This window comes from Cavia porcellus, unplaced genomic scaffold (genome assembly GCF_034190915.1).
Source record: "Cavia porcellus strain 051 isolate PalLab524CR breed Dunkin Hartley unplaced genomic scaffold, mCavPor4.1 scaffold_36, whole genome shotgun sequence".
In the NCBI taxonomy this organism is placed as follows: domain Eukaryota; kingdom Metazoa; phylum Chordata; class Mammalia; order Rodentia; family Caviidae; genus Cavia; species Cavia porcellus.
In genome coordinates this window covers 10,575,143-10,719,321 of record NW_026947519.1, presented here as the reverse complement: position 1 = coordinate 10,719,321, position 144,179 = coordinate 10,575,143, and positions in this window count along the sequence as shown.

The window sequence follows — 144,179 nt, the reverse complement described above, 5'->3', positions numbered from 1 at the left end:
TTTGTGGATGGAAATGCTTGCCAATCTACATATGGATTTACTTTCGATGGGAAATGAAATATGCCAGGGCCTGGCAGATGATCTCTGCCATGTCCTATCCTTGAGCATACGGTATTCCCTTGTCATGTCAGTCATTTGGCTGAGTCCTGTTCCCTAAGCTATTCAGTCAAGACTTGCTGGCATCATTCACCTGCACTATAAGAGCTTTCTTTGAAATTTCTCAGCAGAAATCCTCTGCAAGCATATAGCTTTGGATATGAGAGACAGAGGTGGAAGGTGAATTTCAAGGGCAGATATTTGAAAACAATGAAACAAGCCCTGAATAAGATCTTTACATGTTTCCCAGATGAATATGTTTGTAAATATGGGGGAAGATGGAGATCAAGACTGAGAAGAGTGCACACCCATTTCAAGGTACAAAAACCAGGGAAACACATGGGAAACCAAGAGAGCTGGTTAATCTGATGTGAAAATCTTTGATGATGAAAGGAAAATTATATTCTCATGATGATTTAATCAGGCTGTAGAAGTGAAGTTCTCATGTTGGTTGTCCTATGTGGGGCCTTCTGCATTGGACAGTGGATGCAGGACAGGAGATCTTCAAATAAATCTGGTGGAACACAAAATAGTGAAAAAAATATCAAGCTAAATCCTGTGTATTCCTTCCCTTTGAGAATATATATGTGTAATGTACGAAGTTTCAAAAGAGAAAATGTGTATTGGTTCATATTTTCACCAATGAAATGGTCACATCAGTTGACATTTAGAATTTTGCTTTCACAATTGTTCATGTACCGGGCCTGAGTATAACAGAATGCAGAGTAAGCCTCTTCAATAGTTGTGCATTCCATAAGTGGTTTTAAAACCAGTGAAACCCTTTGGACTTAGTGTTTGTATTTTATTGGTTGATTGGTTTTTCAAATTGTTTGTTTTACTATTTTTAACTTTGTGAGTCAGGGAAGCCCTCACTCATAGTGATTTAGACCTCTCCAAAAGCTCTGAAGGTATTCATGTAACAGCTGTTACATGTTATAAGTTTCTCCTATTAAATCTTCAAAGACTAACAGACTCCGCTATTGTTATCTAAATTCAGAGTAGGGCTAAATTCAGTGTTGGACTTTTTACAAGTCCTTTGAAAGGTGTCCTCTCCAAGTCACTGGTCGTGCTGGAATTTAATTTCTTGTGAAGACAGGATTTGAGCAAATTGACACATGTACAGTTTGCCACTACTCTGGACACCTGGTTAAATATCGAGTTCCCTAAATGGTGTGTGTTTTATTTTGATCTCTGCTCACTCTTTGCTCATCCAGTTAGAACCACAGGGCTCCAGGCCCTAGCGTTCCAGTGGTAAACAAGAAAGTTTGCATTCCGTTTTGGGAGTTCATTCGTCTCTCATAATTACTTTTTCCACAAATGTGTGCTTCAGGAGAGGCCCTGTCTAAGTGGGAGAGGCCCATTTTCATTCACTCACTTTCAGACTTTCTAAGACTTTCAGTTACTAGAGGTTTGCCCAGACTTGCCATTATCAAGGCACAGTGCACTTCACTTGAAGTTGTGCAGTATTACTTCATATGTCTCCGTGGAAATTCCACCAATGGCAAACTCTCTCTGTAGTCATCTCCAAGTGTTTCTGCGTAAGAAAATATAACTAACAAAGGATGTGGTTTCAAGCAGAATGAGGAAAGGAGGGATTATCTTTATTTCAGTGCAGGTTGACCTTTCAAAGAAACAGTAATTCCTATGGAATAGGAGGTAAAATCTTTTGTAAAGAGACATGGACATGACACACTCAAATTTATGTCACTTTTTTTAAAACGTCAAGGGCATTTGAGAAATTCTTGGCTGCTGAATTGTCCCTTTTTTCAAATTTCTGTTAGGTAAGACACTCCAGCTTCTTCAAACCATGGTGCTGTTCCTTCCATGTAAAAAACCAAATGAAAAAACAATAAAGGAAAACAAAACTCATTAAATAACATTTGAGAGCACAGAATTGCTCAGCAGGCCCATGTAAACACTATTCAAGAAGCTAGAGGTACAGAAGCCTCAGCCTTCAGCCCATGGCCTGAAGTTTTGTCTCTATCTTGGCCCCTCCATTCCCTGGCATGTCCACATTAACTCATGAATCTTTACTCATTTCCTTTTCAAATGCACAGGATCCAATATATTTGAACCCTGTTCACCTGGGCAGTAATCATCCAAGGACACACCAGAGGAAGGGCAGCCACCCCCTTGCCTGGGGCCTTGGAGCTTATCACAATAGAAATGGACACCTGAACAAGGGGAGCCAAAACAAAGAGAGGCAGATTCCTAAAGCCTGAAGCACACAAGCTACCTATAGACCAGTAGTGGGATTTAACAAATTATGTAAGAATCTCTGTGTACATGCTTGGCATGGTCGCTCATGCCTATAATCCCAGCAATCTGGGGGCTGAGGTGGATGGATCCTTCGGAGTTCCAGTCCATCTTGTGCTACGAATTTATCTCAAGGCCTCTTTCAAAAACTACATAAGGTGCTGTTTCAAAAAGAGGACAACAGAAAACTAGACACACTTGGTCCAGGTCCCTGGGTTATCTACATGAGTTGTGGTGTCTAAATATTCCATGCCATGAGAAAATACCTGGGATTTTTAGGGAAAGGGGCATTTGCATCCCATTTCTAAGGGTTTCTCTTTCACCATGTTACATTTGAATTCTGGGAAATCCTGCTGGTGATAAGCTATCTAGCATTATGTTGGTTTAGGTATTGAGCTAGTACCTCATGTTTAGTGTTCAGGGTTATGCTGGAATGGCTGCAGACCTCATTGAAATAGCGATTGCAGCCATGTGAACCCCAAGGAAGCTGGGTAGTTGAACCAGGCACTCCAAATATTCATGCATTGCAAGGATTCTGTTTCATTTTGGGACTCAACTTCTGGTTGCTGGCTTATCATGCTAACTAACACTACCATGGTGGCTGCAATCCAGCAGAGATTGCATGTATGGTTTGCAGGTTTGCTTCCCAAGCCACCAGAAACTCGGCAGAACCCAAATCATTGTGGCATTTTCTTTCCTCCCCCGAAAAATTTGGATTTCTACGTTTGAAAATTGAATAGACTGGCGTAGTCAAGTTTGGAGCCCATTTACCACAAACAGAGCTAAAGACAGAGACAATTACTTCCCTCCACTTGTCAAAATATGTCAAATTTGCTGGTTCACCTCAACTTCCAAGAAAATTTGGAGCCAAATAAGAGAGGTGAATCAAATACTGCATGATTGGAATGTCTGTGGTTGTATGAGGTGAAGAGCTGCAGAGTTGGGCTGAAACTGTTCACAGAAATCCACAGGCTTGTGGTTGCCAGGCAACCACACTGGGCTGAGATTGGCTGAACATCACTGTGAGGTGGATTTTAGGCTCTAGGTTTGAAAATTTAAAAGACTGGTGTAATCAAGTTTGGAACCCATAGAACTCAGACATACCAAAAATGTTTTCCAATTATTTCCCTCCACTTCTCAAAATATGTCAAATTTTCTTGATCACTACAACTGTAAAAAAAATTCTGAGGCAACATAGAGAGGCTAATCAAATACTGCATGATTGGAATGGGTGTGGTTGTATGAGGTGGAAAGCTGCAGAGTTGGTCTGAAACAGTTCACAGAAATCCACAAGCTTGTGGTTGCCAGGCAACCACACTGGGCTGTGATTTTCTGAGCACCATTGTGAGCTGGACTTTAGGCTCTAGGACACAATTTTGCAGTAGGAGACCTGAGTCACAATGCTGGGCGTTGCCATGGAGACCTCAGTGGCACAGAGGACCTTGTAGGGCAAGATTTAAATAGGATGAATATTCTTGGGCTGGTATGCCACAATATTCTCTCTGAAGGCTTCACTGCTCAGAATTTGTGGATAGAAATGCTTGCAAATCTACACATGGATGTACTTTCAATGGGATATGAAATATGCCAGGGCCTGGCAGATGATATCTGCCATGTCCTATCCTTGAGCATACGGTTTTCCCTTGTCATGTCAGTCATTTGGCTGAGTCCTGTTCCCTAACCTATTCAGTCAAGACTTGCTGGCATCATTCACCTGCAGTATAAGAGCTTTCTGTGAAATTTCTCAGCAGAAATCCTCTGCAAGCATATATCTTTGGATATGAGAGACAGAGGTGGAAGATGAGTTTCAAGAGCAGACATTTGAAAACAATGAAACAAGCCCTGAATAAGACCTTTACATGTTTCCCAGATGACTATGTTTGGAAATATGGGGGAAGATGGAGATCAAGACTGAGAAGAGTGCACACCCCTTTCAAGGTACAAAAACCAGGGAAAAACATGGGAAACCAAGAGAGCTGGTTAACCTGATGTAAAAATCTTTGATGATGAAAGGAAAATTATATTCTCATGATCATTTAATCAGGCTGTACAAGTGAAGTTTTTATATTGGTTGTCATATGTGTGGCCTTCTACATTGGGCAGTGGATGCAGGACAGGAGATCTTCAAATAAATCTGGTGGAACACAAAATACTAAAAAAAAATCAGCCTAAATCCTGTGTATTCCTTCCCTTTGAGAACATATATGGATAATGTATGAAGTTTAAAAAGAGAAAATGTCTATTGGGTGACGGTTTCACCAATGAAATGGTCAGTTCACATAACATTTTGAATTTTGCTTTCACAGTTGCTCATGTACCAGGCCTGAGTAAAGCAGAATGAAGAGTAAGCCTCTTCAATAGTTGTGCATTCCATAAGTGGTTTGAAAATCAGTGAAACCCTTTGGACTTAGTGTTTGTATTTTATTGGTTGATTGGTTTTTCAAATTGTTTGTTTTACTATTTTTAACTTTGTGAGTCAGGGAAGCCCTCACTCATAGTGATACAGACCTCTCCAAAAGCTCTGAAGGTATTCATGTAACAGCTAATATATGTTAGAAGTTTCTCCTATTAAAACTTGAAAGACTAACAGACTCTGCTACTTTTTATCTAAATTCAGTGTTGGGCTAAATTCAGTGTTGGAATTTTTACAAGTCCTTTGAAATGTGTCCTCCTCTAGTCACTGGTCGTGCTGGAATTTAATTTCTTGTGAAGACAGGATTTTAGCAAATTGACACATGTACAGTTTGCCACTACTCTGGACACCTGGTTAAATATCGAGTTCCCTAAATGGTGTGTGTTTTATTTTGATCTCTGCTCACACTTTGCTCATCCAGTTAGAACCACATGGCTCCAGGCCCTAGCGTTCCTGGCCTAAACAAGAAAATTTTCAATTCACTTTTGGGAGTTCATTTGTCTCTCATAATGACTTTTTCCACAAATGTGTGCTTCAGAAGAGGCCCTGTCCAAATGTGGAGAGGCCCATTTTCATTCACTCACTTTCAGACTTTCTAAGATTTTCAGTTACTAGAGGTTTGCCCAGACTTGCCATTGTCAAGGGACAGTGCACTTCACTTGAAGTTGTGCAGTATTACTTCATGTGTCTCCGTGGAAATTCCACCAATGGCAAACTCTGTCTGTAGTCATCTCCAAGTGTTTCTGTGTAAGAAAATATAACTAACAAAGGATGTGGTTTCAAGCAGAATGAGGAAAGGAGGGATTATCTTTATTTCAGTGCAGGTTGACCTTTCAAAGAAACAGTGATTGCTGTGGAATAGGAGGTAAAATCTTTTGTAAAGAGACATGGACATGACACACTCAAATTTATGTCACTTTTTTTAAAACGCCAAGGGCATTTGAGAAATTCTTGGCTGCTGAATTGTCCCTTTTTTCAAATTTCTCTTAGGTAAGACACTCCAGCTTCTTCAAACCATGGTACTGTTCCTTCCATGTAAAAAACCAAAGGAAAAAACAAAATAAATTACAACAAAACTCATTAAATAACATTTGAGAGCACAGAATTGATCAGCAGGCCCATGTAAACACTATTCAAGAAGCTAGAGGTACAGAAGCCTCAGCCTTCAGCCCATGGCCTGAAGTTTTGTCTCTATCTTGGCCCCTCAATTCCCTGGCATGTCCACATTAACTCATGAATCTTTACTCATTTCCTTTTCAAATGCACAGGATCCAATATATTTGAACCCTGTTCATCTGGGCAGTAATCATCCAAGGACACACCAGAGGAAGGGCAGCCACCCCCTTGCCTGGGGCCTTGGAGCTTATCACAATAGAAATGGACAACTGAACAAGGGGAGCCAAAACAAAGAGAGGCATATTCCTAAAGCCTGAAGCACACAAGCTACCTATAGACAAGTAGTGGGATTTCACAAATTATGTAAGAATCTCTGTGTACATGCTTGGCATGGTCGCTCATGCCTATAATCCCAGCAATCTGAGGGCTGAGGTGGATGGATCCTTCGGAGTTCCAGTCCATCTTGGGCTACGAATTTATCTCAAGGCCTCTTTCAACAACTACATAAGATGCTGTTTCCAAAAAGAGAACAACAGAAAACTAGACAGACTTGGTCCAGGTCCCTGGGTTATCTACATGAGTTGTGGAGTCTAAATATTCCATGCCATGAGAAAATACCTGGGATTTTTAGGGAAGGGGCATTTGCATCCCGTTTCTAAGGGTTTCCCTTTCACCATGTTACATTTGAATTCTGGGAAACCCTGCTGGTGATAAGCTATCTAGCATTATGTTGGTTTAGGTATTGAGCTAGTACCTCATTTTTAGTGTTCAGGGTTATGCTGGAATGGCTGCAGACCTCCTTGGAATAGCGATTGCAGACATGTGAAACCCGAGGAAGCTGGGTAGTTGAAGCAAGCACTCCAAATATTCATGCACTGCAAGGATTCACTTTCCTTTTGGGACTCATCTTTTGGTTGCTGGCTTTTCGTGCTAACTAATACTACCATGGGGACAGTAATCCAGCAGAGATTGCATGTATGGTTTGCAGGTTTGCTTCCCAAGCCACCAGGAACTCGGCAGAACCCAAATCATTGTGGCATTTTCTTTCCTCCCCCAAAACATTTGGCTTTCTAAGTTTGAAAATTGAATACTCTTGGGAAGTCAAGTTTGGACCCCATATACCACGAACAAAGCTAAAGACAGAGCCAATTACTTCCCTGCACTTGTCAAAATATGTCAAATTTGCTTGATCTCCACAACTTCCAAGAAAATTCGGAGCCAAATTAGAGTGGTGAATCAAATACTGCATGATTGGAATGGCTGTGGTTGTATGAGGTGGAGAGCTGCGGAGTTGGGCTGAAACTGTTCACAGAAATCCACAGGCTTGTGGTTGCCAGGCAACCACACTGTCATGAGATTGGCTGAACATCACGGTGAGGTGGATTTTAGGCTCTAGGTTTGAAAATTTAAAAGACTGGTGTTGTCATGTTTGGAACCCATAGACCTCAGACATACCAAAAATGTTTTCCAATTACTTCCCTCCACCTCTCAAAATATGTCAAATTTTCTTGATCACTACAACTGTAAAAAAAAATTCTGAGGCAACATAGAGAGGCTAGTCAAATACTGCATGATTGGAATGGCTGTGGTTGTATGAGTTAGAAAGCTGCAGAGTTGGGCTGAAACAGTTCACAGAAATCCACAAGCTTGTGGTTGCCAGGCAACCACACTGGGCTGTGATTGGCTGAGCACCATTGTGAGCTGGCCTTTAGGCTCTAGGATACAAGTGTGCAGTAGGAGACCTGAGTCACAATGCTGGGCATTGCCATGGAGACCTCAGTGCCACAGAGGACCTTGTAGGGCAAGATTTAAATAGGATGAATATTCTTGGGCTGGTATGCCACAATATTCTCTCTGAAGGCTTCACTGCGCAGAATTTGTGGATGGAAATGCTTGCCAATCTACATATGGATGTACTTTCAATGGGAAATGAAATATGCCAGGGCCTGGCAGATGATCTCTGCCATGTCCTATCCTTAAGCATACGGTTTTCCCTTGTCATGTCAGTCATTTGGCTGAGTCCTGTTCCCTAAGCTATTCAGTCAAGACTTGCTGGCATCATTCACCTGCAGTATAAGAGCTTTCTTTGAAATTTCTCAGAAGAAATCCTCTGCAAGCATATAGCTTTGGATATGAGAGACAGAGGTGGAAGGTGAATTTCAAGGGCAGATATTTGAAAACAATGAAACAAGCCCTGAATAAGATCTTTACATGTTTCCCAGATGAATATATTTGTAAATATGGGGGAAGATGGAGATCAAGACTGAGAAGAGTGCACACCCATTTCAAGGTACAAAAACCAGGGAAATACATGGGAAACCAAGAGAGCTGGTTAATCTGATGTAAAAATCTTTGATGATGAAAGGAAAATTATATTCTCATGATGATTTAATCAGGCTGTAGAAGTGAAGTTCTCATGTTGGTTGTCATATGTGGGGCCTTCTGCATTGGGCAGTGGATGCAGGACAGGAGATCTTCAAATATATCTGGTGGAACACAAAATACTAAAAAAAAAATCAGCCTAAATTCTGTGTATTCCTTCGCTTTGAGAACATATATGGGTAATGTACTAAGTTTCAAAAGAGAAAATGTCACTTGGGTCATGGTTTCACCAATGAAATGGTCACTTCACATAACATTTTGAATTTTGCTTTCACAGTTGCTCATGTACCAGTCCTGAGTAAAGCAGAATGCAGAGTAAGCCTCTTCAATAGTTGTGCATTCCATAAGTGGTTTTAAAACCAGTGAAACCCTTTGGACCTAGTGTTTGTATTTAATTGGTTGATTGGTTTTTCAAATTGTTTGTTTTATTATTTTTAACTTTGTGAGTCAGGGAAGCCCTCACTTATAGTGATTTAGACCTCTCCAAAAGCTCTGAAGTTATTCATGTAACAGCTGTTACATGTTATAAGTTTCTCCTATTAAATCTTGAAAGACTAACAGACTCCGCTATTTTTATCTAAATTCAGAGTTGGGCTAAATTCAGTGTTGGACTTTTTACAAGTCCTTTGAAAGGTGTCCTCTCCAAGTCACTGGTTGTGCTGGAATTTACTTTCTTGTGAAGACAGGATTTGAGCAAATTGACACATGTACAGTTTGCCACTACTCTGGACACCTGGTTAAATATCGAGTTCCCTAAATGGTGTGTGTTTTATTTTGATCTCTGCTCACACTTTGCTCATCCAGTTAGAACCACAGGGCTGCAGGCCCTAGCGTTCCAGTGTTAAACAAGAAAGTTTGCATTCCGTTTTGGGAGTTCATTCGTCTCTCATAATTACTTTTTCCACAAATGTGTGCTTCAGGAGAGGCCCTGTCTAAGTGGGAGAGGCCCATTTTCATTCACTCACTTTCAGACTTTCTAAGACTTTCAGTTACTAGAGGTTTGCCCAGACTTGCCATTATCAAGGCACAGTGCACTTCACTTGAAGTTGTGCAGTATTACTTCATGTGTCTCCGTGGAAATTCCACCAATGGCAAACTCTCTCTGTAGTCATCTCCAAGTGTTTCTGCGTAAGAAAATATAACTAACAAAGGATGTGGTTTCAAGCACAATGAGGAAAGGAGGGATTATCTTTATTTCAGTGCAGGTTGACCTTTCAAAGAAACAGTAATTCCTATGGAATAGGAGGTAAAATCTTTTGTAAAGAGACATTGACATGACACACTCAAATTTATGTCACTTTTTTTAAAACGCCAAGGGCATTTGAGAAATTCTTGGCTGCTGAATTGTCCCTTTTTTCAAATTTCTCTTAGGTAAGACACTCCAGCTTCTTCAAACCATGATACTGTTCCTTCCATGTAAAAAACCAAATGAAAAAACAATAAAGGAAAACAAAACTCATTAAATAACATTTGAGAGCACAGAATTGCTCAGCAGGCCCATGTAAACACTATTCAAGAAGCTAGAGGTACAGAAGCCTCAGCCTTCAGCCCATGGCCTGAAGTTTTGTCTCTATCTTGGCCCCTCCATTCCCTGGCATGTCCACATTAACTCATAAATCTTTACTCATTACCTTTTCAAATGCACAGGATCCAATATATTTGAACCCTGTTCACCTGGGCAGTAATCATCCAAGGACACACCAGAGGAAGGGCAGCCACCCCCTTGCCTGGGGCCTTGGAGCTTATTACAATAGAAATGGACACCTGAACAAGGGGAGCCAAAACAAAGCGAGGCAGATTCCTAAAGCCTGAAGCACACAAGCTACCTATAGACCAGTAGTGGGATTTCACAAATTATGTAAGAATCTCTGTGTACATGCTTAGCATGGTCGCTCATGCCTATAATCCCAGCAATCTGAGGGCTGAGGTGGATGGATCCTTCGGAGTTCCAGTCCATCTTGGGCTACGAATTTATCTCAAGGCCTCTTTGAACAACTACATAAGATGCTGTTTCCAAAAAGAGAACAACAGAAAACTAGACAGACTTGGTCCAGGTCCCTGGGTTATCTACATGAGTTGTGGAGTCTAAATATTCCATGCCATGAGAAAATACCTGGGATTTTTAGGGAAGAGGCATTTGCATCCCGTTTCTAAGGGTTTCCCTTTCACCATGTTACATTTGAATTCTGGGAAACCCTGCTGGTGATAAGCTATCTAGCATTATGTTGGTTTAGGTATTGAGCTAGTACCTCATTTTTAGTGTTCAGGGTTATGCTGGAATGGCTGCAGACCTCCTTGGAATAGCGATTGCAGACATGTGAACCCCGAGGAAGCTGGGTAGTTGAAGCAAGCACTCCAAATATTCATGCACTGCAAGGATTCTGTTTCATTTTGGGTCTCATCTTTTGGTTGCTGGCTTTTCGTGCTAACTAATACTACCATGGTGGCAGTAATCCAGCAGAGATTGAATGTATGGTTTGCAGGTTTGCTTCCCAAGCCACCAGAAACTCGGCAGAACCCAAATCATTGTGGCATTTTCTCCCCCCTCCCCAAACTTTTGGCTTTCTAAGTTTGAAAATTGAATAGACTGTGGTAGTCAAGTTTGGACCCCATATACCACAAACAGAGCTAAACACAGAGCCAATTACTTCCCTCCACTTGTCAAAATATGTCAAATTTGCTTGATCTGCACAACTTCCAAGAAAATTTGGAGCCAAATTAGAGAGGTGAATCAAATACTGCATGATTGGAATGGCTGTGGTTGTATGAGGTGGAGAGCTGCAGAGTTGGGCTGAAACTGTTCAATGAAATCCACAGGCTTGTGGTTGCCAGGCAACCACACTGGGCTGAGATTGGCTGAACATCACTGTGAGGTGGATTTTAGGCTCTAGGTTTGAAAATTTAAAAGACTGGTGTAGTCAAGTTTGGAACCCATAGACCTCAGACATACCAAAAATGTTTTCCAATTACTTCCCTCCACTTCTCAAAATATGTCAAATTTTCTTGATCACTACAACTGTAAAAAAAAAATTCTGAGGCAACATAGAGAGGCTAGTCAAATACTGCATGATTGGAATGGCTGTGGTTGTATGAGTTAGAAAGCTTCAGAGTTGGGCTGAAACAGTTCACAGAAATCCACAAGCCTGTGGTTGCCAGGCAACCACACTGGGCTGTGATTGGCTGAGCACCATTGTGAGCTGGACTTTAGGCTCTAGGACACAAGTGTGCAGTAGGAGACCTGAGTCACAATGCTGGGCGTTGCCATGGAGACCTCAGTGGCACAGAGGACCTTGTAGGGCAAGATTTAAATAGGATGAATATTCTTGGGCTGGTATGCCACAATATTCTCTCTGAAGGCTTCAATGCTCAGAATTTGTGGATGGAAATGCTTGCCAATCTACATATGGATTTACTTTCAATGGGAAATGAAATGTGCCAGGGCCTGGCAGATGATCTCTGCCATGTCCTATCCTTGAGCATACGGTTTTCCCTTGTCATGTCAGTCATTTGGCTGAGTCCTGTTCCCTAAGCTATTCAGTCAAGACTTGCTGGCATCATTCACCTGCAGTATAAGAGCTTTCTTTGAAATTTCTCAGCAGAAATCCTCTGCAAGCATATAGCTTTGGATATGAGAGACAGAGGTGGAAGGTGAATTTCAAGGGCAGATATTTGAAAACAATGAAACAAGACCTGAATAAGATCTTTACATGTTTCCCAGATGAATATGTTTGTAAATATGGGGGAAGATGGAGATCAAGACTGAGAAGAGTGCACACCCATTTCAAGGTACAAAAACCAGGGAAATACATGGGAAACCAAGAGAGCTGGTTAATCTGATGTAAAAATCTTTGATGATGAAAGGAAAATTATATTCTCATGATGATTTAATCAGGCTGTAGAAGTGAAGTTCTCATGTTGGTTGTCATATGTGGGGCCTTCTGCATTGGGCAGTGGATGCAGGACAGGAGATCTTCAAATATATCTGGTGGAACACAAAATACTAAAAAAAAAAAAATCAGCCTAAATTCTGTGTATTCCTTCCCTTTGAGAACATATATGTGTAATGTACGAAGTTTCAAAAGAGAAAATGTGTATTGGTTCATATTTTCACCAATGAAATGGTCACATCAGTTAACATTTAGAATTTTGCTTTCACAATTGTTCATGTACCGGGCCTGAGTATAACAGAATGCAGAGTAAGCCTCTTCAATAGTTGTGCATTCCATAAGTGGTTTTAAAACCAGTGAAACCCTTTGGACTTAGTGTTTGTATTTTATTGGTTGATTGGTTTTTCAAATTGTTTGTTTTACTATTTTTAACGTGTGAGTCAGGGAAGCCCTCACTCATAGTGATTTAGACCTCTCCAAAAGCTCTGAAGTTATTCATGTAACAGCTGTTACATGTTATAAGTTTCTCCTATTAAATCTTGAAAGACTAACAGACTCCGCTATTTTTATCTAAATTCAGAGTTGGGCTAAATTCAGTGTTGGACTTTTTACAAGTCCTTTGAAAGGTGTCCTCTCCAAGTCACTGGTCGTGCTGGAATTTACTTCCTTGTGAAGACAGGATTTGAGCAAATTGACACATGTACAGTTTGCCACTACTCTGGACACCTGGTTAAATATCGAGTTCCCTAAATGGTGTGTGTTTTATTTGATCTCTGCTCACACTTTGCTCATCCAGTTAGAACCACAGGGCTCCAGGCCCTAGCGTTCCAGTGGTAGACAAGAAAGTTTGCATTCCGTTTTGGGAGTTCATTCGTCTCTCATAATTACTTTTTCCACAAATGTGTGCTTCAGGAGAGGCCCTGTCTAAGTGGGAGAGGCCCATTTTCATTCACTCACTTTCAGACTTTCTAAGACTTTCAGTTACTAGAGGTTTGCCCAGACTTGCCATTATCAAGGGACAGTGCACTTCACTTGAAGTTGTGCAGTATTACTTCATGCGTCTCCGTGGAAATTCCACCAATGGCAAACTCTGTCTGTAGTCATCTCCAAGTGTTTCTGCGTAAGAAAATATAACTAACAAAGGATGTGGTTTCAAGCACAATGAGGAAAGGAGGGATTATCTTTATTTCAGTGCAGGTTGACTTTTCAAAGAAACAGTAATTCCTATGGAATAGGAGGTAAAATCTTTTGTAAAGAGACATGGACATGACACACTCAAATTTATGTCACTTTTTTTAAAACGCCAAGGGCATTTGAGAAATTCTTGGCTGCTGAATTGTCCCTTTTTTCAAATTTCTCTTAGGTAAGACACTCCAGCTTCTTCAAACCATGGTACTGTTCCTTCCATGTAAAAAACCAAAGGAAAAAACAAAATAAATTAAAACAAAACTCATTAAATAACATTTGAGAGCACAGAATTGCTCAGCAGGCCCATGTAAACACTATTCAAGAAGGTAGAGGTATAGAAGCCTCAGTCTTCAGCCCATGGCCTGAAGTTTTGTCTCTATCATGGCTCCTCAGTCCCCTTGCATGTCCTCATAAACTCATGAATCTTTACTCATTTCCTCTTCAAATGAACAGGATCCAATATATTAGAACCTTGTTCACCTGTTCTGTAATCATCCAAGGACACACCAGAGAAAGTTCAGCCACACCCTTGCCTGTGGCCTTGGAGCTCTTCACAATAGAAATGGACACCTGAACAAGGGGAGCCAAAACAAAGAGAGGCATATTCCTAAAGCCTGAAGCACAGAAGCTACCTCTAGACCAGTAGTGGGATTTCACAAACTATGTAAGAATCTCTGTGCTCATGCTTGGCTTGGTGGCCCATGCCTATAATCCAAGCAATCTGGGGGCTGAGGTGGATGGATCCTTGGGAGTTCCCGTCCATCTTGGGCTACGAATTTATCTCAAGGCCTCTTTCAGCAACTTCATAAGATGCTGTTTAAAAATACAGAACCACAGAAAACTAGACACACTTGGGCTAGGTCCCTGGGTTCTCTTCATGATTTGTGGACACTAAATATTCCATGCCATGAGAAAATTCCTGGGATTTTGAGGAAAAGGGGCATTTGGATCCCGTTTCTAAGTGTGTCACTTTCACCATGTTACATTTGAATTCTGGTAATACCTGCTGGTTATAAGCTATCTAGCATTATGTTGGTTTAGGTATTGTGCTAGTACCTCATGTTTAGTGTTCAGGGATATGCTGGAAGGTCTGCAGGCCTCCTTGAAATAGCTATCAGAGACATGTGAACACCGAGGAAGCTCAAAAGTTGAACAGGCACTCCAAATATACATGCACTACAAGGATTCACTTTCACTTTGGGACTCATCTTCTGGTTGCTGGCTTTCAGTGCTAACTGATACTACCATGGTGGCAGTAATCCAGCAGAGATTGCATGTATGGTTTGCAGGTTTGTTTCCCAAGCCACCAGAAACTCCACAGAACCCAAATCATTGTGGTGTTTTCTTTCCTCCCCTGAAACATTTGGCATTCTATGTTTGAAAATTTAATAGACAGGGGTAGTCAAGTTTCGACACCATAGACCACAGACCGAGCTAAAGACAGAGCTCATTACTTCCCTTCACTTCTCAAAATATGTCAAAATGCTGGATCACTACAAATGTAAAGAAAATTGTGACACAACATAGAGAGTCTAATCAAATACTGCATGATTGGAATGGCTGTGGTTGTATGAGGTGGAAAGCTGCAGAGATGGGCTGAAACTCTTCACAGAAATCCACAAGCTTGTGGTTGCCAGGCAACCACACTGGGCTTTGATTGGCTGAGCAGCATTGTGAGCTGGAATTTAGGCTCTAGGATACAAGTTTGCAGTAGGAGACCTCAGTCACAATGCTGGGCTTTGCCATGTAGACCACAGTGGCACAGAGGACCTTGTAGGGCAAAATTAAATAGGATAAATATTCATAGGCCTGTTGTATGAGGTGAAAAGCTGCAGAGTTGTGTTTAAAGAGTTCACAGAAATCCCCAAGCTTGTGGTAGCCAGGCAAACACACTGGGCTCTGATTGGCTGAGCAGCATTTTGAGCTGTACTTTAGGCTCTAGGATACAAGTTTGCAGTAGGAGACCTGAGTCAAAATGCTGGGCATGGCCATGGAGACCGTAGTGGCACAGAGGACCTTGTAGGGCAAATTTAAGTAGCATGAATATTCGTAGTCATTGTATGCCACAGTATTCTCTCTGAAGGCTTCACTGCTCAGAATTTGTGGATTGAAATGTGTGCAAATCTACACATGGATGTACTATCAATGGGATATGAAACATGTCAGGGCCTGGTAGATGATCTCTGATATTTCCTTTCTTTGAGCGTATGCTTTTTCCTTGTCATGTCTGTAATTTTGCTGAGTCCTGTTCCCTAAGATATTCAGTGAAAACTTGCTGTCATCATTCACCTGTAAAATAAGAGCTTTCTGTGAAATTTCTCAACAGAATTCCTCTGGAAGCACTTGGCTTTGGATACGGGAGACAGTGGTGGAAGTTAAATTTCAAGAGCAGCTATTTGAAAATAATGAAACCAGCCCCAAATAAGATCTTTACATGTTTCCCATATGAATATGTTTGGAAATATGGGGAAGATGGAGATCAAGACTGAGAAAAGACCTCACCCATTTCAACATACAAAAACCAGGGAAAAACATGGGAAAGCAAGAGAGCTGGTTAATCTGATGTAAAAATCTTTGATGATGAATGGAAAATTATATTCTCATGATGATTTAATCAGGCTGTAGAAGTGAAGTTCTCATGTTGGTTGTCATATGTATGGTCTCCTGCATTGGGCAGTGAATGCAGGACTGGCGATCTTTAAATAAATCTGGTGGAACACAAAATACGGAAAAAAAATCACCTAAATCCTGTGTATTCCTTTCTTTTCAGAGCACATATGGTTAATGTACAAAGTTTTAAAAGAGAAAATGTCTATTGGGTCATGGTTTCACCAACTGAATTGGCACTTTACATTACATTTTGAATTTGCTTTCACAGTTGCTCATGTACAGGGTCTGAGTAAAGCAGAATGCAGGGTAAGCCTGTTCAATAAATGTGCATTCCATAAGTGGTTTCAAAACCAGTGAAATCCTTTGGACTTAATGTTTGTATTGTATTGGTTGAATGGTTTTTGAAACTGTTTGTTTTACTATTTTTAACTTTGTGAGTCAGGGAAGCCCTCACTAGTAGTGATTTAGACCTCTCCAAAATCTCTGCAGTTGTTCATGTAACAGCTATTACAGGTTTTAAGTTTCTCCTACTAAAACTTGAAAGACTGACAGACTCTTCTACATTTCACCTAATTCAGTGTTGTGCTAAATGACTTTTTACAAGTCCTTGAAATGTGTCCTCCTCTAGTCACTGGTCGTACTGGAATTTACTTTCTTGTGAAGACAGGATCTCAGCAAATTGACACAATACTGTTTGCCACTATTCTGGACACCTGGTTAAATATCGAGTTCCCTAAATTGTGTGTGTTTTATTTTGATCTCTGCTCACACTTTGGTCATCCCATTGGAACCACAGGGTGCCAGGCAATAGCGTTCTAGGCCTGAACAAGAAAATTTCCATTCCAGTTTGGGAGTTCATTCGTTTCTCATAATTAATTTTTCCACAAATGTGTGCTCCAGGAGAGGCCCTATCCAACTCAGTATAGGCCCATTTTCTTTCACTAACCTTCAGACTTTCTGAGATTTTTCAGTTACTAGAGGTTTTCCCAGACTTGCCATTGTTAAGGGACAGTGCACTTCCCTTGAAGTTGTATGGTATTACTTCCTGTGTCTCCGTGGAAATTCCACCAATGGCAAACTCTGTCTGTAGTCATCTCCAAGTGTTTCTGCGGAACAAAATATAACTAACAAAGGAAGTGGTTTCAAGCAGAATGCGGAAAGGAAGAATTATCTTTGTTTCAGGGCAGGTTGAACTTTCAAAGAAACAGTAATTCCATAAAAATAGGAGGTAAAATCTTTGTTAAGGAGACATGGACATGACACGCTCAACTTTATTTCACATTTTTTGAAACGCCAAGGGCAATTGAGAATTTCTTGGCTGCTGAATGATCCCTTTTTTCAAATATCTCTTAGGTAAGACACTCCAGCTCCTTCACACCATGGTAATGTTCCTTCCATGTAAAAAACGAAAGCAAAAACAAAATAAATTCAAACAAAACACATTAAATTACATTTGAGAGCACACATTGGCTCAGCAGGCTCATGTAAACACTATTCAAGAAGGTAGAAGTACAGAAGCCTCGGTCTTCAGCCCATGGCCTGAAGTTTTGTCTCTATCATGGTTCCTCAGTCCCCTTGCATGTCCTCATAAACTCATGAATCTTTACTCATTTCCTCTTCAAAGGAACAAGATCCAATATATTTGAACCCTGTTCACCTGGGCTGTAATCATCCAAGGACACACCAGAGAAAGCGTAGCCACACCCTTGCCTGGGACCTTGGAGCTCTTCACAATAGAAATGGACACCTGAACAAGGGGAGCCAAAACAAAGAGAGGCATATTCCTAAAGCCTGAAGCACACAAGCTACCTATAGACCAGTAGTGGGATTTCACAAACTATGTAAGAATCTCTGTGCTCATGCTTGGCTTGGTCGCTCATGCCTATAATCCCAGGAATCTGGGGGCTGAGGTTGATGGATCCTTGGGAGTTCCCGTCCATCTTGGGCTAAGAAGTTATCTCAAAGCCTCTTTCAGCAACTTCATAAGATGCTGTTTCCAAAAAGAGAACCACTGAAAACTAGACACACTTGGCCTAGATCCCTGGGTTCACTTCATGAGTTGTGGAGACTAAATATTCCATGCCATGAGAAAATTCCTGGGATTTTGAGGGAAAGGGGCATTTGGATCCCGTTTCTAAGTGTGTCACTTTCACCATGTTACATTTGAATTCTGGTAATACCTGCTGGTTATAAGCTATCTAGCACTATGTTGGTTTAGGTATTGTGCTAGTACCTCATGTTTAGTGTTCAGGGTTATGCTGGAAGGGCTGCAGGCCTTCTTGAAATAGCTATCAGAGACATGTGAACTCCGAGGTAGCAGAATAGTTGAAAAAGGCACTCCAAATATTCATGCACTACAAGGATTCACTTTCACTTTGGGACTCATCTTCTGGTTGCTGGCTTTAAGTGCTAACTGATACTACCATGGTGGCAGTAATCCAGCAGAGATTGCATGTATGGTTTGCAGGTTGTTTCCCAAGCCACCAGAAACTCGGCAGAACCGAAATCATTGTGGTGTTTTCTTTCCTCCCCTGAAACATTTGGCATTCTATGTTTGAAAATTTAATAGACTGGGGTAGTCAAGTTTGGACCCCATAGACCACAGACCGAGCTAAAGACAGAGCTCATTACTTCCCTTCACTTCTCAAAATATGTCAAATTTGCTTGATCACTACAAATGTAAAGAAAATTCTGACACAACATAGAGAGTCTAATCAAATACTGCATGATTGGAATGGCTGTGGTTGTATGAGGTGGAAAGCTGCAGAGATGGGCTGAAACACTTCACAGAAATCCACAAGCTTGTGGTTGCCAGGCAACCACACTGGGCTTTGATTGGCTGAGCAGCATTGTGAGCTGGAATTTAGGCTCTAGCATACAAGTTTGCAGTAGGAGACCTCAGTCACAATGCTGGCCATTCCCATGTAGACAAGAGTGGCACAGAGGACCTTGTAGGGCAAAATTAAATAGGATAAATATTCATAGGCCTGGTTGTATGAGGTGAAAAGCTGCAGAGTTGGGTTTAAACAGTTCACAGAAATCCCCAAGCTTGTGGTTTCCAGGCAAACACACTGGGCTGTGATTGGCTGAGCAGCATTTTGAGCTGGACTTTAGGCTCTAGGCTACAAGTTTGCAGTAGGAGACCTGAGTAACAATGTTGGGCATGGCCATGGAGACCATAGTGGCACAGAGGACCTTGTAGGGCAAATTTAAGTAGCATGAATATTCGTAGGACTTGTGTGCCACTGTATTCTCTCTGAAGGCTTCAGTGCTCAGAATTTGTGGATTGAAATGCGTGCAAATCTACACATGGATGTACTATCAATGGGATATGAAACATGCCAGGGCCTGGTAGATGATCTCTGATATTTCCTTTCCTTGAGCATATGCTTTTCCCGTCTCATGTCTGTAATTTGGCTGAGTCCTGTTCCGTAAGATATTCAGTGAAGACTTGCTGTCATCATTCACCTGTAAAATAAGAGCTTTCTGTGAAATTTCTCAACAGGAATCCTGTGCAAGCACTTGGCTTTGGATACGTGAGACAGGGGTGGAAGTTGAATTTCAAGAGCAGCTAGTTGAAAATAATGAAACAAGCCCCAAATAAGATCTTTGCATGTTTCCCAGATGAATATGTTTTGGAAAAATGGGGAAGATGGAGAGCAAGACTGAGAACAGACATCACCCTTTTGAACATACAAAAACCAGGGAAAAACATGGGAAAGCAAGAGAGCTGGTTAATCTGATGTAAAAATCTTTGATGATGAATGGAAAATTATATTCTCATGATGATTTAATCAGGCTGTAGAAGTGAAGTTCTCATGTTGGTTGTCATATGTATGTTCTCCTGCATTGGGCAGTGGATGCAGGACAGGAGATCTTTAAATAAATCTGGTGGAACACAAAATACTGAAAAAAAAATCACCTAAATCCTGTGTATTCCTTTCTTTTGAGAGCACATATGGTTAATGTACAAAGTTTTAAAAGAGAAAATGCCTATTGGGTCACGATTTCACCAACTGAATGGGCACTTTACATTACATTTTGAATTTTGCTTTCACAGTTGCTCATGTACAGGGTCTGAGTAAAGCAGAATGCAGGGTAAGCCTGTTCAATAAATGTGCATTCCATAAGTGGTTTCAAAACCAGTGAAACCCTTTGGACTTAATGTTTGTATTTCATTGGTTGAATGGTTTTTGAAACTGTTTGTTTTACTATTTTTAACTTTGTAAGTCAGGGAAGCCCTCACTCATAGTGATTTAGACCTCTCCAAAATCTCTGAAGTTATTCATGTAACAGCTATTACATGTTTTAAGTTTCTCCTACTAAAACTTGAAAGACTGACAGACTTTTCTACTTTTCACCTAATTCAGTGTTGTGCTAAATGACTTTTTACAAGTCCTTGAAATGTGTCCTCCTCTAGTCACTGGTCGTGCTGGAATTTACTTTCTTGTGAAGACAGGATCTCAGCAAATTGACACAATACTGTTTGCCACTATTCTGGACACCTGGTTAAATATAGAGTTCACTAAATGGTGTGTGTGTTATTTTGATCACTGCTCACACTTTGGTCGTCCCATTGGAACCGCAGGGCTCCAGGCAATAGCGTTCTAGGCCTGAACAAGAAAATGTCCATTCCACTTTGGGAGTTCATTCGTCTCTCATAATTAATTTTTCCACAAATGTGTGCTCCAGGAGAGGCCCTATCCAACTGAGTATAGGCCCATTTTCTTTCACTAACCTTCAGACTTTCTAAGATTTTTCAGTTACTAGAGGTTTTCCCAGACTTGCCATTGTTAAGGGACAGTGCACTTCACTTGAAGTTGTAAGGTATTTCTTCCTGTGTCTCCGTGGAATTTCCACCAATGGGAAACTCTTGCTGTAGTCATCTCCAAGTGTTTCTGTGGAACAAAATATAACTAACCAAGGAAGTGGTTTCAAGCAGAATGCGGAAAGGAGGAATTATCTTTGTTTCAGGGCAGGTTGAACTTTGAAAGAAACAGTAATTCCTTTCAAATAGGAGGTAAAATCTTTATAAGGAGACATGGACATGACATGCTAAACTTTATTTCACTTTTTTGAAATGCCAAGGGCAATTGAGAATTTCTTGGCTGCTGAATGATCCCTTTTTTCAAATATCTCTTAGGTAAGAACTCCAGCTTCTTCACACCATGGTAATGTTCCGTCCATGTAAAAAACAAAAGCAAAAAACAAAACAAATTCAAACAAAACACATTAAATTACATTCGAGAGCACACATTGGCTCAGCAGGCTCATGTAAACACTATTCAAGAAGGTAGAGGTACAGAAGCCTCAGTCTTCAGCCCATGGCCTGAAGTTTTGTCTCTATCATAGCCACTAAGTCCCCTTGCATGTCCACATAAACTCATGAATCTTTACTCATTTACTCTTTACTAATCTTCAAATAAACAGGATCCAATATGTTTGAACCCTATCACCTAGGCTGCAATCATCTAAGGACACACCAGACAAAGGGCAGCCACACCCTTGCCTGGGACCTTGGAGCTCTTCACAATAGAAATGGACACCTTAACAAGGGGAGCCAAAACAAAGAGAGGCATATTCCTAAAGCCTGAAGCACAGAAGCTACCTCTAGACCAGTAGTGGGATTTCACAAACTATGTAAGAATCTCTGTGCTCATGCTTGGCTTGGTCGCTCATGCCTATAATCGCAGCAATCTGGGGGCTGAGGTTGATGGATCCTTGGGAGTTCCCGTCCATCTTGAGCTTTGAAGTTATCTCAAAGCCTCTTTCAACAACTTCATAAGACGCTGTTTCCAAAAAGAGAACCACAGAAAACTAGACACACTTGGCCTAGGTCCCTGGGTTCACTTCATGAGTTGTGGAGACTAAATATTCCATGCCATGAGAAAATTCCTGTGATTTTGAGGGAAAAGGGTATTTGCATCCCGTTTCTAAGTGTGTCACTTTCACCATGTTACATTTGAATTCTTGTAATACCTGCTGGTTATAAGCTATCTAGCATTATATTGGTTTAGGTATCGTGCTAATACCTCATGTTTAGTGTTCAGGGTTATGCTGGAAGGGCTGCAGGCCTCCTTGAAATAGCTATCAGAGACATGTGAACCCCAAGGAAGCTGAATAGTTGAACAGGCACTCCAAATATTCATGCACTGCAAGGATTCACTTTCACTTTGGGACTCAACTTCTGGTTGCTGGATTTCAGTGCTAACTGATACTACCATGGTGGCAGTAATCCAGCAGAGATGCATGTATGCTTTGCAGGTTTCTTTCCCAAGCCAGCAGAAACTCGGCAAAACCCAAATCATTGTGGTGTTTTCTTTCCTCCCCTGAAAGACTTGGCTTTCTATGTTTGAAAATTTAATAGATTGGGGTAGTCAAGTTTGGACCCCATAAACAACAGACAGAACTAAAGACAGAGCTCATTACTTCTCTTCACTTCTCAAAATATGTCAAATTTGCTTGATCACGACAAATGTAAAGAAAATTCTGACACAACATAGAGAGTCTAATCAAATACTGCATGATTGGAATGGCTGTGGTTGTATGAGGTGGAAAGCTGCAGAGATGGGCTGAAACCCTCACAGAAATCCACAAACTTGTGGTTGCCAGGCAACCACACTGGGCTTTGATGGGCTGAGCAGCATTGTGAGCTGGAATTTAGGCTCTAGGATACAAGTTTGCAGTAGGAGACCTCAGTGACAATGCTGGGCATTAACATGTAGACCACAGTGGCACAGAGGACCTTGTAGGGCAAAATTAAATAGGATAAATATTCATAGGCCTGGTTGTATGAGGTGAAATGCTGCAGAGTTGGGCTTAAACAGTTCACAGAAATCCCCAAGCTTGTGGTTTCCAGGCAAACACACTGGGCTTTGATTGGCTGAGCAGCATTGTGAGCTGGAATTTAGGCTCTAGGATACAAGTTTGCAGTAGGAGACCTGAGTCACAAGCTGGGCGTGGCCTTGGAAACCATAGTGGCACAGAGGACCATGTTGGGCAAATTTAAGTAGCATGAATAGTCGTTGGCCTGGTATAGCACAGTATTCTCTCGGAAGGCTTCACTGCTCAGAATTTGTGAATTGAAATGCGTGCAAATCTAAACATGTATATACTATCAATGGGATATGAAGCATGCCAGGGCCTGGTAGATGATCTCTGATATTTCCTTTCCTTGAGCATATGCTTTTCCCTTGTCATGTCTGTAATTTGGCTGAGTCCTGTTCCCTAAGATATTCAGTGAAGACTTGCTGTCATCATTCACCTGTAGGATTAGAGCTTTCTGTGAACTTTCTCAACAGAAATCCTGTGCAAGTACTTGGCTTTGGATATGACAGACTGTTGTGGAAGTTGAATTTCAAGAGGAGCTACTTGAAAATAGTGAAACAAGCCCCAAATAAGATCTTTACATGTTTCCCAGATGAATACATTTGGAAATATGGGGAAGATGGAGATCAAGACTGAGAACAGAGCTCACCCATTTCAAGATACAAAAACCAGGGTAAAACATGGGAAAGCAAGAGAGCTGGTTAATCTGATGTAAAAATCTTTGATGATGAATGGAAAATTATATTCTCATGATGATTTAATCAGGCTGTAGAAGTGAAGTTCTCATGTTGGTTGTCATATGTGGGGCCTTCTGCATTGGGCAGTGGATGCAGGACAGGAGATCTTTAAATAAATCTGGTGGAACACACAATACTGAAAAAAAAATCGCCCAAATCCTGTGTATTCCTTTCTTTTGAGAGCACATATGGTTAATGTACAAAGTTTCAAAAGAGAAAATGTCTATTGGGTCATGGTTTCACCAATTGAATGGGCACTTTACATTACATTTTGAATTTTGCTTTCACAGTTGCTCATGTATAGGGTCTGAGTAAAGCAGAACGCAGGGTAAGCCTGTTCAATAAATGTGCATTCCATAAGTGGTTTCAAAACCAGTGAAACCCTTTAGACTTAATGTTTGTATTTTATTGGTTGAATGGTTTTTGAAACTGTTTCTTTTGCTATTTTTAACTTTGTGATTCAGGGAAGCCCTCACTCGTAGTGATTTAGACCTCTCCAAAAACTATGAAGTTATTCATGTAACAGCTATTACATGTTTTAAGTTTCTCCTACTAAAACTTGAAAGACTGACAGACTTTTCTACTTTTCACCTAATTTAGTGTTGTGCTAAATGACTTTTTACAAGTCCTTGAAATGTGTCCTCCTCTAGTCACTGGTCGTGCTGGAATTTACTTTCTTGTGAAGACAGGATCTCAGCAAATTGACACAATACTGTTTGCCACTATTCTGGACACCTGGTTAAATATTGAGTTCCCTAAATGGTGTGTGTGTTATTTTGATCACTGCTCACACTTTGGTCATCCCATTGGAACCACAGGGCTCCAGGCAATAGCGTTCTAGGCCTGAACAAGAAAATTTCCATTCCAGTTTGGGAGTTCATTTGTTTCTCATAATTAATTTTTCCACAAATGTGTGCTCCAGGAGAGGCCCTATCCAACTGAGTATAGGCCCATTTTCTTTCACTAACCTTCAGACTTTCCAAGAATTTCAGTTACTAGAGGTTTTCCCAGACTTGCCATTGTTAAGGGACAGTGCACTTCACTTGAAGTTGTATGGTATTACTTCCTGTGTCTCCGTGGAAATTCCACCAATGGCAAACTCTGTCTGTAGTCATTTCCAAGTGTTTCTGCGGAACAAAATATAACTAACAAAGGAAGTGGTTTCAAGCAGAATGCGGAAAGGAAGAATTATCTTTGTTTCAGGGCAGGTTGAACTTTCAAAGAAACAGTAATTCCTTTCAAATAGGAGGTAAAATCTTTGGTAAGGAGACATGGACATGACACACTAAACTTTATTTCACTTTTTTTAAAATGCCAAGGGCAAATGAGAATTTCTTGGCTGCTGAATGATCCCTTTTTTCAAATATCTCTTAGGTAAGACACTCCAGCTCCTTCACACCATGGTAATGTTCCTTCCATGTAAAAAACGAAAGCAAAAACAAAATAAATTCAAACCAAACACATTAAATTACATTTGAGAGCACACATTGGCTCAGCAGGCTCATGTAAACACTATTCAAGAAGGTAGAAGTACAGAAGCCTCGGTCTTCAGCCCATGGCCTGAAGTTTTGTCTCTATCATGGTTCCTCAGTCCCCTTGCATGTCCTCATAAACTCATGAATCTTTACTCATTTCCTCTTCAAAAGAACAAGATGCAATATATTTGAACCCTGTTCACCTGGGCTGTAATCATCCAAGGACACACCAGAGAAAGCGTAGCCACACCCTTGCCTGGGACCTTGGAGCTCTTCACAATAGAAATGGACACCTGAACAAGGGGAGCCAAAACAAAGAGAGGCATATTCCTAAAGCCTGAAGCACACAAGCTACCTATAGACCAGTAGTGGGATTTCACAAACTATGTAAGAATCTCTGTGCTCATGCTTGGCTTGGTCGCTCATGCCTATAATCCCAGCAATCTCGGGGCTGAGGTTGATGGATCCTTGGAAGTTCCCGTCCATCTTGGGCTAAGAAGTTATCTCAAAGCCTCTTTCAGCAACTTCATAAGATGCTGTTTCCAAAAAGGGAACCACAGAAAACTAGACACACTTGGCCTAGATCCCTGGGTTCACTTCATGAGTTGTGCAGACTAAATATTCCATGCCATGAGAAAATTCCTGGGATTTTGAGGGAAAGGGGCATTTGGATCCCGTTTCTAAGTGTGTCACTTTCACCATGTTACATTTGAATTCTGGTAATACCTGCTGGTTATAAGCTATCTAGCATTATGTTGGTTTAGGTATTGTGCTAGTACCTCATGTTTAGTGTTCAGGGTTATGCTGGAAGGGCTGCAGGCCTTCTTGAAATAGCTATCAGAGACATGTGAACCCCGAGGAAGCAGAATAGTTGAAAAAGGTACTCCAAATATTCATGCACTACAAGGATTCAATTTCACTTTGATACTCATCTTCTGGTTGCTGGCTTTAAGTGCTAACTGATACTACCATGGTGGCAGTAATCCAGCAGAGATTGCATGTATGGTTTGCAGGTTTGTTTCCCAAGCCACCAGAAACTCGGCAGAACCCAAATCATTGTGGTGTTTTCTTTCCTCCCCTGAAACATTTGGCATTCTATGTTTGAAAATTTAATAGACTGGGGTAGTCAAGTTTGCACCCCATAGACCACAGACCGAGCTAAAGACAGAGCTCATTACTTCCCTTCACTTCTCAAAATATGTCAAATTTGCTTGATCACTACAAATGTAAAGAAAATTGTGACACAACATAGAGAGTTTAATCAAATACTGCATGATTGGAATGGCTGTGGTTGTATAAGGTGGAAAGCTACAGAGATGGGCTGAAACACTTCACAGAAATCCACAAGCTTGTGGTTGCCAGGCAACCACACTGGGCTTTGATTGGCTGAGCAGCATTGTGAGCTGGAATTTAGGCTCTAGGATACAAGTTTGCAGTAGGAGACCTCAGTCACAATGCTGGGCTTTGCCATGTAGACCACAGTGGCACAGAGGACCTTGTAGGGCAAAATTAAATAGGATAAATATTCATAGGCCTGGTTGTATGAGGTGAAAAGCTGCACAGTTGGGTTTAAACAGTTCACAGAAATCCCCAAGCTTCTGGTTGCCAGGCAAACACTCTGGGCTGTGATTGGCTGAGTAGCATTTTGAGCTGGACTTTAGGCTCTAGGCTACAAGTTTGCAGTAGGAGACCTGAGTAACAATGCTGGGCATGGCCATGGAGACCATAGTGGCACAGAGGACCTTGTAGGGCAAATTTAAGTAGCATGAATATTCGTAGGCCTTGTATGCCACTGTATCCTCTCTGAAGGCTTCAGTGCTCAGAATTTGTCGATTGAAATGCGTGCAAATCTACACATGGATGTACTATCAATGGGATATGAAACATGCCAGGGCCTTTTAGATGATCTCTGATATTTCCTTTCCTTGATCATATGCTTTTCCCTTGTCATGTCTGTAATTTGGCTGAGTCCTGTTCCCTAAGATATTCAGTGAAGACTTGCTGTCATCATTCACCTGTAAAATAAGAGCTTTCTGTGAAATTTCTCAACAGAATTCCTCTGCAAGCACTTGGCTTTGAATACGTGAGACAGTGGTGGAAGTTGAATTTCAAGAGCAGCTATTTGAAAATAATGAAACAAGCCCCAAATAAGATCTTTACATGTTTCCCAGATGAATATGTTTGGAAATATGGGGAAGATGGAGATCAAGACTGAGAACAGAGCTCACCCATTTCAAGATACAAAAACCAAGGAAAAACATGGGAAAGCAAGAGAGCTGGTTAATCTGATGTAAAAATCTTTGATGATAAATGGAAAATTATATTCTTATGATGATTTAATCAGGCTGTAGAAGTGAAGTTCTCATGTTGGTTGTCATATGTATGGTCTCCTGCATTGGGCAGTGGATGCAGGACAGGAGATCTTTAAATAAATCTGGTGGAACACACAATACTGAAAAAAAAATCACCCAAAAACTGTGTATTCCTTTCTTTTGAGAGCACATATGGTTAATGTACAAAGTTTCAAAAGAGAAAATGTCTATTGGGTCATGGTTTCACCAATTGAATGGTCACTTTACATTACATTTTGAATTTTGCTTTCACAGTTGCTCATGTACAGGGTCTGAATAAAGCAGAATGCAGGGTAAGCCTGTTCAATAAATGTGCATTCCATAAGTGGTTTCAAAACCAGTGAAACCCTTTAGACTTAATGTTTGTATTTTATTGGTTGAATGGTTTTTGAAACTGTTTCTTTTACTATTTTTAACTTTGTGATTCAGGGAAGCCCTCACTCGTAGTGATTTAGACCTCTCCAAAAACTATGAAGTTATTCATGTAACAGCTATTACATGTTTTAAGTTTCTCCTACTAAAACTTGAAAGACTGACAGACTTTTCTACTTTTCACCTAATTTAGTGTTGTGCTAAATGACTTTTTACAAATCCTTGAAATGTGTCCTCCTCTAGTCACTGGTCGTGCTGGAATTTACTTTCTTGTGAAGACAGGATCTCATCAAATTGACACAATACTGTTTGCCACTATTCTGGACACCTGTTTAAATATCGAGTTCCCTAAATGGTGTGTGTGTTATTTTGATCACTGCTCACACTTTGGTCATCCCATTGGAACCGCAGGGCTCCAGGCAATAGCGTTCTAGGCCTGAACAAGAAAATGTCCATTCCAGTTTGGGAGTTCATTCGTCTCTCATAATTAATTTTTCCACAAATGTGTGCTCCAGGAGAGGCCCTATCCAACTGAGTATAGGCCCATTTTCTTTCACTAACCTTCAGACTTTCTAAGATTTTTCAGTTACTAGAGGTTTTCCCAGAATTGCCATTGTTAAGGGACAGTGCACTTCACTTGAAGTTGTACAGTATTTCTTCCTGTGTCTCCGTGGAATTTCCACCAATGGGAAACTCTTGCTGTAGTCATCTCCAAGTGTTTCTTTGGAACAAAATATAACTAACAAAGGAAGTGGTTTCAAGCAGAATGCGGAAAGGAGGAATTATCTTTGTTTCAGGGCAGGTTGAACTTTCAAAGAAACAGTAATTCCTTTCAAATAGGAGGTAAAATCTTTATAAGGAGACATGGACATGACATGCTAAACTTTATTTCACTTTTTTGAAATGCCAAGGGCAATTGAGAATTTCTTGGCTGCTGAATGATCCCTTTTTTCAAATATCTCTTAGGTAAGAACTCCAGCTTCTTCACACCATGGTAATGTTCCGTCCATGTAAAAAACAAAAGCAAAAAACAAAACAAATTCAAACAAAACACATTAAATTACATTCGAGAGCACACATTGTCTCAGCAGGCTCATGTAAACACTATTCAAGAAGGTAGAGGTACAGAAGCCTCAGTCTTCAGCCCATGGCCTGAAGTTTTGTCTCTATCATAGCCACTAAGTCCCCTTGCATGTCCACATAAACTCATGAATCTTTACTCATTTACTCTTTACTAATCTTCAAATAAACAGGATCCAATATGTTTGAACCCTATCACCTGGGCTGCAATCATCTAAGGACACACCAGACAAAGGGCAGCCACACCCTGCCTGGGGCCTTGGAGCTCTTCACAATAGAAATGGACACCTTAACAAGGGGAGCCAAAACAAAGAGAGGCATATTCCTAAAGCCTGAAGCACAGAAGCTACCTCTAGACCAGTAGTGGGATTTCACAAACTATGTAAGAATCTCTGTGCTCATGCTTGGCTTGGTCGCTCATGCCTATAATCGCAGCAATCTGGGGGCTGAGGTGGATGGATTTTTCTGAGTTCCCGTCCATCTTGAGCTTTGAAGTTATCTCAAAGCCTCTTTCAACAACTTCATAAGACGCTGTTTCCAAAAAGAGAACCACAGAAAACTAGACACACTTGGCCTAGGTCCCTGGGTTCACTTCATGAGTTTTGGAGACTAAATATTCCATGCCATGAGAAAATTCCTGTGATTTTGAGGGAAAAGGGCATTTGGATCCCGTTTCTAAGTGTGTCACTTTCACCATGTTACATTTGAATTCTTGTAATACCTGCTGGTTATAAGCTATCTAGCATTATATTGGTTTAGGTATCGTGCTAATACCTCATGTTTAGTGTTCAGGGTTATGCTGGAAGGGCTGCAGGCCTCCTTGAAATAGCTATCAGAGACATGTGAACCCCAAGGAAGCTGAATAGTTGAACAGGCACTCCAAATATTCATGCACTGCAAGGATTCACTTTCACTTTGGGACTCAACTTCTGGTTGCTGGCTTTCAATGCTAACTGATACTACCATGGTGGCAGTAATCCAGCAGAGATGCATGTATGCTTTGCAGGTTTCTTTCCCAAGCCAGCAGAAACTCGGCAAAACCCAAATCATTGTGGTGTTTTCTTTCCTCCCCTGAAAGACTTGGCTTTCTATGTTTGAAAATTTAATAGATTGGGGTAGTCAAGTTTAGACCCCATAAACAACAGACAGAACTAAAGACAGAGCTCATTACTTCTCTTCACTTCTCAAAATATGTCAAATTTGCTTGATCACGACAAATGTAAAGAAAATTCTGACACAACATAGAGAGTCTAATCTAATACTGCATGATTGGAATGGCTGTGGTTGTATGAGGTGTAAAGCTGCAGAGATGGGCTGAAACACTCACAGAAATCCACAAACTTGTGGTTGCCAGGCAACCACACTGGGCTTTGATGGGCTGAGCAGCATTGTGAGCTGGAATTTAGGCTCTAGGATACAAGTTTGCAGTAGGAGACCTCAGTGACAATGCTGGGCATTAACATGTAGACCACAGTGGCACAGAGGACCTTGTAGGGCAAAATTAAATAGGATAAATATTCATAGGCCTGGTTGTATGAGGTGAAATGCTGCAGAGTTGGGCTTAAACAGTTCACAGAAATCCCCAAGCTTGTGGTTTCCAGGCAAACACACTGGGCTTTGATTGGCTGAGCAGCATTGTGAGCTGGAATTTAGGCTCTAGGATACAAGTTTGCAGTAGGAGACCTGAGTCACAAGCTGGGCGTGGCCTTGGAAACCATAGTGGCACAGAGGACCATGTTGGGCAAATTTAAGTAGCATGAATAGTCGTAGGCCTGGTATAGCACAGTATTCTCTCGGAAGGCTTCACTGCTCAGAATTTGTGAATTGAAATGCGTACAAATCTAAACATGTATATACTATCAATGGGATATGAAGCATGCCAGGGCCTGGTAGATGATCTCTGATATTTCCTTTCCTTGAGCATATGCTTTTCCCTTGTCATGTCTGTAATTTGGCTGAGTCCTGTTCCCTAAGATATTCAGTGAAGACTTGCTGTCATCATTCACCTGTAGGATTAGAGCTTTCTGTGAACTTTCTCAACAGAAATCCTGTGCAAGTACTTGGCTTTGGATATGACAGACTGTTGTGGAAGTTGAATTTCAAGAGGAGCTACTTGAAAATACTGAAACAAGCCCCAAATAAGATCTTTACATGTTTCCCAGATGAATATGTTTGGAAATATGGGGAAGATGGAGATCAAGACTGAGAACAGAGCTCACCCATTTCAAGATACAAAAACCAGGGTAAAACATGGGAAAGCAAGAGAGCTGGTTAATCTGATGTAAAAATCTTTGATGATGAATGGAAAATTATATTCTCATGATGATTTAATCAGGCTGTAGAAGTGAAGTTCTCATGTTGGTTGTCATATGTGGGGCCTTCTGCATTGGGCAGTGGATGCAGGACAGGAGATCTTTAAATAAATCTGGTGGAACACACAATACTGAAAAAAAAAATCGCCCAAATCCTGTGTATTCCTTTCTTTTGAGAGCACATATGGTTAATGTACAAAGTTTCAAAAGACAAAATGTCTATTGGGCCATGGTTTCACCAATTGAATGGGCACTTTACATTACATTTTGAATTTTGCTTTCACAGTTGCTCATGTACAGGGTCTGAGTAAAGCAGAATGCAGGGTAAGCCTGTTCAATAAATGTGCATTCCATAAGTGGTTTCAAAACCAGTGAAACCCTTTAGACTTAATGTTTGTATTTTATTGGTTGAATGGTTTTTGAAACTGTTTCTTTTACTATTTTTAACTTTGTGATTCAGGGAAGCCCTCACTCGTAGTGATTTAGACCTCTCCAAAAACTATGAAGTTATTCATGTAACAGCTATTACATGTTTTAAGTTTCTCCTACTAAAACTTGAAAGACTGACAGACTTTTCTACTTTTCACCTAATTTAGTGTTGTGCTAAATGACTTTTTACAAATCCTTGAAATGTGTCCTCCTCTAGTCACTGGTCGTGCTGGAATTTACTTTCTTGTGAAGACAGGATCTCAGCAAATTGACACAATACTGTTTGCCACTATTCTGGACACCTGGTTAAATATTGAGCTCCCTAAATGGTGTGTGTGTTATTTTGATCACTGCTCACACTTTGGTCATCCCATTGGAACCACAGGGCTCCAGGCAATAGCGTTCTAGGCCTGAACAAGAAAATTTCCATTCCAGTTTGGGAGTTCATTCGTTTCTCATAATTAAATTTTCCACAAATGGGTGCTCCAGGAGAGGCCCTATCCAACTGAGTATAGGCCCATTTTCTTTCACTAACCTTCAGACTTTCTAAGAATTTCAGTTACTAGAGGTTTTCCCAGACTTGCCATTGTTAAGGGACAGTGCACTTCACTTGAAGTTGTATGGTATTACTTCCTGTGTCTCCGTGGAAATTCCACCAATGGCAAACTCTTGCTGTAGTCATCTCCAAGTGTTTCTTTGGAACAAAATATAACTAACAAAGGAAGTGGTTTCAAGCAGAATGCGGAAAGGAAGAATTATCTTTGTTTCAGGGCAGGTTGAACTTTCAAAGAAACAGTAATTCCTTTCAAATAGGAGGTAAAATCTTTGGTAAGGAGACATGGACATGACACACTAAACTTTATTTCACTTTTTTTTAAAATGCCAAGGGCAATTGAGAATTTCTTGGCTGCTGAATGATCCCTTTTTTCAAATATCTCTTAGATAAGACACTCCAGCTCCTTCACATCATGGTAATGTTCCTTCCATGTAAAAAACGAAAGCAAAAACAAAATAAATTCAAACCAAACACATTAAATTACATTTGAGAGCACACATTGGCTCAGCAGGCTCATGTAAACACTATTCAAGAAGGTAGAAGTACAGAAGCCTCGGTCTTCAGCCCATGGCCTGAAGTTTTGTCTCTATCATGGCTCCTCAGTCCCCTTGCATGTCCTCATAAACTCATGAATCTTTACTCATTTCCTCTTCAAAAGAACAAGATCCAATATATTTGAACCCTGTTCAGCTGGGCTGTAATCATCCAAGGACACACCAGAGAAAGCGTAGCCACACCCTTGCCTGGGACCTTGGAGCTCTTCACAATAGAAATGGACACCTGAACAAGGGGAGCCAAAACAAAGAGAGGCATATTCCTAAAGCCTGAAGCACACAAGCTACCTATAGACCAGTAGTGGGATTTCACAAACTATGTAAGAATCTCTGTGCTCATGCTTGGCTTGGTCGCTCATGCCTATAATCCCAGCAATCTCGGGGCTGAGGTTGATGGATCCTTGGGAGTTCCCGTCCATCTTGGGCTAAGAAGTTATCTCAAAGCCTCTTTCAGCAACTTCATAAGATGCTGTTTCCAAAAAGAGAACCACAGAAAACTAGACACACTTGGCCTAGATGCCTGGGTTCACTTCATCAGTTGTGGAGACTAAATATTCCATGCCATGAGAAAATTCCTGGGATTTTGAGGGAAAGGGGCATTTGGATCCCGTTTCTAAGTGTGTCACTTTCACCATGTTACATTTGAATTCTGGTAATACCTGCTGGTTATAAGCTATCTAGCATTATGTTGGTTTAGGTATTGTGCTAGTACCTCATGTTTAGTGTTCAGGGTTATGCTGGAAGGGCTGCAGGCCTTCTTGAAATAGCTATCAGAGACATGTGAACCCCGAGGAAGCAGAATAGTTGAAAAAGGTACTCCAAATATTCATGCACTACAAGGATTCAATTTCACTTTGATACTCATCTTCTGGTTGCTGGCTTTAAGTGCTAACTGATACTACCATGGTGGCAGTAATCCAGCAGAGATTGCATGTATGGTTTGCAGGTTTGTTTCCCAAGCCACCAGAAACTCGGCAGAACCCAAATCATTGTGGTGTTTTCTTTCCTCCCCTGAAACATTTGGCATTCTATGTTTGAAAATTTAATAGACTGGGGTAGTCAAGTTTGGACCCCATAGACCACAGACCGAGCTAAAGACAGAGCTCATTACTTCCCTTCACTTCTCAAAATATGTCAAATTTGCTTGATCACTACAAATGTAAAGAAAATTGTGCCACAACATAGAGAGTCTAATCAAATACTGCATGATTGGAATGGCTGTGGTTGTATAAGGTGGAAAGCTACAGAGATGGGCTGAAACACTTCACAGAAATCCACAAGCTTGTGGTTGCCAGGCAACCACACTGGGCTTTGATTGGCTGAGCAGCATTGTGAGCTGGAATTTAGGCTCTAGGATACAAGTTTGCAGTAGGAGACCTCTGTCACAATGCTGGGCTTTGCCATGTAGACCACAGTGGCACAGAGGACCTTGTAGGGCAAAATTAAATAGGATAAATATTCATAGGCCTGGTTTTATGAGGTGAAAAGCTGCACAGTTGGGTTTAAACAGTTCACAGAAATCCCCAAGCTTCTGGTTGCCAGGCAAACACTCTGGGCTGTGATTGGCTGAGTAGCATTTTGAGCTGGACTTTAGGCTCTAGGCTACAAGTTTGCAGTAGGAGACCTGAGTAACAATGCTGGGCATGGCCATGGAGACCATAGTGGCACAGAGGACCATGTTGGGCAAATTTAAGTAGCATGAATATTCGTAGGCCTTGTATGCCACTGTATCCTCTCTGAAGGCTTCAGTGCTCAGAATTTGTGGATTGAAATGCATGCAAATCTACACATGGATGTACTATCAATGGGATATGAAACATGCCAGGGCCTGTTAGATGATCTCTGATATTTCCTTTCCTTGATCATATGCTTTTCCCTTGTCATGTCTGTAATTTGGCTGAGTCCTGTTCCCTAAGATATTCAGTGAAGACTTGCTGTCATCATTCACCTGTAAAATAAGAGCTTTCTGTGAAATTTCTCAACAGAATTCCTCTGCAAGCACTTGGCTTTGAATATGTGAGACAGTGGTGGAAGTTGAACTACAAGAGCAGCTATTTGAAAATAATGAAACAAGCCCCAAGTAAGATCTTTACATGTTTCCCAGATGAATATGTTTGGAAATATGGGGAAGATGGAGATCAAGACTGAGAACAGAGCTCACCAATTTCAAGAGCCAAAAACCAGAGTAAAACATGGGAAAGCAAGAGAGCTGGTTAATCTGATGTAAAAATCTTTGATGATGAATGGAAAATTATATTCTCATGATGATTTAATCAGGCTGTAGAAATGAAGTTCTCATGTTGGTTGTCATAAGTATGGTCTCCTGCATTGGGCAGTGGATGCAGGACAGGAGATCTTTAAATAAATCTGGTGGAACACAAAATACTGAAAAAAAAATCACCCAAATCCTGTGTATTCCTTTCTTTTGAGAGCACATATGGTTAATGTACAAAGTTTCAAAAGAGAAAATGTCTATTGGGTCATGGTTTCACCAATTGAATGGGCACTTTACATTACATTTTGAATTTTGCTTTCAAAGTTGCTCATGTACAGGGTCTGAATAAAGCAGAATGCAGCGTAAGCCTGTTCAATAAATGTGCATTCCATAAGTGGTTTCAAAACCAGTGAAACCCTTTAGACTTAATGTTTGTATTTTATTGGTTGAATGGTTTTTGAAACTGTTTGTTTTACTATTTTTAACTTTGTGATTCAGGGAAGCCCTCACTCGTAGTGATTTAGACCTCTCCAAAAACTATGAAGTTATTCATGTAACAGCTATTACATGTTTTAAGTTTCTCCTACTAAAACTTGAAAGACTGACAGACTTTTCTACTTTTCACCTAATTTAGTGTTGTGCTAAATGACTTTTTACAAGTCCTTGAAATGTGTCCTCCTCTAGTCACTGGTCGTGCTGGAATTTACTTTCTTGTGAAGACAGGATCTCATCAAATTGACACAATACTGTTTGCCACTATTCTGGACACCTGTTTAAATATCGAGTTCCCTAAATGGTGTGTGTGTTATTTTGATCACTGCTCACACTTTGGTCATCCCATTGGAACCGCAGGGCTCCAGGCAATAGCGTTCTAGGCCTGAACAAGAAAATGTCCATTCCAGTTTGGGAGTTCATTCGTCTCTCATAATTAATTTTTCCACAAATGTGTGCTCCAGGAGAGGCCCTATCCAACTGAGTATAGGCCCATTTTCTTTCACTAACCTTCAGACTTTCTAAGATTTTTCAGTTACTAGAGGTTTTCCCAGAATTGCCATTGTTAAGGGACAGTGCACTTCACTTGAAGTTGTACGGTATTTCTTCCTGTGTCTCCGTGGAATTTCCACCAATGGGAAACTCTTGCTGTAGTCATCTCCAAGTGTTTCTTTGGAACAAAATATAACTAACAAAGGAAGTGGTTTCAAGCAGAATGCGGAAAGGAGGAATTATCTTTGTTTCAGGGCAGGTTGAACTTTCAAAGAAACAGTAATTCCTTTCAAATAGGAGGTAAAATCTTTATAAGGAGACATGGACATGACATGCTAAACTTTATTTCACTTTTTTGAAATGCCAAGGGCAATTGAGAATTTCTTGGCTGCTGAATGATCCCTTTTTTCAAATATCTCTTAGGTAAGAACTCCAGCTTCTTCACACCATGGTAATGTTCCGTCCATGTAAAAAACAAAAGCAAAAAACAAAACAAATTCAAACAAAACACATTAAATTACATTCGAGAGCACACATTGGCTCAGCAGGCTCATGTAAACATTATTCAAGAAGGTAGAGGTACAGAAGCCTCAGTCTTCAGCCCATGGCCTGAAGTTTTGTCTCTATCATAGCCACTAAGTCCCCTTGCATGTCCACATAAACTCATGAATCTTTACTCATTTACTCTTTACTAATCTTCAAATAAACAGGATCCAATATGTTTGAACCCTATCACCTAGGCTGCAATCATCTAAGGACACACCAGACAAAGGGCAGCCACACCCTTGCCTGGGGCCTTGGAGCTCTTCACAATAGAAATGGACACCTTAACAAGGGGAGCCAAAACAAAGAGAGGCATATTCCTAAAGCCTGAAGCACAGAAGCTACCTCTAGACCAGTAGTGGGATTTCACAAACTATGTAAGAATCTCTGTGCTCATGCTTGGCTTGGTCGCTCATGCCTATAATCGCAGCAATCTGGGGGCTGAGGTGGATGGATCCTTGGGAGTTCCCGTCCATCTTGAGCTTTGAAGTTATCTCAAAGCCTCTTTCAACAACTTCATAAGACGCTGTTTCCAAAAAGAGAACCACAGAAAACTAGACACACTTGGCCTAGGTCCCTGGGTTCACTTCATGAGTTGTGGAGACTAAATATTCCATGCCATGAGAAAATTCCTGTGATTTTGAGGGAAAAGGGTATTTGGATCCGTTTCTAAGTGTGTCACTTTCACCATGTTACATTTGAATTCTTGTAATACCTGCTGGTTATAAGCTATCTAGCATTATATTGGATTAGGTATCGTGCTAATACCTCATGTTTAGTGTTCAGGGTTATGCTGGAAGGGCTGCAGGCCTCCTTGAAATAGCTATCAGAGACATGTGAACCCCAAAGAAGCTGAATAGTTGAGCAGGCACTCCAAATATTCATGCACTGCAAGGATTCACTTTCACTTTGGGACTCAACTTCTGGTTGCTGGCTTTCAGTGCTAACTGATACTACCATGGTGGCAGTAATCCAGCAGAGATGCATGTATGCTTTGCAGGTTTCTTTCCCAAGCCAGCAGAAACTCGGCAAAACCCAAATCATTGTGGTGTTTTCTTTCCTCCCCTGAAAGACTTGGCTTTCTATGTTTGAAAATTTAATAGATTGGGGTAGTCAAGTTTGGACCCTTAAACAACAGACAGAACTAAAGACAGAGATCATTACTTCTCTTCACTTCTCAAAATATGTCAAATTTGCTTGATCATGACAAATGTAAAGAAAATTCTGACACAGCATAGAGAGTCTAATCAAATACTGCATGATTGGAATGGCTGTGGTTGTATGAGGTGTAAAGCTGCAGAGATGGGCTGAAACACTCACAGAAATCCACAAACTTGTGGTTGCCAGGCAACCACACTGGGCTTTCATGGGCTGAGCAGCATTGTGAGCTGGAATTTAGGCTCTAGGATACAAGTTTGCAGTAGGAGACCTCAGTGACAATGCTGGGCATTAACATGTAGACCACAGTGGCACAGAGGACCTTGTAGGGCAAAATTAAATAGGATAAATATTCATAGGCCTGGTTGTATGAGGTGAAATGCTGCAGAGTTGGGCTTAAACAGTTCACAGAAATCCCTAAGCTTGTGGTTTCCAGGCAAACACACTGGGCTTTGATTGTCTGAGCAGCATTGTGAGCTGGAATTTAGGCTCTAGGATACAAGTTTGCAGTAGGAGACCTGAGTCACAAGCTGGGCGTGGCCTTGGAAACCATAGTGGCACAGAGGACCATGTTGGGCAAATTTAAGTAGCATGAATATTCGTAGGCCTGGTATGCCACAGTATTCTCTCGGAAGGCTTCACTGCTCAGAATTTGTGAATTTAAATGCGTGCAAATCTAAACATGTATATACTATCAATGGGATATGAAGCATGCCAGGGCCTGGTAGATGATCTCTGATATTTCCTTTCCTTGAGCATATGCTTTTCCCTTGTCATGTCTGTAATTTGGCTGAGTCCTGTTCCCTAAGATATTCAGTGAAGACTTGCTGTCATCATTCACCTGTAGGATTAGAGCTTTCTGTGAACTTTCTCAACAGAAATCCTGTGCAACTACTTGGCTTTGGATATGACAGACTGTTGTGGAAGTTGAATTTCAAGAGGAGCTATTTGAAAATAGTGAAACAAGCCCCAAATAAGATCTTTACATGTTTCCCAGATGAATATGTTTGGAAATATAGGGAAGATGGAGATCAAGACTGAGAATAGAGCTCACCCATTTCAAGATACAAAAACCAGGGTAAAACATGGGAAAGCAAGAGAGCTGGTTAATCTGATGTAAAAATCTTTGATGATGAATGGAAAATTATATTCTCATGATGATTTAATCAGGCTGTAGAAGTGAAGTTCTCATGTTGGTTGTCATATGTGGGGCCTTCTGCATTGGGCAGTGGATGCAGGACAGGAGATCTTTAAATAAATCTGGTGGAACACACAATACTGAAAAAAAAAATCGCCCAAATCCTGTGTATTCCTTTCTTTTGAGAGCACATATGGTTAATGTACAAAGTTTCAAAAGACAAAATGTCTATTGGGCCATGGTTTCACCAATTGAATGGGCACTTTACATTACATTTTGAATTTTGCTTTCACAGTTGCTCATGTACAGGGTCTGAGTAAAGCAGAATGCAGCGTAAGCCTGTTCAATAAATGTGCATTCCATAAGTGGTTTCAAAACCAGTGAAACCCTTTAGACTTAATGTTTGTATTTTATTGGTTGAATGGTTTTTGAAACTGTTTCTTTTACTATTTTTAACTTTGTGATTCAGGGAAGCCCTCACTCGTAGTGATTTAGACCTCTCCAAAAACTATGAAGTTATTCATGTAACAGCTATTACATGTTTTAAGTTTCTCCTACTAAAACTTGAAAGACTGAGAGACTTTTCTACTTTTCACCTAATTTAGTGTTGTGCTAAATGACTTTTTACAAATCCTTGAAATGTGTCCTCCTCTAGTCACTGGTCGTGCTGGAATTTACTTTCTTGTGAAGACAGGATCTCAGCAAATTGACACAATACTCTTTGCCACTATTCTGGACACCTGGTTAAATATTGAGTTCCCTAAATGGTGTGTGTGTTATTTTGATCACTGCTCACACTTTGGTCATCCCATTGGAACCACAGGGCTCCAGGCAATAGCGTTCTAGGCCTGAACAAGAAAATTTCCATTCCAGTTTGGGAGTTCATTCGTTTCTCATAATTAAATTTTCCACAAATGTGTGCTCCAGGAGAGGCCCTATCCAACTGAGTATAGGCCCATTTTCTTTCACTAACCTTCAGACTTTCTAAGAATTTCAGTTACTAGAGGTTTTCCCAGACTTGCCATTGTTAAGGGACAGTGCACTTCACTTGAAGTTGTATGGTATTACTTCCTGTGTCTCCGTGGAAATTCCACCAATGGCAAACTCTGTCTGTAGTCATCTCCAAGTGTTTCTGCGGAACAAAATATAACTAACAAAGGAAGTGGTTTCAAGCAGAATGCGGAAAGGAAGAATTATCTTTGTTTCAGGGCAGGTTGAACTTTCAAAGAAACAGTAATTCCTTTCAAATAGGAGGTAAAATCTTTGGTAAGGAGACATGGACATGACACACTAAACTTTATTTCACTTTTTTTTAAAATGCCAAGGGCAATTGAGAATTTCTTGGCTGCTGAATGATCCCTTTTTTCAAATATCTCTTAGGTAAGACACTCCAGCTCCTTCACACCATGGTAATGTTCCTTCCATGTAAAAAACGAAAGCAAAAACAAAATAAATTCAAACCAAACACATTAAATTACATTTGAGAGCACACATTGGCTCAGCAGGCTCATGTAAACACTATTCAAGAAGGTAGAAGTACAGAAGCCTCGGTCTTCAGCCCATGGCCTGAAGTTTTGTCTCTATCATGGCTCCTCAGTCCCCTTGCATGTCCTCATAAACTCATGAATCTTTACTCATTTCCTCTTCAAAAGAACAAGATCCAATATATTTGAACCCTGTTCAGCTGGGCTGTAATCATCCAAGGACACACCAGAGAAAGCGTAGCCACACCCTTGCCTGGGACCTTGGAGCTCTTCACAATAGAAATGGACACCTGAACAAGGGGAGCCAAAACAAAGAGAGGCATATTCCTAAAGCCTGAAGCACACAAGCTACCTATAGACCAGTAGTGGGATTTCACAAACTATGTAAGAATCTCTGTGCTCATGCTTGGCTTGGTCGCTCATGCCTATAATCCCAGCAATCTCGGGGCTGAGGTTGATGGATCCTTGGGAGTTCCCGTCCATCTTGGGCTAAGAAGTTATCTCAAAGCCTCTTTCAGCAACTTCATAAGATGCTGTTTCCAAAAAGAGAACCACAGAAAACTAGACACACTTGGCCTAGATGCCTGGGTTCACTTCATCAGTTGTGGAGACTAAATATTCCATGCCATGAGAAAATTCCTGGGATTTTGAGGGAAAGAGGCATTTGGATCCCGTTTCTAAGTGTGTCACTTTCACCATGTTACATTTGAATTCTGGTAATACCTGCTGGTTATAAGCTATCTAGCATTATGTTGGTTTAGGTATTGTGCTAGTACCTCATGTTTAGTGTTCAGGGTTATGCTGGAAGGGCTGCAGGCCTTCTTGAAATAGCTATCAGAGACATGTGAACCCCGAGGAAGCAGAATAGTTGAAAAAGGTACTCCAAATATTCATGCACTACAAGGATTCAATTTCACTTTGATACTCATCTTCTGGTTGCTGGCTTTAAGTGCTAACTGATACTACCATGGTGGCAGTAATCCAGCAGAGATTGCATGTATGGTTTGCAGGTTTGTTTCCCAAGCCACCAGAAACTCGGCAGAACCCAAATCATTGTGGTGTTTTCTTTCCTCCCCTGAAACATTTGGCATTCTATGTTTGAAAATTTAATAGACTGGGGTAGTCAAGTTTGGACCCCATAGACCACAGACCGAGCTAAAGACAGAGCTCATTACTTCCCTTCACTTCTCAAAATATGTCAAATTTGCTTGATCACTACAAATGTAAAGAAAATTGTGCCACAACATAGAGAGTCTAATCAAATACTGCATGATTGGAATGGCTGTGGTTGTATAAGGTGGAAAGCTACAGAGATGGGCTGAAACACTTCACAGAAATCCACAAGCTTGTGGTTGCCAGGCAACCACACTGGGCTTTGATTGGCTGAGCAGCATTGTGAGCTGGAATTTAGGCTCTAGGATACAAGTTTGCAGTAGGAGACCTCAGTCACAATGCTGGGCTTTGCCATGTAGACCACAGTGGCACAGAGGACCTTGTAGGGCAAAATTAAATAGGATAAATATTCATAGGCCTGGTTGTATGAGGTGAAAAGCTGCACAGTTGGGTTTAAACAGTTCACAGAAATCCCCAAGCTTCTGGTTGCCAGGCAAACACTCTGGGCTGTGATTGGCTGAGTAGCATTTTGAGCTGGACTTTAGGCTCTAGGCTACAAGTTTGCAGTAGGAGACCTGAGTAACAATGCTGGGCATGGCCATGGAGACCATAGTGGCACAGAGGACCATGTTGGGCAAATTTAAGTAGCATGAATATTCGTAGGCCTTGTATGCCACTGTATCCTCTCTGAAGGCTTCAGTGCTCAGAATTTGTCGATTGAAATGCGTGCAAATCTACACATGGATGTACTATCAATGGGATATGAAACATGCCAGGGCCTGTTAGATGATCTCTGATATTTCCTTTCCTTGATCATATGCTTTTCCCTTGTCATGTCTGTAATTTGGCTGAGTCCTGTTCCCTAAGATATTCAGTGAAGACTTGCTGTCATCATTCACCTGTAAAATAAGAGCTTTCTGTGAAATTTCTCAACAGAATTCCTCTGCAAGCACTTGGCTTTGAATACGTGAGACAGTGGTGGAAGTTGAATTACAAGAGCAGCTATTTGAAAATAATGAAACAAGCCCCAAGTAAGATCTTTACATGTTTCCCAGATGAATATGTTTGGAAATATGGGGAAGATGGAGATCAAGACTGAGAACAGAGCTCACCAATTTCAAGAGCCAAAAACCAGAGTAAAACATGGGAAAGCAAGAGAGCTGGTTAATCTGATGTAAAAATCTTTGATGATGAATGGAAAATTATATTCTCATGATGATTTAATCAGGCTGTAGAAATGAAGTTCTCATGTTGGTTGTCATAAGTATGGTCTCCTGCATTGGGCAGTGGATGCAGGACAGGAGATCTTTAAATAAATCTGGTGGAACACAAAATACTGAAAAAAAAATCACCCAAATCCTGTGTATTCCTTTCTTTTGAGAGCACATATGGTTAATGTACAAAGTTTCAAAAGAGAAAATGTCTATTGGGTCATGGTTTCACCAATTGAATGGGCACTTTACATTACATTTTGAATTTTGCTTTCAAAGTTGCTCATGTACAGGGTCTGAGTAAAGCAGAATGCAGGGTAAGCCTGTTCAATAAATGTGCATTCCATAAGTGGTTTCAAAACCAGTGAAACCCTTTAGACTTAATGTTTGTATTTTATTGGTTGAATGGTTTTTGAAACTGTTTCTTTTACTATTTTTAACTTTGTGATTCAGGGAAGCCCTCACTCGTAGTGATTTAGACCTCTCCAAAAACTATGAAGTTATTCATGTAACAGCTATTACATGTTTTAAGTTTTTCCTACTAAAACTTGAAAGACTGACAGACTTTTCTACTTTTCACCTAATTTAGTGTTGTGCTAAATGACTTTTTACAAGTCCTTGAAATGTGTCCTCCTCTAGTCACTGGTCGTGCTGGAATTTACTTTCTTGTGAAGACAGGATCTCATCAAATTGACACAATACTGTTTGCCACTATTCTGGACACCTGTTTAAATATCGAGTTCCCTAAATGGTGTGTGTGTTATTTTGATCACTGCTCACACTTTGGTCATCCCATTGGAACCGCAGGGCTCCAGGCAATAGCGTTCTAGGCCTGAACAAGAAAATGTCCATTCCAGTTTGGGAGTTCATTCGTCTCTCATAATTAATTTTTCCACAAATGTGTGCTCCAGGAGAGGCCCTATCCAACTGAGTATAGGCCCATTTTCTTTCACTAACCTTCAGACTTTCTAAGATTTTTCAGTTACTAGAGGTTTTCCCAGAATTGCCATTGTTAAGGGACAGTGCACTTCACTTGAAGTTGTACGGTATTTCTTCCTGTGTCTCCGTGGAATTTCCACCAATGGGAAACTCTTGCTGTAGTCATCTCCAAGTGTTTCTTTGGAACAAAATATAACTAACAACGGAAGTGGTTTCAAGCAGAATGCGGAAAGGAGGAATTATCTTTGTTTCAGGGCAGGTTGAACTTTCAAAGAAACAGTAATTCCTTTCAAATAGGAGGTAAAATCTTTATAAGGAGACATGGACATGACATGCTAAACTTTATTTCACTTTTTTGAAATGCCAAGGTCAATTGAGAATTTCTTGGCTGCTGAATGATCCATTTTTTCAAATATCTCTTAGGTAAGAACTCCAGCTTCTTCACACCATGGTAATGTTCCGTCCATGTAAAAAACAAAAGCAAAAAACAAAACAAATTCAAACAAAACACATTAAATTACATTCGAGAGCACACATTGGCTCAGCAGGCTCATGTAAACACTATTCAAGAAGGTAGAGGTACAGAAGCCTCAGTCTTCAGCCCATGGCCTGAAGTTTTGTCTCTATCATAGCCACTAAGTCCCCTTGCATGTCCACATAAACTCATGAATCTTTACTCATTTACGCTTTACTAATCTTCAAATAAACAGGATCCAATATGTTTGAACCCTATCACCTAGGCTGCAATCATCTAAGGACACACCAGACAAAGGGCAGCCACACCCTTGCCTGGGGCCTTGGAGCTCTTCACAATAGAAATGGACACCTTAACAAGGGGAGCCAAAACAAAGAGAGGCATATTCCTAAAGCCTGAAGCACAGAAGCTACCTCTAGACCAGTAGTGGGATTTCACAAACTATGTAAGAATCTCTGTGCTCATGCTTGGCTTGGTCGCTCATGCCTATAATCGCAGCAATCTGGGGGCTGAGGTGGATGGATCCTTGGGAGTTCCCGTCCATCTTGAGCTTTGAAGTTATCTCAAAGCCTCTTTCAACAACTTCATAAGACGCTGTTTCCAAAAAGAGAACCACAGAAAACTAGACACACTTGGCCTAGGTCCCTGGGTTCACTTCATGAGTTGTGGAGACTAAATATTCCATGCCATGAGAAAATTCCTGTGATTTTGAGGGAAAAGGTATTTGGATCCGTTTCTAAGTGTGTCACTTTCACCATGTTACATTTGAATTCTTGTAATACCTGCTGGTTATAAGCTATCTAGCATTATATTGGTTTAGGTATCGTGCTAATACCTCATGTTTAGTGTTCAGGGTTATGCTGGAAGGGCTGCAGGCCTCCTTGAAATAGCTATGAGAGACATGTGAACCCCAAGGAAGCTGAATAGTTGAGCAGGCACTCCAAATATTCATGCACTGCAAGGATTCACTTTCACTTTGGGACTCAACTTCTGGTTGCTGGCTTTCAGTGCTAACTGATACTACCATGGTGGCAGTAATCCAGCAGAGATGCATGTATGCTTTGCAGGTTTCTTTCCCAAGCCAGCAGAAACTCGGCAAAACCCAAATCATTGTGGTGTTTTCTTTCCTCCCCTGAAAGACTTGGCTTTCTATGTTTGAAAATTTAATAGATTGGGGTAGTCAAGTTTGGACCCTTAAACAACAGACAGAACTAAAGACAGAGCTCATTACTTCTCTTCACTTCTCAAAATATGTCAAATTTGCTTGATCACGACAAATGTAAAGAAAATTCTGACACAGCATAGAGAGTCTAATCAAATACTGCATGATTATAATGGCTGTGGTTGTATGAGGTGTAAAGCTGCAGAGATGGGCTGAAACACTCACAGAGATCCACAAACTTGTGGTTGCCAGGCAACCACACTGGGCTTTGATGGGCTGAGCAGCATTGTGAGCTGGAATTTAGGCTCTAGGATACAAGTTGGCAGTAGGAGACCTCAGTGACAATGCTGGGCATTAACATGTAGACCACAGTGGCACAGAGGACCTTGTAGGGCAAAATTAAATAGGATAAATATTCATAGGCCTGGTTGTATGAGGTGAAATGCTGCAGAGTTGGGCTTAAACAGTTCACAGAAATCCCTAAGCTTGTGGTTTCCAGGCAAACACACTGGGCTTTGATTGGCTGAGCAGCATTGTGAGCTGGAATTTAGGCTCTAGGATACAAGTTTGCAGTAGGAGACCTGAGTCACAAGCTGGGCGTGGCCTTGGAAACCATAGTGGCACAGAGGACCATGTTGGGCAAATTTAAGTAGCATGAATATTCGTAGGCCTGGTATGCCACAGTATTCTCTCGGAAGGCTTCACTGCTCAGAATTTGTGAATTGAAATGCGTGCAAATCTAAACATGTATATACTATCAATGGGATATGAAGCATGCCAGGGCCTGGTAGATGATCTCTGATATTTCCTTTCCTTGAGCATATGCTTTTCCCTTGTCATGTCTGTAATTTGGCTGAGTCCTGTTCCCTAAGATATTCAGTGAAGACTTGCTGTCATCATTCACCTGTAGGATTAGAGCTTTCTGTGAACTTTCTCAACAGAAATCCTGTGCAACTACTTGGCTTTGGATATGACAGACTGTTGTGGAAGTTGAATTTCAAGAGGAGCTACTTGAAAATACTGAAACAAGCCCCAAATAAGATCTTTACATGTTTCCCAGATGAATATGTTTGGAAATATAGGGAAGATTGAGATCAAGACTGAGAACAGAGCTCACCCATTTCAAGATACAAAAACCAGGGTAAAACATGGGAAAGCAAGAGAGCTGGTTAATCTGATGTAAAAATCTTTGATGATGAATGGAAAATTATATTCTCATGATGATTTAATCAGGCTGTAGAAGTGAAGTTCTCATGTTGGTTGTCATATGTGGAGCCTTCTGCATTGGGCAGTGGATGCAGGACAGGAGATCTTTAAATAAATCTGGTGCAACACAAAATACTGAAAAAAAAATCGCCCAAATCCTGTGTATTCCTTTCTTTTGAGAGCACATATGGTTAATGTACAAAGTTTCAAAAGAGAAAATGTCTATTGGGTCATGGTTTCACCAATTGAATGGGCACTTTACATTACATTTTGAATTTTGCTTTCACAGTTGCTCATGTACAGGGTCTGAGTAAAGCAGAATGCAGGGTAAGCCTGTTCAATAAATGTGCATTCCATAAGTGGTTTCAAAACCAGTGAAACCCTTTAGACTTAATGTTTGTATTTTATTGGTTGAATGGTTTTTGAAACTGTTTCTTTTACTATTTTTAACTTTGTGATTCAGGGAAGCCCTCACTCGTAGTGATTTAGACCTCTCCAAAAACTATGAAGTTATTCATGTAACAGCTATTACATGTTTTAAGTTTCTCCTACTAAAACTTGAAAGACTGACAGACTTTTCTACTTTTCACCTAATTTAGTGTTGTGCTAAATGACTTTTTACAAGTCCTTGAAATGTGTCCTCCTCTAGTCACTGGTCGTGCGGGAATTTACTTTCTTGTGAAGACAGGATCTCAGCAAATTGACACAATACTGTTTGCCACTATTCTGGACACCTGGTTAAATATTGAGTTCCCTAAATGGTGTGTGTGTTATTTTGATCACTGCTCACACTTTGGTCATCCCATTGGAACCGCAGGGCTCCAGGCAATAGCGTTCTAGGCCTGAACAAGAAAATGTCCATTCCACTTTGGGAGTTCATTCGTCTCTCATAATTAATTTTTCCACAAATGTGTGCTCCAGGAGAGGCCCTATCCAACTGAGTATAGGCCCATTTTCTTTCACTAACCTTCAGACTTTCTAAGATTTTTCAGTTACTAGAGGTTTTCCCAGACTTGCCATTGTTAAGGGACAGTGCACTTCACTTGAAGTTGTAAGGTATTTCTTCCTGTGTCTCCGTGGAATTTCCACCAATGGGAAACTCTTGCTGTAGTCATCTCCAAGTGTTTCTGTGGAACAAAATATAACTAACCAAGGAAGTGGTTTCAAGCAGAATGCGGAACGGAGGAATTATCTTTGTTTCAGGGCAGGTTAAACTTTCAAAGAAACAGTAATTCCATAAAAATAGGAGGTAAAATCTTTGGTAAGGAGACATGGACATGACATGCTAAACTTTATTTCACTTTTTTGAAATGCCAAGGGCAATTGAGAATTTCTTGGCTGCTGAATGATCCCTTTTTTCAAATATCTCTTAGGTAAGACACTCCAGCTTCTTCACACCATGGTAATGTTCCGTCCATGTAAAAAACAAAAGCAAAAAACAAAACAAGTTCAAACAAAACACATTAAATTACATTTGAGAGCACACATTGGCTCAGCAGGCTCATGTTAACACTATTCAAGAAGGTAGAGGTACAGAAGCCTCAGTCTTCAGCCCATGGCCTGAAGTTTTGTCTCTATCATAGCCACTCAGTCCCCTTGCATGTCCACATAAACTCATGAATCTTTATTCATTTCCTCGTCAAATAAACAGGATCCAATATGTTTGAACCCTATCACCTAGGCTGCAATCATCTAAGGACACACCAGACAAAGGGCAGCCACACCCTTGCCTGGGGCTTGGAGCTCTTCACAATAGAAATGGACACCTTAACAAGGGGAGCCAAAACAAAGAGAGGCATATTCCTAAAGCCTGAAGCACAGAAGCTACTTCTAGACCAGTAGTGGGATTTCACAAACTATGTAAGAATCTCTGTGCTCATGCTTGGCTTGGTCGCTCATGCCTATAATCACAGCAATCTGGGGGCTGAGGTGGATGGATCCTTGGGAGTTCCCGTCCATCTTGAGCTTTGAAGTTATCTCAAAGCCTCTTTCAACAACTTCATAAGACGCTGTTTCCAAAAAGAGAACCACAGAAAACTAGACACACTTGGCCTAGGTCCCTGGGTTCACTTCATGAGTTGTGGAGACTAAATATTCCATGCCATGAGAAAATTCCTGTGATTTTGAGGGAAAAGGGTATTTGGATCCCGTTTCTAAGTGTGTCACTTTCACCATGTTACATTTGAATTCTTGTAATACCTGCTGGTTATAAGCTATCTAGCATTATATTGGTTTAGGTATCGTGCTAATACCTCATGTTTAGTGTTCAGGGTTATGCTGGAAGGGCTGCAGGCCTCCTTGAAATAGCTATGAGAGACATGTGAACCCCAAGGAAGCTGAATAGTTGAGCAGGCACTCCAAATATTCATGCACTGCAAGGATTCACTTTCACTTTGGGACTCAACTTCTGGTTGCTGGCTTTCAGTGCTAACTGATACTACCATGGTGGCAGTAATCCAGCAGTGATGCATGTATGCTTTGCAGGTTTCTTTCCCAAGCCAGCAGAAACTCGGCAAAACCCAAATCATTGTGGTGTTTTCTTTCCTCCCCTGAAAGACTTGGCTTTCTATGTTTGAAAATTTAATAGATTGGGGTAGAAAAGTTTGGACCCCATAAACAACAGACAGAACTAAAGACAGAGCTCATTACTTCTCTTCACTTCTCAAAATATGTCAAATTTGCTTGATCATGACAAATGTAAAGAAAATTCTGACACAGCATAGAGAGTCTAATCAAATACTGCATGATTGGAATGGCTGTGGTTGTATGAGGTGTAAAGCTGCAGAGATGGGCTGAAACACTCAGAGAAATCCACAAACTTGTGGTTGCCAGGCAACCACACTGGGCTTTGATGGGCTGAGCAGCATTGTGAGCTGGAATTTAGGCTCTAGGATACAAATTTGCAGTAGGAGACCTCAGTGACAATGCTGGGCATTAACATGTAGACCACAGTGGCACAGAGGACCTTGTAGGGCAAAATTAAATAGGATAAATATTCATAGGCCTGGTTGTATGAGGTGAAATGCTGCAGAGTTGGGCTTAAACAGTTCACAGAAATCCCCAAGCTTGTGGTTTCCAGGCAAACACACTGGGCTTTGATTGGCTGAGCAGCATTGTGAGCTGGAATTTAGGCTCTAGGATACAAGTTTGCAGTAGGAGACCTGAGTCACAAGCTGGGCGTGGCCTTGGAAACCATAGTGGCACAGAGGACCATGTTGGGCAAATTTAAGTAGCATGAATAGTCGTAGGCCTGGTATAGCACAGTATTCTCTCGGAAGGCTTCACTGCTCAGAATTTGTGAATTGAAATGCGTGCAAATCTAAACATGTATATACTATCAATGGGATATGAAGCATGCCAGGGCCTGGTAGATGATCTCTGATATTTCCTTTCCTTGAGCATATGCTTTTCCCTTGTCATGTCTGTAATTTGGCTGAGTCCTGTTCCCTAAGATATTCAGTGAAGACTTGCTGTCATCATTCACCTGTAGGATTAGAGCTTTCTGTGAACTTTCTCAACAGAAATCCTGTGCAAGTACTTGGCTTTGGATATGACAGACTGTTGTGGAAGTTGAATTTCAAGAGGAGCTATTTGAAAATAGTGAAACAAGCCCCAAATAAGATCTTTACATGTTTCCCAGATGAATATGTTTGGAAATATAGGGAAGATGGAGATCAAGACTGAGAACAGACCTCACCCATTTCAACAAACAAAAACCAGGGAAAAACATGGGAAAGCAAGAGAGCTGGATAATCTGATGTAAAAATCTTTGATGATGAATGGAAAATTATATTCTCATGATGATTTAATCAGGCTGTAGGAGTGAAGTTCTCATGTTGGTTGTCATATGTATGGTCTCCTGCATTGGGCAGTGGATGCAGGACAGGAGATCTTTAAATAAATCTGGTGGAACACAAAATACTGAAATAAAAATCACCTAAATCCTGTGTATTCATTTCTTTTGAGAGCACATATAGTTAATGTACAAAGTTTCAAAAGAGAAAATGTCTATTGGGTCATGGTTTCACCAATTGAATGGGCACTTTACATTACATTTTGAATTTTGCTTTCACAGTTGCTCATGTACAGGGTCTGAGTAAAGCAGAACGCAGGGTAAGCCTGTTCAATAAATGTGCATTCCATAAGTGGTTTCAAAACCAGTGAAACCCTTTGGACTTAATGTTTGTATTGTATTGGTTGATTGGTTTTTGAAACTGTTTCTTTTACTATTTTTAACTTTGTGATTCAGGGAAGCCCTCACTCATAGTGATTTAGACCTCTCCAAATCTGTGAAGTTATTCATCTTACAGCTATTACATGTTTTAGGTTTCTCCTACTAAAACTTGAAAGACTGACAGACTCTTCTACTTTTCACCTAATTCAGTGTTGTGCTAAATGACTTTTTACAAGTCCTTGAAATGTGTCCTCCTCTAGTCACTGGTCGTGCTGGAATTTACTTTCTTGTGAAGACAGCATCTCAGCAAATTGACACAATGCTGTTTGCCACTATTCTGGACCCCTGGTTAAATATCGAGTTCCCTAAATGGTGTGTGTTTTATTTTGATCTCTGCTCACACTTTGGTCATCCCATTGGAACCACAGGGCTCCAGGCAATACTATTCTAGGCCTGAAAAAAAAAATTTCCATTCAAGTTTGGGAGTTCATTTGTCTCTCATAATTACATTTTCTACAAATGTGTGCTCCAGGAGAGGCCCTATCCAACTGAGTATAGGCCCATTTTCTTTCACTAACCTTCAGACTTTCTAAGATTTTTCAGTTACTGGAGGTTTTCCCAGACTTGCGATTGTTAAGGGACAGTGCACTTCACTTGAAGTTTTAAAGTATTACTTCCTGTGTCTCCGTGGAATTTCCACCAATGTGAAACTCTTGCTGTAGTCATCTCCAAGTGTTTCTGCGGAACAAACTATAACTAACAAAGAAAGTGGTTTCAAGCAGAATGCGGAAAAGAGGAATTATCTTTGTTTCAGGGCAGGTTGAACTTTCAAAGAAACAGTAATTCCTTTCAAATAGGAGGTAAAATCTTTGGTAAGGATTCATAGACATGACATGCTAAACTCTATTTCACTTTTTTGAAATGCAAAGGGCAATTGAGAGTTTCTTGGCTGCTGAATGATCCCTTTTTTCAAATATCTCTTAGGTAAGACACTCCAGCTTCTTCACACCCTGGTAATGTTCCGTCCATGTAAAAAACAAAAGCAAAAAACAAAACAAATTCAAACAAAACACATTAAATTACATTTGAGAGCACACATTGGCTCAGCAGGCTCATGTAAACACTATTCAAGAAGGTAGAGGTACAGAAGCCTCAGTCTTTAGCCCATGGCCTGAAGTTTGTCTCTGTGATAGCCACTCCGTCCCCTTGCATGTCCATATAAACTCATGAATCTTTACTCATTTCCTCTTCAAATGAACAGGATCCAATATATTTGATTCCTGTTCACCAGGGCTGCAATCATCCAATTACACACCAGAGAAAGGGCAGCCACACCCTTGCCTGGGGCCTTGGAGCTCTACAAAATAGAAATGGACACCTGAACAAGGGGAGCCAAAACAAAGAGAGGCATATTCCTAAAGCCTGAAGCACAGAAGCTACTTCTAGACCAGTAGTGGGATTTCACAAACTATGTAAGAATCTCTGTGCTCATGCTTGGCTTGGTCGCTCATGCCTATAATCGCAGCAATCTGGGGGCTGAGGTGGATGGATCCTTGGGAGTTCCCGTCCATCTTGGGCTAAGAAGTTATCTCAAAGCCTCTTTCGACAACTTCATAAGATGCTGTTTCCATAAAGAGAACCACAGAAAACTAGACACACTTGGCCTAGGTCCCTGGGTTCACTTCATGAGTTGTGGAGACTAAATATTCCATGCCATGAGAAAATTCCTGTGATTTTGAGGGAAAAGGGTATTTGGATCCCATTTCTAAGTGTGTCACTTTCACCATGTTACATTTGAATTCTTGTAATACCTGCTGGATATAAGCTATCTAGCATTATATTGGTTTAGGTATCGTGCTAATACCTCATGTTTAGTGTTCAGGGTTATGCTGGAAGGGCTGAAGGCCTCCTTGAAATAGCTATCAGAGACATGTGAACCCCAAGGAAGCTGAATAGTTGAACAGGCACTCCAAATATTCATGCACTGCAAGGATTCACTTTCACTTTGGGACTCAACTTCTGGTTGCTGTCTTTCAGTGCTAACTGATACTACCATGGTGGCAGTAATCCAACAGAGATGCATGTATGGTTTGCAGGTTTGTTTCCCAAGCCACCAGAAACTCGGCAGAACACAAATCATTGTGGTGTTTTCTTTCCTCCCCTGAAAATTTTGGCATTCTATGTTTGAAAATTTAATAGACTGGGGTAGTCAAGTTTGGAACCCATAGACCACAGACAGAGCTAAAGACAGAGCTCATTACGTCCCTTCACTTCTCAAAATATGTCAAATTTGCTTGATCACTAAAAATGTAAAGAAAATTCTGACAGAACATAGAGAGTCTAATCAAATACTGCTTGATTGGAATGGCTGTGTTTGTATGAGGTGGAAAGCTCCAGAGATGGGCTGAAACACTTCACAGAAAACCACAAACTTGTGGTTGCCAGGCAACCACACTGGGCTTTGATTGGCTGAGCAGCATTGTGAGCTGGAATTTAGGCTCTAGGATACAAGTTTGCAGTAGGACACCTCAGTCACAATGCTGGGCTTTGCCATGTAGACCACAGTGGCACAGAGGACCTTGTAGGGCAAAATTAAATAGGATAAATATTCATAGGCCTGGTTGTATGAGGTGAAAAGCTGCACAGTTGGGTTTAAACAGTTCACAGAAATCCCCAAGCTTCTGGTTTCCAGGCAAACACACTGGGCTGTGATTGGCTGAGCAGCATTTTGCGTTATAATTTAGGCTCTAGGATACAAGTTTGCAGTAGGAGACCTGAGTCACAATGCTTGGTGTGGCCATGGAGACCAGGGTGGCACAGAGGACCTTGTAGGGCAAATTTAAGTAGCATGAATATTCGTAGGCCTGGTATGCCACAGTATTCTCTCGGAAGGCTTCACTGCTCAGAATTTGTGGATTGAAATGCGTGCAAATCTACACAAGGATGTACTATCAATCGGATATGAAACATGCCAGGGCCTGGTAGATGATCTCTGATATTTTCTTTCCTTGAGCATATGCTTTTCCCTTGTCATGCCTGTAATTTGGCTGAGTCCTGTTCCCTAAGATATTCAGTGAAGACTTGCTGTCGTCATTCACCTGTAGGATAAGAGCTTTCTGTGAAACTTGTCAACAGAAATCCTGTGCAAGCACTTGGCTTTGGATATGAGAGACTGTGGTGGAAGTTGAATTTCAAGAGGAGCTATTTGAAAATAGTGAAACAAGCCGCAAATAAGATCTTTACATGTTTCCCAGATGAATATGTTTGGAAATATGGGGAAGATGGAGATCAAGACTGAGAACAGAGCTCACCCATTTCAAGATAAAAAAAGCAGGGTAAAACATGGGAAAGCAAGAGAGCTGGTTAATCTGATGTAAAAATCTTTGATGATGAATGGAAAATTATATTCTCATGATGATTTAATCACGCTGTAGGAGTGAAGTTCTCATGTTGCTTGTCATATGTATGGTCTCCTGCATTGGGCAGTGGATGCAGGACAGGAGATCTTTAAATAAATCTGGTGGAACACAAAATACTGAAATAAAAATCACCTAAATCCTGTGTATTCATTTCTTTTGAGAGCACATATAGTTAATGTACAAAGTTTCAAAAGAGAAAATGTCTATTGGGTCATGGTTTCACCAATTGAATGGGCACTTTACATTACATTTTGAATTTTGCTTTCACAGCTGCTCATGTACAGGGTCTGAGTAAAGCAGAACGCAGGGTAAGCCTGTTCGATAAATGTGCATTCCATAAGTGGTTTCAAAACCAGTGAAACCCTTTGGACTTAATGTTTGTATTGTATTGGCTGATTGGTTTTTTTAAACTGTTTCTTTTACTGTTTTTAACTTTGTGAGTCAGGGAAGCCCTCACTCATAGTGATTTAGACCTCTCCAAATCTGTGAAGTTATTCATCTTACAGCTATTACATGTTTTAGGTTTCTCCTACTAAAACTTGAAAGACTGACAGACTCTTCTACTTTTCACCTAATTCAGTGTTGTGCTAAATGACTTTTTACAAGACCTTGAAATGTGTCCTCCTCTAGTCACTGGTCATGCTGGAATTTACTTTCTTGTGAAGACAGCATCTCAGCAAATTGACACAATGCTGTTTGCCACTATTCTGGACCCCTGGTTAAATATCGAGTTCCCTAAATGGTGTGTGTTTTATTTTGATCTCTGCTCACACTTTGGTCATCCCATTGGAACCACAGGGCTCCAGGCAATACTATTCTAGGCCTGAACAAAAAAATTTCCATTCAAGTTTGGGAGTTCATTTGTCTCTCATAATTACTTTTTCTACAAATGTGTGCTCCAGGAGAGGCCCTATCCAACTGAGTATAGGCCCATTTTCTTTCACTAACCTTCAGACTTTCTAAGATTTTTCAGTTACTGGAGGTTTTCCCAGACTTGCCATTGTTAAGGGACAGTGCACTTCACTTGAAGTTTTAAGGTATTACTTCCTGTGTCTCCGTGGAAATTCCACCAATGGCAAACTCTTGCTGTAGTCATCTCCAAGTGTTTCTGTGGAACAAAATATAACTAACAAAGGAAGTGGTTTCAAGCAGAATGCGGAAAGGAGGAATTATCTTTGTTTCAGGGCAGGTTGAACTTTCAAAGAAACAGAAATTCATTTCAAATAGGAGGTAAAATCTTTGCTAAGGAGAAACGGACATGACACGCTCAACTTTATTTCACATTTTTTGAAACGCCAAGGGCAATTGAGAATTTCTTGGCTGCTGAATGATCCCTTTTTTCAAATATCTCTTAGGTAAGACACTCCAGCTTCTTCACACCATGGTAATGTTCCGTCCATGTAAGAAACAAAAGCAAAAAACAAAACAAATTCAAACAAAACACATTAAATTACATTTGAGAGCACACATTGGCTCAGCAGGCTCATGTAAACACTATTCATGAAGGTAGAGGTACAGAAGCCTCAGTCTTCAGCCCATGGGCTGAAGTTTTGTCTCTATCATAGCCACTCAGTCCCCTTGCATGTCCTCATAAACTCATGAATCTTTACTCATTTCCTCTTCAAATGAACAGGATCCAATATATTTGAACCCTGTTCTCCTTTGCTGTAATTATCCAAGGACACACCAGAGAAAGGGCAGCCACACCCTTGCCTGGGGCCTTCGAGCTCTTCAAAATAGAATTGGACACCTTAACAAGGGGAGCCAAAACAAAGAGAGGCATATTCGTAAAGCCTGAAGCACAGAAGCTACCTCTAGACCAGTAGTGGGATTTCACAAACTATGTAAGAATCTCTGTGCTCATGCTTGGCTTGGTCGCTCATGCCTATAATCCCAGCAATCTGGGGGCTGAGGTGGATGGATCCTTGGGAGTTCCCGTCCATCTTGGGCTAAGAAGTTATCTCAAAGCCTCTTTCAACAACTTCATAAGATGCTATTTCCATAAAGAGAACCACAGAAAACTAGACACACTTGGCCTAGGTCCCTGGGTTCACTTCATGAGTTGTGGACACTAAATATTCCATGCCATGTGAAAATTCCTGGGATTTTGAGGGAAAGGGTCATTTGGATCCTGTTTCTAAGTGTTTCACTTTCACCATGTTACATTTGAATTCTGGTAATACCTGCTGGTTATAAGCTATCTAGCATTATGTTGGTTTAGGTATTGTGCTAGTACCTCATGTTTAGTGTTCACGGTCATGCTGGAAGGGCTGCAGGCCTCCTTGAAATAGCTAACAGAGACATGTGAACCCCATGGAAGCTGAGTAGTTGAACAGGCACTCCAAATATTAATGCACTGCAAGGATTCACTTTCACTTTGGGACTCATCTTCTGGTTGCTGTCTTTCAGTGCTAACTGATACTACCATGGTGGCAGTAATCCAACAGAGATGCATGTATGGTTTGCAGGTTTGTTTCCCAAGCCACCAGAAACTCGGCAGAACACAAATCATTGTGGTGTTTTCTTTCCTCCCCTGAAAATTTTGGCATTCTATGTTTGAAAATTTAATAGACTGGGGTAGTCAAGTTTGGAACCCATAGACCACAGACAGAGCTAAAGACAGAGCTCATTACGTCCCTTCACTTCTCAAAATATGTCAAATTTGCTTGATCACTAAAAATGTAAAGAAAATTCTGACAGAACATAGAGAGTCTAATCAAATACTGCTTGATTGGAATGGCTGTGTTTGTATGAGGTGGAAAGCTCCAGAGATGGGCTGAAACACTTCACAGAAAACCACAAACTTGTGGTTGCCAGGCAACCACACTGGGCTTTGATTGGCTGAGCAGCATTGTGAGCTGGAATTTAGGCTCTAGGATACAAGTTTGCAGTAGGACACCTCAGTCACAATGCTGGGCATTGCCATGTAGACCACAGTGGCACAGAGGACCTTGTAGGGCAAAATTAAATAGGATAAATATTCATAGGCCTGGTTGTATGAGGTGAAAAGCTGCACAGTTGGGTTTAAACAGTTCACAGAAATCCCCAAGCTTGTGGTTTCCAGGCAAACACACTGGGCTGTGATTGGCTGAGCAGCATTTTGCGTTATAATTTAGGCTCTAGGATACAAGTTTGCAGTAGGAGACCTGAGTCACAATGCTTGGTGTGGCCATGGAGACCAGGGTGGCACAGAGGACCTTGTAGGGCAAATTTAAGTAGCATGAATATTCGTAGGCCTGGTATGCCACAGTATTCTCTCGGAAGGCTTCACTGCTCAGAATTTGTGGATTGAAATGCGTGCAAATCTACACAAGGATGTACTATCAATCGGATATGAAACATGCCAGGGCCTGGTAGATGATCTCTGATATTTTCTTTCCTTGAGCATATGCTTTTCCCTTGTCATGCCTGTAATTTGGCTGAGTCCTGTTCCCTAAGATATTCAGTGAAGACTTGCTGTCATCATTCACCTGTAGGATAAGAGCTTTCTGTGAACCTTGTCAACAGAAATCCTGTGCAAGCACTTGGCTTTGGATATGAGAGACTGTGGTGGAAGATGAATTTCAAGAGGAGCTATTTGAAAATAGTGAAACAAGCCGCAAATAAGATCTTTACATGTTTCCCAGATGAATATGTTTGGAAATATGGGGAAGATGGAGATCAAGACTGAGAACAGAGCTCACCCATTTCAAGATAAAAAAAGCAGGGTAAAACATGGGAAAGCAAGAGAGCTGGTTAATCTGATGTAAAAATCTTTGATGATGAATGGAAAATTATATTCTCATGATGATTTAATCACGCTGTAGGAGTGAAGTTCTCATGTTGCTTGTCATATGTATGGTCTCCTGCATTGGGCAGTGGATGCAGGACAGGAGATCTTTAAATAAATCTGGTGGAACACAAAATACTGAAATAAAAATCACCTAAATCCTGTGTATTCATTTCTTTTGAGAGCACATATAGTTAATGTACAAAGTTTCAAAAGAGAAAATGTCTATTGGGTCATGGTTTCACCAATTGAATGGGCACTTTACATTACATTTTGAATTTTGCTTTCACAGTTGCTCATGTACAGGGTCTGAGTAAAGCAGAACGCAGGGTAAGCCTGTTCAATAAATGTGCATTCCATAAGTGGTTTCAAAACCAGTGAAACCCTTTGGACTTAATGTTTGTATTGTATTGGCTGATTGGTTTTTTAAACTGTTTCTTTTACTATTTTTAACTTTGTGAGTCAGGGAAGCCCTCACTCATAGTGATTTAGACCTCTCCAAATCTGTGAAGGTATTCATCTTACAGCTATTACATGTTTTAGGTTTCTCCTACTAAAACTTGAAAGACTGACAGACTCTTCTACTTTTCACCTAATTCAGTGTTGTGCTAAATGACTTTTTACAAGTCCTTGAAATGTGTCCTCCTCTAGTCACTGGTCGTGCTGGAATTTACTTTCTTGTGAAGACAGCATCTCAGCAAATTGACACAATGCTGTTTGCCACTATTCTGGACCCCTGGTTAAATATCGAGTTCCCTAAATGGTGTGTGTTTTATTTTGATCTCTGCTCACACTTTGGTCATCCCATTGGAACCACAGGGCTCCAGGCAATAGCGTTCTAGGCCTGAACAAGAAAATTTCCATTCCAGTTTGGGAGTTCATTTGTCTGTCATAATTAATTTTTCCACAAATGTGTGCTCCAGGAGAGGCCCTATCCAACTGAGTTTAGGCCCATTTTCTTTCACTAACCTTCAGACTGTCTAAGATTTTTCAGTTACTAGAGGTTTTCCCAGACTTGCCATTGTTAAGGGACAGTGCACTTCACTTGAAGTTTTAAGGTATTACTTCCTGTGTCTCCGTGGAATTTCCACCAATGTGAAACTCTTGCTGTAGTCATCTCCAAGTGTTTCTGCGGAACAAAATATAACTAACAAAGAAAGTGGTTTCAAGCAGAATGCGGAAAAGAGGAATTATCTTTGTTTCAGGGCAGGTTGAACTTTCAAAGAAACAGTAATTCCTTTCAAATAGGAGGTAAAATCTTTGGTAAGGATTCATAGACATGACATGCTAAACTCTATTTCACTTTTTTGAAATGCAAAGGGCAATTGAGAGTTTCTTGGCTGATGAATGATCCCTTTTTTCAAATATCTCTTAGGTAAGACACTCCAGCTTCTTCACACCCTGGTAATGTTCCGTCCATGTAAAAAACAAAAGCAAAAAACAAAACAAATTCAAACAAAACACATTAAATTACATTTGAGAGCACACATTGGTTCAGCAGGCTCATGTAAACACTATTCAAGAAGGTAGAGGTACAGAAGCCTCAGTCTTTAGCCCATGGCCTGAAGTTTGTCTCTGTGATAGCCACTCCGTCCACTTGCATGTCCATATAAACTCATGAATCTTTACTCATTTCCTCTTTAAATGAACAGGATCCAATATATTTGATTCCTGTTCACCAGGACTGCAATCATCCAAGGACACACCAGAGAAAGGGCAGCCACACCCTTGCCTGGGGCCTTGGAGCTCTACACAATAGAAATGGACACCTGAACAAGGGGAGCCAAAACAAAGAGAGGCATATTCCTAAAGCCTGAAGCACACAAGCTACTTCTAGACCAGTAGTGGGATTTCACAAACTATGTAAGAATCTCTGTGCTCATGCCTGGCTTGGTCGCTCATGCCTATAATCTCAGCAATCTGGGGGCTGAGGTGGATGGATCCTTGGGAGTTCCCGTCCATCTTGAGCTTTGAAGTTATCTCAAAGCCTCTTTCAACAACTTCATAAGACGCTGTTTCCAAAAAGAGAACCACAAAAAACTAGACACACTTGGCCTAGGTCCCTGGGTTCACTTCATGAGTTGTGGAGACTAAATATTCCATGCCATGAGAAAATTCCTGTGATTTTGAGGGAAAAGGGTATTTGGATCCCGTTTCTAAGTGTGTCACTTTCACCATGTTACATTTGAATTCTTGTAATACCTGCTGGATATAAGCTATCTAGCATTATATTGGTTTAGGTATCGTGCTAATACCTCATGTTTAGTGTTCAGGGTTATGCTGGAAGGGCTGCAGGCCTCCTTGAAATAGCTATCAGAGACATGTGAACCCCAAGGAAGCTGAATAGTTGAACAGGCACTCCAAATATTCATGCACTGCAAGGATTCACTTTCACTTTGGGACTCAACTTCTGGTTGCTGGCTTTCAGTGCTAACTGATACTACCATGGTGGCAGTAATCCAGCAGAGATGCATGTATGCTTTGCAGGTTTCTTTCCCAAGCCAGCAGAAACTCGGCAAAACCCAAATCATTGTGGTGTTTTCTTTCCTCCCCTGAAAGACTTGGCTTTCTATGTTTGAAAATTTAATAGATTGGGGTAGTCAAGTTTGGACCCCATAAACAACAGACAGAACTAAAGACAGAGCTCATTACTTCTCTTCACTTCTCAAAATATGTCAAATTTGCTTGATCACGACAAATGTAAAGAAAATTCTGACACAACATAGAGAGTCTAATCAAATACTGCATGATAGGAATGGCTGTGGTTGTATGAGGTGGAAAGCTGCTGAGATGGGCTGAAACACTCACAGCAATCCACAAACTTGTGGTTGCCAGGCAACCACACTGGGCTTTGATGGGCTGAGCAGCATTGTGAGCTGGAATTTAGGCTCTAGGATACAAGTTTGCAGTAGGAGACCTCAGTCACAATGCTGGGCATTAACATGTAGACCACAGTGGCACAGAGGACCTTGTAGGGCAAAATTAAATAGGATAAATATTCATAGGCCTGGTTGTATGAGGTGAAATGCTGCAGAGTTGGGCTTAAACAGTTCACAGAAATCCCCAAGCTTGTGGTTTCCAGGCAGACACACTGGGCTTTGATTGGCTGAGCAGCATTGTGAGCTGGAATTTAGGCTCTAGGATACAAGTTTGCAGTAGGAGACCTGAGTCACAAGCTGGGCGTGGCCTTGGAAACCATAGTGGCACAGAGGACCATGTTGGGCAAATTTAAGTAGTATGAATATTCGTAGGCCTGGTATGCCACAGTATTCTCTCGGAAGTCTTCACTGCTCAGAATTTGTAAATTGAAATGCGTGCAAATCTAAACATGTATATACTATCAATGGGATATGAAGCATGCCAGGGCCTGGTAGATGATCTCTGATATTTCCTTAGCTTGAGCATATGCTTTTCCCTTGTCATGTCTGTAATTTGGCTGAGTCCTGTTCCCTAAGATATTCAGTGAAGACTTGCTGTCATCATTCACCTGTAGGATTAGAGCTTTCTGTGAACTTTCTCAACAGAAATCCTGTGCAAGTACTTGGCTTTGGATATGACAGACTGTTGTGGAAGTTGAATTTCAAGAGGAGCTATTTGAAAATAGTGAAACAAGCCCCAAATAAGATCTTTACATGTTTCCCAGATGAATATGTTTGGAAATATAGGGAAGATGGAGATCAAGACTGAGAACAGACCTCACCCATTTCAACAAACAACAACCAGGGAAAAACATGGGAAAGCAAGAGAGCTGGATAATCTGATGTAAAAATCTTTGATGATGAATGGAAAATTATATTCTCATGATGATTTAATCAGGCTGTAGGAGTGAAGTTCTCATGTTGGTTGTCATATATATGGTCTCCTGCATTGGGCAGTGGATGCAGGACAGGAGATCTTTAAATAAATCTGGTGGAACACAAAATACTGAAATAAAAATCACCTAAATCCTGTGTATTCATTTCTTTTGAGAGCACATATAGTTAATGTACAAAGTTTCAAAAGAGAAAATGTCTATTGGGTCATGGTTTCACCAATTGAATGGGCACTTTACATTACATTTTGAATTTTGCTTTCACAGTTGCTCATGTACAGGGTCTGAGTAAAGCAGAACGCAGGGTAAGCCTGTTCAATAAATGTGCATTCCATAAGTGGTTTCAAAACCAGTGAAACCCTTTGGACTTAATGTTTGTATTGTATTGGCTGATTGGTTTTTTAAACTGTTTCTTTTACTATTTTTAACTTTGTGAGTCAGGGAAGCCCTCACTCATAGTGATTTAGACCTCTCCAAATCTGTGAAGTTATTCATCTTACAGCTATTACATGTTTTAGGTTTCTCCTACTAAAACTTGAAAGACTGACAGACTCTTCTACTTTTCACCTAATTCAGTGTTGTGCTAAATGACTTTTTACAAGTCCTTGAAATGTGTCCTCCTCTAGTCACTGGTCGTGCTGGAATTTACTTTCTTGTGAAGACAGCATCTCAGCAAATTGACACAATGCTGTTTGCCACTATTCTGGACCCCTGGTTAAATATCGAGTTCCCTAAATGGTGTGTGTTTTATTTTGATCTCTGCTCACACTTTGGTCATCCCATTGGAACCACAGGGCTCCAGGCAATACTATTCTAGACCTGAACAAAAAAATTTCCGTTCAAGTTTGGGAGTTCATTTGTCTCTCATAATTACTTTTTCTACAAATGTGTGCTCCAGGAGAGGCCCTATCCAACTGAGTATAGGCCCATTTTCTTTCACTAACCTTCAGACTTTCTAAGATTTTTCAGTTACTAGAGGTTTTCCCAGACTTGCAATTGTTAAGGGACAGTGCACTTCACTTGAAATTTTAAGGTATTACTTCCTGTGTCTCCGTGGAATTTCCACCAATGTGAAACTCTTGCTGTAGTCATCTCCAAGTGTTTCTGCGGAACAAAATATAACTAACAAAGAAAGTGGTTTCAAGCAGAATGCGGAAAAGAGGAATTATCTTTGTTTCAGGGCAGGTTGAACTTTCAAAGAAACAGTAATTCCTTTCAAATAGGAGGTAAAATCTTTGGTAAGGATTCATAGACATGACATGCTAAACTCTATTTCACTTTTTTGAAATGCAAAGGGCAATTGAGAGTTTCTTGGCTGCTGAATGATCCCTTTTTTCAAATATCTCTTAGGTAAGACACTCCAGCTTCTTCACACCCTGGTAATGTTCCGTCCATGTAAAAAAGAAAAGCAAAAAACAAAACAAATTCAAACAAAACACATTAAATTACATTTGAGAGCACACATTGGCTCAGCAGGCTCATGTAAACACTATTCAAGAAGGTAGAGGTACAGAAGCCTCAGTCTTTAGCCCATGGCCTGAAGTTTGTCTCTGTGATAGCCACTCCGTCCCCTTGCATGTCCATATAAACTCATGAATCTTTACTCATTTCCTCTTCAAATGAACAGGATCCAATATATTTGATTCCTGTTCACCAGGGCTGCAATCATCCAATTACACACCAGAGAAAGGGCAGCCACACCCTTGCCTGGGGCCTTGGAGCTCTACACAATAGAAATGGACACCTGAACAAGGGGAGCCAAAACAAAGAGAGGCATATTCCTAAAGCCTGAAGCACAGAAGCTACTTCTAGACCAGTAGTGGGATTTCACAAACTATGTAAGAATCTCTGTGCTCATGCTTGGCTTGGTCGCTCATGCCTATAATCCCAGCAATCTGGGGGCTGAGGTGGATGGATCCTTGGGAGTTCCCGTCCATCTTGGGCTAAGATGTTATCTCAAAGCCTCTTTCGACAACTTCATAAGATGCTGTTTCCATAAAGAGAACCACAGAAAACTAGACACACTTGGCCTAGGTCCCTCGGTTCACTTCATGAGTTGTGGAGACTAAATATTCCATGCCATGAGAAAATTCCTGTGATTTTGAGGGAAAAGGGTATTTGGATCCCATTTCTAAGTGTGTCACTTTCACCATGTTACATTTGAATTCTTGTAATACCTGCTGGATATAAGCTATCTAGCATTATATTGGTTTAGGTATCGTGCTAATACCTCATGTTTAGTGTTCAGGGTTATGCTGGAAGGGCTGAAGTCCTCCTTGAAATAGCTATCAGAGACATGTGAACCCCAAGGAAGCTGAATAGTTGAGCAGGCACTCCAAATATTCATGCACTGCAAGGATTCACTTTCACTTTGGGACTCAACTTCTGGTTGCTGGCTTTCAGTGCTAACTGATACTACCATGGTGGCAGTAATCCAACAGAGATGCATGTATGGTTTGCAGGTTTGTTTCCCAAGCCACCAGAAACTCGGCAGAACACAAATCATTGTGGTGTTTTCTTTCCTCCCCTGAAAATTTTGGCATTCTATGTTTGAAAATTTAATAGACTGGGGTAGTCAAGTTTGGAACCCATAGACCACAGACAGAGCTAAAGACAGAGCTCATTATGTCCCTTCACTTCTGAAAATATGTCAAATTTGCTTGATCACTAAAAATGTAAAGAAAATTCTGACAGAACATAGAGAGTCTAATCAAATACTGCTTGATTGGAATGGCTGTGTTTGTATGAGGTGGAAAGCTCCAGAGATGGGCTGAAACACTTCACAGAAAACCACAAACTTGTGGTTGCCAGGCAACCACACTGGGCTTTGATTGGCTGAGCAGCATTGTGAGCTGGAATTTAGGCTCTAGGATACAAGTTTGCAGTAGGAGACCTCAGTCACAATGCTGGGCATTGCCATGTAGACCACAGTGGCACAGAGGACCTTGTAGGGCAAAATTAAATAGGATAAATATTCATAGGCCTGGTTGTATGAGGTGAAAAGCTGCAGAGTTGGGTTTAAACAGTTCACAGAAATCCCCAAGCTTGTGGTTTCCAGGCAAACACACTGGGCTGTGATTGGCTGAGCAGCATTTTGCGTTATAATTTAGGCTCTAGGATACAAGTTTGCAGTAGGAGACCTGAGTCACAATGCTTGGTGTGGCCATGGAGACCAGGGTGGCACAGAGGACCTTGTAGGGCAAATTTAAGTAGCATGAATATTCGTAGGCCTGGTATGCCACAGTATTCTCTCGGAAGGCTTCACTGCTCAGAATTTGTGGATTGAAATGCGTGCAAATCTACACAAGGATGTACTATCAATCGGATATGAAACATGCCAGGGCCTGGTAGATGATCTCTGATATTTTCTTTCCTTGAGCATATGCTTTTCCCTTGTCATGCCTGTAATTTGGCTGAGTCCTGTTCCCTAAGATATTCAGTGAAGACTTGCTGTCATCATTCACCTGTAGGATAAGAGCTTTCTGTGAACCTTGTCAACAGAAATCCTGTGCAAGCTCTTGGCTTTGGATATGAGAGACTGTGGTGGAAGTTGAATTTCAAGAGGAGCTATTTGAAAATAGTGAAACAAGCCGCAAATAAGATCTTTACATGTTTCCCAGATGAATATGTTTGGAAATATGGGGAAGATGGAGATCAAGACTGAGAACAGAGCTCACCCATTTCAAGATAAAAAAAGCAGGGTAAAACATGGGAAAGCAAGAGTGCTGGTTAATCTGATGTAAAAATCTTTGATGATGAATGGAAAATTATATTCTCATGATGATTTAATCACGCTGTAGGAGTGAATTTCTCATGTTGCTTGTCATATGTTTGGTCTCCTGCATTGGGCAGTGGATGCAGGACAGGAGATCTTTAAATAAATCTGGTGGAACACAAAATACTGAAATAAAAATCACCTAAATCCTGTGTATTCATTTCTTTTGAGAGCACATATAGTTAATGTACAAAGTTTCAAAAGAGAAAATGTCTATTGGGTCATGGTTTCACCAATTGAATGGGCACTTTACATTACATGTTAAATTTTGCTTTCACAGTTGCTCATGTACAGGGTCTGAGTAAAGCAGAACGCAGGGTAAGCCTGTTCAATAAATGTGCATTCCATAAGTGGTTTCAAAACCAGTGAAACACTTTGGACTTAATGTTTGTATTGTATTGGTTGATTGGTTTTTTAAACTGTTTCTTTTACTATTTTTAACTTTGTGAGTCAGGGAAGCCCTCACTCATAGTGATTTAGACCTCTCCAAATCTGTGAAGTTATTCATCTTACAGCTATTACATGTTTTAGGTTTCTCCTACTAAAACTTGAAAGACTGACAGACTCTTCTACTTTTCACCTAATTCAGTGTTGTGCTAAATGACTTTTTACAAGTCCTTGAAATGTGTCCTCCTCTAGTCACTGGTCGTGCTGGAATTTACTTTCTTGTGAAGACAGCATCTCAGCAAATTGACACAATGCTGTTTGCCACTATTCTGGACCCCTGGTTAAATATCGAGTTCCCTAAATGGTGTGTGTTTTATTTTGATCTCTGCTCACACTTTGGTCATCCCATTGGAACCACAGGGCTCCAGGCAATACTATTCTAGACCTGAACAAAAAAATTTCCGTTCAAGTTTGGGAGTTCATTTGTCTCTCATAATTACTTTTTCTACAAATGTGTGCTCCAGGAGAGGCCCTATCCAACTGAGTATAGGCCCATTTTCTTTCACTAACCTTCAGACTTTCTAAGATTTTTCAGTTACTAGAGGTTTTCCCAGACTTGCAATTGTTAAGGGACAGTGCACTTCACTTGAAGTTTTAAGGTATTACTTCCTGTGTCTCCGTGGAATTTCCACCAATGTGAAACTCTTGCTGTAGTCATCTCCAAGTGTTTCTGCGGAACAAAATATAACTAACAAAGAAAGTGGTTTCAAGCAGAATGCGGAAAAGAGGAATTATCTTTGTTTCAGGGCAGGTTGAACTTTCAAAGAAACAGTAATTCCTTTCAAATAGGAGGTAAAATCTTTGGTAAGGATTCATAGACATGACATGCTAAACTCTATTTCACTTTTTTGAAATGCAAAGGGCAATTGAGAGTTTCTTGGCTGCTGAATGATCCCTTTTTTCAAATATCTCTTAGGTAAGACACTCCAGCTTCTTCACACCCTGGTAATATTCCGTCCATGTAAAAAAGAAAAGCAAAAAACAAAACAAATTCAAACAAAACACATTAAATTACATTTGAGAGCACACATTGGCTCAGCAGGCTCATGTAAACACTATTCAAGAAGGTAGAGGTACAGAAGCCTCAGTCTTTAGCCCATGGCCTGAAGTTTGTCTCTGTGATAGCCACTCCGTCCCCTTGCATGTCCATATAAACTCATGAATCTTTACTCATTTCCTCTTCAAATGAACAGGATCCAATATATTTGATTCCTGTTCACCAGGGCTGCAATCATCCAATTACACACCAGAGAAAGGGCAGCCACACCCTTGCCTGGGGCCTTGGAGCTCTACACAATAGAAATGGACACCTGAACAAGGGGAGCCAAAACAAAGAGAGGCATATTCCTAAAGCCTGAAGCACAGAAGCTACTTCTAGACCAGTAGTGGGATTTCACAAACTATGTAAGAATCTCTGTGCTCATGCTTGGCTTGGTCGCTCATGCCTATAATCCCAGCAATCTGGGGGCTGAGGTGGATGGATCCTTGGGAGTTCCCGTCCATCTTGGGCTAAGATGTTATCTCAAAGCCTCTTTCGACAACTTCATAAGATGCTGTTTCCATAAAGAGAACCACAGAAAACTAGACACACTTGGCCTAGGTCCCTGGGTTCACTTCATGAGTTGTGGAGACTAAATATTCCATGCCATGAGAAAATTCCTGTGATTTTGAGGGAAAAGGGTATTTGGATCCCATTTCTAAGTGTGTCACTTTCACCATGTTACATTTGAATTCTTGTAATACCTGCTGGATATAAGCTATCTAGCATTATATTGGTTTAGGTATCGTGCTAATACCTCATGTTTAGTGTTCAGGGTTATGCTGGAAGGGCTGAAGTCCTCCTTGAAATAGCTATCAGAGACATGTGAACCCCAAGGAAGCTGAATAGTTGAGCAGGCACTCCAAATATTCATGCACTGCAAGGATTCACTTTCACTTTGGGACTCAACTTCTGGTTGCTGGCTTTCAGTGCTAACTGATACTACCATGGTGGCAGTAATCCAACAGAGATGCATGTATGGTTTGCAGGTTTGTTTCCCAAGCCACCAGAAACTCGGCAGAACACAAATCATTGTGGTGTTTTCTTTCCTCCCCTGAAAATTTTGGCATTCTATGTTTGAAAATTTAATAGACTGGGGTAGTCAAGTTTGGAACCCATAGACCACAGACAGAGCTAAAGACAGAGCTCATTATGTCCCTTCACTTCTGAAAATATGTCAAATTTGCTTGATCACTAAAAATGTAAAGAAAATTCTGACAGAACATAGAGAGTCTAATCAAATACTGCTTGATTGGAATGGCTGTGTTTGTATGAGGTGGAAAGCTCCAGAGATGGGCTGAAACACTTCACAGAAAACCACAAACTTGTGGTTGCCAGGCAACCACACTGGGCTTTGATTGGCTGAGCAGCATTGTGAGCTGGAATTTAGGCTCTAGGATACAAGTTTGCAGTAGGAGACCTCAGTCACAATGCTGGGCATTGCCATGTAGACCACAGTGGCACAGAGGACCTTGTAGGGCAAAATTAAATAGGATAAATATTCATAGGCCTGGTTGTATGAGGTGAAAAGCTGCAGAGTTGGGTTTAAACAGTTCACAGAAATCCCCAAGCTTGTGGTTTCCAGGCAAACACACTGGGCTGTGATTGGCTGAGCAGCATTTTGCGTTATAATTTAGGCTCTAGGATACAAGTTTGCAGTAGGAGACCTGAGTCACAATGCTTGGTGTGGCCATGGAGACCAGGGTGGCACAGAGGACCTTGTAGGGCAAATTTAAGTAGCATGAATATTCGTAGGCCTGGTATGCCACAGTATTCTCTCGGAAGGCTTCACTGCTCAGAATTTGTGGATTGAAATGCGTGCAAATCTACACAAGGATGTACTATCAATCGGATATGAAACATGCCAGGGCCTGGTAGATGATCTCTGATATTTTCTTTCCTTGAGCATATGCTTTTCCCTTGTCATGCCTGTAATTTGGCTGAGTCCTGTTCCCTAAGATATTCAGTGAAGACTTGCTGTCATCATTCACCTGTAGGATAAGAGCTTTCTGTGAACCTTGTCAACAGAAATCCTGTGCAAGCTCTTGGCTTTGGATATGAGAGACTGTGGTGGAAGTTGAATTTCAAGAGGAGCTATTTGAAAATAGTGAAACAAGCCGCAAATAAGATCTTTACATGTTTCCCAGATGAATATGTTTGGAAATATGGGGAAGATGGAGATCAAGACTGAGAACAGAGCTCACCCATTTCAAGATAAAAAAAGCAGGGTAAAACATGGGAAAGCAAGAGTGCTGGTTAATCTGATGTAAAAATCTTTGATGATGAATGGAAAATTATATTCTCATGATGATTTAATCACGCTGTAGGAGTGAATTTCTCATGTTGCTTGTCATATGTTTGGTCTCCTGCATTGGGCAGTGGATGCAGGACAGGAGATCTTTAAATAAATCTGGTGGAACACAAAATACTGAAATAAAAATCACCTAAATCCTGTGTATTCATTTCTTTTGAGAGCACATATAGTTAATGTACAAAGTTTCAAAAGAGAAAATGTCTATTGGGTCATGGTTTCACCAATTGAATGGGCACTTTACATTACATGTTAAATTTTGCTTTCACAGTTGCTCATGTACAGGGTCTGAGTAAAGCAGAACGCAGGGTAAGCCTGTTCAATAAATGTGCATTCCATAAGTGGTTTCAAAACCAGTGAAACACTTTGGACTTAATGTTTGTATTGTATTGGTTGATTGGTTTTTTAAACTGTTTCTTTTACTATTTTTAACTTTGTGAGTCAGGGAAGCCCTCACTCATAGTGATTTAGACCTCTCCAAATCTGTGAAGTTATTCATCTTACAGCTATTACATGTTTTAGGTTTCTCCTACTAAAACTTGAAAGACTGACAGACTCTTCTACTTTTCACCTAATTCAGTGTTGTGCTAAATGACTTTTTACAAGTCCTTGAAATGTGTCCTCCTCTAGTCACTGGTCGTGCTGGAATTTACTTTCTTGTGAAGACAGCATCTCAGCAAATTGACACAATGCTGTTTGCCACTATTCTGGACCCCTGGTTAAATATCGAGTTCCCTAAATGGTGTGTGTTTTATTTTGATCTCTGCTCACACTTTGGTCATCCCATTGGAACCACAGGGCTCCAGGCAATACTATTCTAGGCCTGAACAAAAAAATTTCCATTCAAGTTTGGGAGTTCATTTGTCTCTCATAATTACTTTTTCTACAAATGTGTGCTCCAGGAGAGGCCCTATTCAACTGAGTATAGGCCCATTTTCTTTCACTAATCTTCAGACTTTCTAAGATTTTTCAGTTACTGGAGGTTTTCCCAGACTTGCCATTGTTAAGGGACAGTGCACTTCACTTGAAGTTGTACGGTATTACTTCCTGTGTCTCCGTGGAAATTCCACCAATGGCAAACTCTTGCTGTAGTCATCTCCAAGTGTTTCTGTGGAATAAAATATAACTAACAAAGGAAGTGGTTTCAAGCAGAATGCGGAAAGGAGGAATTATCTTTGTTTCAGGGCAGGTTGAACTTTCAAAGAAACAGAAATTCCTTTCAAATAGGAGGTAAAATCTTTGCTAAGGAGAAATGGACATGACACGCTCAACTTTATTTCACATTTTTTGAAACGCCAAGGGCAATTGAGAATTTCTTGGCTGCTGAATGATCCCTTTTTTCAAATATCTCTTAGGTAAGACACTCCAGCTTCTTCACACCATGGTAATGTTCCGTCCATGTAAAAAACAAAAGCAAAAAACAAAACAAATTCAAACAAAACACATTAAATTACATTTGAGAGCACACATTGGCTCAGCAGGCTCATGTAAACACTATTCATGAAGGTAGAGGTACAGAAGCCTCAGTCTTCAGCCCATGGCCTGAAGTTTTGTCTCTATCATAGCCACTCAGTCCCCTTGCATGTCCTCATAAACTCATGAATCTTTACTCATTTCCTCTTCAAATGAACAGGATCCAATATATTTGAACCCTGTTCTCCTTTGCTGTAATTATCCAAGGACACACCAGAGAAAGGGCAGCCACACCCTTGCCTGGGGCCTTGGAGCTCTTCACAATAGAATTGGACACCTTAACAAGGGGAGCCAAAACAAAGAGAGGCATATTCCTAAAGCCTGAAGCACAGAAGCTACCTCTAGACCAGTAGTGGGATTTCACAAACTATGTAAGAATCTCTGTGCACATGCTTGGCTTGGTCGCTCATGCCTATAATCGCAGCAATCTGGGGGCTGAGGTGGATGGATCCTTGGGAGTTCCCGTCCATCTTGGGCTAAGAAGTTATCTCAAAGCCTCTTTCGACAACTCCATAAGATGCTGTTTCCATAAAGAGAACCACAGAAAACTAGACACACTTGGCCTAGGTCCCTGGGTTCACTTCATGAGTTGTGGAGACTAAATATTCCATGCCATGAGAAAATTCCTGGGATTTTGAGGGAAAGGGTCATTTGGATCCCGTTTCTAAGTGTTTCACTTTCACCATGTTACATTTGAATTCTGGTAATACCTGCTGGTTATAAGCTATCTAGCATTATGTTGGTTTAGGTATTGTGCTAGTACCTCATGTTTAGTGTTCACAGTCATGCTGGAAGGGCTGCAGGCCTCCTTGAAATAGCTATCAGAGACATGTGAACCCCATGGAAGCTGAGTAGTTGAACAGGCACTCCAAATATTAATGCACTGCAAGGATTCACTTTCACTTTAGGACTCATCTTCTGGTTGCTGTCTTTCAGTGCTAACTGATACTACCATGGTGGCAGTAATCCAACAGAGATGCATGTATGGTTTGCAGGTTTGTTTCCCAAGCCACCAGAAACTCGGCAGAACACAAATCATTGTGGTGTTTTCTTTCCTCCCCTGAAAATTTTGGCATTCTATGTTTGAAAATTTAATAGACTGGGGTAGTCAAGTTTGGAACCCATAGACCACAGACAGAGATAAAGACAGAGCTCATTATGTCCCTTCACTTCGCAAAATATGTCAAATTTGCTTGATCACTAAAAATGTAAAGAAAATTCTGACAGAACATAGAGAGTCTAATCAAATACTGCTTGATTGGAATGGCTGTGCTTGTATGAATTGGAAAGCTCCAGAGATGGGCTGAAACTCTTCACAGAAAACCACAAACTTGTGGTTGCCAGGCAACCACACTGGGCTTTGATTGGCTGAGCAGCATTGTGAGCTGGAATTTAGGCTCTAGGATACAATTTGCAGTAGGAGACCTCAGTCACAATGCTGGGCATTGCCATGTAGACCACAGTGGCACAGAGGACCTTGTAGGGCAAAATTAAATAGGATAAATATTCATAGGCCTGGTTGTATGAGGTGAAAAGCTGCAGAGTTGGGTTTAAACAGTTCACAGAAATCCCCAAGCTTGTGGTTTCCAGGCAAACACACTGGGCTGTGATTGGCTGAGCAGCATTTTGGGTTATAATTTAGGCTCTAGGATACAAGTTTGCAGTAGGAGACCTGAGTCACAATGCTTGGTGTGGCCATGGAGACCAGGGTGGCACAGAGGACCTTGTAGGGCAAATTTAAGTAGCATGAATATTCGTAATCCTGGTATGCCACAGTATTCTCTCGGAAGGCTTCACTGCTCAGAATTTGTGGATTGAAATGCGTGCAAATCTACACAAGGATGTACTATCAATCGGATATGAAACATGCCAGGGCCTGGTAGATAATCTCTGATATTTTCTTTCCTTGAGCATATGCTTTTCCCTTGTCATGCCTGTAATTTGGCTGAGTCCTGTTCCCTAAGATATTCAGTGAAGACTTGCTGTCATCATTCACCTGTAGGATAAGAGCTTTCTGTGAACCTTGTCAACAGAAATCCTGTGCAAGCACTTGGCTTTGGATATGAGAGACTGTGGTGGAAGTTGAATTTCAAGAGGAGCTATTTGAAAATAGTGAAACAAGCCGCAAATAAGATCTTTACATGTTTCCCAGATGAATATGTTTGGAAATATGGGGAAGATGGAGATCAAGACTGAGAACAGAGCTCACCCATTTCAAGATAAAAAAAGCAGGGTAAAACATGGGAAAGCAAGAGAGCTGGTTAATCTGATGTAAAAATCTTTGAGGATGAATGGAAAATTATATTCTCATGATGATTTAATCACGCTATAGGAGTGAAGTTCTCATGTTGCTTGTAATATGTATGGTCTCCTGCATTGGGCAGTGGATGCAGGACAGGAGATCTTTAAATAAATCTGGTGGAACACAAAATACTGAAATAAAAATCACCTAAATCCTGTGTATTCATTTCTTTTGAGAGCACATATAGTTAATGTACAAAGTTTCAAAAGAGAAAATGTCTATTGGGTCATGGTTTCACCAATTGAATGGGCACTTTACATTACATTTTGAATTTTGCTTTCACAGTTGCTCATGTACAGGGTCTGAGTAAAGCAGAACGCAGGGTAAGCCTGTTCAATAAATGTGCATTCCATAAGTGGTTTCAAAACCAGTGAAACCCTTTGGACTTAATGTTTGTATTGTATTGGTTGATTGGTTTTTTAAACTGTTTGTTTTACTATTTTTAACTTTGTGAGTCAGGGAAGCCCTCACTCGTAGTGATTTAGACCTCTCCAAAAACTGTGAAGTTATTCATCTTACAGCTATTATATGTTTTAGGTTTCTCCTACTAAAACTTGAAAGACTGACAGACTCTTCTACTTTTCACCTAATTCAGTGTTGTGCTAAATGACTTTTTACAAGTCCTTGAAATGTGTCCTCCTCTAGTCACTGGTCGTGCTGGAATTTACTTTCTTGTGAAGACAGCATCTCAGCAAATTGACACAATGCTGTTTGCCACTATGCTGGACTCCTGGTTAAATATCCAGTTCCCTAAATGGTGTGTGTTTTATTTTGATCTCTGCTCACACTTTGGTCATCCCATTGGAACCACAGGGCTCCAGGCAATACCTTTCTAGGCGTGAACAACAAAATTTCCTTTCCAGTTTGGGAGTTCATTCGTCTCTCATAATTACTTTTTCTACAAATGTGTGCTCCAGGAGAAGCCCTATCCAACTGAGTATAGGCCCATTTTCTTTCACTAACCTTCAGACTTTCTAATATTTTTCAGTTACTGGAGGTTTTCCCAGACTTGCCGTTGTTAAGGGACAGTGCACTTCACTTGAAGTTGTATGGTATTACTTCCTGTGTCTCCGTAGAATTTCCACCAATGGGAAACTCTTGCTGTAGTCATCTCCAAGTGTTTCTGCGGAACAAAATATAACAAACAAAGGAAGTGGTTTCAAGCAGAATGCGGAAAAGAGGAATTATCTTTGTTTCAGGGCAGGTTGAACTTTCAAAGAAACAGAAATTCCTTTCAAATAGGAGGTTAAATCTTTGTAAGGAGACATGGACAGGACACGCTCAACTTTATTTCACATTTTTTGAAACGCCAAGGGCAATTGAGAATTTCTTGCCTGCTGAATGATCCCTTTTTTCAAATATCTCTTAGGTAAGACACTCCAGTTTCTTCACACCATGGTAATGTTCCTTCCATGTAAAAAACGAAAGCAAAAAACAAAACAAATTCAAACAAAACACATTAAATTACATTTGAGAGCACACATTGGCTCAGCAGGCTCATGTAAACACTATTCATGAAGGTAGAGGTACAGAAGCCTCAGTCTTCAGCCCATGGCCTGAAGTTTTGTCTCTATCATAGCCACTCAGTCCCCTTGCATGTCCTCATAAACTCATGAATCTTTACTCATTTCCTCTTCAAATGAACAGGATCCAATATATTTGAACCCAGTTCTCCTTTGCTGCAATTATCCAAGGACACACCAGAGAAAGGGCAGCCACACCCTTGCCTGGGGCCTTGGAGCTCTTCACAATAGAATTGGACACCTTAACAAGGGGAGCCAAAACAAAGAGAGGCATATTCGTAAAGCCTGAAGCACAGAAGCTACCTCTAGACCAGTAGTGGGATTTCACAAACTATGTAAGAATCTCTGTGCTCATGCTTGGCTTGGTCGCTCATGCCTATAATCCCAGCAATCTGGGGGCTGAGGTGGATGGATCCTTGGGAGTTCCCGTCCATCTTGGGCTAAGAAGTTATCTCAAAGCCTCTTTCGACAACTTCATAAGATGCTGTTTCCATAAAGAGAACCACAGAAAACTAGACGCACTTGGCCTAGGTCCCTGGGTTCACTTCATGAGTTGTGGACACTAAATATTCCATGCCATGAGAAAATTCCTGGGATTTTGAGGGGAAGGGTCATTTGGATCCCGTTTCTAAGTGTTTCACTTTCACCATGTTACATTTGAATTCTGGTAATACCTGCTGGTTATAAGCTATCTAGCATTATGTTGGTTTAGGTATTGTGCTAGTACCTCATGTTTAGTGTTCACAGTCATGCTGTAAGGGCTGCAGGCCTCCTTGAAATAGCTAACAGAGACATGTGAACCCCATGGAAGCTGAGTAGTTGAACAGACACTCCAAATATTAATGCATTGCAAGGATTCACTTTCACTTTGGGACTCATCTTCTGGTTGCTGTCTTTCAGTGCTAACTGATACTACCATGGTGGCAGTAATCCAGCAGAGATGCATGTATGGTTTGCAGGTTTGTTTCCCAAGCCACCAGAAACTCGGCAGAACACAAATCATTGTGGTGTTTTCTTTCCTCCCCTGAAAATTTTGGCATTCTATGTTTGAAAATTTAATAGACTGGGGTAGTCAAGTTTGGAACCCATAGACTACAGACAGAGCTAAAGACAGAGCTCATTATGTCCCTTCACTTCTCAAAATATGTCAAATTTGCTTGATCACTAAAAATGTAAAGAAAATTCTGACAGAACATAGAGAGTCTAATCAAATACTGCTTGATTGGAATGGCTGTGTTTGTATGAGGTGGAAAGCTCCAGAGATGGGCTGAAACACTTCACAGAAAACCACAAACTTGTGGTTGCCAGGCAACCACACTGGGCTTTGATTGGCTGAGCAGCATTGTGAGCTGGAATTTAGGCTCTAGGATAGGAGTTTGCAGTAGGAGACCTCAGTCACAATGCTGGGCATTAACATGTAGACTACAGTGGCACAGAGGACCTTGTAGGGCAAAATTAAATAGGATAAATATTCATAGGCCTGGTTGTATGAGGTGAAATGCTGCAGAGTTGGGCTTAAACAGTTCACAGAAATCCCCAAGCTTGTGGTTTCCAGGCAAACACACTGGGCTTTGATTGGCTGAGCAGCATTGTGAGCTGGAATTTAGGGTCTAGCATACAAGTTTGCAGTAGGAGACCTGAGTCACAATGCTGGGCGTGGCCTTGGAAACCATAGTGGCACAGAAGACCATGTAGGGCAAATTTAAGTAGCATGGATATTCGTAAGCCTGGTATGCCACAGTATTCTCTCTGAAGGCTTCACTGCTTAGAATTTGTGGATTGAAATGCGTGCAAATCTAAACATGGATGTACTATCAATGGGATATGAAACATGCCAGGGCCTGGTACATGATCTCTGATATTTTCTTTCCTTGAGCACATGCTTTTCCCTTGTCATGCCTGTCATTTGGCTGAGTCCTGTTCCCTAAGATATTCAGTGAAGACTTGCTGTCATCATTCACCTGTAGGATAAGAGCTTTGTGTGAAATTTCTCAACAGAAATCCTATGCAAGCACTTGGCTTTGGATATGAGAGACAGTGCTAGAAGTTGAATTTCAAGAGCAGCTATTTGAAAATAATGAAACAAGCCCCAAATAAGATCTTTACATGTTTCCCAGATGAATATGTTTGGAAATATAGGGAAGATGGAGATCAAGACTGAGAACAGACCTCATCCATTTCAACAAACAAAAACCAGGGAAAAACATGGGAAAGCAAGAGAGCTGGTTAATCTGATGTAAAAATCTTTGATGATGAATGGAAAATTATATTCTCATGATGATTTAATCAGGCTGTAGAAGGGAAGTTCTCATGTTGGTTGTCATATGTATGGTCTCCTGCATTGGGCAGTGGATGCAGGACTGGCGATCTTTAAATAAATCTGGTGGAACACAAAATACTGAAAAAAAAATCACCTAAATCCTGTGTATTCCTTTCTTTTGAGAGCACATATGGTTAATGTAAAAAGTTTCAAAAGAGAAAATGTCTATTGGGTCATGGTTTCACCAATTGGATGGGCACTTTACATTACATTTTGAATTTTGCTTTCACAGTTGCTCATGTACAAGGTCTGAGTAAAGCAGAACCCAGGGTAAGCCTTTTCAATAAATGTGCATTCCATAAGTGGTTTCAAAACCAGTGAAACCCTTTGGACTTAATGTTTGTATTTTATTGGTTGAATGGTTTTTGAAACTGTTTCTTTTACTGTTTTTAACTTTGTGATTCAGGGAAGCCCTCACTCGTAGTGATTTAGACCTCTCCAAAAACTATGAAGTTATTCATGTAACAGCTATTACATGTTTTAAGTTTCTCCTACTAAAACTTGAAAGACTGACAGACTCTTCTACTTTTCACCTAATTCAGTGTTGTGCTAAATGACTTTTTACAAGTCCTTGAAATGTGTCCTCCTCTAGTCACTGGTCATGCTGGAATTTACTTTCTTGGAAGACAGCATCTCAGCAAATTGACACAATACTGTTTGCCACTATTCTGGACACCTGGTTAAATATCGAGTTCCCTAAATGGTGTGTGTTTTATTTTGATCTCTGCTCACACTTTGGTCATCCCATTGGAACCACAGGGCTCCAGGCAATAGCGTACTAGTCCTGAACAAGAAAATTTCCATTTCAGTTTGGGAGTTCATTCGTCTGTCATAATTAATTTTTCCACAAATGTGTGCTCCAGGAGAGGCCCTATCCAACTGAGTATAGGCCCATTTTCTTTCACTAACCTTCAGACTTTCTAAGATTTTTCAGTTACTAGAGGTTTTCCCAGACTTGCCATTGTTAAGGGACAGTGCACTTCACTTTAAGTTTTAAGGTATTACTTCCTGTGTCTCCGTGGAATTTCCACCAATGGGAAACTCTTGCTGTAGTCATCTCCAAGTGTTTCTGCGGAACAAAATATAACTAACAAAGGAAGTGGTTTCAAGCAGAATGCGGAAAAGAGGAATTATCTTTGTTTCAGGTCAGGTTGAACTTTCAAAGAAACAGTAATTCCTTCAAATAGGAGGTAAAATCTTTGGTAAGGATTCATAGACATGACATGCTAAACTTTATTTCACTTTTTTGAAATGCAAAGGGCAATTGAGAGTTTCTTGGCTGCTGAATGATCCCTTTTTTCAAATATCTCTTAGGTAAGACACTCCAGTTTCTTCAAACCCTGGTAATGTTCAGTCCATGTAAAAAACAAAAGCAAAAAACAAAACAAATTCAAACAAAACACATTAAATTACATTTGAGAGCACACATTGGCTCAGCAGGCTCATGTAAACACCATTCAAGAAGGTAGAGGTACAGAAGCCTCAGTCTTCAGCCCATGGCCTGAAGTTTTGTCTCTATGATAGCCACTCAGTCCCCTTGCATGTCCATATAAACTCATGAATCTTTACTCATTTCCTCTTCAAATGAACAGGATACAATATATTTGATTCCTGTTCACCTGGGCTGCAATCATCCAAGGACACACCAGAGAAAGGGCAGCCACACCCTTGCCTGGGGCCTTGGAGCTCTTCACAATAGAAATGGACACCTGAACAAGGGGAGCCAAAACAAAGAGAGGCATATTCCTAAAGCCTGAAGCACAGAAGCTACCTCTAGACCAGTAGTGGGATTTCACAAACTATGTAAGAATCTCCATGCTCATGCTTGGCTTGGTCGCTCATGCCTATAATCCCAGGAATCTGGGGGCTGAGGTGGATGGATCCTTGGGAGTTCCCGTCCATCTTGGGCTAAGAAGTTATCTCAAAGCCTCTTTCAACAACTTCATAAGATGCTGTTTCCAAAAAGAGAACCACAGAAAACTAGACACACTTGGCCTAGGTCCCTGGGTTTACTTCATGAGTTGTGGAGACTAAATATTCCATGCCATGAGAAAATTCCTGAGATTTTGAGGGAAAGGGGCTTTTGGATCCCGTTTCTAAGTGTGTCACTTTCACCATGTTACATTTGAATTCTTGTAATACCTGCTGGTTATAAGCTATCTAGCATTATGTTGGTTTAGGTATTGTGCTAGTATCTCATGTTTAGTGTTCAGGGTTATGCTGGAAAGGCTGCAGGCCTCCTTAAAATAGCTATGAGAGACAGGTGAACCCCAAGGAAGCTGAATAGTTGAACAGGCACTCAAATATTCAGGCAATGCAAGGATTCACTTTCACTTTGGGACTCATCTTCTGGTTGCTGGCTTTCAGTGCTAACTGATACTACCATGCTGGCAGTAATCCAGCAGAGATGCATGTATGGTTTGCTGGTTTCTTTCCCAAGCCACCAGAAACTCGGTAAAACACAAATCATTGTGGTGTTTTCTTTCCTCCCCTGAAACATTTGGCATTCTATGTTTGGAAATTTAATAGACTGGCGTAGTCAAGTTTGGACCCCATAAACCACAGACAGATCTAAAGACAGAGCTCATTACTTCCCTTCACTACTCAAAATATGTCAAATTTGCTTGATCACTACAAATGTAAAGAAAATTCTGACACAACATAGAGAGTCTAATCAAATACTGCATGATTGGAATGGCTGTGGTTGTATGAGGTGGAAAGCTACAGAGATGGGATGAAACACTTCACAGAAATCCACAAACTTGTGGTTGCCAGGCAACCACACTAGGCTTTGATTGGCTGAGCAGCATTGTGAGCTGGAATTTAGGCTCTAGGATACAAGTTTGCAGTAGGAGACCTGAGTCACAATGCTGGGCGTGGCCTTGGAAACCATAGTGGCACAGAGGACCATGTAGGGCAAATTTAAGTAGCATGAATATTCGTAGGCCTGGTATGCCACAGTGTTCTCTCTGAAGGCTTCACTGCTCAGAATTTTGGATTGAAATGCATGCAAATCTAAACATGGATGTACTATCAATGGGATATGAAACATGCCAGGGCCTGGTAGATGATCTCTGATATTTCCTTTCCTTGAGCATATGCTTTTCCCTTGTCATGTCTGTAATTTGGCTGAGTCATGTTCTCTAAGATATTCAGTGAAGACTTGCTGTCATCATTCACCTGTAGGATAAGAGCTTTCTGTGAAAATTCTCAACAGAAATCCTGTGCAAGCACTTGGCTTTGGATATGAGAGACAGTGCCGAAGTTGAATTTCAAGAGCAGCTATTTGAAAATAATGAAACAAACCCCAAGTAAGATCTTTACATGTTTCCCAGATGAATATCTTTGGAAATATAGGGAAGATGGAGATCAAGACTGAGAACAGACCTCACCCATTTCAACATACAAAAACCAGGGAAAAACATGGGAAAGCAAGAGAGCTGGTTAATCTGATGTAAAAATCTTTGATGATGAATGGAAAATTATATCCTCATGATGATTTAATCAGGCTGTAGAAGTGAAGTTCTCATGTTGCTTGTCATATGTATGGTCTCCTGCATTGGGCAGTGGATGAAGAACAGGAGATCTTTAAAGAAATCTGGTGGAACACAAAATACTGAAAAAAAATCACCTATATCCTGTGTATTCCTTTCTTTTGAGAGCACATATGGTTAATGTACATAGTTTCAAAAGAGAAAATGTCTATTGGGTCATGGTTTCACCAATTGAATGGTCACTTTACATTACATTTTGAATTTTGCTTTCACAGTTGCTCATGTAAAGGGTCTGAGTAAAGCAGAACGCAGGGTAAGCCTGTTCAATAAATGAGCATTCCATAAGTGGTTTCAAAACCAGTGAAACCCTTTGTCTTAATGTTTGTATTTTATTGGTTGAATGGTTTTTGAAACTGTTTGTTTTACTATTTTTAACTTTGTGAGTCAGGGAAGCCCTCACTCATAGTGATTTAGACCTCTCCAAATACTCTGAAGTTATTCATGTAACAGCTATTACATGTTTTAAGTTTCTCCTACTAAAACTTGAAAGACTGACAGACTCTTCTACTTTTCACCTAATCCAGTGTTGTGCTAAATGACTTTTTACAAGTCCTTGAAATGTGTCCTCCTCTAGTCACTGGTCGTGCTGGAATTTACTTTCTTGTGAAGAAAGGATCTCAGCAAATTGACACAATACTGTTTGCCACTATTCTGGACACCTGGTTAAATATCGAGTTCCCAAAATGGTGTGTGTTTTATTTTGATCTCTGCTCACACTTTGGTCATCCCATTGGAACCACAGGGCTCCAGGCAATAGCGCTCTAGTCCTGAACAAGAAAATTTCCATTCCAGATTGGGAGTTCATTCCTCTCTCATAATTACTTTTTCCACAAATGTGTGCTCCAGGAGAGGCCCTATCCAACTGAGTATAGGCCCATTTTCTTTCACTAACCTTCAGACTTTCTAAGATTTTTCAGTTACTAGAGGTTTTCCCAGACTTGCCATTGTTAAGGGACAGTGCACTTCACTTGAAGTTGTATGGTATTACTTCCTGTGTCTCCGTGGAATTTCCACCAGTGGGAAACTCTTGCTGTAGTCATCTCCAAGTGTTTCTGCAGAACAAAATATAACTAACAAAGGAAGTGTTTTCAAGCAGAATGCGGAAAGGAGGAATTATCTTTTTTTCAGGGCAGGTTGAACTTTCAAAGAAACAGTAATTCCTTTCAAATAGGAGGTAAAATCTTTGGTAAGGAGACATGGACATGACATGCTAAACTTTATTTCACTTTTTTTGAAATGCCAAGGGCAATTGAGAATTTCTTGGCTGCTGAATGATCCCTTTTTTCAAATATCTCTTAGGTAAGACACTCCAGCTTCTTCACACCATGGTAATGTTCCGTCCATGTAAAAAACAAAAGCAAAAAACAAAACAAATTCAAACAAAACACATTAAATTACATTTCAGAGCACACATTGGCTCAGCAGGCTCATGTAAACACTGTTCAAGACAGTAGAGGTACAGAAGCCTCAGTCTTCAGCCCATGGCCTGAAGTTTTGTCTCTATCATGGCCCCTCAGTCTCCTTTCAAGTCCTCATAAACTCATGAATTGTTAATCATTTCCTCTTCAAATGAACAGGATCCAATATATTTGAACCCTGTTCACCTAGGCTCTAATCATCCAAGGACACACCAGAGAAAGCGCAGCCACACCCTTGCCTGGGGCCTTGGAGCTCTTCACAATAGAAATGGACACCTTAACAAGGGCAGCCAAAACAAAGAGAGGCATATTCCTAAAGCCTGAAGCACAGAAGCTACCTCTAGACCAGTAGTGGGATTTCACAAACTATGTAAGAATCTCTGTGCTCATGCTTGGCTTGGTCGCTCATGCCTATAATCTCACCAATCTGGGGGCTGAGTTGGATGGATCCTTGGGAGTTCCCGTCCATCTTGGGCTTTGAAGTTATCTCAAAGCCTCTTTCAACAACTTCATAAGATGCTGTTTCCAAAAAGAGAACCACAGAAAACTAGACACACTTGGCCTAGGTCCCTGGGTTCACTTCATGAGTTGTGGAGACTAAATATTCCATGCCATGAGAAAATTCCTGGGATTTTGAGGGAAAGGGGCATTTGGATCCCGTTTCTAAGTGTTTCACTTTCACCATATTACATTTGAATTCTGGTAATACCTGCTGGTTATAAGCTATCTAGCATTATGTTGGTTTAGGTATTGTGCTAGTACCTCATGTTTAGTGTTCAGGGTTATGCTGGAAGGTCTGCAGGCCTCCTTGAAATAGCTATCAGAGACATGTGAACCCTAAGGAATTTGAATAGTTGAACAGGCACTCCAAATATTCATGTACTGCAAGGATTCACTTTCATGTTGGGACTCATTTTCTGGTTGCTGGCTTTCAGTGCTAACTGATACTACAATGGTGGCAGTAATCCAGCAGAGATGCATGTATGGTTTGCAGGTTTGTTTCCCAAGCCACCAGAGACTCGGCAGAACCCAAATCATTGTGGTGTTTTCTTTCCTCCCCTGAAACATTTGGCATTCTATGTTTGAAAATTTAATAAACTGGGGTAGTCAAGTTTGGAACACATAAACCACAGACAGAGCTAAAGACAGAGCTCATTACTTCCCTTCACTTCTCAAAATATGTCAAATTTGCTTGATCACTACAAATGTAAAGAAAATTCTGACACAACATAGAGAGTCTAATCTAATACTGCATGATTGGAATGGCTGTGGTTGTATGAGGTGGGAAGCTGCAGAGATGGGCTGAAACACTTCACAGAAATCCACAAGCTTGTGGTTGCCAGGCAACCACACTGGGCTTTGATTGGCTGAGCAGCATTTTGAGCTGGAATTTAGGCTCTAGGATACAAGTTTGCAGTAGGACACCTCAGTCACAATGCTGGGCATTGCCATGTAGACAACAGTGGCACAGAGGAACTTCTAGGGCAAAAATAAATATGATAAATATTCATAGGCCTGGTTGTATGAGGTGAAAAGCTGCAGAGTTGGGCTTAAACAATTCACAGAAATCCCCAAGCTTGTGGTTGCCAGGCAAACACACTGGGCTGTGATTGGCTGAGCATCATTGTGAGCTGGAATTTAGGCCCTAGGATACAAGTTTGCAGTAGGAGACCTGAGTCATAATGCTGAGCGTGGCCATGGAAACCATAGTGGCACAGAGGACCTTGTAGGGCAAATTTAAGTAGCATGAATATTCGTAGGCCTGGTATGCCACAGTATTCTCTCTGAAGGCTTCACTGCTCAGAATTTGTGGATTGAAATGAGTGCAAATCTACACATGGTTGTACTATCAATGGGATATGAAACATGCCAGGGCCTGGTAGATGATCTCTGATATTTCCTTTCCTTGACCATATGCTTTTCCCTTGTCATGTCTGTAATTTGGCTGAGTCCTGTTCCCTAAGATATTCAGTGAAGACTTGCTGTCATCATTCACCTGTAAAATAAGAGCTTTCTGTGAAATTTCTCAACAGAATTCCTCTGCAAGCACTTGGCTTTGGATACGTGAGACAGTGGTGGAAGTTGAATTTCAAGAGCAGCTATTTGAAAATAATGAAACAAGCATAAAATAAGATCTTTACATGTTTCCCAGATGAATATGTTTGGAAATATAGGGAAGACGGAGATCAAGACTGAGAACAGAGCTCACACATTTAAAGGTACAAAATCCAGGGAAAAACATGGGAAAGCAAGAGAGCTGGTTAATCTGATGAAAAAATCTTTGATGATGAATGGAAAATTATATTCTCATGATGATTTAATCAGGCTGTAGAAGTGAAGTTCCCATGTTGGTTGTCATATGTATGGTCTCCTGCATTGGGCAGTGGATGCAGGACAGGGGATCTTTAAATAAATCTGGTGGAACACAAAATACTGAATAAAAATCACCTATATCCTGTGTATTCCTTTCTTTTGAGAGCACATATGGTTAATGTACATAGTTTCAAAAGAGAAAATGTCTATTGGGTCATGGTTTCACCAATTGAATGATCACTTTACATTACATTTTGAATTTTGCTTTCACAGTTGCTCATGTACAGGGTCTGAATAAAGCAGAACGCAGGGTAAGCCTGTTCAATAAATGTGCATTCCATAAGTGGTTTCAAAACCAGTGAAACCCTTTGGACTTAATGTTTGTATTTTATTGGTTGAACGGTTTTTGAAACTGTTTGTTTTACTATGTTTAACTTTGTGAGTCAGGGAAGCCCTCACTAGTAGTGATTTAGACCTCTCCAAAAACTCTGAAGTTATTCATGTAACAGCTATTACATGTTTTAAGTTTCTCCTACTAAAACTTGAAAGACTGACAGACTCTTCTACTTTTCACCTAATTCAGTGTTGTGCTAAATGACTTTTTACAATTCCTTGAAATGTGTCCTCCTTTAGTCACTGGTCGTGCTGGAATTTACTTCCTTGTGAAGACAGGATCTCAGCAAATTGACAGAATACTGTTTGACACTATTCTGGACACCTGGTTAAATATCGAGTTCCCTAAATGGTTTGTGTTTTATTTTGATCTCTGCTCACACTTTGGTCATCCCATTGGAACCACAGGGCTCCAGGCAATAGAGCTTTAATCCAGAACAAGAAAATTTCCATTCCAGATTGGGAGTTCATTCCTCTCTCATAATTACTTTTTCCACAAATGTGTGCTCCAGGAGAGCCCCTATCCAACTGAGTATAGGCCCATTTTCTTTCAGTAACCTTCAGACTTTCTAAGATTTTTCACTTACTAGAGTTTTCCCAGACTTGCCATTGTTAAGGGACAGTGCACTTCACTTGAAGTTGTACGGTGTTACTTCCTGTGTCTCCGTCGAATTTCCACCAATGGGAAACTCTTGCTGTAGTCATCTCCTAGTGTTTCTGCGGAACAAAATATAACTAACAAAGGAAGTGGTTTCAAGCAGAATGCGGAAAGGAGGAATTATCTTTGTTTCAGGGCAGGTTGAAATTTCAAAGAAACAGTAATTCCTTTCAAATAGGAGGTAAAATCTTTGGTAAGGAGACATGGACATGACATTCTAAACTTTATTTCACTTTTTTTGAAATGCCAAGGGCAATTGAGAATTTCTTGACAGCTGAATGATCCCTTTTTTCAAATATCTCTTAGGTAAGACACTCCAGCTTCTTCACACCATGGTAGTGTTCCCTCCAAGTAAAAAACAAAAGCAAAAAAGAAAACAAATTCAAACAAAACACATTAAATTACATTTGAGAGCACACATTGGCTCAGCAGGCTCATGTAAACAGCATTGAAGAAGGTAGAGGTACAGAAGACTCAGTCTTCAGCCCATGGCCTGAAGTTTTGTCTCTATCATAGCCACTCAGTCCCCTTGCATGTCCTCACAAACTCATGAATCTTTACTCATTTCCTCTTCAAATGAACAGGATCCAATATATTTGAACCCTGTTCACCTGGGCTGTAATCATCCAAGGACACACCAGAGAAAGGGCAGCCACACCCTTGCCTGGGGCCTTCGAGCTCTTCACAATAGAAATGGACAATTTAACAAGGGGAGCCAAAACAAAGAGAGGCATATTCCTAAAGCCTGTAGCACAGAAGCCACCTCTAGACCAGTAGTGGGATTTCACAAACTATGTAAGAATCTCTGTGCTCATGCTTGGCTTGGTCGCTCATGCCTATAATCTCACCAATCTGGGGGCTGAGGTGGATGGATCCTTGGGAGTTCCCGTCCATCTTGGGCTTTGAAGTTATCTCAAAGCCTCTTTCAACAACTTCATAAGACGCTGTTTCCAAAAAGAGAACCACAGAAAACTAGACACACTTGGCCTAGGTCCCTGGGTTCACTTCATGAGTTGTGGACACTAAATATTCCCTGCCATGAGAAAATTCCTGGGATTTTGAACGATAGCGTCATTTGGATCCCCTTTCTAAGTCTTTCACTTTCACCATGTTACATTTGAATTCTGGTAATACCTGCTGGTTATAAGCTATCTAGCATTATGTTGGTTTAGGTATTGTGCTAGTACCTCATGTTTAGTGTTCACGGTCATGCTGGAAGGGCTGCAGGCCTCCTTGAAATAGCTAACAGAGACATGTGAACCCCATGGAAGCTGAGTAGTTGAACAGGCACTCCAAATATTAATGCACTGCAAGGATTCACTTTCACTTTGGGACTCATCTTCTGGTTGCTGTCTTTCAGTGCTAACTGATACTACCATGGTGGCAGTAATCCAACAGAGATGCATGTATGGTTTGCAGGTTTGTTTCCCAAGCCACCAGAAACTCGGCAGAACACAAATCATTGTGGTGTTTTCTTTACTCCCCTGAAAATTTTGGCATTCTATGTTTGAAAATTTAATAGACTGGGGTAGTCAAGTTTGGAACCCATAGACCACAGACAGAGCTAAAGAAAGAGCTCATTACTTCCCTTCACTTCTCAAAATATATCAAATTTGCTTGATCACTACAAATGTAAAGAAAATTCTGACACAACATAGAGAGTCTAATCAAACTCTCTATGATTGGAATGGTTGTGGTTGTATGAGGTGGAAAGCTGCAGGGATGGGCTGAAACACTTCACAGAAATCCACAAGCTTGTGGTTGCCAGGAAACCACACTGGTCTTTGATTGGCTGAGTAGCATTTTGAGCTGGAATTTAGGCTCTAGGATACAAGTTTGCAGTAGGAGACCTCAGTCACAATGCTGGGCATTGCCATGTAGACCACAGTGGCACAGAGGACCTTGTAGGGCAAAATTAAATGGGATAAATATTCATAGGCCTGGTTGTATGAGGTGAAAAGCTGCAGAGTTGGGCTTAAACAGTTCACAGAAATCCCCAAGCTTGTGGTTGCCAGGCAAACACACTGGGCTGTGATTGGCTGAGCATCATTGTGAGCTGGAATTTAGGCCCTAGGATACAAGTTTGCAGTAGGAGACCTGAGTCACAATGCTGGGCATGGCCATGGAGACCATAGTGGTACAGAGGACCTTGTAGGGCAAATTTAAGTAGCATGAATATTCGTAAGCCTTGTATGTCTCAGTAATCTCTCTGAAGGCCTCAGTGCTCAGAATTTGTGGATTGAAATGTGTGCAAATCTACACATGGATGTACTATCAATTGGATATGAAACATGCCAGGGCCTGGTAGATGATCTCTGATATTTCTTTTCCTTGAGCATATGCTTTTCCCTTGTCATGTCTGTAATTTGGCTGAGTCCTGTTCCCTAAGATATTCAGTGAAGACTTAATGTCATCATTCACCTGTAAAATAAGAGCTTTCTGTGAAATTTCTCAACAGAATTCCTCTGCAGGCACTTGGCTTTGGATACGTGAGACAGTGGTGGAAGTTGAATTTCAAGAGCAGCTATTTGAAAATAATGAAACAAGCATAAAATAAGATCTTTACATGTTTCCCAGATGAATATGTTTGGAAATATGGGGAAGATGGAGATCAAGACTGAGAACAGAACTTACCCATTTCAAGATACAAAAACCAGGGAAAAACATGGGAAAGCAAGAGAGCTGGTTAATCTGATGTAAAAATCTTTGATGATGAATGGAAAATTATATTCATATGATGATTTAATCAGGCTGTAGAAGTGAAGTTCTCATGTTGGTTGTCATAAGTATGGTCTCCTGCATTGGGCAGTGGATGCAGGACAGGAGATCTTTAAATAAATCTGGTGGAACACAAAATACTGAAAAAAAAACCACCTAAATAGTGTGTATTCCTTTCTTTTGAGAGCACATATGGTTAATGTACATAGTTTCAAAAGAGAAAATGTCTATTGGGTCATGGTTTCACCAATTGAATGATTACTTTACATTACATTTTGAATTTTGCTTTCACAGTTGCTCATGTACAGGGTCTGAGTAAAGCAGAACGCAGGGTAAGCCTGTTCTATAAATGTGCATTCCATAAGAGGTTTCAAAACCAGTGAAACCCTTTAGACTTAATGTTTGTATTTTATTGGTTGAATGGTTTTTGAAACTGTTTTACTATTTTTAACTTTGAAGTCAGGGAAGTCCTCACTCATAGTGATTTAGACCTCTCCAAATACTCTGAAGTTATTCATGTAACAGCTATTACATGTTTTAAGTTTCTCCTACTAAAACTTGAAAGACTGACAGACTCTTCTATTTTTCACCTAATTCAGTGTTGTTCTAAATGACTTTTTACAAATCCTTGAAATGTGTCCTCCTCTAGTCACTGGTCGTGCTGGAATTTATTTTCTTGTGAAGACAGGATCTCAGCAAATTGACAGAATACTGTTTGACACTATACTCGACACCTGGTTGAATATCGAGTTCCCTAAATGGTGTGTGTTTTATTTTGATCTCTGCTCACACTTTGGTCATCCCATTGGAACCACAGGGCTCCAGGCAATAGCGCTCTAGTCCTGAACAAGAAAATTTCCATTCCAGATTGGGAGTTCATTCGTCTCTCATAATTACATTTTCCACAAATGTGTGCTCCAGGAGAGGCCCTTTCCAACCGAGTATAGGCCCATTTACTTTCACTAACCTTCAGACTTTCGAAGATTTTCAGTTACTAGAGGTTTTCCCAGACTTGCCATTGTTAAGTGACAGTGCACTTCACTTGAAGTTTTAAGGTATTACTTCCTGTGTCTCCGTGGAATTTCCACCAATGGGAAACTCTTGCTGTAGACATCCCCAAGTGTTTCTGCGGAACAAAATATAACTAACAAAGTAAGTGGTTTCAAGCAGAATGTGGAAAGGAGGAATTATCTTTGTTTCAGGGGAGGTTGAACTTTCAAAGAAACAGTAATTCCTTTCAAATAGGAGATAACATGTTTGGTAAGGAGACATGGACATGACATGCTAAACTTTATTTCACTTTTTTGAAATGCCAAGGGCAATTGAGAATTTCTTGGCTGCTCAGTGATCCCTTTTTTCAAATATCTCTTAGGTAAGACACTCCAGCTTCTTCACACCATGGTAATGTTCCTTCTATGTAACAATCAAAGCAAAAACCAAACAAATTCAAACAAAACACATTAAATTACATTTGAGAGCACACATTGGCTCAGCAGGCTCATGTAAACACTATTCAAGAAGGTAGAGGTACAGAAGCCTCAGTCTTCAGCCCATGGCCTGAAGTTTTGTCTCTATCATGGCCACTCAGTCCCCTTGCATGTCCTCACAAACTCATGAATCTTTACTCATTTCCTCTTCAAATAAACAGGATCCAATATATTTGAACCCTGTTCACCTGGGCTGTAATCATCCAAGGACACACCAGAGAAAGTGCAGCCACACCCTTGCCTGGGGCCTTGGAGCTCTTCACAATAGAAATGGACACCTGAACAAGGGGAGCCAAAACAAAGAGAGGCATATTCCTAAAGCCTGAAGCACAGAAGCTACCTCTAGACCAGTAGTGGGATTTCACAAACTATGTAAGAATCTCTGTGCTCATGCTTGGCTTGGTCGCTCATGCCTATAATCCCAGCAATCTGGGGGCTGAGGTGTATGGATCCTTGGGAGTTCCCTACCATCTTGGGCTAAGAAGTTATCTCAAAGCCTCTTTCAGCAACTTCATAAGATGCTGTTTCCAAAAAGAGAACCACAGAAAACTAGACACACTTGGCCTAGGTCCCTGGGTTCACCTCATGAGTTGTGGAGACTAAATATTCCATGCCATGAGAAAATTCCTGGTATTTTGAGGGAAAGGTGCGTTTGGATTCCGTTTCCAAGTGTGTCACTTTCACCATGTTACATTTGAATTCTGGGAATACCTGCTGGTTATAAGCTATCTAGCATTATGTTGGTTTAGGTATTGTGCTAGTACCTCATGTTTAGTATTCAGGGTTATGCTGGAAGAGCTGCAGGCCTCCTTGAAATAGCGATCAGAGACATGTGAACCCCAAGGAAGCTGAATAGTTGAACAGGCACTCCAAATATTCATGCACTGCAAGGATTCACTTTCACTTTGGGACTCATCTTCTGGTTGCTGGCTTGCAGTGCTAACTGATACTACCATGGTGGCAGTAATCCAGCAGAGATTGCATGTATGGTTTGCAGGTTTGTTTCCCAAGCCACCAGAAATTCGGCAGAACCCAAATCATTGTGGTGTTTTCTTTCCTCCCCTGAAACATTTGGCATTCTATGTTTGAAAATTTAATAAACTGGGGTAGTCAAGTTTGGACCCCATAGACCACAGACAAAGCTAAAGACAGAGCTCATTACTTCCCTTCACTTCTCAAAATATGTCAAATTTGCTTGATCACTACAAATGTAAAGAAAATTCTGACACAACATAGAGAGTCTAATCAAATACTGCTTGATTGGAATGGCTGTGGTTGTATGAGGTGGAAAGCTGCAGAGATGGGCTGAAACACTTCACAGAAATCCACAAGCTTGGTCTTGACAGGCAACCACACTTTGCTTTGATTGGCTGAGCAGCATTGTGAGCTGGAATTTAGGCTCTAGGATACAAGTTTGCAGTAGGAGACCTCAGTCACAATGCTGGACATTGCCATGTAGACAACAGTGGCACAGAGGACCTTGTAGGGCAAAATTAAATAGGATAAATATTCATAGGCCTGGTTGTATGAGGTGAAAAGCTGCAGAGTTCCTTTTAAACAGTTCACAGAAATCCCCAAGCTTGTGGTTGCCAGGCAACCACACTGGGCTGTGATTGGCTGAGCAGCATTTTTAGCTGGACTTTAGGCTCTAGGATACAGGTTTGCAGTAGGAAACCTGAGTCACAATGCTGGGAGTGGCCATGGAGACCAAAGTGGCACAGAGGCCCTGTAGGGCAAATTTAAGTAGCATGAATATTCATAGGCCTTGTATGCCACAGTATTCTCTCTGAAGGCTTCAGTGCTCAGAATTTGTGGATTGAAATGCGTGCAAATCTACACATGGATGTACTATCAATGGGATATGAAACATGCCAGGGCCTGGAAGATGATCTCTGATATTTCTTTCCTTGAGCATATGCTTTTCCCTTGTCATGTCTGTAATTTGGCTGAGTCCTGTTCCCTAAGATATTCAGTGAGGACTTGCTGTCATCATTCACCTGTAAAATAAGAGCTTTCTTTGAAATTTCTCAACAGAATTCCTCTGCAAGCACTTGGCTTTGGATACGTGAGACAGTGGTGGAAGTTGAATTTCAAGAGCAGCTATTTGAAAATAATGAAACAAGCCCCAAATAAGATATTTACATGTTTCCCAGAGGAATATGTTTTGAAATATGGGGAAGATGGAGATCAAGGCTGAGAACAGAGCTCCCCCATTTCAAGAAACAAAAACCAGGGAAAAACATGGGAAAGCAAGAGAGCTGGTTAATCTGATGTAAAAATCTTTGATGATGAATGGAAAATTATATTCTCATGATGATTTAATCAGGCTGTAGAAGTGAAGTTCTCATGTTGGTTGTCATATATATGGTCTCCTGCATTGGGCAGTGGATGCAGGACAGGAGATCTTTAAATAAATCTGGTGGAACACAAAATACTGAAAAAAATCACCTATATCCTGTGTATTCCTTTCTTTTGAGAGCACATATGGTTAATGTACAAAGTTTTAAAAGAGAAAATGTCTATTGGGTCATGGTTTCACCAATTGAATGGGCACTTTACATTACATTTTGAATTTTGCTTTCACAGTTGCTCATGTACAGGGTCTGAGTAAAGCAGAACGCAGGGTAAGCCTGTTCAATAAATGTGCATTCCATAAGTGGTTTCAAAACCAGGGAAACCCTTTGGACTTAATGTTTGTATTTTATTGGTTGAACGGTTTTTGAAACTGTTTGTTTTACTATGTTTAACTTTGTGAGTCAGGGAAGCCCTCACTAGTAGTGATTTAGACCTCTCCAAAAACTCTGAAGTTATTCATGTAACAGCTATTACATGTTTTAAGTTTCTCCTACTAAAACTTGAAAGACTGACAGACTTTTCTACTTTTCACCTAATTCAGTGTTGTGCTAAATGACTTTTTTTTCTTTTTTTTTTTATTTAAGAGGAAAAACAGAAAAACACAAAACAAACCAAAGCAGCGTAAGGGTACACGCAATACAGAACTACAAACAAAACAAAACAAAACGAAACAAAAAACCATAACAGTAAGAAATTACCTGCTAGTAGATTACACACTATTTTCTTGAAAATAGTTCCTCAAATCACAGTATCAAAGAACACAAGGTGGACATTCAAACAGGGAGACTGCGAACAGCTGTGTTCAATGTTCCAAAAACATTGATAAAGTCAGCTATTTAACACCCCCAAACATACTTGCTGTTATATCCGTTAGAGCTCTTTTTCTTTTTCTTTTTTTTTTCCTCTCTTTTTTACAACAAAATTTACACATCTTGGATTTTATTACTCCTTATTGCTTATTACTTTCTTTGGGGGGGGAAGAATACAGTCAAATCTGGCAAAACAAAGCTGTCAGTCAATACCAAGGATAGACATAGCACATGGTGTAGAACAGAGTACAAGTTTATCAACAATGGTTATCAACGTTGTCCCTTGTTTCCTTAAAAAGAATTGTCTATCTTATTAGATATTATAAAGTTGGACAAAACAGTAGAGAACAAGACCAATAAAACTTAGGCATTGTAAACATTACAGGACTTCCAAAGAAGACAATAGTCAAACCAGAATGGGTATCTTAGTGAATCTTATTGTCTTCAAAGTAGTTGCCTATGTCTTCAAACTTGATACTATCATATAGAATGGAACAGAGTCTAATCAGTCAAAATAAGATCGTGGGAGTACTACAGGACTTCAAAACAAGTTAATAGGAAATCAAAAAGAGTTACTATTTATATATCCTAATTTTTTTGAATTTTTTCTTTAATTAAGACAAACATAAGAAATGACTAAATAATTTTTTTTTAAACAATAAGGGGGAGATTGAGATAAAACAGAACATAACAATATAACTATAGAGGTCACAGCATGACTGTTTCAATAACCTAGTACTTCACCACTATATAACCTGACTTAATAGTAGTTACCATAGTGTCTTTTTCCTTGAAATATTTGGGTAAAACTTCATATACTCTAGCTTCAAATATTTTCATATCAAGAAGCCCAGAATAAAGCCTTTCTAATTAATGAGTGAAAACTTTATAAGGCTTCAAGGCCACCTAATGGGGAATCATGATTACCACATATTTTTATATATTTGAATCATTACTTACATTAGGGAAACTATTCGGTATTCACACATGCGAGATTGATTTATTTCACTTATGAGTATGGTCTCAAGCTGCGCCCATTTGTTGATAAATATCTCAATGTGATCCTTCTTTATAGCTGAGTAATACTCCATTGTATAGAAATACCACAACTTTTTTATCCATTCCTCAGTTGAAGGGCACTTGGGTTGTTTCCAAGATCTGGCAATTACAAATTGTGCTGCTATAAACATAGGTGCACATATATCACTGTGGTATGATGCTTTCAGTTCTTCTGGGAATATGCCTAGAAGTGGAATAGCTGGAATAAATGGGATTTCCAGTCCCAACTTTTTGAGAAATCTCCAGACAGATCTCCACAAAGGCTGTACCAGTCTACACTCCCACCAGCAGTGCAGGAGAGTTCCTTTTTCCCCACAGCCTCTCCAGCATTTGTTGTCGGTTTTCTTGATCCTGGCCATTCTTTCAGGAGTGAGATGGTATCTCAGTGTGGTTTTAATTTGCATTTCTCTAATGAGCAATGATGATGAGCATTTTTTCATGTATTTATTTGCCATTTGCATTTCTTCATCTGAGAATTGCATATTCATCTCAGATGCCCATTTTTGGATTGGATCTTTGAATTTCGGAGGTCTGAGTTTCTTTAATTCTTTATATGTTTTAGACAAGAGGCCCTTGTCTGAGAGAGAGTTCACTAAAATCTTTTCCCAGTTTGTGGGTTTTCTTTTCACTATGCTGGAGATTTCTTTTGATATGCAGAAACTTTTTAATAAGAAGTGGTCCCAGTTATTGATTCTGGGAAGTATTTCCCGTGCGGTTTGAGTCCTGTTCATGAATTCTTTACCTACTCCTATGTCTCCAAGGTTTCTACCTATTTTGTCTTCCAATAGATTTAGTGTTTCTGTTTTAATATTCAGATCCTTGACCCATTTAGATTTTAATTTAGTACATGGTGATAGACATGGGTCTAGCTTTAGTTTTCGGCAAATGGAGAGCCAGTTTTTCCAGCACCATTTATTAAAGAGACTGTCGTTCTTCCAGTGAACCTGCTTGGCTCCTTTATCAAAAATAAGGTGGTTGAGTGTGTTCGTAGTTGTGGTTGTATCTTCTAATCTATTCCACTGATCTTCAGCTCTGTTTTGATTCCAATACCATGTTGATTTTACTACTGTTGCTTTGTAGTATAACTTCAAGTCAGGGATTGTGATGCCTCCTGCTTTGTCTTTGCTGCTTAGAATTGCCTTTGCGATTCTAGGTCTCTTCTGGTTCCAGATGAATTTTAGGAGTGATTTCTCTAGATCTATAAGGTATGTTGATGGTATTTCTATTGGGATTGCATTGAATCTGTATAACAGTTTTGGGAGAAAGGCCATTTTCACAATGTTTGTTCTTCCTATCCATGAGCAAGGGATGTCTTTCCATTTTCTGAGATCATCTTCAATTTCCTTTTTCAGTGTAATATAATTTTCACTGTATAAGTCTTTCACTTCTTTCGTAAGAGTAATTCCTAAATATTTCATTTTTTTGCTTGCTAATGTGAATAGTCCAGTTTCTCTTATTTCCCTCTCTGTAATTTTGTTGTTCGTGTATAGGAATGCTATTGATTTCTGAGTATTGATTTTGTATCCAGCCACATTATTGAATTTATTTATTGTATCTAAGAGTCTTTCAATGGAGTTTAGGGGGTCTTCTATTTAGAGTATCATGTCATCTGCAAACAATGATAATTTAACTTCTTCTTTTCCTATCTTTACCCCTTATATTTCTCTTTCTTGCCTAATTGCTCTGGCTAGTACTTCCAGTACTATATTAAATAGGAGTGGTGATAAAGGACATCCTTGTCTTGTACCCGATTTTAAAGTAAAGGCTTTCAATTTTTGGCCATTTAGTATGATGCTGGCTGTTGGTTTGTCATAAATGGCCTTTATTATATTGAGGTAAAGACCATTTATTCCAATTTTCTGTAAAGTTCTTATCATGAATAAGTGTTGGACCTTATCGAAGGCTTTTTCTGCATCTATAGAGATGATCATGTGATTCTTATTTTTGGCTTTATTGATATGGTGGATTACATTTATTGATTTGCATATGTTGAACCATCCTTGCATTCCTGGGATGAATCCCACCTGGTCATGGTGTATAATCTTCTTGATGATTTGCTGGATCCTATTTGCCAATATTTTATTGAGGATTTTTGCATCTGTGTTCATTAGGGAGATCGGTCTATAGTTCTCTTTTATAGTTGGGTCTTTCTCAGGTTTTGGTACTAGAGTAATATTTGCTTCCAGGAATGACTTAGGAAGGATTGCTTCCCTTTCAATTTCATTGAATAGTTTGAGGAGTGTCGGCATTAGGTCTTCTTTATATTTCTTGTAGAATTCTGCAGTGAATCCATCTGGGCCTGGGCTCTTCTTGGTGGGCAAGGACCCAATTACATTCTCAATTTCATTAGCAGAGATTGGGTTATTCAACAGTTTTATATCCTCTTGATCTAGCTTTGGTACTTCATATGCTTCTAAGAATCTGTCTATTTCTTCTGTGTTATCAAACTTTTGAGAGTAGAGGTTTTCGAAATAGGTATTGATGATCCTCTGTATTTCTATTGGGTCTGTAGTGATTTCTCCTTTTTCATTTCTTATTGCATGAATTTGAGCTTTTTCTTTCCTTTTTTTAATAAGGTTGGCTAGGGGATTATCGATTTTATTTATTCTTTCAAAGCACCAACTCTTTGATTCGTTGATTCTTTGGATTGTTTTCTTAGTCTCTATTGCATTGATTTCTGCTCTGATTTTTATAATTTCCTCTCTTCTTTTGGCTTTGGGCTTGACTTGCTCTTCTTTTTCTAGCTGTTTGAGGTGTAGCATCAAGTTATTTATTTGTATTCGTTCTGTTTTCCTGATATGGGAACTCAGTGCAATAAATTTTCCTCTCAGAACGGCTTTCATTGCATCCCACAGATTCCGGTAAGTTGTATCTGCATTTTCATTTTCTTTTAGGTATTGTTTAATTTCTCCTTTAATTTCTTCTGTGACCCACTGATTACTCAAGAGTGTGTTATTTAGTTTCCATGTGTTTGCGGAATTTTTGCAGTATCCTTTGTCATTAATTTCTAATTTCAGAGCGCTATGATCCGATAATATGCAAGGGATGATTTCAACTCTTTTGCATTTGCTTAAATATGTTCTGTGAGCTAATATATGGTCTATTTTCGAAAATGATCCATGTACTGCTGAGAAGAATGTGTATTCTGATGTTGTTGGGTGGAACATTCTGTATATGTCTATCAAACCCATTTGCTCACAGGTGTGATTCAGTTCTGTTATTCCTTTGCTCATTTTCTGTCTGGTTGATCTGTCCCTTGGTGTCAGTGGTGTATTAAGGTCTCCTGTTACAATTGTGTTACTGATAATTTGAGTTTTCATTTCTGTTAATAATTGTTTTATATAACTGGGTGCTCTGGAGTTTGGTGCGTATATATTTAAGATAGTTATCTCTTCCTCTTGGAGTTTTCCCCTTACGAGTATGTAGTGACCTTCTTTGTCCTTTATGGTCATTGTTGGTTTAAAGTTCATGTTGTCTTCAAACAGAATGGCTACTCCTGCCTTTTTTTGGATTCCTGCTGCATGAAGAATTGTTTTCCATCCTTTGACTTTCAGTCTGTGAGTATCTTTCTGGGTTAGATGGGTTTCCTGTAAACAGCATATGGTTGGATTTTGTTTCTTGATCCATTCTGCTATTCTGTTTCTTTTGATTGGTGCATTGAGACCATTTACATTAATGATTATTACTGTTAAATGCTGGTTAATTGTAGGAATGTTATCTCTCTGCTGTTGCATCTTTATCTTTCGGTTCTGTTTAATTATTTGCTTTGCTTAGTGGTTTTTTCCTTTGTGTATCTAAACTGTCTTTCAATATTTTTTGCAGGGTTGGTTTGGTGTTCATGAAGTTCTTCAGCTGTTCTTTGTCATGGAAGTATCGTATTGCACCATCTATTTTGAATGATAGTTTTGCAGGATATATCAGTCTTGGTTGGAAATCATTTTGCTTTAGGATCTGGAATACTTCACTCAATGCTCTTCTTGACTTTATCGTTTGTGCTGAGAAGTCTGCTGTGATTCTGATAGGTTTTCCTTTATAAGTGATTTGTCTTTTCTCTCTGACAGCTTTTAATAATCTATTCTTGTGTTGGATTTCTGGGATGGTGACTATTATATGTCTGGGTGTAGTTTTATTTTGGTTATGACTGTTTGGAGTTCTATATGCTTCACTGATCCTGATGTCAGTTTCTGATCTCATGCTTGGGAAATTTTCAGCTATTACTTCTCTAAATATCCTCCTGACATCCTTCATGTTGTCTCCCTCTCTTTCATTAATCCCTATCATTCTTATGTTATTCTTCTTTGCATCGTCTTGCAGTTGTTGAATTGTTGTTTCCTGGTTCCTTGTTATTTTCAAAAGATCTTTCCTTTCCTGTTCACTAGCTGCAGTCCTGTCTTCAAGGTCTGAAATTCTATCTTCACTTTCATTAAGGCGGTTTTTACAACTTTCAGTGGAGTTTTTTATTTCCTGTATATCTCTGTGCATCTGCATTATGTATTCTGTTTGTTTCTTATATTGCTCGTCTAGGGATTCTATCTTTTTGTTTAGTTCCTCCAATTCTTTATCTGTGTTTTCTTTAGATATATTTAGAATCTCTTTCATTTCTTTTATCATTTCTTCTTTTATCTGGGAGATTATTTCGAGTTTGAATTTCTTTAAAGCTTCCTGGAGTTGCTTGTCAATTTCAGTGGCTATTGTGTCCGATATATGAGGTGGATTGGATATATTTTCTTCTATATACATCGCTCCTAGGGTTTCTTGAGATGGGCTGGAGGTTTGAGGTTGTAATTTGGTCTTTCGTTTTGTCATTTTCCTATATTTCTGTGTTTCAAGTGTTATTTGAAAGCTTCCTCAGGATCTGTTGAAAATCCCCTTCTATGTTTGGAGCTACTGGGACTCTGGTGCCACGCTACTCCAAGCCATTAGGCCTACAGAACCAGTGGCCCTCTTCTGCCAGCTCAGAACTCCGCAGTTCCAGACAAGCTGGGCCTCAGGGACACTGTGCGCCCACCTGCCCCTTGGAAGCTCCACAGTTCTTCAATCGCAGCCGGGTTAGGGTACTCACCACAGGCCGCAGTGCTTCAGGAACCTGTGGACCCTCCCTGGTTGCAGAGATATCCACAGTCCTCCAGACACGCAGAGAGGCCGGTGAGGGCACCCCAGATCTGCCCAGCTCCTCCTCTGCAGACCTATGGTCAGGCGCGGCAGCTAAACAGGCTGGGCTAGGCTGGTAGTGTTTGCCAGCCCAACTATCGGGAGCTCAGCAGGTCTCCAAATGAAGCCGGGAATGTGGAGGCTGATGTGGGAGCCTCAAACCCACCTCTCCCCTTCACTGCACCTGGAATCCTGAGGGAACTCCAGCAGTCTGGGCGCAGAAATCCAGAGTCCTCCAGACACGCAGAGAGGCCAGTGAGGGCACCCCAGATCTGCCCAGGTCCTCCTCTGCAGACCTATGGCCAGGCGAGGCAGCTAAACAGGCTGGGCTAGGCTGGTAGTGTGGGCCAGCCCACCTATCGGGAGCTCAGCAGGTCTCCAAATGAAGCCAGGAATGGGGAGGCTGATGTGGAAGCCTCAAACCCACCTCTCTCCTTCACTGCACCTGGAAGCCTGAGGGAACTCCAGCAGTCTGGGCACAGAAATCCAGAGTCCTCCAGACACACAGAGAGGCCAGTGAGGGCCCCCCAGATCTGCCCAACTCCTCCTCTGCAGACTGCTAAATGACTTTTTACAAGTCCTTGAAATGTGTTCTCCTCTACTCACTGGTCGAGCTGGAATTTACTTTCTTGTGAAGACAGGATCTCAGCAAATTGACACAATACTCTTTGCCACTATTCTGGACACCTAGTTGCATATCAAGTTCCCTAAATGGTGTGTGTTTTATTTTGATCTCTGCTCACACTTTGGTCATCCCATTGGAACCACAGGGCTCCAGGCAATAGCGTTCTAGACCTGAACAAGAAAATTTCCATTCCAGTTTGGGAGTTCATTCATCTCTCACAATTAATTTTTCAACAAATGTGTGCTCCAGGAGAGGCCCTATCCAACTGAGTATAGGCCCATTTTCTTTCACTAACCTTCAGACTTTCGAAGATTTTCAGTTACTAGAGGTTTTCCCAGACATGCCATTGTTAAGGGACAGTGCACTTCACTTGAAGTTGTGCGGTATTACTTCATGTGTCTCCGTGGAAATTTCACCAATGGGAAACTCTTGCTGTAGTCATCTCCAAGTGTTTCTGCGGAACAAAATGTAACTAACAAAGGAAGTGGTTTCAAGCAGAATGCGGAAAGGAGGAATTATCTTTGTTTCAGGGGAGGTTGAACTTTCAAAGAAACAGTAATTCCTTTCAAATAGGAGGTAAAATCTTTGGTAAGGAGACATGGACATGACACGCTAAATTTTATTTCACTTTTTTTGAAATGCCAAAGGCAATTGAGAATTTCTTGGCTGCTGAATGATGCCTTTTTTCAAAAATCTCTTAGGTAAGACACTCCAGCTCCTTCACACCATGGTAATGTTCCTTCCATGTAAAAAACAAAAGCAAAATACAAAACAAATTCACACAAAACACATTAAATTTCATTTGAGAGCACACATTGGCTCAGCAGGCTCATGTAAACACTATTCAAGAAGGTAGAGGTACAGAAGCCTCAGTCTTCAGCCCAAGGCCTGAAGTTTTGTCTCTATTATGGCCCCTCAGTCCCCTTGCATGTCCTCATAAACCCATGAATCTTTACTCATTTCCTCTTCAAATGAACAGGATCCAATATATTTGAACCCTGTTCACCTGGGCTGTAATCATCCAAGGACACACCAGAGAAAGGGCAGCCACACCGTTGCCTGGGGCCTTGGAGCTCTTCACAATAGAAATGGACACCTGAACAAGGGGAGCCAAAACAAAGAGAGGCATATTCCTAAAGCCTGAAGCACAGAAGCTACCTCTAGACCAGTAGTGGGATTTCACAAACTATGTAAGAATCTCTGTGCTCATGCTTGGCTTGGTCGCTCATTCCTATAATCCCAGCAATCTGGGGGCTGAGGTGGATGGATCCTTGGAAGTTCCCGTCCAATTTGGGCTAAGAAGTTATCTCAAAGCCTCTTTCAGCAACTTCATAAGATGCTGTTTCCAAAAAGAGAACCACAGAAAACTAGACACACTTGGCCTAGGACCCTGGGTTCACTTCATGAGTTGTGGAGACTAAATATTCCATGCCATGAGAAAATTCCTGGGATTTTGAGGGAAAGGGGCATTTGGATCCCGTTTCTAAGTGTGTCACTTTCACCATGTTACATTTGAATTCTGGTAATACCTGCTTGTTATAAGCTATCTAGCATTATGTTGGTTTAGGTATTGTGCTAGTACATTATGTTTAGTGTTCAGGGTTATGCTGGAGGGGCTGCAGGCCTCCTTGAAATAGCTATCCGAGACATGTGAACCCCGAGGAAGCTGAAGAGTTGAACAGGCACTCCAAATATTCATGCACTGCAAGGATTCACTTTCACTTTGGGACTCATCTTCTGGTTGCTGGCTTGCAGTGCTAACTGATACTACCATGGTGGCAGTAATCCAGCAGAGATGCATGTATGATTTGCAGGTTTCTTTCCCAAGCCACCAGAAACTCGGCAAAACCCAAATCATTGTGGTGTTTTCTTTCCTCCCCTGAAACATTTGGCATTCTATGTTTGAAAATTTAATAGACTTGGGTAGTCAAGTTTGGACCCCATAAACCACAGACAGAGCTAAAGATAGAGCTCATTACTTCCCTTCACTTCTCAAAATATGTCAAATTTGCTTGATCACTACAAATGTAATGAAAATTCTGACACAACATAGAGAGTCTAATCAAATACTGCATGATTGGAATGGCTGTGGTTGTATGAGGTGGAAAGCTACAGAGATTGGCCGAAACACTTCACAGAAATCCACAAACTTGTGGTTGCCAGGCAACCACACTGGGCTTTGATTGGCTGAGCAGCATTGTGAGCTGGAATTTAGGCTCTAGGATACAAGTTTGCAGTAGGACACCTCAGTCACAATGCTGGCATTGCCATGTAGACCACAGTGGCACAGAGGACCTTGTAGGGCAAAATTAAATAGGATAAATATTCATAGGCCTGGTTGTATGAGGTGAAAAGCTGCAGAGTTGGGTTTAAACAGTTCACAGAAATCCCCAAGCTTGTGGTTTCCAGGCAAACACACTGGGCTGTGATTGGCTGAGCAGCATTTTGCGTTATAATTTAGGCTCTAGGATACAAGTTTGCAGTAGGAGACCTGAGTCACAATGCTTGGTGTGGCCATGGAGACCAGGGTGGTACAGAGGACCTTGTAGGGCAAATTTAAGTAGCATGAATATTCGTAGGCCTGGTATGCCACAGTATTCTCTCGGAAGGCTTCAGTGCTCAGAATTTGTGGATTGAAATGCGTGCAAATCTACACAAGGATGTACTATCAATCGGATATGAAACATGCTAGGGCCTGGTAGATGATCTCTGATATTTTCTTTCCTTGAGCATATGCTTTTCCCTTGTCATGCCTGTAATTTGGCTGAGTCCTGTTCCCTAAGATATTCAGTGAAGACTTGCTGTCATCATTCACCTGTAGGATAAGAGCTTTCTGTGAACCTTGTCAACAGAAATCCTGTGCAAGCACTTGGCTTTGGATATGAGAGACTGTGGTGGAAGTTGAATTTCAAGAGGAGCTATTTGAAAATAGTGAAACAAGCTGCAAATAAGATCTTTACATGTTTCCCAGATGAATATGTTTGGAAATATGGGGAAGATGGAGATCAAGACTGAGAACAGAGCTCACCCATTTCAAGATAAAAAAAGCAGGGTAAAACATGGGAAAGCAAGAGAGCTGGTTAATCTGATGTAAAAATCTTTGATGATGAATGGAAAATTATATTCTCATGATGATTTAATCACGCTGTAGGAGTGAAGTTCTCATGTTGCTTGTCATATGTATGGTCTCCTGCATTGGGCAGTGGACGCAGGACAGGAGATCTTTAAATAAATCTGGTGGAACACAAAATACTGAAATAAAAATCACCTAAATCCTGTGTATTCATTTCTTTTGAGAGCACATATAGTTAATGTACAAAGTTTCAAAAGAGAAAATGTCTATTGGGTCATGGTTTCACCAATTGAATGGGCACTTTACATTACATTTTGAATTTTGCTTTCACAGTTGCTCATGTACAGGGTCTGAGTAAAGCAGAACGCAGGGTAAGCCTGTTCAATAAATGTGCATTCCATAAGTGGTTTCAAAACCAGTGAAACCCTTTGGACTTAATGTTTGTATTGTATTGGCTGATTGGTTTTTTAAACTGTTTCTTTTACTATTTTTAACTTTGTGAGTCAGGGAAGCCCTCACTCATAGTGATTTAGACCTCTCCAAATCTGTGAAGTTATTCATCTTACAGCTATTACATGTTTTAGGTTTCTCCTACTAAAACTTGAAAGACTGACAGACTCTTCTACTTTTCACCTAATTCAGTGTTGTGCTAAATGACTTTTTACAAGTCCTTGAAATGTGTCCTCCTCTAGTCACTGGTCGTGCTGGAATTTACTTTCTTGTGAAGACAGCATCTCAGCAAATTGACACAATGCTGTTTGCCACTATTCTGGACCCCTGGTTAAATATCGAGTTCCCTAAATGGTGTGTGTTTTATTTTGATCTCTGCTCACACTTTGGTCATCCCATTGGAACCACAGGGCTCCAGGCAATACTATTCTAGGCCTGAACAAAAAAATTTCCATTCAAGTTTGGGAGTTCATTTGTCTCTCATAATTACTTTTTCTACAAATGTGTGCTCCAGGAGAGGCCCTATCCAACTGAGTATAGGCCCATTTTCTTTCACTAACCTTCAGACTTTCTAAGATTTTTCAGTTACTGGAGGTTTTCCCAGACTTGCCATTGTTAAGGGACAGTGCACTTCACTTGAAGTTGTATGGTATTACTTCCTGTGTCTCCGTGGAATTTCCACCAATGGGAAACTCTTGCTGTAGTCATCTCCAAGTGTTTCTGCGGAACAAAATATAACAAACAAAGAAAGTGGTTTCAAGCAGAATGCGGAAAAGAGGAATTATCTTTGTTTCAGGGCAGGTTGAACTTTCAAAAAACAGAAATTCCTTTCAAATAGGAGGTTAAATCTTTGTAAGGAGACATGGACAGGACACGCTCAACTTTATTTCACATTTTTTGAAACGCCAAGGGCAATTGAGAATTTCTTGGCTGCTGAATGATCCCTTTTTTCAAATATCTCTTAGGTAAGACACTCCAGTTTCTTCACACCATGGTAATGTTCCTTCCATGTAAAAAACGAAAGCAAAAAACAAAACAAATTCAAACAAAACACATTAAATTACATTTGAGAGCACACATTGGCTCAGCAGGCTCATGTAAACACTATTCATGAAGGTAGAGGTACAGAAGCCTCAGTCTTCAGCCCATGGCCTGAAGTTTTGTCTCTATCATGGCCACTCAGTCCCCTTGCATGTCCTCATAAACTCATGAATCTTTACTCATTTCCTCTTCAAATGAACAGGATCCAATATATTTGAACCCTGTTCTCCTTTGCTGTAATTATCCAAGGACACACCAGAGAAAGGGCAGCCACACCCTTGCCTGGGGCCTTGGAACTCTTCAAAATAGAATTGGACACCTTAACAAGGGGAGCCAAAACAAAGAGAGGCATATTCGTAAAGCCTGAAGCACAGAAGCTACCTCTAGACCAGTAGTGGGATTTCACAAACTATGTAAGAATCTCTGTGCTCATGCTTGGCTTGGTCGCTCATGCCTATAATCCCAGCAATCTGGGGGCTGAGGTGGATGGATCCTTGGGAGTTCCCTTCCATCTTGGGCTAAGAAGTTATCTCAAAGCCTCTTTCGACAACTTCATAAAGTTGTTTCCATAAAGAGAACCACAGAAAACTAGACACACTTGGCCTAGGTCCCTGGGTTCATTTCATGAGTTGTGGACACTAAATATTCCATGCCATGAGAAAATTCCTGGGATTTTGAGGGAAAGGGGCATTTGGATCCCGTTTCTAAGTGTTTCACTTTCACCATGTTACATTTGAATTCTGGTAATACCTGCTGGTTATAAGCTATCTAGCATTATGTTGGTTTAGGTATTGTGCTAGTACCTCATGTTTAGTGTTCACGGTCATGCTGGACGGGCTGCAGGCCTCCTTGAAATAGCTAACAGAGACATGTGAACCCCATGGAAGCTGAGTAGTTGAACAGGCACTCCAAATATTAATGCACTGCAAGGATTCACTTTCACTTTGGGACTCATCTTCTGGTTGCTGTCTTTCAGTGCTAACTGATACTACCATGGTGGCAGTATTCCAACAGAGATGCATGTATGGTTTGCAGGTTTGTTTCCCAAGCCACCAGAAACTCGGCAGAACACAAATCATTGTGGTGTTTTCTTTCCTCCCCTGAAAATTTTGGCATTCTATGTTTGAAAATTTAATAGACTGGGGTAGTCAAGTTTGGAACCCATAGACCACAGACAGAGCTAATGAAAGAGCTCATTACTTCCCTTCACTTCTCAAAATATGTCAAATTTGCTTGATCACTACAAATGTAAAGAAAATTCTGACACAACATAGAGAGTCTAATCAAATACTGCATGATTGGAATGGCTGTGGTTGTATGAGGTGGAAAGCTCCAGAGATGGGCTGAAACACTTCACAGAAATCCACAAGCTTGTGCTTGCCAGGCAACCACACTGGGCTTTGATTGGCTGAGCAGCATTGTGAGCTGGAATTTAGGCTCTAGGATACAAGTTTTCTGTAGGAGACCTCAGTCACAATGCTGGGCTTTGCCATGTAGACTACAGTGGCACATAGGACATTGTAGGGCAAAATTAAATAGGATAAATATTCATAGGCCTGGTTGTACGAGGTGAAAAGCTGCAGAGTTGGGTTTAAACAGTTCACAGAAATCCCCAAGCTTGTGGTTACCAGGCAAACACACTGGGCTGTGATTGGCTGAGCAGCATTGTGAGCTGGACTTTAGGCTCTAGGATACAAGTTTGCAGTAGGAGACCTGAGTCACAATGCTGGGCGCGGCCATGGAGACCATAGTGACACAGAGGACCTTGTAGGGCAAATTTAAGTAGCATGAATATACGTAGGCCTTGTATGCCACAGTATTCTCTCTGAAGGCTTCAGTGCTCAGAATTTGTGGATTGAAATGCGTGCAAATCTACACATGGATGTACTATCAATGGGATATGAAGCATGCCAGGGCTTGGTAGATGATCTCTGATATTTCCTTTCCTTGAGCATATGCTTTTCCCTTGTCATGCCTGTAATTTGGCTGAGTCCTGTTCCCTAAGATATTCAGTGAAGACTTGCTGTCATCATTCACCTGTAGGATAAGAGCTTTCTGTGAAATTTCTTAACAGAAATCCTGTGCAAGCACTTGGCTTTGGATATGAGAGACAGTGGTGGAAGTTGAATTTCAAGAGCAGCTATTTGAAAATAAAGAAACAAGCCCCAAATAAGATCTTTACATGTTTCCCAGATGAATATATTTGGAAATGTGGGGAAGATTTAGGTCAAGACTAAGAGCAGAGCTCACCCATTTCAAGATACAAAAACAGGGAAAAACATGGGAAAGAAATAGAGAGCTGGTTAATCTGATGTAAAAATCTTTGATGATGAATCGAAAATTATATTCATATGATGATTTAATCAGGCTGTAGAAGTGAAGTTCTCATGTTGGTTGTCATATGTATGGTCTCCTGCATTGGTCAGTTGATGCAGGACAGGAGATCTTTAAATAAATCTGGTAGAACACAAAATACTGAAAAAAAAATCACCTAAATCCTGTGTATTCCTTTCTTTTGAGAGCACATATAGTTAATGTACAAAGTTTCAAAAGAGAAAATGTCTATTGGGTCATGGTTTCAACAATTGAATGGGCACTTTACATTACATTTTGAATTTTGCTTTCACAGTTGCTCATGTACAGGGTCTGAGTAAAGCAGAACACAGGGTAAGCCTGTTCGATAAATGTGCATTCCATAAGTGGTTTCAAAACTAGGGAAACCCTTTGGACTTAATGTTTGTATTTTATTGGTTGAGTGGTTTTTGAAACTGTTTGTTTAACTATTTTTAACTTTGTGAGTCAGGGAAGCCCTCACTAGTAGTGATTTAGACCTCTCCAAAAACTCTGAAATTATTCATGTAACAGCTATTACATGTTTTAAGTTTCTCCTACTAAAACTTGAAAGACTGACAGACTCTTCTACTTTTCACCTAATTCAGTGTTGTGCTAAATGACTTTTTACTAGTCCTTGAAATGTGTCCTCCTCTAGTCACTGGTCATGCTGGAATTTACATTCTTGTGAAGACAAGATCTCAGCAAATTGTCACACTACTTTTTGACACTATTCTGGACACCTGGTTGCATATCAAGTTCCCTAAATGGTGTGTGTTTTATTTTGATCTCTGCTCACACTTTGGTCATCCCATTGGAACCGCAGGGCTCCAGGCAATAGCGTTCTAGGCCTGAACAAAAAATTTCCATTCCAGTTTGGGAGTTCATTCTTCTCTCATAATTAATTTTTCCACAAATGTGTGCTCCAGGAGAGGCCCTTACCAAGTGAGTATAGGCCCATTTTCTTTCACTAACCTTCAGACTTTCTAAGATTTTCACTTACTAGAGGTTTTCCCAGACTTGCCATTGTTAAGGGACAGTGCACTTCACTTGAAGTTGTACGGTATTACTTCATGTGTCTCCGTGGAAATTCCACCAATGGGAAACTCTTACTGTAGTCATCTCCAAGTGTTTCTGCGGAACAAATTATAACTAACAAAGGAAGTGGTTTCAAGCAGAATGTGGAAAGGAGGAATTATCTTTGTTTCAGGGCAGGATGAACATTAAAAGAAACAGTAATTCCTTTCAAATAGGAGGTAAAATCTTTTGTAAAGAGACAAGGACATGACACGCTAAACTTTATTTCACTTTTTTTAAAGCGCCAAGGGCAATTGAGAATTTCTTGGCTGCTGAAAGATCCCTTTTTTCAAATATCTCTTAGGTAAGACACTCCAGCTCCTTCATACCATGGTAATGTTCCTTCCATGTAAAAAACAAAAGCAAAATACAAAACAAATTCACACAAAACACATTAAATTACATTTGAGAGCACACATTGGCTCAGCAGGCTCATGTAAACACTATTCAAGAAGGTAGAGGTACAGAAGCCTCAGTCTTCAGCCCATGGCCTGAAGTTTTGTCTCTATCATGGCCCCTCAGTCCCCTTGCATGTCCTCATAAACCCATGAATCTTTACTCATTTCCTCTTCAAATGAACAGGATCCAATATATTTGAACCCTGTTCACCTGGGCAATAATCATCCAAGGACACAAAAGAGGAAGGGCAGCCACCCCCTTGCCTGGGGCCTTGGAGCTTATCACAATAGAAATGGACACCTGAACAAGGGGAGCCAAAACAAAGAGAGGCATATTCCTAAAGCCTTAAGCACACAAGCTACCTATAGACCAGATTGTTACATAATTTCACAAATTATGTAACAATCTCTGTGCACATGCTTGGAATGGTCGCTCGTTCCTATAATCCCAGCAATCTGGGGGCTGAGGTGGATGGATCCTTGGGAGTTCCAGTCCATCTTGGGCTACGAATTTATCTCAAGGCCTCTTTCAACAACTAAATAAGATGCTGTTTCCAAAAAGAGGACAACAGAAAACTAGACACACTTGTTCCAGGTCCCTGGGTTCACTGCATGAGTTGCGGAGTCTAAATATTCCATGCCATGAGAAAATACCTGGGATTTTTAGGAAAAGGGGCATTTGCATCCCCTTGGTAAGGGTTTGCCTTTCACCAGGTTACATTTGAATTCTGGGAAAACCTGCTGGTGATAAGTTATCTAGCATTATGTTGGTTTAGGTATTGAGCTAGTACCTCATGTTTAGTGTTCAGGGTTATGATGGAATGGCTGCAGACCTCCTTGAAATAGCGATTGCAGACATGTGAACCCCGAGAAAGCTTGATAGTTGAAGCAGGCACTCCAAATATTCATGCACTGCAAGGATTCCCTTTCATTTTGGGACACATCTTCTGGTTGCTGGCTTTTCGTGCTAACTAATACTACCATGGTGGCAGTATTCCAGCAGAGATTGCATGTATGGTTTGCAGGTTTGCTTCCCAAGCCACAAGAAACACGGCAGAACAAAAATCATTGTGGCATTTTATTTCCTCCCCCGAATCATTTGGCTTTCTAAGTTTTAAAATTGAATAGACATGGGTAGTCAAGTTTGGAACACATATACCACAAACAGAGCTAAAGACAGAGCCAATTACTTCCCTCCACTTGTCAAAATATGTCAAATTTGCTTGATCACCACAACTTCAAAAAAAATTCGGAGACAACTTAGAGAGGTGAATCTAATACTGCATGATTGGAATGGCTGTGGTTGTATGAGGTGGAGAGCTACAGAGTTGGGTTGAAACAGTTCGCAGAAATCCACAAGCTTGTGGTTGCCAGGCAAGCACACTGGCTGTGATTGGCTGAGCAACATTGTGAGCTGGACTTTAGGCTCTAAGATCAAGTGTGCAGAAAGAGACCTGAGTCACAATCCTGGGGGTTGCCATGGAGACCACAGTGGCACAGAGGACCTTGTAGGGCAAGATTTAAATAGGATGAATATTCTTGGGCTAGTATGCCACAATATTCTCACTGAAAGCTACACTGCTCAGAATTTGTGGATGGAAATGCTTGCCAATCTACACATGGATGTACTTTCAATGGGATATGAAATATGCCAGGTCCTGGCAGATTATCTCTGCCATGTCCTATCCTTGAGCATACGGTTTTCCCTTGTCATGTCAGTCATTTGGCTGAGTCCTGTTCCCTAAGCTATTCAGTCAAGAATTGCTGGCATTATTCATCTGCAGTATAAGAGCTTTCTGTGAAATTTCTCAGCAGAAATCCTCTGCAAGCATACAGCTTTGAATATGAGAGACAGAGGTGGAAGAGGAATTTCAAGGGCAGATATTTGAAAACAATGAAACAAGCCGTGAATAAGATCTTTACATGTTTCCCAGATGAATATGTTTGGAAATATGGGGGACGATGGAGATCAAGACTGAGAAGAGTGCACACAAATTTCAAGGTACAGAAACCTGGAAAAATATGGGAAGTCAAGAGAGCTGGTTAATCTGATGCAAAAATCTTTGATGATGAAAGGAAATTTATATAATCATGATGATTTAATCAGGCTGTAGAAGTGAAGTTCTCATGTTGGTTGTCATATGTGTGGCCTTATGCATTTGGCAGTGGATGCAGGACCGGAGATCTTCAAATAAATCTGGTGGAACACAAAATACTAAAAAAAATCAGCCTTAATGCTTTGTATTCCTTCCCTTTGAGAACATATATGGATAATGTACGAAGTTTCAAAAGAGAAAATGTCTATTGGGTCATGGTTTCAACAATGAAAAGGTCAGTTCACATAACATTTTGAATTTTGCTTTCACAGTTGCTCATGTACCAGGCTTGAATAAAGCAGAATGCAAAGTAAGCCTCTTCAATAATTGTGCATTCCATAAGTGGTTTTAAAACCAGCAAAACCCTTTGGACTTAGTGTTTGTATTTTATTGGTTGATTGGTTTTTCAAATTGTTTGTTTTACTATTTTTAACTTTGTGAGTCAGGGAAGCCCTCACTCATAGTGATTTAGACCTCTCCAAAACTCTGAAGGTATTCATATAACAGCTATTATATGTTATAAGTTTCTCCTATTAATACTTGAAAGACTAACAGACTCTGCCACTTTTTATCTAAATGCAGTGTTGGGCTATATTCAGTGTTGGAATTCTTACAAGCCCTTTGAAATGTGTGCTCTTCTAGTCACTGGTCATGCTGGAATTTACGTTCTTGTGAAGACAGGATTTGAGCAAATTGACACAAGTACAGTTTGCCACTACTCTGGACACCTGGTTAAATATCGAGTTCCCTAAATGGTGTGTGTATTATTTTGATCTCTGCTCACACTTTGCTCATCCACTTAGAACCACAGGGCTACATGCCATAGCGTTCCTGGCCTAAACAAGAAAATTTCCATTCCGTTTTGGGAGTTCATTCGTCCCTCATAATTACTTTTTCCACTAATGTGTGCTTCAGGAGAGGCCCTGTCCAAATGTGGAGAGGCCCATTTTCATTCACTCACTTTCAGACTTTCTAAGATTTTCAGTTACTAGAGGTTTGCCCAGACTTGCCATTGTCAAGGGACAGTGCAGTTCACTTGAAGTTGTGCAGTATTACTTCATGTGTCTCCGTGGAAATTTCACCAATGGCAAACTCTTGCTGTAGTCATCTCCAAGTGTTTCTGCATAAGAAAGTATAACTAACAAAGGATGTGGTTTCAAGCAGAATGTGGAAAGGAGGGATTATCTTTATTTCAGTGCAGGTTGACCTTTCAAAGAAACAGTAATTCCTATGGAATAGGAGGTAAAATCTTTTGTAAAGAGACATGGACATGAGACGCTCAACTTTATGTCACTTTTTTTAAAACGCCAAGGGCATTTGAGAAATTATTGGCTGCTGAATTGTCCCTTTTTTCAAATTTTTCTTAGGTAAGACACTATAGCTTCTTCAAACCATGGTACTGTTCCTTCCATGTAAAAAACCAAAGGAAAAGACAAAATAAATTAAAACAAAACCCATTAAATAACATTTGAGAGCGCACAATTGCTCAGCAGGCTCATGTAAACACTATTCAAGAAGCTAGAGGTACAGAAGCCTCAGCCTTCAGCCCATGGCCTGAAGTTTTGTCTCTATCATGGCCCCTCAATTCCCTGGCATGTCCACATTAACTCATGAATCTTTACTCATTACCTTTTCAAATGCACAGGATCCAATATATTTGAACCCTGTTCACCTGGGCAGTAATCATCCAAGGACACACCAGAGGAAGCGCAGCCACCCCCTTGCCTGGGGCCTTGGAGCTTATCACAATAGAAATGGACACCTGAACAAGGGGAGCCAAAACAAAGATAAACATATTCCTAAAGCCTGAAGCACACAAGCTACCTATAGACCAGTAGTGGGATTTCACAAATTATGTAAGAATCTCTGTGCACATAATTGGCATGGTCGCTCATGCCTATAATCCCTGCAATCTGGGGGTTGAGGTGGATGGATCCTTGGGAGTTCCAGTCCATCTTGGGCTATGAAATTATCTCAATGTCACTTTCAACAACTGCATAAGATGCTGTTTCCAAAAAGAGGACAACAGAAAAATAGACACACTTGGTCCAGGTCCCTGGGTTCCCTACATGAGTTGTGGAGTCTAAATATTCCATGCCATGAGAAAATACCTGGGATTTTTAGGGAAAGCGGCATTTGCATCCCGTTTCTAAGGGTTAACTTTTCACCATGTTAAATTGAATTCTGGGAAAACCTGATGGTCATAAGCTCTCTAGCATTATGTTGGTTTAGGTATTGAGCTAGTACCTCATGTTTAGTGTTCAGGGTTATGTTGGAATGGCTGCAGACCTCCTTGAAATAGCGATTGCAGACAAGTGAACCCCAAGGAAGCTGGATAGTTGAAGCAGTCACTTCAAATATTCATGCACTGCAAGGATTCACTTTCATTTTGGGACTCATCTTCTGGTTGCTGGTTTTTCGTGCTAACTAATACTATCATGGTGGCAGTAATCCAGCAGAGATTGCATGTATGGTTTGCAGGTTTGCTTCCCAAGCCACCAGAAACTCGGCAGAACCCAAATCATTGTGGCATTTTCTTTCCTCCCCCGAAACATTTGGCTTTCTAAGTTTGAAAATTGAATAGACTGGGGTGGTCAAGTTTGGACCCCATATACCACAAACAGAGCGAAAGACAGAGCCAATTACTTCCCTGCACTTGTCAAAATATGTCAAATTTGCTTGATCACCACAACTTCCAAGAAAATTAGGAGCCAAATTACAGAGGTGAATCAAATACTGCATGATTGGAATGGCTGTGATTGTATGAGGTGGAGAGCTGCAGAGTTGGGCTGAAACTGTTCACAGAAATCCACAGGCTTGTGGTTGCCAGGCAACCACACTGGGCTGACATTGGCTGAACATCACTGTGAGGTGGATATTAGGCTCTAGGTTTGAAAATTTAAAAGACTGGTGTAGTCAAGTTTGGAACCCATAGACCTCAGACAAACCAAAAATATTTTCCAATTACTTCCCTCCACTTCTCAAAATATGTCAAATTTTCTTGATCTCTACAACTGTAAAAAAACATTCTAAGGCAACATAGAGAGGGTAATCAAATACTGCGTGATTGGAATGGCTGTGGTTGTATGAGGTGGAAAGCTGCAAAGTTGGGCTGAAACAGTTCACAGAAATCCACAAGCTTGTGGTTGCCAGGCAACCACACTGGGCTGTGATTGGCTGAGCACCATTGTGAGCTGGACTTTAGGCTCTAGGATACAAGTGTGCAGTAGGAGACCTGAGTCACAATGCTGGGCGTTGCCATGGAGACCTCAGTGGCACAGAGGACCTTGTAGGGCAAGATTTAAATAGGATGAATATTCTTGGGCTGGTATGCCACAATATTCTCTCTGAAGGCTTCACTGCTCAGAAATTGTGGATGGAAATGCTTCCTAATCTACACATGGATGTACTTTCAATGGGATATGAAATATTCCTGGGCCTGGCAGATGATCTCTGCCATGTCCTATCCTTGAGCATACGGTTTTCCCTTGTCATGTCAGTCATTTGGCTGAGTGCTGTTCCCTAAGCTATTCAGTCAAGACTTGCTGGCATCATTCACCTGCAGTATAAGAGCTTTCTGTGAAATTTCTCAGCAGAAATCCTCTGCAAGCATATAGCGTTGGATATGAGTGACAGAGGTGGAAGATGAATTTCAAGGACAGATATTTGAAAACAATGAAACAAGCCCTGAATAAGATCTTTACATGTTTCCCAAAAGAATATGTTTGGAAATATGGGGGAAGATGGAGTTGAAGACTGAGAAGAGTGCACACACATATCAAGGTACGAAAACCAGTGAAAAACATGGGAAACCAAGAGAGCTGGTTCATCTGATGTAAAAATCTTTGATGACGAAAGGAAAATTATATTCTCATGATGATGTAATCAGGCTGTAGAAGTGAAGTTTTCATGTTGGTTGTCATATGTGTGGCCTTCTGCATTGGGCAGTGGATGCAGGACAGGAGATCTTCAACTAAATCTGGTGGAACACAAAATACTAAAAAAAAAATCAGCCTAAATCCTGTGTATTCGTTCCCTTTGAGAACATATATGGATAATGTATGAAGTTTCAAAAGAGAAAATGTCTATTGGGTTATAGTTTCACCAATGAAATGGTCAGTTCACATAACATTTTGAATTTTGCTTTCACAGTTGCTCATGTACCAGGCCTGAGTAAAGAAGAATGCAGAGTAAGCCTCTTCAATAGTTGTGCATTCCATAAGTGGTTTTAAATCCAGTGAAACCCTTTGGACTTAGTGTTTGTATTTTATTGTTTGATTGGTTTTTCAAATTGTTTGTTTTAAAATTTTTAACTTTGTGAGTCATTGAAGCCCTCACTCATAGTGATTTAGACCTCTCCAAAAGCTCTGAAGGTATTCATGTAACAGCTATTACATGTTATAAGTTTCTCCTATTAAAACTTGAAAGACTAACCGACTCTGCTACTTTTCATCTAAATTCAGTGTAGGGCTAAATACAGTGTTGGAATTTTTACAAGCCCTTTGAAATGTGTCCTCCTCTAGTCACTGGTCGTGCTGGAATTTACTTTCTTGTGAAGACCGGATTTGAGCAAATTGACACATGTACAGTTTGCCACTACTCTGGACACCTTGTTAATTATCGAGTTCCCTAAATGGTGTGTGTTTTATTTTGATCTCTGCTCACACTTTGCTCATCCAGTTAGAACCACAGGGCTCCAGGCCATAGCGTTCCAGGCCTAAATATGAAAATTTCCAAACCGTTTTGTGAGTTCATTCATCTCTCATAATTACTTTTTCCACAAATGTGTGCTTCAGGAGAGGCCCTGTCCAAATGTGGAGAGGCCCATTTTCATTCACTCAATTTCAAACTTTCTAAGATTTTCAGTTACTAGAGGTTTGCCCAGACTTGCCATTGTCAAGGGACAGTGCACTTCACTTGAAGTTGTGCAGTATTACTTCATGTGTCTCCGTGGAAATTCCACCAATTGCAAACTCTTGCTGTAGTCATCTCCAAGTGTTTCTGCATAAGAAAATATAACTAACAAAGGATGTGATTTCAACCAGAATGAGGAAAGGAGGGATTATCTTTATTTCAGTGCAGGTTGACCTTTCAAAGAAACAGTAATTCCTATGGAATAGGAGGTTAAATCTTTTGTAAAGAGACATGGACATGAGACGCTCAACTTTATGTCACATTTTTTAAAACGCCAAGGGCATTTGAGAAATTCTTGGCTGCTGAATTTTACCTTATTTCAAATTTCTCTTAGGTAAGACACTCCAGCTTCTTCAAACCATGGTACTGTTCCTTCCATGTAAAAAAACAAAAGAAAAAACAAAATAAATTAAAACAAAACCCATGAAATAACATTTGAGAGCACACAATTGCTCAGCAGGCTCATGTACACACTATTCATGAAGCTAGAGGTACAGAAGCCTCAGCCTTCAGCCCATTGTCTGAAGTTTTGTCTCTATCATGGCCCTCAAATCCCTGGCATGTCCACATTAACTCATGAATCTTTACTCATTTCCTTTTCAAATGCACAGGATCCCATATATCAGAACCCTTTTCAAGTGGGCAGTAATCATCCAAGGACACACCAGAGGAAGTGCAGACACCCCCTTGCCTGGGGCCTTGGAGCTTATCACAATAGAAATGGACACCTAAACAAGAGGAGCCAAAACAAAGAGAGGAATATTCCTAAAGCCTGAAGCACACAAACTACCTATAGACCAGTAGTGGGATTTCACAAATTATGTAAGAATCTCTGTGCACATGCTTGGCATGGTCTCTCATGCCTATAATCCCAGCAATCTGGGGGCTGAGGTGAATGGATCCTTGGGATTTCCAATCCATCTTGGGCTACGAATTTATCTCAAGGCCTCTTTCAACAACTACATAAGATGCTGTTTCCAAAAAGAGGACAACAGTAAACTAGACACACTTGGTCCTGGTCCCTGGGTTCCCTACATGAGTTGTGGAGTCTAAATATTCCATGCCATGAGAAACTACCTGGGATTTTTAGGGAAAGGGGCATTTCATCCCGTTTCTAAGGGTTTCCCTTTCACCATGTTACATTTGAATTCTGGGAAAACCTGCTGGTGATAAGCTATCTAGCATTATGTTGGTTTAGGTATTGAGCTAGTACCTCATGTTTAGTGTTCAGGGTTATGCTGGAATGGCTGCAGACCTCCTTGAAATAGCGATTGCAGACATGTGAACCCTGAAGAAGCTGGATACTTGAAGCAGGCACTCAAAATATTCATGCACTGCAAGGATTCACTTTCATTTTGGAACTCATCTTCTGGTTTGGGGCTTTTCGTGCTAACTAATACTACCATGGTGGCAGTAATCCAGCAGAGATTGCATATATGGTTTGCAGGTTTGCTTCCCAAACAACCAGAAACTCGGCAGAACCCAAATCATTGTGACATTTTCTTTCCTCCCCCGAAACATTTGGCTAAGTTTGAAAATTGAATAGACTAGGGTAGTCAAGTTTGCACCCCATATACCACAAACACAGCTAAAAACAGAGCCAATTACTATCCTCCACTTGTCAAAATATGTCAAATTTGCTTGATTACCACAACTTTCAAGAAAATTCGGAGCCAAATTAGAGAGGTGAATCAAGTACTGCATGATTGGAATGGCTGTGGTTGTATGAGGTGGAGAGCTGCAGAGTTGGGCTGAAACTGTTAACAGAAATCCACAGGCTTGTGGTTGCCAGGCAACCACACTGGGCTGACATTGGCTGAACATCACTGTGAGGTGGATTTTAGGCTCGAGGTTTCAAAATTTAAAATACTGGTGTAGTCAAGTTTGGAACCCATAGACCTCAGACATAACAAAAATTTTTTCCAATTACTTACCTCCAATTCTGAAAATATGTCAAATTTTCTTGATCACTACATCTGTAAAAAAAAATTCTGAGGCAACATAGAGGGGCTAATCAAATACTGCATGATTGTAAAGGCTGTGGTTGTATGAGGTGGAAAGCTGCAGAGTTGGGCTGAAACAGTTCACAGAAATCCACAAGTTTGTGGTTGCCAGGCAACCACCCTGGGCTGTGATTGGCTGAGCACCATTGTGAGCTGGACTTCAGGCTCTAGGATACAAGTGTGCAGTAGGCGACCTCAGTCACAATGCTGGGCGTTGCCATGGAGACCTCAGTGGCACAGAGGACCTTGTAGGGCAAGATTTAAATAGGATGAATATTCTTGGGCTGGTATGCCACAATATTCTCTCTGAAGGCTTCACTGCTCAGAATTTGTGGATGGAAATGCTTGCCAATCTACACATGGATGTACTTTCAATGGGATATGAAATAGGCCCGGGCCTGGCAGATGATCTCTGCCATGTCCTATTCTTGAGCATACGGTTTTCCCTTGTCATGTCAGTCATTTGGCTCAGTCCTGTTCCCTAAGCTATTCAGTCAAGACTAGCTGGCATCATTCACCTGCAGTATAAGAGCTTTGTGTGTAATTTCTCAGCAGAAATCCTCTGCAAGCATATAACTTTGGATATGAGAGACAGAGGTGGAAGATGAGTTTCAAGGGCAGATATTTGAAAACAATGAAACAAGCCGTGAATAAGATCTTTACATGTTTCCCAGATGAATATGTTTGGAAATATGGGGGAAGATGGAGATCAAGACTGAGAAGAGTGCACACCCATTTCAAGGTACAAAAACCAGGGAAAAACATGGGGACCAAGAGAGCTCGTTAATCTGATGTAAAAATCTTTGATGATGAAAGGAAAATTATATTCTCATGATGATTTAATCAGGATGTAGAAGTGAAGTTCTCATGTTGGTTGTCATATGTGTGGCCTTCTGCATTGGGCAGTGGATGCAGGACAGGGGATATTCAAATAAATCTGGTGGAACACAAAATACTAAAAACAATCAGCCTAAATCCTGTGTATTCCTTCCCTTTGAGAACATATATGGATAATGTACGAAGTTTCAAAAGAGAAAATGTCTATTGGGTCATGGTTTCACCAATGAAATGGTCAGTTCACATAACATTTTGAATATTGCTTTCACAGTTGCTCATATAACAGGCCTGAGTAAAGCAAAATGCAGAGTAAGCCTCTTCAATAGTTGTGCATTCCATAAGTGATTTTAAAACCAGTGAAACCCGTTGGACTTAGTGTTTGTATTTTATTGGTTGATTGGTTTTTCAAATTGTTTGTTTTACTATTTTTAACTTTGTGAGTCAGGGAAGCCCTCACTCATAGTGATTGAGACCTCTCCAAAACCTCTGAAGTTATTCATGTAACAGCTATTACATGTTATAAGTTTCTCCTATTAAAACTTGAAAGACTAACAGAATCTGCTACTTTTTATCTAAATTCAGTGTTGGGCTAAATTCAGTGTTGGACTTTTTACAAGTCCTTTGAAAGGTGTCCTCATCTAGTCACTGGTCGTGCTGGAATTTACTTTCTTGTGAAGACAGGATTTGAGCAAATTGACACCTGTACAGTTTTCCACTACTCTGGACACCTGGTTAAATATCGAGTTCCCTAAATGATGTGTGTTTTATTTTGATCTCTGCTCACACTTTGCTCATCCAGTTAGAACCACATGGCTCCAGGCCCTAGCGTTCCAGGCCTAAACAAGAAAATTTCCATTGCGTTTTGGGAGTTCATTCGTCTCTCATAATTACTTTTTCCACAAATGTGTGCTTCAGGAGAGGCCCTGTCCAAATGTGGAGAGGCCCATTTTCATTCACTCACTTTCAGACTTTCTAAGATTTTCAGTTACTAGAGGTTTGCCCAGACTTGCCAATGTCAAGGGACAGTGCACTTCACTTGAAGTTGTGCAGTATTACTTCATGTGTCTCCGTGGAAATTCCACCAATGGCAAACTCTTGCTGTAGTCATCTCCAAGTGTTTCTGTGTAAGAAAATATAAATAAAAAAGGATGTGGTTTCAAGCAGAATGAGGAAAGGAGGGATTATCTTTATTTCAGTGCAGGTTGACCTTTCAAAGAAACAGTAATTCCTATGGAATAGGAGGTTAAATCTTTTGTAAATAGATATGGACATGACATGCTTAACTTTATGTCACTTTTTTTAAAACGCCAAGGGCATTTTAGAAATTCTTTGCAGCTGAATTGTCACTTTTTTCAAATTTCTCTTAGGTAAGACCCTCCAGCTTCTTCAAACCATGGTACTGTTCCTTCCATGTAAAAAACCAAAGGAAAAAACAAAATAAATTAAAACAAAACCCATTAAATAACCTCTGAGAGCACACAATTACTCAGCAGGCCCATGTAAACACTATTCAAGAAGCTAGAGGTCAGAAGCCTTAGCCTTCAGCCCATGGTCTGAAGTTTTGTCTCTATCATGGTCCCTCAATTCCCTGGCATGTCCATATTAACTCATGAATCTTTACTCATATCCTTTTCAAATGCACAGGATCCAATATATTTGAACCTTGTTCACCTGGGCAGTAATCATCCAAGGACACACCAGAGGAAGGGCAGCCACCCCCTTGCCTGGGGCCTTGGAGCTTATCACAATAGAAATGGACACCTGAAGAAGGGGAGCCAAAACAGAGGCATATTCCTAAAGCCTGAAGCACACAAGCTTCCTATAGACCAGTAGTGGGATTTCACAAATTATGTAAGAATCTCTGTGCACATGCTTGGCCGTTCACTCATGCCTGTAATCCCAGGAATCTGGGGGCTGAGGTGGATGGATCCTTGGGAGTTCCAGTCCATCTTGGGCTACGAATTTATCTCAAGGCCTCTTTCAACAACTCCATAAGATGCTGTTTCAAAAAGAGGACAACAGAATCCTAGACATCTTGGTCCAGTTCCCTGGGTTCCCTACATGAGTTGTGGAGTCTAAATATTCCATGCCATGAGAAAATACCTGGGATTTTTAGGGAATGGGGCATTTGCATCCCGTTTCTAAGGGTTTCCCTTCATCATATTACATTTGAATTCTGGGAAAACCTGCTGGTGATAAGCTATCTAGCATTATGTTGGTTTAGGTATTGAGCTAGTACGTCATGTTTAGTGTTCAGGATTATGCTGGAATGGCTGAAGACCTCCTTGAAATAGTGGTTGCAGACATGTGAACACCGAGGAAGCTGGGTAGTTGAAGCAGGCACTCCAAATATTCATGCACTGCAAGGATTCACTTTCATTTTGGGACTCATCTTCTGGTTGTTGGTTTTTCGTGCTAACTAATACTACCATGGTGGCACTAATCCAGCAGAGATTGCATGTATGGTTTGCAGGTTTGCTTCCCAAGCCACCAGAAACTCGGCAGAACCCAAATCATTGTGGCATTTTCTTTCCTCCCCGGAAACATTTGGCTTTCTAAGTTTGAAAATTGAATAGACTGGGGTGGTCAAGTTTGGACCCCATATACCACAAACACAGCTAAAGACAGAGCCAATTACTTCCCTCCACTTGTCAAAATATGTCAAATTTGCTTGATCACCACAACTTCCAAGAAAATTCGGAGCCAAATTACAGAGGTGAATCAAATACTGCATGATTGGAATGGCTGTGGTTGTATGAGGTGGAGAGCTGCAGAGTTGGGCTGAAACTGTTCACAGAAATCCACAGGCTTGTGGTTGCCAGGCAACCACACTGGGCTGAGATTAGCTGACATCACTGTGAGGTGGATTTTAGGCTCTAGGTTTTAAAATTTAAAAGACTGGTGTAGTCAAGTTTGGAACCCATAGACCTCAGACATACCAAAAATGTTTTCCAATTACTTCCCTCCACTTTTCCAAATATGTCAAATTTTCTTGATCACTACAACTGTAAAAAAAATTCTGAGGCAACATAGAGAGGCTAATCAAATACTGCATGATTGGAATGGCTGTGGTTGTATGAGGTGGAAAGCTGCAGAGTTGGGCTGAAACAGTTCACAGAAATCCACAAGCTTGTGGTTGCCAGCCAACCACACTGGTCTGTGATTGGCTGAGCACCATTGTGAGCTGGACTTTAGGCTCTAGGATACAAGTGTGCAGTAGGAGACCTGAGTCACAATGCTGGGCGTTGCCATGGAGACCTCAGTGGCACAGAGGACCTTGTAGGGCAAGATTTAAATAGGATGAATATTCTTGGGCTGGTATGCCACAATATTCTCTCTGAAGGCTTCACAGCTCAGAATTTGTGGATGGAAATGCTTGCCAATCTATACATGGATGTACTTTCTTTACTTTTTTTTTATTTATCAGGAAAAAGAGAAAACACAAAACAAAACAAAGCAGTGTACGGTTACACATAATACAGAACTACAAAAAAAACATAACAGTAAGAAATCACCTGTTAATAGATTACATATTATCATCTTGGAAATAGTTGCTCAAATCACAGTATCAAAGAATACAAAGTAGACATTCAAACAGAGAGACTGCAAACAGCTGTGCTCAATGATCCAAAAGCATTAATATAGTCAGCTATTTAACACCCCTAAACACACTTGCTGTTATATCCGTTAGAACTCTTTTTTTTTCCTCTCTCTCTTTTTTACAACAAAATTTACACATTTTGGATTTTATTACTCCTTTGTTCTTATTACTTTTTTGGGGGGGAGTGAATAAAGTCAAATATGGCAAAACAAAACTGTAAGTCAAAACCAAGGATAGACATAGCACATGATGTAGAACAGAGTACAAGGTTATTAACAATGGTTATCAACATTGTCTCTTGTTTCCTTAAAAGGAATTGTCTATCTCATTAGATATTGTAAAGTTGGACAAAACAGTGGAGAACAAGACCAATAAAACTTAGGCATTGTGAACGTTACAGGACTTCCAAAGGAGACAATAGTCAAACCAGAATGGGCATCTTTGTGAATCTTATTGCCTTCAAATTAGTTGCCTATACCCTCAGACTAGCTACTATTGCACAGAATGGAACAGAGTCTAATCAGTCAAAACAAGATCTTGGGAGTATTACAGGACTTCAAAACAAGTTAATAGGAGATAGAAAAGAGTTACTATTATATATCCTATTTTTTTAAATTTTTCCCTTAATTAAAATAAACATAAGAAATAGCTAAATAATTTTTTTAAAGAATAGTAGTTACCATAGTGTCTGTCTTTTTCCTTAAAATATTTGGATAAAACTTCATATACTATAGCTTCAAATATTTCCATATCAAAAAGCCCAGAATAAAGCCTTTCTAATTAATAAGTGAAAATTTTATAAGGCTTCAAGGCCACATAATGGGGAATCATGATTATCACATATTTTTATATATTTGAATCATTACTTACATTAGGGAAACTATTCGGTATTCATACATGCGAGATTGATTTATTTCACTTATGAGTATGGTCTCAAGCTGCGCCCATTTATTGATAAATATCTCAATGCAATCCTTCTTTATAGCTGAATAATACTCCATTGTATAGAAATACCACAACTTTTTTATCCATTCCTCATTTGATGGACACTTGGGTTGTTTCCAAGATCTGGCGATTACAAATTGTGCTGCTATAAACATAGGTGCACATATATCCCTGTGGTATGATGCTTTCAGTTCTTCTGGGAATATGCCTAGATGTGGAATAGCTGGAATAAATGGGATTTCCAGTCCCAACATTTTGAGAAATCTCCAGACAGATCTCCACAAAGGCTGTACCAGTCTACACTCCCACCAGCAGTGCAGGAGAGTTCCTTTTTTCCCACAGCCTCTCCAGCATTTGTTGTTGTTGGTTTTCTTGATCCTGGCCATTCTTTCAGGAGTGAGATGGTATCTCAGTGTGGTTTTAATTTGCATTTCTCTAATGAGCAATGATGATGAGCATTTTTTCATGTATTTATTTGCCATTTGCATTTCTTCATCTGAGAATTGCGTATTCATCTCACATGCCCATTTTTGGATTGGATCTTTGAATTTTGGAGGTCTGAGTTTTTTTAATTCTTTATATGTTTTAGACAAGAGTCCCTTGTCTGAGAGAGAGTTCACTAAAATCTTTTCCCAGTTTGTGGGTTTTCTTTTCACTATGCTCGAGATTTCTTTTGACATGCAAAAACTTTTTAATAAGAAGTGGTCCCAGTTATTGATTCTGGGAAGTATTTCCCGTGCAGTTTGAGTCCTATTCATGAATTCTCTACCTACTCCTATGTCTCCAAGGTTTCTACCTATTTTGTCTTCCAATAGATTTAGTGTTTCTGTTTTAATATTCAGATCTTTGACCCATTTAGATTTTAATTTAGTACATGGTGATAGGCATGGGTCTAGCTTTAGTTTTCGGCAAATGGAGAGCCAGTTTTTCCAGCACCATTTATTAAAGAGACTGTCATTCTTCCAGTGAACCTGCTTAGCACCTTTATCAAAGATAAGGTGGTAGAGTGTGTTTGTAGTTGTGGTTGTATCTTCTAATCTATTCCATTGATCTTCAGCTCTTTTTGATTCCAATACCATGTTGATTTTACTACTGTTGCTTTGTAGTATAATTTCAAGTCAGGGATTGTGATGCCTCCTGCTTTGTCTTTGCTGATTAGAATTGCTTTTGCGATTCTAGGTCTCTTCAGGTTCCAGATGAAATTTAGGAGTGATTTCTCTAGATCTATAAGGTATGTTGATGGTATTTCTATTGGGATTGCATTGAATCTGTATAAGAGTTTTGGGAGAATGGCCATCTTCACAATGTTTGTTCTTCCTATCCATGAGCAAGGGATGCCTTTCCATTTTCTGAGATCATCTTCAATTTCCTTTTTCAGTGTATTATAGTTTTCACTGTATAAGTCTTTCACTTCTTTCATAAGAGTAATTCCTAAATATTTCATTTTTTTGCTTGCTAATGTGAATAGTCCAGTTTCCCTTATTTCCCTCTCTGTGGTTTTGTTGTTTGTGTATAGGAATGCTATTGATTTCTGAGTATTGATTTTGTATCCGGCCACATTACTGAATTTATTTATTGTATCTAAGAGTCTTTCAATGGAGCTTAGTGGGTCTTCTATGTAGAGTATCATGTCATCTGCAAACAATGACAACTTAACTTCTTCTTTTCCTATCTTTACCCCTTTTATTTCTCTTTCTTGCCTAATTGCTCTGGCTAGTACTTCCAGTACTATATTAAATAGGAGTGGTGGTAAAGGACATCCTTGTCTTGGGCCTGATTTTAAAGTAAAGGCTTTCAATTTTTGGCCATTTAGTATGATGCTGGCTGTTGGTTTGTCATAAATGGCCTTTATTATATTGAGGTAAAGACCATCTATTCCAATTTTCTGTAGAGTTTTTATCATGAATAAATGTTGGACCTTATCGAAGGCTTTTTCTGCATCTATAGAAATGATCATGTGATTCTTTTTTTTTGGCTTTATTGATATGGTGGATTAAATTTATTGATTTGCGTATGTTGAACCATCCTTGCATTCCTGGGATGAATCCCACTTGGTCATGGCGTATAATCTTCTTGATGATTTGCTGGATCCTATTTGCCAATATTTTATTGAGGATTTTTGCATCTGTGTTCTTTAGGGAGATCGGTCTATAGTTCTCTTATTTAGTTGGGTCTTTCTCGGGTTTTTGTACTAGAGTGATATTTGCTTCCAGGAATGACTTAGGAAGGATTGCTTCCCTTTCAATTTCATTGAATAGTTTGAGGAGTGTCGGCATTAGGTCTTCTTTGTATTTCTTGTAGAATTCTGCAGTGAATCCATCTGGGCCTGGGCACTTCTTGGTGGGTAAGGACTTAATTACATTTTCAATTTCAGTAACCGAGATTGGGTTATTCAACAATTTTACATACTCTTGATCTAGCTTTGGCACTTCATATGCTTCTAAGAATCTGTCTATTTCTTCTGTGTTATCAAACTTTTGAGAGTAGAGGTTTTCGAAATAGGTGTTGATGATCTTTTGTATTTCTATTGGGTCTGTAGTGACTTCTCCTTTTTCATTTCTTATTGCATGAATTTGAGCTTTTTCTTCCCTTTTTAAAATAAGGTTGGCTAGGGGCTTATCGATTTTATTTATTCTTTCAAAGAACCAACTCTTTGATTTGTTGATCCTTTGGATTGTTTTCTTAGTCTCTATTGCATTGATTTCTGCTCTGATTTTTATAATTTCCTCTCTTCTTTTGGCTTTGGGCTTGACTTGCTCTTCTTTTTCTAGCTGTTTGAGGTGTAGCATCAAGTTATTTATTTGTATTCGTTCTGTTTTCCTGATGTGGGAACTCAGTGCAATAAATTTTCCTCTCAGAACGGCTTTCATTGCATCCCATAGATTCCGGTAAGTTGTATCTGCATTTTCATTTTCTTTTAGGTATTGTTTGATTTCTTCTTTAATTTCTTCTGTGACCCACTGATTACTCAAGAGTGTGTTATTCAGTTTCCATGTGTTTGTGGGATTTTTGCAGTATCTTTTATCGTTAATTTCTAATTTCAGAGCGCTGTGATCCGATAACATGCAAGGGACGATTTCAGCTCTTTTGCACTTTTTAAAATATGTTCTATGAGCTAATATATGGTCTATTTTCGAAAATGATCCATGTACTGCTGAGAAGAATGTGTATTCTGATGTTGTTGGGTGGAACATTCTGTATATGTCTATCAAACCCATTTGTTCACAGGTATGATTCAGTTCTGATATTTCTTTACTCATTTTCTGTCTGGTCGATCTGTCCCTTGGTGTCAATGGCGTATTAAGGTCTCCTGTTACAATTGTGTTACTGATAATTTGAGTTTTCATTTCTGTTAATAATTATTTTATATAACTGGGTGCTCTGGAGTTTGGTGCGTATATATTTAAGATAGTTATCTCTTCCTCTTGGAGTTTTCCCCTTACGAGTATGTAGTGACCTTCTTTATCTTTATGGTCATTGTTGGTTTAAAGTTCACGTTGTCTGCAAACAGAATGGCTACTCCTGCCTTTTTTTGGATTCCTGCTGCATGAAGAATTGTTTTCCATCCTTTGACTTTCAGTCTGTGAGTATCCTTCTGGGTTAGATGGGTTTCCTGTAAACAGCATATGGTTGGATTTTGTTTCTTGATCCATTCTGCTAGTCTGTTTCTTTTGATTGGTGCATTGAGACCATTTACCTTAATGGTTACTACTGTTAAATGTTGGTTAATTGTAGGAATCTTATCTCTCTGTTGTTGCATCTTTATCTTTCTGTTCTGTTTAATTATTTGCTTTGCTTAGTGGTTTTTTCCTTTGTGTATCTAAACTGTCTTTCAATATTTTTTGCAGGGTTGGTTTGGTATTCATGAAGTTCTTCAGCTGTTCTTTGTCATGGAAGTATCATATTTCACCATCTATTTTAAATGATAGTTTTGCAGGATATATCAGTCTAGGTTGGAAATCATTTTGCTTTAGGATCTGGAATACTTCACTCCATGCTCTTCTTGACTTTATTGTTTTTGATGAGAAGTCTGCTGTGATTCTGATAGGATTTCCTTTATAAGTGATCTGTCTTTTCTCTCTGACAGCTTTTAATAATCTATTCTTGTGTTGGATTTCTGGGATGGTGATTATTATATGTCTGGGTGTAGTTTTATTTTGGTTATGACTATTTGGAGTTCTATATGCTTCACTGATCCTGATGTCAGTTTCTGATCTCATGCTTGGGAAGTTTTCAACTATTGCTTCTCTAAATATCCTCTTGATATCCTTTATGTTGTCTCCTTCTTTTTCATTAATCCCTATCAGTCTTATGTTATTCTTCTTTGCATCATCTTGCAGTTGTTGAATTGTTGTTTCCTGATTCCTTGTTATTTTTAAAGATCTTTCCTTTCCTGTTCACTAGCTGCAATCCTGTCTTCAAGGTCTGAAATTCTATCTTCACTTTCATTAAGGCGGTTTTTACAACTTTCAGTGGAGTTTTTTATTTCGTGTATATCTCTGTGCATCTGCCTTATGTATTCTGTTTGTTTCTTATATTGCTCATCTAGGGATTCTATCTTTTTTTTTAGTTCCTCCAATTTTTTATCTGTGTTTTCTTTAGATATATTTAGAATCTCTTTCATTTCTTTTATCTGGGATATTATTTCGAGTTTGAATTTCTTTAAAGCTTCCTGGAGTTGCTTGTCAACTTCAGTAGCTATTGTGTCTGATATATGAGGAGGATGGGATATATTTTCTTCTAAATACATTCCTCCTACGGTTTTCTGAGATGGGCTGGAGGTTTGAGGTTGTAAATTGGTCTTTCATTTTGTCATTTTCCTATATTTCTGTGTTTCAAGTGTTATTTGAAAGTCTCCTCAGGATCTGTTGAAAATCCCTTTCTACGTTTGCAGCTACTGAGACTCTGGCACCACTCTACCCCCGGCCTTTGGGCCTGCAAAACCAATGGCCCTCCTCTGCTTGTTCAGAACTCCGTGGTTCCAGACAAGCTGGGCCTCAGGGTCACTGTGCGCCCACCTGCCCCTTGGTAGATCCACAGCTCTTGGATTGCAGCCGGGTTAGGGTACTCACCACAGATGGCAGTGCCTCAGGAGCCTGTGATCCCTCCCTGCTTGCAGAGATATCCACAGTTCTACAGACAAAGGAAGGGGCTTCTGTAGGCGCTGCGTATCCTTGCAGCTACTCCTCTGCACACCGATGGCTAGGCGCGGCTGGGCACAGGCGGAGGTGCATCAGGAACCCGGGATCCCTCCTCCTTCAGACAAAGGAAGGGGATTCTGCAGGCGCTCCAGATCCGCACAGCTCCTCCTCTGCACACCTATGGCTAGGAGCGACTGGGCACAGGCCCAGGTGCCTCAGGAATACGGGATCCCTCCACCTCGAGACAAAGGAAGGGGCTTCTGCAGGCGCTCCGGAACCGCGCAGCTCCTCCTCTGCACACCAATGGCTAGGCGCGGCTGGGCCGGATGTACTTTCAATGAGATATGAAATATGCCAGCGCCTGGCAGATGATCTCTGCCATGTCCTATCCTTGAGCATACGGTTTTCCCTTGTCCTGTCAGTCATTTGGCTGAGTCCTGTTCCCTAAGCTATTCAGTCAAGACTTGCTGGCATCATTGACCTGTAGTATAAGAGCTTTCTGTGAAATTTTTCAGCAGAAATCTTCTGCAAGCATATAGCTTTGGATATGAGAGACAGAGGTGGAAGATGAATTTCAAGGGCAGATATTTGAAAACAATGAAACAAGCCCTGAATAAGATCTTTACATGTTTCCCAGATGAATATGTTTGGAAATATGGGGGAAGATGGAGATCAAGACTGAGAAGAGTGCACACCCATTTCAAGGTACAAAAACCAGGGAAAAACATGGGAAACCAAGAGAGCTCGTTAATCTGATGTAAAAATCTTTGATGATGAAAGGAAAATTATATTCTCATAATGATTTAATCAGGCTGTAGAAGTGAAGTTCTCATGTTGTTTGTCATATGTGTGGCCTTCTGCATTGGGCAGTGGATGAAGGACAGGGGATCTTCAAATAAATCTTGTGGAACACAAAATACTGAAAAAAAATTCAGCATAAATCCTGTGTATTCTTCCCTTTGAGAACATATATGGATAATGTACGAACTTTCAAAAGAGAAAATGTCTCCTTGGTCATGGTTTCACCAATGAAATGGTCAGTTCACATAACATTTTGAATTTTGCTTTCACAGTTGCTCATGTACCGGGCCTGAGTGAAGCAGAATGCAGAGTAAGCCTCTTAAATAGTTGTGCATTCCATAAGTTTTTTTAAAACCAGTGAAACCTTTTGGACTTAGTGTTTGTATTTTAATGGTTGATTGGTTTTTCAAATTGTTTGTTTTACTATTTTTAACTTTGTGAGTCAGGGAAGCCCTCACTCCTAGTGATATAGACCTCTCCAAAAGCTCTGAAGGTATTCATGTAACAGATATTACATGTCATAAGTTTCTCCTATTAAAACTTGAAAGACTAACAGACTCTGGTACTTTTCATCTAAATTCAGTGTTGGGCTAATTTCAGTGTTGGACTTTTTACAAGTCCTTTGAAATGTGTCTTCCTCTAGTCACTGGTCGTGCTGGAATTTACTTTCTTGTGAAGACAGGATTTGAGCAAATTGACACAAGTACAGTTTGCCACTACTCTGGACACCTGGTTAAATATCGAGTTGCCTAAATGGTGTGTGTTTTATTTTGATCTCTGCTCACACTTTCTTCATCCAGTTAGAACCACAGGGCTCCAGGCACTAGCGTTCCAGGCATAAACAAGAAAATTTCCATTCCATTTTGGGAGTTCATTCGTCTCTCATAATTACTTTTTCCACAAATGTGTGCTTCAGGAGAGGCCCTGTCCAAATGTGGAGAGGTCCATATTCATTCACTCACTTTCAGACTTTCTAAGATTTTCAGTTACTAGAGGTTTGCCCAGACTTGCCATTGTCAAGGGACAGTGCACTTCACTTGAAGTTGTGCAGTATTACTTCATGTGTCTCCGTGGAAATTCCACCAATGGCAAAGTCTTGCTGTAGTCATCTCCAAGTGTTTCTGCGTAAGAAAATATAACTAACAAAGGATGTGGTTTCAAGCAGAATGAGGAAAGGAGGGATTATCTTTATTTCAGTGCAGGTTGACCTTTCAAAAAACAGTAATTCCTATGGTATAGGAGGTAAAATGTTTTGTAAAGAGACATGGACCTGACACGCTGAAATTTATGTCACTTTTTTTGAAAAAACCAAGGGCATTTGAGAAATTCTTGGCTGCTGAATTGTCCCTTTTTTTCTAATTTCTCTTAGGTAAGGCACTCCAGCTTCTTCAAACCATGGTACTGTTCCTTCCATGTAAAAATCCAAAGGAAAAAACAAAATAAATCAAAACAAAACCCATTAAATAACATTTGAGAGCACACAATTGCTCAGCAGGCCCATGTAAACACTATTCAAGAAGCTAGAGGTACAGAAGCCTCAGCCTTCAGCCCATGGTCTGAAGTTTTGTCTCTATCATGGTCCCTCAATTCCCTGGCATGTCCACATTAACTCATGAATATTTACTCCTTTCCTTTTCAAATGCACAGGATACAATATATTTGAACCCTGTTCATCTGGGGAGTAATCATCCAAGGACACAAAAGAGGAAGGGCAGCCAGCCCCTTGCCTGGGGCCTTGGAGCTTATGACAATAGAAATGGACACCTGAACAAGGGCAGCCAAAACAAAGAGAGGCATATTCCTAAAGCCTGAAGCACACAAGCTACCTATAGACCAGTAGTGGGATTTCACAAATTATGTAAGAATCTCTGTGCACATCCTTGGCATGGTCGCTCATGCTTATAATACCAGCAATCTGGCGGCTGAGGTGGATGGATCCTTGGGAGTTCCAGTCCATCTTGGGCTATGAATTTATCTCAAGGCCTCTTTCAACAACTAATTAAGATGCTGTTTCCAAAAAGAGGACAACAGAAAACTAGACACACTTGGTCCAGGTCCCTAGGTTCCCTACATGAGGTGTGGAGTCTAAATATTCCATGAGATTAGAAAATACCTGGGATTTTTAGGGAAAGGGGCATTTGCTTCCCGTTTCTAGGCGTTTCTCTTTCACCATGTTACATTTGAATTCTGGGAAAACCTGGTGGTGATAAGCTATCTAGCATTATGTTGGTTTAGGTATTGAGCTAGTACCTAATGTTTAGTGTTCAGGGTTATGCTGGAATGGCTGCAGACCTCCTTGAAATAGCGATTGCAGACATGTGTACCCCGAGGAAGCTGGGTAGTTGAAGCAGGCAGTCCAAATATTCATGCACTGAAAGGAGTCACCTTCATTTTGTGACTCTTCTTCTGGTTGCTGGCTTTTCGTGCTAACTAATACTACCATGGTGGCAGTAATCCAGCAGAGATTGCATGTATGATTTGCAGGTTTGCTTCCCAAGCCACCAGAAACTCGGCAGAACCCAAATCATTGTGGCATTTTTTTTCCTCCCCCGAAACATTAGGCTTTCTAAGTTTGAAAATTGAATAGACTAGGGTAGTCAAGTTTGGACCCCATATACCACAAACAGAGCTAAAGACAGAGGCAATCACTTCTCTCCACTTGTCAAAATATGTCAAATTTGCTGGATCACCACAACTTCCAAGAAAATTCGGAGCCAAATTGGAGAGGTGAATCAAATACTGCATGATTGGAATGGCTGTGGTTGTATGAGGTTGAGAGCTGCAGAGTTGGGCTGAAACTGTTCACAGAAATCCACAGGCTTGTGGTTGCCAGGCAACCACACTGGGCTGAGATTGGCTGAACATCACGGTCAGGTGGATTTTAGGCTCTAGGTTTGAAAATTTAAAAGACTGGTGTAGTCAAGTTTGGAACCGATAGACCTCAGACATACCAAAAATGTTTTCCAATTACTTCCCTCCACTTCTCAAAATATGTCAAATTTTCTTGATCACTACAACTGTAAAAAAAATTCTGAGGCAACATAGAGAGGCTAATCAAATACTGCATGATTGTAACGGCTGTGGTTGTATGAGGTGGAAAGCTGCATTGTTGGGCTGAAACAGTTCACAGAAATCCACAAGCTTGTGGTTGCCAGGCAACAACCCTGGGCTGTGATTGCCTGAGCACCATTGTGAGCTGGACTTTAGGCTCTAGGATACAAGTGTGCAGTAGGAGACCTGAGTCACAATGCTGGGCGTTGCAATGGAGTCCTCAGTGGCACAGAGGACCTTGTAGGGCAAGATTTAAATAGTATGAATATTCTTGAGCTGGTATGCCACAATATTCTCTCTGAAGGCTTCACTGCTCAGAATTTGTGGATGGAAATGCTTGCCAATCTACACACGGATGTACTTTCAATGGGATATGAAATTTGCCAGGTCCTGACAGATGATCTCTGCCATGTCCTATCCTTGAGCATACGGTTTTCCCTTGTCATGTCAGTCATTTGGCTGAGTCCTGTTCCCTAAGCTATTCAGTCAAGACTTGCTGGCATCATTCAACTGCAGTATAAGAGCTTTCTGTGAAATATCTCAGCAGAAATCCTCTGCAAGCATATAGCTTTGGATATGAGAGACAGAGGTGGAAGATGAACTTCAAGGGCAGATATTTGAAAACAATGAAACAGGCCCTGAATAAGATCTTTACATGTTTCCCAGATGAATATATTTGGAAATATGAGGGAAGATGGAGATCAAGATTGAGAAGAGTGCACACCCAATTCAAGGTACAAAAACCAGGGAAAAACATGGAAAACCAAGAGAGCTGGTTAATCTGATGTAAAAATCTTTGATGATGAAAGGAAAATTATATTCTCATGATGATTTAATCAGACTGTAAAAGTGAAGTTCTCATGTTGGTTGTCATATGTGTGGCCTTCTGCATTGGGCAGTGGATGCAGGACAATATATCTTCAAATAAATCTGGTGGAACACAAAATACTAAAAAAAAAAAAAAACCCGACTAAATCCTGTGTATTCCTTCCCTTTGAGAACATATATGGATAATGTATGAAGTTTCAAAAGAGAAAATGTCTATTGGGTCATGGTTTCACCAATGAAATGGTCAGTTCACATAACATTTTGAATTTTGCTTTCACAGTTGCTCATGTACCGGGCCTGAGTAAAGCAGAATGCAGAGTAAGCCTCTTCAATAGTTGTGCATTCCATAAGTTCTTTTAAAACCAGTGAAACCCTTTGGACTTAGTGTTTGTATTTTATTGGTTGATTGGTTTTTCAAATTGTTTGTTTTACTATTTTGAACTTTGTGAGTCAGGGAAGCCCTCACTCATAGTGATTTAGACCTCTCCAAAAGCTCTAAAGGTATTCATGTAACAGCTATTACATGTTATAAGTTTCTCCTATTAAAACTTGAAAGACTAACAGACTCTGCTACTTTTTATCTAAATTCAGTGTTGGGCTAAATTCAGTGTTGGACTTTTTACAAGTCCTTTGAAAGGTGTCCTCCTCTAGTCACTGGTTGTCCTGGAATTTACTTTCTTGTGAAGACAGGATTTGAGCAAATTGACACATGTACAGTTTTCCACTACTCTGGACACCTGGTTAAATATCGAGTTCCCTAATTGGTGTGTGTTTTATTTTGATCTCTGCTCACACTTTGCTCATTCAGTTAGAACCACATGTTTCCAGGCCCTAGCGTTCCAGGCCTAAACAAGAAAATTTCCATTCCATTTTGGGAGTTCATTCGTCTCTCATAATTACTTTTTCCACAAATGTGTGCTTCAGGAGAGGCCCTGTCCAAATGTGCAGAGGCCCATTTTCATTCACTCACTTTCAGACTTTCTAAGATTTTCAGTTACTAGAGGTTTGCCCAGACTTGCCATTGTCAAGGGACAGTGCACTTCACTTGAAGTTGTGCAGTATTACTTCATGTGTCTCCGTGGAAATTCCACCAATGGCAAGCTCTTGCTGTAGTCATCTCCAAGTGTTTCTGCGTAAGAAAATATAACTAACAAAGGATGTGATTTCAAGCAGAATGAGGAAAGGAGGGATTATCCTTATTTCAGTGCAGGTTGACTTTTCAAAGAAACAGCAATTCCTATGGAATAGGAGGTAAAATCTTTTGTAAAGAGACATGGACATGACACACTCAACTTTATGTCACTTTTTTTAAAACGCCAAGGGCATTTGAGAAATTCTTGGCTGCTGAATTGTCCCTTTTTTTCTAATTTCTCTTAGGTAAGGCACTCCAGCTTCTTCAAACCATGGTACTGTTCCTTCCATGTAAAAATCCAAAGGAAAAAACAAAATAAATCAAAACAAAACCCATTAAATAACATTTGAGAGCACACAATTGCTCAGCAGGCCCATGTAAACACTATTCAAGAAGCTAGAGGTACAGAAGCCTCAGCCTTCAGCCCATGGTCTGAAGTTTTGTCTCTATCATGGTCCCTCAATTCCCTGGCATGTCCACATTAACTCATGAATATTTACTCCTTTCCTTTTCAAATGCACAGGATACAATATATTTGAACCCTGTTCATCTGGGGAGTAATCATCCAAGGACACAAAAGAGGAAGGGCAGCCAGCCCCTTGCCTGGGGCCTTGGAGCTTATGACAATAGAAATGGACACCTGAACAAGGGCAGCCAAAACAAAGAGAGGCATATTCCTAAAGCCTGAAGCACACAAGCTACCTATAGACCAGTAGTGGGATTTCACAAATTATGTAAGAATCTCAGTGCACATCCTTGGCATGGTCGCTCATGCTTATAATACCAGCAATCTGGCGGCTGAGGTGGATGGATCCTTGGGAGTTCCAGTCCATCTTGGGCTATGAATTTATCTCAAGGCCTCTTTCAACAACTAATTAAGATGCTGTTTCCAAAAAGAGGACAACAGAAAACTAGACACACTTGTTCCAGGTCCCTAGGTTCCCTACATGAGGTGTGGAGTCTAAATATTCCATGAGATTAGAAAATACCTGGGATTTTTAGGGAAAGGGGCATTTGCTTCCCGTTTCTAGGCGTTTCTCTTTCACCATGTTACATTTGAGTTCTGGGAAAACCTGCTGGTGATAAGCTATCTAGCATTATGTTGGTTTAGGTATTGAGCTAGTACCTCAAGTTTAGTGTTCAGGGTTATGCTGGAATGGCTGCAGACCTCCTTGAAACAGCGATTGCAGACATGTGAACCCCAAGGAAGCTGGATAGTTGAAGAAGGCATTCCAAATATTCATGCACTGCAAGGATTCACTTTCATTTTGGGACTCATCTTCTGGTTGCTGGCTTTTCGAGCTAACTAATAATACCATGGTCGCATTAATCCATCAGAGATTGCATGTATGGTTTGCAGGTTTGCTTCTCAAGGCACCAGAAACTCGGCAGTACCCAAATCATTGTGGCATTTTCTTTCCTCCACCGAAACATTTGGCTTTCTAAGTTTGAAAATTGAATAGACTGGGGTAGTCAAGTTTGGACCCCATATACCACAAACAGAGCTAAAGACAGAGCCAATTACTTCCCTCCACTTGTCAAAATATGTCAAATTTGCTTGATCACCACCAAATTTGCTTGATCTTGGAAGAAAATTCGGAGCCAAATTGGAGAGGTGAATCAAATACTGCATGATTGGAATGGCTGTGGTTGTATGAGGTGGAGAGCTGCAGAGTTGGGCTGAAACAGTTCACAGAAATCCACAAGCTTGTGGTTGCCAGGCAACCACACTGGGCTATGATTTCCTGATCACCATTGTGAGCTGGACTTTAGGCTCTAGGATACAAGTGTGCAGTTGGAGACCTGAGTCACAACGCTGGGCGTTGCCATGGAGACCTCAGTGGCACAGAGGACCTTGTAGGGCAAGATTTAAATAGGATGAATATTCTTGGGCTGGTATGCCACAATATTCTCTCTGAAGGCTTCACTGCTCAGAATTTGTGGATGGAAATGCTTGGCAATCTACACATGTATGTACTTTCAATGGGATATGAAATTTGCCAGGGCCTGGCAGATGATCTCTGCCATGTCCTATCCTTGAGCATACGGTTTTCCCTTGTCATGTCAGTCATTTGGCTGAGTCCTGTTCCCTAAGCTATTCAGTCAAGACTTGCTGGCATCATTCAACTGCAGTATAAGAGCTTTCTGTGAAATATCTCAGCAGAAATCATCTGCAAGCATATAGCTTTGGATATGAGAGACAGAGGTGGAAGATGAATTTCAAGAGCAGATATTTGAAAACAATGAAACAGGCCCTGAATAAGATCTTTACATGTTTCCCAGATGAATATATTTGGAAATATGAGGGAAGATGGAGATCAAGATTGAGAAGAGTGCACACCCAATTCAAGGTACAAAAACCAGGGAAAAACATGGAAAACCAAGAGAGCTGGTTAATCTGATGTAAAAATCTTTGATGATGAAAGGAAAATTATATTCTCATGATGATTTAATCAGACTGTAAAAGTGAAGTTCTCATGTTGGTTGTCATATGTGTGGCCTTCTGCATTGGGCAGTGGATGCAGGACAATATATCTTCAAATAAATCTGGTGGAACACAAAATACTAAAAAAAAAAAAAAACCCGCCTAAATCCTGTGTATTCCTTCCCTTTGAGAACATATATGGATAATGTATGAAGTTTCAAAAGAGAAAATGTCTATTGGGTCATGGTTTCACCAATGAAATGGTCAGTTCACATAACATTTTGAATTTTGCTTTCACAGTTGCTCATGTACCGGGCCTGAGTAAAGCAGAATGCAGAGTAAGCCTCTTCAATAGTTGTGCATTCCATAAGTTCTTTTAAAACCAGTGAAACCCTTTGGACTTAGTGTTTGTATTTTATTGGTTGATTGGTTTTTCAAATTGTTTGTTTTACTATTTTGAACTTTGTGAGTCAGGGAAGCCCTCACTCATAGTGATTTAGACCTCTCCAAAAGCTCTAAAGGTATTCATGTAACAGCTATTACATGTTATAAGTTTCTCCTATTAAAACTTGAAAGACTAACAGACTCTGCTACTTTTTATCTAAATTCAGTGTTGGGCTAAATTCAGTGTTGGACTTTTTACAAGTCCTTTGAAAGGTGTCCTCCTCTAGTCACTGGTTGTCCTGGAATTTACTTTCTTGTGAAGACAGGATTTGAGCAAATTGACACATGTACAGTTTTCCACTACTCTGGACACCTGGTTAAATATCGAGTTCCCTAATTGGTGTGTGTTTTATTTTGATCTCTGCTCACACTTTGCTCATTCAGTTAGAACCACATGTTTCCAGGCCCTAGCGTTCCAGGCCTAAACAAGAAAATTTCCATTCCATTTTGGGAGTTCATTCGTCTCTCATAATTACTTTTTCCACAAATGTGTGCTTCAGGAGAGGCCCTGTCCAAATGTGCAGAGGCCCATTTTCATTCACTCACTTTCAGACTTTCTAAGATTTTCAGTTACTAGAGGTTTGCCCAGACTTGCCATTGTCAAGGGACAGTGCACTTCACTTGAAGTTGTGCAGTATTACTTCATGTGTCTCCGTGGAAATTCCACCAATGGCAAGCTCTTGCTGTAGTCATCTCCAAGTGTTTCTGCATAAGAAAATATAACTAACAAAGGATGTGATTTCAAGCAGAATGAGGAAAGGAGGGATTATCCTTATTTCAGTGCAGGTTGACTTTTCAAAGAAACAGCAATTCCTATGGAATAGGAGGTAAAATCTTTTGTAAAGAGACATGGACATGACACACTCAACTTTATGTCACTTTTTTTAAAACGCCAAGGGCATTTGAGAAATTCTTGGCTGCTGAATTGTCCCTTTTTTTCTAATTTCTCTTAGGTAAGGCACTCCAGCTTCTTCAAACCATGGTACTGTTCCTTCCATGTAAAAATCCAAAGGAAAAAACAAAATAAATCAAAACAAAACCCATTAAATAACATTTGAGAGCACACAATTGCTCAGCAGGCCCATGTAAACACTATTCAAGAAGCTAGAGGTACAGAAGCCTCAGCCTTCAGCCCATGGTCTGAAGTTTTGTCTCTATCATGGTCCCTCAATTCCCTGGCATGTCCACATTAACTCATGAATATTTACTCCTTTCCTTTTCAAATGCACAGGATACAATATATTTGAACCCTGTTCATCTGGGGAGTAATCATCCAAGGACACAAAAGAGGAAGGGCAGCCAGCCCCTTGCCTGGGGCCTTGGAGCTTATGACAATAGAAATGGACACCTGAACAAGGGCAGCCAAAACAAAGAGAGGCATATTCCTAAAGCCTGAAGCACACAAGCTACCTATAGACCAGTAGTGGGATTTCACAAATTATGTAAGAATCTCTGTGCACATCCTTGGCATGGTCGCTCATGCTTATAATACCAGCAATCTGGCGGCTGAGGTGGATGGATCCTTGGGAGTTCCAGTCCATCTTGGGCTATGAATTTATCTCAAGGCCTCTTTCAACAACTAATTAAGATGCTGTTTCCAAAAAGAGGACAACAGAAAACTAGACACACTTGGTCCAGGTCCCTAGGTTCCCTACATGAGGTGTGGAGTCTAAATATTCCATGAGATTAGAAAATACCTGGGATTTTTAGGGAAAGGGGCATTTGCTTCCCGTTTCTAGGCGTTTCTCTTTCACCATGTTACATTTGAGTTCTGGGAAAACCTGCTGGTGATAAGCTATCTAGCATTATGTTGGTTTAGGTATTGAGCTAGTACCTCAAGTTTAGTGTTCAGGGTTATGCTGGAATGGCTGCAGACCTCCTTGAAACAGCGATTGCAGACATGTGAACCCCAAGGAAGCTGGATAGTTGAAGAAGGCATTCCAAATATTCATGCACTGCAAGGATTCACTTTCATTTTGGGACTCATCTTCTGGTTGCTGGCTTTTCGAGCTAACTAATAATACCATGGTCGCATTAATCCATCAGAGATTGCATGTATGGTTTGCAGGTTTGCTTCTCAAGGCACCAGAAACTCGGCAGTACCCAAATCATTGTGGCATTTTCTTTCCTCCACCGAAACATTTGGCTTTCTAAGTTTGAAAATTGAATAGACTGGGGTAGTCAAGTTTGGACCCCATATACCACAAACAGAGCTAAAGACAGAGCCAATTACTTCCCTCCACTTGTCAAAATATGTCAAATTTGCTTGATCACCACCAAATTTGCTTGATCTTGGAAGAAAATTCGGAGCCAAATTGGAGAGGTGAATCAAATACTGCATGATTGGAATGGCTGTGGTTGTATGAGGTGGAGAGCTGCAGAGTTGGGCTGAAACAGTTCACAGAAATCCACAAGCTTGTGGTTGCCAGGCAACCACACTGGGCTATGATTTCCTGATCACCATTGTGAGCTGGACTTTAGGCTCTAGGATACAAGTGTGCAGTTGGAGACCTGAGTCACAACGCTGGGCGTTGCCATGGAGACCTCAGTGGCACAGAGGACCTTGTAGGGCAAGATTTAAATAGGATGAATATTCTTGGGCTGGTATGCCACAATATTCTCTCTGAAGGCTTCACTGCTCAGAATTTGTGGATGGAAATGCTTGGCAATCTACACATGTATGTACTTTCAATGGGATATGAAATTTGCCAGGGCCTGGCAGATGATCTCTGCCATGTCCTATCCTTGAGCATACGGTTTTCCCTTGTCATGTCAGTCATTTGGCTGAGTCCTGTTCCCTAAGCTATTCAGTCAAGACTTGCTGGCATCATTCAACTGCAGTATAAGAGCTTTCTGTGAAATATCTCAGCAGAAATCATCTGCAAGCATATAGCTTTGGATATGAGAGACAGAGGTGGAAGATGAATTTCAAGAGCAGATATTTGAAAACAATGAAACAGGCCCTGAATAAGATCTTTACATGTTTCCCAGATGAATATATTTGGAAATATGAGGGAAGATGGAGATCAAGATTGAGAAGAGTGCACACCCAATTCAAGGTACAAAAACCAGGGAAAAACATGGAAAACCAAGAGAGCTGGTTAATCTGATGTAAAAATCTTTGATGATGAAAGGAAAATTATATTCTCATGATGATTTAATCAGACTGTAAAAGTGAAGTTCTCATGTTAGTTGTCATATGTGTGGCCTTCTGCATTGGGCAGTGGATGCAGGACAATATATCTTCAAATAAATCTGGTGGAACACAAAATACTAAAAAAAAAAAAACCCGCCTAAATCCTGTGTATTCCTTCCCTTTGAGAACATATATGGATAATGTATGAAGTTTCAAAAGAGAAAATGTCTATTGGGTCATGGTTTCACCAATGAAATGGTCAGTTCACATAACATTTTGAATTTTGCTTTCACAGTTGCTCATGTACCGGGCCTGAGTAAAGCCGAATGCAGAGTAAGCCTCTTCAATAGTTGTGCATTCCATAAGTTCTTTTAAAACCAGTGAAACCCTTTGGACTTAGTGTTTGTATTTTATTGGTTGATTGGTTTTTCAAATTGTTTGTTTTACTATTTTGAACTTTGTGAGTCAGGGAAGCCCTCACTCATAGTGATTTAGACCTCTCCAAAAGCTCTAAAGGTATTCATGTAACAGCTATTACATGTTATAAGTTTCTCCTATTAAAACTTGAAAGACTAACAGACTCTGCTACTTTTTATCTAAATTCAGTGTTGGGCTAAATTCAGTGTTGGACTTTTTACAAGTCCTTTGAAAGGTGTCCTCCTCTAGTCACTGGTTGTCCTGGAATTTACTTTCTTGTGAAGACAGGATTTGAGCAAATTGACACATGTACAGTTTTCCACTACTCTGGACACCTGGTTAAATATCGAGTTCCCTAATTGGTGTGTGTTTTATTTTGATCTCTGCTCACACTTTGCTCATTCAGTTAGAACCACATGTTTCCAGGCCCTAGCGTTCCAGGCCTAAACAAGAAAATTTCCATTCCATTTTGGGAGTTCATTCGTCTCTCATAATTACTTTTTCCACAAATGTGTGCTTCAGGAGAGGCCCTGTCCAAATGTGCAGAGGCCCATTTTCATTCACTCACTTTCAGACTTTCTAAGATTTTCAGTTACTAGAGGTTTGCCCAGACTTGCCATTGTCAAGGGACAGTGCACTTCACTTGAAGTTGTGCAGTATTACTTCATGTGTCTCCGTGGAAATTCCACCAATGGCAAGCTCTTGCTGTAGTCATCTCCAAGTGTTTCTGCATAAGAAAATATAACTAACAAAGGATGTGATTTCAAGCAGAATGAGGAAAGGAGGGATTATCCTTATTTCAGTGCAGGTTGACTTTTCAAAGAAACAGCAATTCCTATGGAATAGGAGGTAAAATCTTTTGTAAAGAGACATGGACATGACACACTCAACTTTATGTCACTTTTTTTAAAACGCCAAGGGCATTTGAGAAATTCTTGGCTGCTGAATTGTCCCTTTTTTTCTAATTTCTCTTAGGTAAGGCACTCCAGCTTCTTCAAACCATGGTACTGTTCCTTCCATGTAAAAATCCAAAGGAAAAAACAAAATAAATCAAAACAAAACCCATTAAATAACATTTGAGAGCACACAATTGCTCAGCAGGCCCATGTAAACACTATTCAAGAAGCTAGAGGTACAGAAGCCTCAGCCTTCAGCCCATGGTCTGAAGTTTTGTCTCTATCATGGTCCCTCAATTCCCTGGCATGTCCACATTAACTCATGAATATTTACTCCTTTCCTTTTCAAATGCACAGGATACAATATATTTGAACCCTGTTCATCTGGGGAGTAATCATCCAAGGACACAAAAGAGGAAGGGCAGCCAGCCCCTTGCCTGGGGCCTTGGAGCTTATGACAATAGAAATGGACACCTGAACAAGGGCAGCCAAAACAAAGAGAGGCATATTCCTAAAGCCTGAAGCACACAAGCTACCTATAGACCAGTAGTGGGATTTCACAAATTATGTAAGAATCTCTGTGCACATCCTTGGCATGGTCGCTCATGCTTATAATACCAGCAATCTGGCGGCTGAGGTGGATGGATCCTTGGGAGTTCCAGTCCATCTTGGGCTATGAATTTATCTCAAGGCCTCTTTCAACAACTAATTAAGATGCTGTTTCCAAAAAGAGGACAACAGAAAACTAGACACACTTGGTCCAGGTCCCTAGGTTCCCTACATGAGGTGTGGAGTCTAAATATTCCATGAGATTAGAAAATACCTGGGATTTTTAGGGAAAGGGGCATTTGCTTCCCGTTTCTAGGCGTTTCTCTTTCACCATGTTACATTTGAGTTCTGGGAAAACCTGCTGGTGATAAGCTATCTAGCATTATGTTGGTTTAGGTATTGAGCTAGTACCTCAAGTTTAGTGTTCAGGGTTATGCTGGAATGGCTGCAGACCTCCTTGAAACAGCGATTGCAGACATGTGAACCCCAAGGAAGCTGGATAGTTGAAGAAGGCATTCCAAATATTCATGCACTGCAAGGATTCACTTTCATTTTGGGACTCATCTTCTGGTTGCTGGCTTTTCGAGCTAACTAATAATACCATGGTCGCATTAATCCATCAGAGATTGCATGTATGGTTTGCAGGTTTGCTTCTCAAGGCACCAGAAACTCGGCAGTACCCAAATCATTGTGGCATTTTCTTTCCTCCACCGAAACATTTGGCTTTCTAAGTTTGAAAATTGAATAGACTGGGGTAGTCAAGTTTGGACCCCATATACCACAAACAGAGCTAAAGACAGAGCCAATTACTTCCCTCCACTTGTCAAAATATGTCAAATTTGCTTGATCACCACCAAATTTGCTTGATCTTGGAAGAAAATTCGGAGCCAAATTGGAGAGGTGAATCAAATACTGCATGATTGGAATGGCTGTGGTTGTATGAGGTGGAGAGCTGCAGAGTTGGGCTGAAACAGTTCACAGAAATCCACAAGCTTGTGGTTGCCAGGCAACCACACTGGGCTATGATTTCCTGATCACCATTGTGAGCTGGACTTTAGGCTCTAGGATACAAGTGTGCAGTTGGAGACCTGAGTCACAACGCTGGGCGTTGCCATGGAGACCTCAGTGGCACAGAGGACCTTGTAGGGCAAGATTTAAATAGGATGAATATTCTTGGGCTGGTATGCCACAATATTCTCTCTGAAGGCTTCACTGCTCAGAATTTGTGGATGGAAATGCTTGGCAATCTACACATGTATGTACTTTCAATGGGATATGAAATTTGCCAGGGCCTGGCAGATGATCTCTGCCATGTCCTATCCTTGAGCATACGGTTTTCCCTTGTCATGTCAGTCATTTGGCTGAGTCCTGTTCCCTAAGCTATTCAGTCAAGACTTGCTGGCATCATTCAACTGCAGTATAAGAGCTTTCTGTGAAATATCTCAGCAGAAATCATCTGCAAGCATATAGCTTTGGATATGAGAGACAGAGGTGGAAGATGAATTTCAAGAGCAGATATTTGAAAACAATGAAACAGGCCCTGAATAAGATCTTTACATGTTTCCCAGATGAATATATTTGGAAATATGAGGGAAGATGGAGATCAAGATTGAGAAGAGTGCACACCCAATTCAAGGTACAAAAACCAGGGAAAAACATGGAAAACCAAGAGAGCTGGTTAATCTGATGTAAAAATCTTTGATGATGAAAGGAAAATTATATTCTCATGATGATTTAATCAGACTGTAAAAGTGAAGTTCTCATGTTGGTTGTCATATGTGTGGCCTTCTGCATTGGGCAGTGGATGCAGGACAATATATCTTCAAATAAATCTGGTGGAACACAAAATACTAAAAAAAAAAAACCCGCCTAAATCCTGTGTATTCCTTCCCTTTGAGAACATATATGGATAATGTATGAAGTTTCAAAAGAGAAAATGTCTATTGGGTCATGGTTTCACCAATGAAATGGTCAGTTCACATAACATTTTGAATTTTGCTTTCACAGTTGCTCATGTACCGGGCCTGAGTAAAGCAGAATGCAGAGTAAGCCTCTTCAATAGTTGTGCATTCCATAAGTTCTTTTAAAACCAGTGAAACCCTTTGGACTTAGTGTTTGTATTTTATTGGTTGATTGGTTTTTCAAATTGTTTGTTTTACTATTTTGAACTTTGTGAGTCAGGGAAGCCCTCACTCATAGTGATTTAGACCTCTCCAAAAGCTCTAAAGGTATTCATGTAACAGCTATTACATGTTATAAGTTTCTCCTATTAAAACTTGAAAGACTAACAGACTCTGCTACTTTTTATCTAAATTCAGTGTTGGGCTAAATTCAGTGTTGGACTTTTTACAAGTCCTTTGAAAGGTGTCCTCCTCTAGTCACTGGTTGTCCTGGAATTTACTTTCTTGTGAAGACAGGATTTGAGCAAATTGACACATGTACAGTTTTCCACTACTCTGGACACCTGGTTAAATATCGAGTTCCCTAATTGGTGTGTGTTTTATTTTGATCTCTGCTCACACTTTGCTCATTCAGTTAGAACCACATGTTTCCAGGCCCTAGCGTTCCAGGCCTAAACAAGAAAATTTCCATTCCATTTTGGGAGTTCATTCGTCTCTCATAATTACTTTTTCCACAAATGTGTGCTTCAGGAGAGGCCCTGTCCAAATGTGCAGAGGCCCATTTTCATTCACTCACTTTCAGACTTTCTAAGATTTTCAGTTACTAGAGGTTTGCCCAGACTTGCCATTGTCAAGGGACAGTGCACTTCACTTGAAGTTGTGCAGTATTACTTCATGTGTCTCCGTGGAAATTCCACCAATGGCAAGCTCTTGCTGTAGTCATCTCCAAGTGTTTCTGCGTAAGAAAATATAACTAACAAAGGATGTGATTTCAAGCAGAATGAGGAAAGGAGGGATTATCCTTATTTCAGTGCAGGTTGACTTTTCAAAGAAACAGCAATTCCTATGGAATAGGAGGTAAAATCTTTTGTAAAGAGACATGGACATGACACACTCAACTTTATGTCACTTTTTTTAAAACGCCAAGGGCATTTGAGAAATTCTTGGCTGCTGAATTGTCCCTTTTTTTCTAATTTCTCTTAGGTAAGGCACTCCAGCTTCTTCAAACCATGGTACTGTTCCTTCCATGTAAAAATCCAAAGGAAAAAACAAAATAAATCAAAACAAAACCCATTAAATAACATTTGAGAGCACACAATTGCTCAGCAGGCCCATGTAAACACTATTCAAGAAGCTAGAGGTACAGAAGCCTCAGCCTTCAGCCCATGGTCTGAAGTTTTGTCTCTATCATGGTCCCTCAATTCCCTGGCATGTCCACATTAACTCATGAATATTTACTCCTTTCCTTTTCAAATGCACAGGATACAATATATTTGAACCCTGTTCATCTGGGGAGTAA